The sequence below is a fragment of the Rhinatrema bivittatum genome, chromosome 5, assembly GCF_901001135.1.
Source record: "Rhinatrema bivittatum chromosome 5, aRhiBiv1.1, whole genome shotgun sequence".
In the NCBI taxonomy this organism is placed as follows: Eukaryota; Metazoa; Chordata; class Amphibia; order Gymnophiona; family Rhinatrematidae; genus Rhinatrema; species Rhinatrema bivittatum.
In genome coordinates, this window is record NC_042619.1 from 57,569,590 (window position 1) to 57,713,768 (window position 144,179).

The window sequence follows — 144,179 nt, forward strand, 5'->3', positions numbered from 1 at the left end:
CTTTATTGTTTAATAGCGGAGCCAGTAAATTTGATATTTTGTTCTCGAAATATGTGGCTAGTTCAAAAGCTTTGTTAGCTGCTTTGTCATCTGGAATGATTGGGGCAGGTGGTTTAGTGAGCAAAGAAACCAAAGAGAAAAGGGCTTTTGGGTCGAAGATGAAGTGGTGGATTTTTTGTGCATAGAAATCTCGTTTTGTCTGAAGCGTGGCAAGTCTATATTAGTGCATGTTAGATTTAAAGGCTGAGAGGTTGGAGGTAGAAGGGTTTTTGCGCCAATTCTGTTCCATTTTTCTTTAGGTGTAACAGGTTGTTGTAAATGTTGTTGCTTTAGATGTAACAGGTTGTTGTAAATGTAAACCGGAGTGAAGGCATCTTGTTGCTATACCTCGTTATATAAAAAACTCCTAAATAAATAAAATAAATAAATAGGCCTTGTAGGTTCGCCTATAAGGTTACATTAAACATGCCACAGTGACAAGGGCTCATTCTCACGCCACTCTTCACATCAGGCACAAGAAAAGAAAACTCTGGGGTAAGTGGTCATATTATGAAGCTCGAGGAAAGTGGACTCAAGGTGACCATAAAAAAAATGTATTCACAGACAGGGTGGTGGATATATAAAATAGCTTTGCAGTGAAGGTTGTGTGACAAAAGCAGTAACATAATTAAAAAAAAAAGATGGGATATACATAAAGTATGCCTAGCTGTGAAGTAAGGGACACAAAAAGGGTTGAATTATTACAAGTTTGATACGTTTATGTGAGCAGTAGCACTGATTCACGCATCTTTCATCTACCATCATGATTCTATCATCTTCAAAAATACAATAACATCTAATTGAATTGTGAATATACTGAATTTTAAATGTATATGAATAATGTGTGAATGAACTGTAGCTAAAGTTCAAATCTTAATGTTTGGTATTACTGACCACACACAAGTTTCAAACTTGTGCTAATTCAGCAGAATTGTTTGTGTCTGTTATGTATCCACTATATTATGTACACATTTTTTTTAAATGAGAGGAAAACCAGAGCTCAATGGGGATCTTTGGCATTGCAGAAGGAGTGAAATTGGACAGAAATTGGGCCTAATGGTCCTTTTCTGCCATCCTATTCCTTGTTTCTATTTTCCAGTGATATTAGAACAAAAGTAAGGAGCCAAAAAGGGGATAGAAACAGCTCTTAGGAGATTTTTAGTGGACAGGATTTTGTTTTCTGCCTAGAAAGAGTATATAGGCTCCCATAGCGCTAATTGGAAGTCCCACAGATTATTTGCTCCATGCACTTCAAGTTATCCCCATCCATCATGAATAATTAATCACTATGGATTTATCCATCTTTAAGACATAATTGCACTTTGATATAGGGCACAGAAATAACCATCTAATCAGCCCATCATTACATGCGATTTAACATATAATTAGAGACTCATTACATGCTTAATCATGCTGGTAATACAAAACAGTATCTGATTATTCATATAGAAACTAAAATCTTCACAGCACAGGACTGGGTGTCTTCTTACTGTGCGGATGTCTCATCAAGCATGCTAATACAAACATTTGTTTGTAACGGCATATTCTTTTCTCATGAAAACCCACAGTAGCTACATACAGCATGCATTCCTCTGGTGGATTTACATGTGAAATTACACAGGAGCAATGAGTTTAGGAAGATAGTTTGCACATGTTCTTAAAATATAGCAATATTTAAGGTATTTGACTCAGTTTACCCTCTGGAGGAGAAGAAACATGAATGTTTCTGTCCCCTATTTTATTCACCATAGTGGTGAATTGCTGGTACAAAATCAAGAAGTTAAGATCTTTGGTTTTAGGATGATAGAAGAAAGATATTATAAAAATTGGGGAAAAAAAACAGTCCCTTATTTCTTTTAAAAATTCCTGGCTTCAAAATGAATTGAATTCCAGGTCCCAATTTGTCTCTTAAATTAGCAGAGTGATATTAATCAAGAAAATCTGACATGAAACCTAAACTTCCTTTTAGGTGGTTTATTGCACAAGTGCAACTCTAACAGAAATCTAAAAAAAAACAACAACAAAAAACAAAACAAAACTGTTTGCTACCCATAATCCTACCTACATAGGCAACTTGTTATGTACTTTACATTTTCATTACCTACTTACACAGCCAATTAATACATTACCCATTTCTTTACATCATCACCTCATAGAGCCAATCAGGCAGGAGATGTATTCCTTCATATAAAGATATACTGATTAGTATACCCCTTTTCTCCATCTTAGATTTCATCTTACATTTTCAATCCAAGAACAAGCTGTCCTTTTGTCCTCCATTTTAGATGAAGCATCATGTGATGTTTTTTACTCTTTCAACAGAAAAATGTGTTTATCTCCTATGAAAATGCGGAACAATTGGAGTTTCATTTATGATCTAATACTTCAGGTGCAAGCTAAAAATAATTCTTGTTTTCAGACAGTTATGATTTCATCTTTCATTTCTTAATTAGATCATAATACTTTAGACAGATACAAAAACAAATTGCTTAGCTCAGCTATTAGTTCCACAGCAATACTCTTGGCAAAATTGGCCTAATAATGAAGACCCTAAGACACCAAGAGGGTCTTTTCTAACCTAATTCTACAGTATCCCTTTATGTGGATAATCCATAATATATCGGGCTCGGTAGTGTGTCCATCAGTGCTTGCACATGTTCCGCAGCCTGCCGATAGATGGTGCTATAATAAATTGGGCTTGGTAGTGTGTCCATCAGTGCTCGCGCATGTTCCCCAGCCCACTGATAGATGGTGCAGGTGGCTCCCTGGCCACCTTAGAGGTTCAAACACGCCATACAGCTGCCATGTCACAACACCAGCTACAAGAGGTTCTCCTGGGGGAATTCAGTGCTACTGCAGAATGCAGATTTTGCGCAGAATTCCTCCTTCCCACAGATTTCCTCCCTCACCTTGCCGATTTCCTCCCTCGCCGGAAGACTATTCAAAACCGGAAGGACAGTGGCCATCGCGGGATAGACAGAAAATAGTAGAGGAGACCCTAGCATGCCGCGAATGGAACGCATCCCACGGCACATGCTCCATTCGCGGCAAAGATGAAGGCCCAGTGCACCGTTCACGGTGAAAAGGGAAGGCCCCCGAGAGAGATTTAGAAAATGTATTGCTTTAGCCAGCTTTCCACCTCAAAAGATCTCAACTTGTTTTGCATTGTCAAAGATTTAAGAGTACCATCTGCCTCTTGTCTAGTCTTCATCTTTGATTATGCCAATGATGAGGACATTCCAAATGCTTTGGCAAGCTATTACTCTCTATTACAGTTGATAATATCTAAGTAAATTGTATAAGAAGGATTGAAAACAAGAGTGCTGAAGCTTTTTCTAATGCTATTGTGCCTGACCTAGATTAGTTCCATTCCCTGACTTTGAAGGATATTCAGGAACTTATTAAATCTGCTAGACCCAGTGGTGCTCCACTAGAGGTACTTTCAGAAACCATGATAAAAGGATCAGCTCAGATGCTATTATGTAAACTGACCACTATCATAAATGGATATTTAGAAAAAGATATTTCCCCTCAATTTAAATGGGTGATAATTTTTCTAGCATTAAGGAAAAGCTATTCAGATTATTCACAATTTTCTGGGTATGGCCTATCTCCCACTTTCTCGTGACAGGTAAAATGATTGAATGGGTCATAGAGCAGCAACTGTCAAATTTTATAGAAGATAATAATATTCTAGCTATCAATCGGGTTGATTCTCAGGAAAATCAATGTTTCAGAAACTGCACTCTTAGCAGTATCCACTATCCAATGACCTTAAAAGGAGTCTAAACTTAGGGAAAGAATGTGTCTTAATTTCGCTTGATCTCTTTGTGGCCTTTGATACTGTAGATGTTAAAATTAAGCTTACTTGATTTAACGATATCAGTATAAGAGGTAACACCCTTGCATGGTTTTCTTCATTTTTATTATCAAGAAATCAATAGGTTTGCTGGAGCAATTGCTTTTCTCAAACATGGAAGTTGATGTCTAGGATTCCTCAAGGATCTACATATTCCCCAATGTCCATTAATATATATATATGATCCCCATCCCCTTTACAGCCTTGATTAATTCTTGTGGCCTCTCATATGTAATTTATTTGATGATGTACAAATCCATGATACAAAGGACACCAAGCAAAGTATATCTGTATTGCAAATAAATTCTTGCTTACAGATGGAATGGTTATTAAGTAACAGACTGAAGCTGAATTATGCCAAAACAACACTTCTGTGGTTAAAAAAGCTACACTGGCAATTAGATTGTACTCGACTATAAATTGGCTCTTATCCTATTTCCCCCAAGCACTGAAATTAAAGTCTTGGGTATGTGGTTAGATTCTACCCTGGCAATGAAGAAATATATTAGAATGGTAGTAAAAATCACCTTCTTCCATTTTATGGGAAAACTGACTATCACTCAGAAGCTCATGGTTTGGAATGATGTATCTTGGAAGGATTCTAACAAAACAGGGAAGTTAGGGAATCCTGATAAAGAGATTGTAATGCTATAGTAGCCCAGGTGCCTTTAACTAATGAGCAGAAAGATTCTAAATTACCCCTATCAACTGATAAGCAGGTTGTTAAAGTAAACAAAATACATACTTTGAAATGTCTGTATACAAATGCTAGAAATCTAAAAAATAAGATGGGAGAGTAAGAATGCATAGCACTGGATAAAAAGGTAGATATAATTGGCATCTCAGAGACCTGGTGGAAGGAGGATAACCAATCAAACACTTGTGATACTAGGGTACAAAATATATTGCAATGGTAGAAAGGATCAAGTTGGTAGAAGGCTGGTGCTATATGTTAAAGAGGGAACAGAAGGATAAAACCAGATAAAAGTTCTACAAGAAACAAAATGCACTATAGAATCTTTATGAATAGAAATTCCATGTGAGAAGAGGAATAGAATAGCAGTGTGGGTGTAATACCACGCACCTGGCCAGAATGAACAGATAGACAATGAAATGCTAACAAAATTAGCAACACAGTAATAATGGGTGATTTCACTTCCCCCAATATTAACTGGGTAAATGTCACATAAGGACATGCTGAAAGAGCAAGGACCTGTAAAATAACTTTCTGACAATGTGTATGTTGCTGACAAAAATGGAGACTCTGCTGCAAAGCTGCATGGAATAATTGACATCTTCCTCTGCACAAGTAAAGCTGCTTTATACACAAAAGGACAAGAACAATGAAGGCCCATTTACCTGCAAAACCAGAGCAGGTGAGGTGTTTATGTGGCTGGGGTTTATTGCTTTGCTCCCCAAACCTACCAATCAGCATTTGTGAACTCAACAGAGAGATGTTTGCTTCAAAAGCTTGATCCGTGTCATTCTGGCCAAAGACTGACTCACTGTTTTGAAAAAAATAATATTGACATTGTTGAATCAATTGGATTGTCCATTGAAAGTTAATTGCTTTGCAGTAATGAACTAAGAAAAGCAGATGAAGAGGAGAGACAAAGGACTTTTTGGTTTTTGGCCACATGTAACAATTTTAAAACTTTTCCTCTGCACTCCTAGCCTGGAGTAGAACTCTGCATCCCACCTCACTGAGCTATAAGTCTCCCTAAATAGCCAGACATTGAATGCCATGGCTGCTAATCCAGATACCTTGACAGTCATGGCAAACCACAGCACATAGACCTTCCATGGCAGCTGGGGCTAGCCAAACACAGACTCTATTGTAAATAGTTATATATATATATATTGATGGGTTTTGTCAGAATAACATTGGTAACCTTCAAGTTCAAGCTATTGTTGATTTGATATGCTAGTGTCTTACAGATTTTATAGCACCAAAATATTGTCTATTTGTGATACTTTCTGAATCTGTGACCCTTGTCATCTGACAAGTTTAAGTTTATAGAAGCAAGATCATTGTGTTAGCCATAAAAAAATTCCTAATAAAATATCTATTAGCTAAGACAAACAGTATTGTATTATTTTGTGATAAGCTCAGATCAGTCATGAAGGTACAGTTTATATAAGTTATTATATGTAACTGGCTTACAATGCTAAGGAGGTAAAGTTTTTAGATGAAATAAATGACTGCTTCATTGAACAGCTAGTACAATAACCAACAAGGGGAGGGTGAACTGTTTTAAACCTAATCTTTAATGGAACACATCATTTGGTGCAAGAGGTAATAGGGTTAGGGTCACTTGGCAACAGTGATCACAACAAGATCAAATTTGATTTGCTAACTGGAGGGAAGACACCAAGGAAATCTACTGTAATAGCATTTAACTTTCAAAAGGAAAACTATGAGAAAATGAGAAAATGGTTAGGAAAAAATGAAAGAAACAGCTGTTAATGTTCAAAATGTTACATCAGGTATGGGCATTGTTTAAAAAGACCCTCTTGGAAGCCCAGACCAGATGTATTCCACTCATGTAAAAAGGCAGAAGGAAGGCAAACAATTGCCAACATGATTAAAAGGTAAAGTGAGAAGGGCTAATCTAGCCAAAAGAGCATCTTTCAATATAAGGAAAAGGAATCCAAATGAAAACAGGAAACAGCATGAGCACTGGCAAGTTAGAAGCAAATGATTGATAAGGAAGGCAAAGACAGAATTTAAAAATAAGCTCACTATGTAAGCAAAAAACTCCAATGAGATGGGGCTCCAATGCCGTTGACACACTGATCACTGGCACTGTTGTCTACAGAGAGCACCATTTATAGTAAACAAACTTGCTAAACACATCTGGATAAGTGTTCTTCTGAATATGCAGTTCTTAGCTAAAGTTACCCAGGTAACTTTAGGCCAGTATGTTCTCTGACCAGATTTAGCCCGCTAAATTTACTAAATTGGATTACTAACCTTAAATTAGCTTTGATGCTTTTGAAACAACTATAACATCATTCTTCACTTTGATTGTAGGGAGAAAAAAGGGGTATTGATTTTGACAACAGTCAATGTTGAGCTGCAGCTTTTACTGTCTGGGGCACTGAAATACTGACATTAGGGATAAAGCACAGAACTGTGTCTATGGCCAAATCCAAAAGAAAAGCATGATCAAGCAGCATTTGTCTGGATTATCAGGAAGACTACTTTCCACCTAATAAAGTTTCTAGCAGTAATGTATTATAGGTTACACAGTTGCTTGGTTTTGATTGTAAATATTACTATTCTTAACATGAGGCATGGGGATAACCTGCATGGAGCAGCAGTTACTACCCTTAACAGACATATGGGAGTATCATGCACGGAGAGGCAGTTGCTACCCTTAACAAACACATGGGAGTAACCTGCAGGGAGCGGCAATTACTACTATAAGAAACTTGCTGGGCAGTCTGGGTAGACCAGTTGGTCTTTTTCTGCCATTAATACTATGTTACTATGTGGCTACGTATGTTAGTGCTGAATGTCGGTGCTAGATGGATAAATTTTAGCCACACTCCCCAGAATAACTTCCTCCTTCCTGCCTTATTTTGTCTGGATAATAACTTATCTGGCTAAATATATGTCTGCTCACAGTGGACATGAAATTTAACACTGGGGTTTGTCTGAGCAACTGAAAAGTCACCCGGACAAACTCTTTGAATAACTTTGGATTCAAAAAGCTGCATATTAATTTCTATAGATTTCTTCTCACTGAAATACTTCTATTCTGTTTTATTGGGTTAGATTATCCTTACAGAAACTGTCAGATACCAAATGCCATTGTGGTCAGGTCTCATAGTTACAGCATGTATTAAATTCAGTTTGCCTTTGCTGAGGTCTTTGAATGGGAAATGTGGAAAGGCCAGGTGGACATTTCTTGAGAGAAATAATTAAATTGGTTTCCTAATTCTAAAAATAAGAATATTTTTGTTATACTTCACAAATATCTAGACAGCACTCCCACTACAGTGAATCTGGTTTATTAAATTAAAGGTTATTCTGTCTCACATGCCTCATTCTACCCCAAGCAAAGGCTGGAACCAAAATAAAGTGGCATTTTTAAGCTGTTTGACATAGAAAAATTAACATTTCCATGTTATACTTGTTTCCCTTAAACTATTTTCTTTATGTTATAGGAACACACATCTTATTCTGTTATTCACTGCTAACTAGTGGAACTGAAATTATTCTCTCTTTATTGGCAAGACATAAATTGTATTTAAAGCAGTTAGAAACTAGAAAGAACCAATCGAAGAGAGCAGGCACTAGAGAGATAAGCATAAAAGCAGAAAGCACTCTGCATGCAACAATCATAAAGCTCTGAAAACTGAAACCTTTTTAAATATTTAAAGCAATATTTCAGAAGGATTGATAGATATTTTTCTCCAAATGCAGACTATTTATGTTTATATAAAATATACTCTGTAGGAAGATATTAGAAGAGTATGCATGATAATATTTACAGGATTAAAATGATATAGTTGCCAAATAATATTCACAGCAGTTACTTTGCAAGTCTGCTCTTACGCCAAGAGTAAAGACTTGTTTTGAAATTTAATTTTCTAGAAAACCAAATTGCTACTTTAGGCCTAAAAACATTTATATTCCCACTTTATTTATTGACATCTAAGCATTATCACAAACAACAAGAAGATAATGTACCGATGTATATAAAACCACAAATGTACAACTGCATATGCATGAAACCCCAATGTTTGCAGTAATCACGCATTATTATTTTCAAAATGTCATATTACATAAAGACTTTATTCACACATTACATCTGCCCCACCAGCACATGTTTGGGGCTTAGAAAAATATTTTCTGTTGTGTTAGTTAAAAATAATCATATTGTATGGATGGATAAAACACCTGAATGGCCCCATTCATCCCTGGGAAGCTGAATAAGCTTACATAGAACTTTTGGCTGACTCTGCTATCCAGTATGGATGATATTATCAGGACTGATACCATATGATAAACTTCATAATCATTTTATGCACATAAAAAGCTCCAGTGTGGCTGGCATCCGCAACGACTCAAATATGGAGGGGACGTGTACAGAGCGTGCTCATGATATAATGTCAGTAAGAGGTAAAGGCAAGAAGATACAAATATTTTCCTGCACATCTTTTACTACTCTGATTCATGTAAATATACTCTCAAACACTCATGTGCCCTAGTGCATAGGAAACAATTAGGAAAATGCTAAAATAAAATACGTAGTAAACCTTTTATTTCCAATTAGGCAAATATTTGTGGAAAGCATAATGATCTGCAGTAATAGAAAGATAACATATCAAAGAAAGAAAAGATCCTTATTTACATCTTCTAAGTATAATAAGCCTGAATTTCAAATTTAACTCTGTCCGCCAGCCGGAATGCAAATTTAGCACCTGCATTGCCTGTATGCAAAATTCCCACCAGCGAGAATAGGAGCCTGAGTTTCATGCTGCTGCAGACAGCCACTGATAGAGAAGTCAGGCCCTACCAGTGAGAAAGGAACCCAAGGACCATGCCGTGGCAGACAGCCAATGATGACATCATGTAAATAAGCAGAAGTCGGAAGTTGCTTCTTATATTCTGAGTAAATAAGAACTGACCTGACTGATGAGTTAAAAAATCTCACCAAAGCCAGCATGTTTTCAGCTCATTCTCCTGGATGTCTCCTGGGCTTCAGGAGACATACCTACCCAGTCCAGTATGATACTATCTTGTTTGAGTGCAATTCCTATTAGTGAGGTATTGGATTCTCACATTGCCTTAATGAGGCCAATTTTCAGTAGGCTGTTTAGTGGACAAGTTATCTGGGTAAAGTTAGCCAGATGACTTGTTCTGTATATTTAGCAGGATAAACGTCCCACTGAATATGCTTGCTTAAAATTACCTGGCTAAATGTAGCCGGGTAACTTTAAAACCCAACCGGCTATGTTTGAATACAGCCAGTTAGGCTCTAAAATTATCGGGCCTCGTATGGCCAGATAACTTACTACTTAATTGTATCTTTAAAGATATCTGGCTAAGTTGCACTGTCAAAAATGAAAAACAATTAAATGAATACAGCGGACCATTCTTTCTTGCCTCCCCCCAAATATCTTGTAAAGACCCTGTTGGGCTGTGCCCTCCTGTGGTGATATATCAATCCCTGCGCAGGAACCCCTGTTAAAAATCACTGGATCAGCACAAGATTGGTTTTAATTAAGGGAAATTGAAAGTAGTTGAACAGGGAACTACATTTCCCAGGACACTTCTGCATAGACTCTTGGGCAGAAAGCCAATACACCTGACTCAGGACTGGGAGGAGTCACTAGCACCCAGTGGCATAGCCACGGGTGGGCCTGGGTGGGCAGCTGCCCACCCAATTTAGACCCAGGCCCACCCAACTGACACCAGAACTGCAAGGCTGTCGCGGGATCCCATCCCCGCGACAGTGAAGAGGAGAACCCATGCTTGGCACGCCATCACGGCACACGTGGGGAAGCGGTCCTACAACCATATGGCCAACCGATCTTCCTGTTTGCGGGGGGAGGGGGGGAGCGGAAGCGCCGCGCACAGTTTCCACTTCCTCCCCCCAAAGCAGGAAGATCAGCTGGCCTCTCCTGCTATCTTCGGGCCGTATGGCCGACCAATCTTCCTGTTTGGGGGGGGGGGGCGGGGAGGAGAGCGGAAGCGCTGCGCACAGTTTCCGCTTCCTCCCCCCAGAGCAGGAAGATCGGTCGGCTGTACGCAGGAGGCCAGTGGCAGCAGGAGAGGCCAGCTGATCTTCCTGCTCTGGGGGGAGGAAGCGGAAACTGTGCGCGGCGCTTCCGCTCTCCTCCCCGCCCCCCCCCCCCAAACAGGAAGATCGGTCGGCCATACGGCCCGAAGATAGCAGGAGGCTAGTGGCAGCAGGAGAGGCCAGCTGATCTTCCTGCTCTGGGGGGAGGAAGCGGAAACTGTGCGCGGCGCATCCGCTCTCCCCCCCCCCCAAACAGGAAGATCGGTCGGCCATACGGCCCGAAGATAGCAGGAGGCCAGTGGCAGCAGGAGAGGCCAGCTGATCTTCCTGCTCTGGGGGGAGGAAGCGGAAACTGTGCACAGGCTTGAATGTGTATGTGAGGATGAGAATGGGAGCCTTGTTGTGTGTGTGGGGGTGAAAATCGGACCCTGGGTGTGTATGGGAGTGAGAATGGAGTCTTGAATGTGTGTGGGTGAGGATGGAAGCTTGAATATGTGGGTGAGGTTGGAAGCTTGAATGTGTGTATATATGGGTGAGGATGGAAGCTTGAATGTGTGTATATATGGGTGAGAATGGGAGCCTGGGTTTGTGTGTGTGGGTGAGAATGGAAGCTTGAATATGTGGGTGAGAATGGAAGCTTGAATATGTGGGTGAGGATGGAAGCTTGAATGTGTATATATATGGGTGAGAATGGGAGCCTGGGTTTGTGTGTGTGGGTGAGAATGGAAGCTTGAATATGTGGGTAAGAATGGGTGCTTGAAAGTGTGTATGTGTGGGTGAGAATGGGACCTTAAATGTGTGTATGTGTGGGTGAGAATGGGAGAATGGGTTTGTGTGTGTGTGTATGAGAATAGGTGCCTGGATGTGCGTCTGTGTGTGCATAAGAATATAAGCCTGGGGAGGGGTGAGAAAGTGAGAGCTTGTATGTGTGTCTGCAGAGAATGTGAGCTTGTGGGGGGGGGGGGAGAGCATATGAGAGTGAGAGCCTGAGTGTGTGAGGGAGTCTGTGAGAGAAAGCATTTATGTATATATGTGTGTGTGTGTGGAAGGGAAGAAGACAGTAGTAGAAAAGACACTGAAGAGGAATTAGGAAATGAGCGACAAGGGAAAAAATGGGAAAGAGAGACCAGGACCAACTGATTAGAAAAATACAAAGATCAGACAACAAAGGTAAAAAAAAATAAATATATATATATATATATATATATATATATATAGAGAGAGAGAGAGAGAGAGAGAGAGAGAGAGAGAGATGTTAGCAATTTAAATATCGATCTTACCACAAATATCTGTACAACCACAGTTTTTTACCCAAATGATTAATCACCTCAAGTGAGAAAAAATATATTTTTTTCTTTCAAATACCAGACCTCATAAAACGGCAAAATTTAGTGATGCTAATTTAGCATGTATTGAGTATGCCAATGTTTATAATCACAGGTCTTTGATAGATGAATTTTTTCTTTTTGTTTTCTTTACTTTCGTGAGAACAATGTTCATGTGAATTAATAAAATAGTCTCTTTAGATAAACGTAACTATTTCCGTGCTCTTCTTTTCATTTCATTTTATCATTTTTTAGCCAGCATTTAGTACTTAGCACTTAGCTTAGTTTTTGTGGTGAAGAAACGCCATATTTCTTCGTGAGAGGCTAGCATGAGAAAAGCCCGACACTGGATCCGTGTTTCGGCTCGTGCCTTCGTCGGGGGCCGAAATAGCTGTTAATAAAAATATATAATCAACCACAACATTGTAACAAAAATCTTCAAATACTTATCACATTTAGTGAGACTTCAGCACACGAACATGATAATGGAGCGGCTGGAGGTGGCGGCGTCTGCCGGTGTTCCGTTTCTTCTACCCAAAGTCAGGGAAACGCGCCCTTTTTTTTAACAGATGAATAGCCAATCATCTGATGCCACGTCATCAATGATGTAACTAAACTTGTATGGACATTTAAACCGTCTGTCAAAATTATATTACTTCCGCCAAAGGTGAAAGAAAAAGCGTCCTTTCTAATCAGTATAACTAATCCTCAAATACCATGTGAATAAATTTTATTAAATTAAACCAAAGAGAACCATTCAACCGAAAGATTGAGACCTAGTGGCTGTATGGTATTTAATTTAAAGATCCATTGTTGCTCTCTGATATTCAATAATTTTTGTGGATCACCACCCCTCCCTGATAATTTAATTGTATCTATCACCCTCCATCTGAGATCCACGAATTGGTGTTGTTTTGAAAGACAATGTGCTACAATCGGAGCTTGTAATTTGCCAGTTTGTAAACAACTTTTGTGTTCAATGAGTCTAGTACGTATTGAACGTTTTGTCCTGCCTACGTAAAATAGATCACATGGGCATTTGATGATGTAAATCACGTGTGAGGACTGACAATTTGTGTGGGTTCTTGCCGACCATATTCTTCCCTGAGAGTCCGTCCAATCAGGACCTGTCAAAGCAGTAGCGCAGGCTGTACACTTCTGACATGGCCAATGACCACTTGGTAAATCAGATGTATCGATACTTGCAGGCATATACAATGAGTGAGTTAGAATCTCCCTTAAATTTCGTCCACGACTGTATGAAATTATCGGTAATTCAGAAAAAATGTTATAAGTTTGCAAAACATGCCAGTATTGCCGTATAATGCAAGCTACAACAGTGGACTTGGATGAATGGCGTATAGTGCATACCAAAGGCAGATCACCAGGATCAGATGATTCTTCTAATAAGAGCCATTGACGATGTGCGTTGGACGCACGTTTCCAAGCTTTTCTTACAATACCTGATGGATATTCACGCTGTAATAAATGGATAGCCAATTGTTGGGCTTGCAAAGAAAATTCTGATTTATCTGTGCATAATCGTCGTAAACGAAGGAATTGTCCAATGGCAGAATTGTCCAATGGTGATCCACAAAAATTATTGAATATCAGAGAGCAACAATGGATCTTTAAATTAAATACCATACAGCCACTAGGTCTCAATCTTTCGGTTGAATGGTTCTCTTTGGTTTAATTTAATAAAATTTATTCACATGGTATTTGAGGATTAGTTATACTGATTAGAAAGGACGCTTTTTCTTTCACCTTTGGCGGAAGTAATATAATTTTGACAGACGGTTTAAATGTCCATACAAGTTTAGTTACATCATTGATGACGTGGCATCAGATGATTGGCTATTCATCTGTTAAAAAAAAGGGCGCGTTTCCCTGACTTTGGGTAGAAGAAACGGAACACCGGCAGACGCCGCCACCTCCAGCCGCTCCATTATCATGTTCGTGTGCTGAAGTCTCACTAAATGTGATAAGTATTTGAAGATTTTTGTTACAATGTTGTGGTTGATTATATATTTTTATTAACAGCTATTTCGGCCCCCGACGAAGGCACGAGCCGAAACACGGATCCAGTGTCGGGCTTTTCTCATGCTAGCCTCTCACGAAGAAATATGGCGTTTCTTCACCACAAAAACTAAGCTAAGTGCTAAGTACTAAATGCTGGCTAAAAAATGATAAAATGAAATGAAAAGAAGAGCACGGAAATAGTTACGTTTATCTAAAGAGACTATTTTATTAATTCACATGAACATTGTTCTCACGAAAGTAAAGAAAACAAAAAGAAAAAATTCATCTATCAAAGACCTGTGATTATAAACATTGGCATACTCAATACATGCTAAATTAGCATCACTAAATTTTGCCGTTTTATGAGGTCTGGTATTTGAAAGAAAAAAATATATTTTTTCTCACTTGAGGTGATTAATCATTTGGGTAAAAAACTGTGGTTGTACAGATATTTGTGGTAAGATCGATATTTGACTGTCTCCACACCACATTAATTTTTGAAGAGAGTCTTCTGTGTACATATTAATTCGAGTGACTCTAACTTGATTATCTTACATTATGTGGGCTAATGTTTTCAGCTACTCGGAGCAGCACATTACCCAAGCACTACAGGGCACGTTGCTGTTGGATGAACCTATACCTGTTGAGACTCAAACGTGGGAAACATTCCTTGAGTCTGCTAAAAATCTTGTTAAATTGGATCTACATGTTGCCACTTTACTACAATATATCAAGTTGGAGATGATCCCTCGTGGATTAAGGATTAACCTCGCACCCTCAATATATGGTGAAGATGATGAATTTGTCAAGAAATGGATATCAATACTCAATAAATGTTCTTTAGACATTATGTTGTTAATTGTTGAGACTACCAGTAAATTAGCTGCATCTATGAAAATCACATGTGCTGAAACAAAATCTACTTTCCAAATAGCTGAGTCTCTAGAGGAATATGATAAACATCTTCATGAACATAATCAGTCTATTGAAAAATTTAGAACTGAAATCCGACAATTCAAAATCACCAAATTAAAAAGGGATGAGAAAGATTATGCAGCCGGGACTATATACCCTTGGCAACGTAAAAATGCATCTAAACCTAGAAAAGTCGGATTTGCCGGCTTTGACGAATCGTCTTCTGGTTCGGATGAAGATCCTTCTACTTCGACTAATTTAAACGTAGGAGAAGCAAGATATGATAATTCTAGATCCAATGATTTAAGGTATAACAATTTCAGATCTACAAATAGACGGGCATCACGCCGTTTTTTTCGCAACAGCTCCAATCGTGCTCGATCTTGGACGGATACAGGAGGCCGGCCACAAACACGCTCTCAGAGCAATTTAAACCAACAGTCCTAAACTTGTCATCTATCAATTTAACTGGTGCTCAAATACAGTTATTAGAAAAAGGGCTGTCGTTTGTCCCTTTTTATTTCTATGACCCTTTTCAAACTCGCTGTGATTTATACTGTTTTTTTAGAAAACTTTTGATCAAATTATTTTTTTGGACTCATCCTCCGACGATTGATATCTCTGTGGTGGCACGTAAATCATCCTGGATTCCACCTGGGCCACCAGACCCCCACATTAAAACATTTATGGATCTGGTTTTACAAGAGTTAGAGATAGCTGAACGAACACGTGATTTTCCTCGATATAATTTATCGAAAGAACAACACCTTGCACTCACTGAATTAAAGAACATGACATCTGTAACGATAAAACAAGCTGACAAGGGAGGAGCAGTTACAGTCATGGATAGCACATATTATTTAGAAAAAGTCATGTCTCATATCTCAGATCGTAACAACTACTTACCATTATCAGAAGATCCGGGACCTTCTCTTCTTTTGAAGATTGAAGAATTAATTGAAGATGCCTTTACAACCGGCTTTTTAACTTCTAAAGAAAAATTCTTTTTAGTTAACACCACTTATAGTACTCCTACTATATATATGCTTCCTAAAATCCACAAAGATAATGTGGATCCTCCTGGAAGACCTATAGTCAGCACAGTTGGTTCTTTGCTTGAACCGCTTTCGGTGTTTGTTGATAAATTCCTACAACCGTTGGTTCCACAGATTGCATCATATGTAAAAGACACCAAATCGATGCTAAATATTTTAGCTTCGATACAATTTACTACAGATGTTTTGTTGGTCACCCTTGATATACGTGCTTTGTATACCAGTATCCCTCAGCAACAATCCCTCATCATTTTGGAACAGAATTTGGATTCTAGAATAAGACCTCATCGCATTCCAACTACTTTTTTGTTGAAATTGGCAGAGATAGCGCTTAAAGAAAATTATTTCATGTTTAATCAATGCTTCTATCAACAAATTCATGGAACTGCCATGGGCACTACTATGGCGCCAAGTTTGGCTAATTTGTTTATGGCTGATTTTGAGTCTACGCATGTATATCCTTCTAATCAATTTGTCCATATTTCACATTGGGTCCGATATATTGATGACATCTTCTTCCTGTGGCATAGCAGTGTACAACATCTACATGTTTTTCTAGATTGGCTGAATTCCATTGATTCGAATATCTTTTTCACTATACATTATCATCATACTTCCATTAATTTTCTGGACATTTTCATCACTAAACAAGGTGATCATTTAATTACGTCATTGTATAGAAAACCATCGGACTGTAACACTCTGCTACATTTTTCTAGTTGGCATCCTCACAGCCTTAAAAGAAATCTGCCCATTGGACAATTCCTTCGTTTACGACGATTATGCACAGATAAATCAGAATTTTCTTTGCAAGCCCAACAATTGGCTATCCATTTATTACAGCGTGAATATCCATCAGGTATTGTAAGAAAAGCTTGGAAACGTGCGTCCAACGCACATCGTCAATGGCTCTTATTAGAAGAATCATCTGATCCTGGTGATCTGCCTTTGGTATGCACTATACGCCATTCATCCAAGTCCACTGTTGTAGCTTGCATTATACGGCAATACTGGCATGTTTTGCAAACTTATAACATTTTTTCTGAATTACCGATAATTTCATACAGTCGTGGACGAAATTTAAGGGAGATTCTAACTCACTCATTGTATATGCCTGCAAGTATCGATACATCTGATTTACCAAGTGGTCATTGGCCATGTCAGAAGTGTACAGCCTGCGCTACTGCTTTGACAGGTCCTGATTGGACGGACTCTCAGGGAAGAATATGGTCGGCAAGAACCCACACAAATTGTCAGTCCTCACACGTGATTTACATCATCAAATGCCCATGTGATCTATTTTACGTAGGCAGGACAAAACGTTCAATACGTACTAGACTCATTGAACACAAAAGTTGTTTACAAACTGGCAAATTACAAGCTCCGATTGTAGCACATTGTCTTTCAAAACAACACCAATTCGTGGATCTCAGATGGAGGGTGATAGATACAATTAAATTATCAGGGAGGGGTGGTGATCCACAAAAATTATTGAATATCAGAGAGCAACAATGGATCTTTAAATTAAATACCATACAGCCACTAGGTCTCAATCTTTCGGTTGAATGGTTCTCTTTGGTTTAATTTAATAAAATTTATTCACATGGTATTTGAGGATTAGTTATACTGATTAGAAAGGACGCTTTTTCTTTCACCTTTGGCGGAAGTAATATAATTTTGACAGACGGTTTTAAATGTCCATACAAGTTTAGTTACATCATTGATGACGTGGCATCAGATGATTGGCTATTCATCTGTTAAAAAAAAGGGCGCGTTTCCCTGACTTTGGGTAGAAGAAACGGAACACCGGCAGACGCCGCCACCTCCAGCCGCTCCATTATCATGTTCGTGTGCTGAAGTCTCACTAAATGTGATAAGTATTTGAAGATTTTTGTTACAATGTTGTGGTTGATTATATATTTTTATTAACAGCTATTTCGGCCCCCGACGAAGGCACGAGCCGAAACACGGATCCAGTGTCGGGCTTTTCTCATGCTAGCCTCTCACGAAGAAATATGGCGTTTCTTCACCACAAAAACTAAGCTAAGTGCTAAGTACTAAATGCTGGCTAAAAAATGATAAAATGAAATGAAAAGAAGAGCACGGAAATAGTTACGTTTATCTAAAGAGACTATTTTATTAATTCACATGAACATTGTTCTCACGAAAGTAAAGAAAACAAAAAGAAAAAATTCATCTATCAAAGACCTGTGATTATAAACATTGGCATACTCAATACATGCTAAATTAGCATCACTAAATTTTGCCGTTTTATGAGGTCTGGTATTTGAAAGAAAAAAATATATTTTTTCTCACTTGAGGTGATTAATCATTTGGGTAAAAAACTGTGGTTGTACAGATATTTGTGGTAAGATCGATATTTGACTGTCTCCACACCACATTAATTTTTGAAGAGAGTCTTCTGTGTACATAGCAATTTAAATATGTCATCTTTGGGAATGTGCATTCTTATATTTTTGAATTTTGCTCTTTCTTAAGTATTCCACTGTTCAGACATTTTAGTTTCTCAGGCTTTCTATTTTGGCTTTATCTACATGTTTCTGTTTCTAATTTATAGTCTCTTATTTCTATATTAGGTAAGGGTCGGTCTCAGTTTTGCCTGTTTGTGACAGAAATGAGTATTTCTAGCATATAGTTTCTCTGTAGTAGTAGTCCAGCCTGTTCTGTTATTCCTGTAGGTGATGTATTAATGTTCTAGGGCCTGGTGTAGTATTTGCATTGCTGCTTTTTCATAAGATTGCTGTTTGAATCCTGAGAGTCAGTGCTGTGATTGTTTGGCAAGGTTCCAGATGCCTCTTTCTTTGCAAGAGTTTGTTACTTCACAAAATAGCAGTGGAGGGTTATTTTTTGCTGAGATTACACCAGAATTTGAATTTTTTTTTTCATGTTACTTGTAATGTGAATTGCCCTAGCTCTGCGCTGCACCTGTTCTGATGATTAATTATATTTTATTGTATTTATGAAGATTTCTGGGTTTCTGCAAAGATGGTTCATGAAAGAATACATTAATTTTTGTTTTATTATATGATTGGATTTGATTGTTTTCTATACTTGAAATAATTGAAGTAAATTATTTTAAAGTTTCATACATGACACATAATGGCTGTTGCAAACTACTTAGAAAGCCATTCTAGGGTGCAGTATATGGCATTATTTATCAGTAAGAAAACAACTAGTAGACCTGCATGCCTTGTGCCCACCTATGTTAACCTTGTGCCCACCCAAAAAATAAATTCTGGCTACGCCACTGCTAGCACCTCACAGAAGACTCCGTTCAGGTGTTTAATAGGTTCCTGGAGCAGTAACAGGGGAGATCACTGCTGGGAGAACACAACCAGGGAAATAGATGGAGAGGCAGCCATGGAGGCAGGCAGTGAAGAGGACAAACCTGTTGATTGTGAGTAAAGGGAAAGGAAAAGGTTTGCAGGGGTGTTTAAGGAAAACTCAGAGGGGAAAAAGATGAAAAGGAAATTGGTGGGTCTATGCCATGTGTTGAATTTTTCGGAGAGTTTTTGTAATACTAAGAACTACAGAGTTGGTACTAGAACACAAACTCTGAAGTATCAACCAGAAAGAAATAGGAAGAGGACATTTGACTGCAGCCCTGTGAATTTGCCTGCGGTTAGCCTTCCATTTGGGAAGGGATAGTCTAGGCCACAATAGACCTGGAATCTCTCTGGTTTGTTAGTTTACCTGGTTATAGATTAGTCTGCGCCCAAGAGTAGAACAGCTACAAGCCTAAAACCACTTTACCTGCATGCCCCAAGGCTCCCGCCTCGCTACATACCCTCACCCCCAACTCTTTAAAATACTAACAAGACACCCCTCTGTTCCAATGTATAGTAAGTTATAAAATCAAACTGCCCCCTCCCTTCCCTTCCACACACATGGGTTTACTATATTACAGTGTCCCCAGCCCCTTCTCCCAACCCTCCTGATACCTCCCACTCTGATAACTTAAATTAGATTGCCCGGAGCAAGGGACTATTTGCCCTGCTCCTGACACCTCTGCACTGCTCTAAGAGAGACAGCATTGGAAGCATAAACTTGTGTTAAGCTTATGCTTCCAGCACTACCTCTAGCTCCCCTGGTAAACTCTTGTAGAACTTAAGACTTTATATGCCATCCCTTGAGTTTGCCTATCGACTCATGAGGCCTTTTCCTGTGGTCTGTCAGTGTTATTGTTTGTTAGGTTTTGGGTGGACCCTTGGACACTGTGGCTGCTGATCACGCCCACGGTGGAAAGTCCCGTGAGGGGCCACAGGACAGGCTCAGCTTAGGACACACAACACAGATAGATCTTTTATTAACAGTATTGAGGAGCCATCAGAGGTGGCATAGTGAGCAGAGATGAAGCCCAGCTGGGCTTGTAGTCCCTCAGGCTCTGGAACAGCGATCCTACAATGGCTGTGCTGTAGAGAAGAGAAACTGAGACAGTGAGTACAATGAAGTATATGCAGGATTCTGGAATTAAGCCTTGTTGGTTGAGTAGTCACACAGCGGTTTCTCTCGGTAGGAATCACAGGAGCTAGAATAGAGACAGGCCCTCGAGGAGCGAGTATCTGGTTTCAGGGAACAGCTCTGAGAGAAGTAGATAGTAACTCACTGATGGTGTAGGCAGCGGTATCTTCCAGACAGACGTGAAGTCCAGGCAGCGAGTCCGGGAACATGGGCCCTCGAGGAGCGAGTACCGGTTCCAGACAGTGACCTGAAAGAGAAGAGAGAGGCCCCCAAGGAGCGGGTACCCCAAATAGAGTAAGTCCAATAATGGAGATGCAGAGTAGCTAGATATGGAGAGTGAATCCCATCCATAAGGAGTTCCAGTATGAATACCTGACCTTGCTAACTCGATTAGCTAGCAATAGTGTAGGCTTTTTGTATCCGGCATTCATGACGTCATCACAGGGGGACGCCCCCTGACGTTCATGCCAAAGGAAGTATTTGAAGCAGGGCCTCGTGGTGTGCGCACCCTAAGGCAGCTGGACAGCGTGGCAGGAGGCAGCGCCCAAGCCGGACTGGGGACACCGGAGAGGATGGCAGGCAGATGCCATGGCAGCCAAATGTCGATCAACCGTAGGTGGAGTCGCCAGAGAGGTAAGGACGGCAGAGTGGAGACATCGGGCAGCGACAGTCATAACAGTACCCCCCCCCCTTCAAAGGGCAGTCTCCTCTGTGAGTACCAGGTTTAGGTTTTGAAGGATGCATGAGATGAAATTGACGGAGCATCTCTTTATCAAGGATGTTAGCATGAGGATCCCAAGAGTTTTCTTCGGGGCCGAAACCCTCCCAAGAAAGGAGGTATTCAAGTGTTTTGCCTGGTCTTCGGACATCAAGAGTCTCTTCGACCTTGAATTCTAGGTCATCTTCTGCGTTGATGGCAGGTGGTTCCTGAGACTTGGAAGAGAATTCACTGAGTATGAGAGGTTTCAAGAATGAAACGTGAAAAGTGTTGTGGATGTTTAGTCCAGGTTGGTAAATTCAGATTGTAGGTAATGTTGCCAAGACGTTGGAGGATTGGAAATGGTCCAACGTAGTGAGGAGCGAACCGAGTGGAGGGTAACTTCAGTCTGAGATGTTTGGTAGATAACCAGACTTTGTCACCGAGTTTGAAGTCAGGCGCTTGAGAATGGTGAGCGTCATAGAACTTCTTAGTGTGGTCACTCGCTTTGACTAGCATGTCTTTCGTCTGAGTCCACAGGTTATGGATTTCATCAGCAGTAGACTGAGCTGCTGGGGACGTCACTGAGAGCTTCAGTGGAAGTGGCGGTGTTGGAGAGCTTCCATATACCACTTCAAAAGGTGTTGATCCAGTTGATGTTGCTGGATGAGAGTTGATGGCGAATTCAGCCCAAGGTAACAGTTTGGCCCAGTTATTCTGACGGCAACTCACGTAGGCTCGAATGAACTGTTTTAAGGTTCAATTCATCCGTTCTGTTTGGCCATTTGATTGCGGATGATAGGCTGAAGTGTAGTCTAGAGAGATGTCGAATAACTTGCCCTCCAGAATCTTGCCGTGAATTGAGATTCTCGGTCTGAGACAATATGTCTTGGTAGGCTGTGAAGGCAAAAAATGTGTGATATGAAGAGTTTTGCAAGCTCCAAGGCTGAAGGTAAGCCAGGCAGCACCATGAAATGGGCCATCTTGCTGAAGCGATCGACTGTTACCCAGATGGTATTCATTCCTCCAGAAGGGGGTAAATTGACTGCAAAATCAGTAGCGATGTGTGACCAGGGCTGTTCCAGAACTGGCAGTGGTTGCAGCAAACCCCACGGTTGGCCATAAGCAGGTTTGCGTTTGGAACAGTTGGTACAGGATGCCACGTAGGATAGGGTATCCTTCTTGATAGTAGGCTACCAATAAAACTTCTGGATCTTGAGCAGGGTACGGCGTTGAACAGGATGACCTGCCAGATTGGAATCGTGCACCAAAAGAGCACTTTCTTCCTGAGGTGTTTAGGCACAATGGTCTTACCAGTGGGCACAGAATGTGTAGTCACCAAGAAGACTTTCTTCGGGTCAATTATGTGCTGAGGTTCTTCAGGCACATTCTCCGAGAAAAAGGAGCATGACAGGGCATCAGCTCTGGTATTTCTGTCTCCGGGGCGATATTTAAGCACAAAGTCGAAACGATTGAAGAATAAGGACCATCTAGCTTGTCTGTGGTTAAGACATTGCGCATGGCGAAGATACTCTAGATTTTTGTGGTCCGTAAATATGGTTATTTGATGTTGAGCGCCTTCGAGCCAAGGCCACCATTCCTCGAATGCGAGCTTTATTGCCAAGAGCTCTTTATCGCCGATCCCATAGTTCTTCTCTGCTGGGGAGAAACGTCGTGAGAAGAAAGAGAAGGGACATAAGGCTTTAGACTCTCCAGTCTGGCTCAATACAGCCCCCTCGCCAACATCTGAAGCATCAACTTCTGCGATAAAGGGCTTGTTGGGTCAGGATGCCGCAAGCATGGTTCCATGGAAAAGGCAGTCTTTAGTTTCTCAAACTCGGAAATGGTCTCCGCAGACCATTTTGAAGTGTTGGCACCCTTGTGGGTCATTGCAGTCAAGGGTACTGTTAAAGAAGAGTAGTTCTTTATAAAGCTTCTATAATAGTTGGTAAACCCCAGGAATCATCTCAGGGCCTTCAGGATGGTAGGTTGGGACCAATGTTTGATACTCTCAAGCTTTTGAGTGTCCATCTGGAAGCCATCTTTAGACACAATATAGCCAAGAAAAGGCACTGAGTCTTTATGAAATTCGCACTTGGAGAGTTTGGCGTAGAACCTGTGTTAACGGAGTCGGCGTAGTACTTGTTTGACATCCTCTAGATGAGTGGGAAAATCCTGGGAAAATATCAGGATATCATCCAGGTATACCACAACACTCTTGTACAGCAGGTCCCGCAGGATGTCATTCATCATTTTCTGAAATATAGCAGGTGCGTTGCACAGGCCTAAGGGCATAACTAAGTACTCAAAATGGCCGTCTCGAGTGTTGAAGGCTGTTTTCCATTCGTCGCCACTATGAATGCGAACTAAGTTGTAGGCCCCCTTCAGGTCAAGTTTTGAGAATATTTTGGCCCCCTGAAGCCGGTCAAACAGCTCTGAGATTAAAGGCAGGGGGTAGCGGTCTTTAATCGTGATCTCGTCAGACCTCGGTAATCGATACAAGGACGTAGGGTACCATCCTTATTCCCCACAAAGAAGAAGCCAGCGCTGGCAGGAGACTTCAATGGTCTAATAAACCCTTCTGTAAATTCTCCTCGATATATTCGGACATCGCCTTGTTCTCAATCGCTGAGAGTGAATAGATAAATCCTTTAGGAGGTTCAATATTGGGTTTCAGTCTTATGGCACAGTCATAGGACCTATGCGGAGGAAGGATGTCAGCAGCTTCTTTGGAAAACACATCACTAAAGGATGCGTATTGCGGCGGCAGTCCCGGCATCACTGGAGTAGTAGGCATGCAGATGACAGGAGCAATCTCCTTAAGGCACTTTCCTTGACAACTTGGGCCCCAGCCGGAGAGTTCCAAAGAAGCCCAGTCAAATTGTGGTTGGTGCGACTGAAACCAGGGTAACCCCAGGACAATAGGGTACATGGCATTCTTTAACACAAAGAAGGGAATTGATCCAATATGGAGAGCTCCGGTTCGGAGAGTTACTGGTACAGTTTGGCAAGTCACATCACCCGGTAAGGGCTCTCCATGAATGGAGGATAGGAGTAGTGGAATCTTCAAAGTGATGAGGGGAATCCTCAGATGTTCCACTAGGCATCGAAGAATAAAGTTGCCTCCTGCCCCTGAATCCACTAGGGCAAGAGTTTGAACCATAGATGGTCTGCAGATCAAGGAGACTGGGAGAGAGAATGGAGGAGAGGGCGTAGTAACGCCTAAGAATAGTCCTCCTGCAGGACTTAGGCCTGTCTGTTTCCCGGACGAATGGGGCATGTTGGGACATCGTGACCAGTCTGTCCACAGTACATGCATAGACCATGTTTCTTCCGAAGTCTTCTCTCTTTGGAAGTCAAATGTCCGTGACAAAGTTGCATTGGTTCATCTCTACTGGCAGCAGGAATTACTGGAACCATCTGAGGTGCAGGTTTAGCACTAGCCTCCTTCTGACCAGGTCCTTTATTAGGCCAGAGCTCTTTCACCTTATCACGAAGTCGGTGATCGATCCTAGTAGCCAAAGCCACTAGTTCATCCAGCGAGTCAGATGTTTCACAAGTGGCCAGCTCATCTTTCAAACGAGTATCCAGACCTCTGAAGAGGGTTTTCAGGCATTTGGGGTCCCAGCAGAGTTCTGTAGCAAGAGTCTTAAACTCTGTCGCAAAATCAGCCAGTAGTCAATTGCCTTGCTTCATGTCCACCAGAGCAGAACCGGCAATGGTCACTCGAGCAGGATCATTGAAAATGGATTTAAATAGGTCCAAAAATCTATCTATGTCCTGCAAAATAGGATCCTTGCGTTCCCACAGTGTAGAGGCCCAAGTCAAGGCCCTTCTATCAAGATAAGATAGAATGTAAGTAGTCTTGTTACGATCCTGCCCGCGAGGAGCGCGGGCAGGCCCTTACCTCCCTGCGGCCAGCCGGGCCGCCGATGCCGCTGCCGCTGCGGCGGTCCCTCTGAGGCGTCCGAGCTCCTCCCCGGCCACCCTCTGCTTCCTGCAGCGGGGCCGACCCGTCGCGAGCTCTCCCTCACGGTCGGGACCCCCGCTGTCTCTCCTGGCTCACTCCCATATGCTCGGCTGCCTCCGGGGTCCTCAGCCAGCAGGGAAGGCATCCCTGCCGGTGCCCGTGCTGCAGTCCGGGTCCTCGCCCGGCAGGGAGGCTGTCCCTGCCAGTGCCTGCAGCTTCCCCAGCTCAGCCTGCAGCCAGCCTCTGACCCCGGCCTGCTTCCGCTCCAGCTTACAGCCTGCTTCAGCTCCGGTTTGCTACAGACCCTGCTTCAGCCTGCAGCCTGCTTCGGACTCCGGTTTGCTTCTGGCCCCGCTTCACCCGCTGCCCTGCCTTCCTGCTTCAGTCTTCGCGGCTGGGAGCCACTAGCAGCCTGCCACCTTTTCCACCTCAGAGCAGCCCTGCTCCGCGGCTTGCCCGACGCCCTTGGATGGTCCACGTGGTCGGGAGGACGCCGTCAGCTTCCAGTCTGTCTCTTCAGCTTCTTAGGGCGCGAGCACGCGCCCCTCTACTCCTTTTCTAGGGCCAGCTAGGTGTGGCCCCCTGCTGGCTCCTCCCAGGGCGTTGTCATCATCAGCCCTACTAAAGGGCCCAGCTTCCAGTCTAACGTTGCCTTCGCAAGGAGTTGGTCACTCCTGGGAGCCTCGTCCCAGGAGCTGCCTTGAGTTCCAGCCTTCTGCAAGGTCCAGTGTTCCTCGTTCTCTGTTGGACCTCCTCGTCTCGTCTGATGTTTACCCACTGTTCCAGTCCTGATGTCTGCCTGATGTTCCAGCCCAGATCTTTGCCTGTTCCTGTTTCTGCCCTTGGCTTGTCTTCCAATCTGATCCTGTGTTCCAGTCCAGTTGATGCCTCTGTCTTGCTTCAGGCTGCCGGTGTGCAGCAATCCCTGCTTCAGGCTGCCGGTGTGCAGCATACTCTGCTTCAGACTGCCGGTGCGCGGCAAACTCTGCTATAGACTGCCTGTATTGCAGCTACCTGCCTTACCCTGTTCCTGAACCTCCTGAAAGCTAGCACCTTGTTCCTGTTTCTCAAGATGTCCTGGTGCCTTGCGGCAAGTCATGTCGTGGTCCGTGACCAGCCCCATGGGTGGGCTGAGTAGGGCGCTTCGTAATGCAAGCCATGTACCTCATTCCTAATCTGTGAGAAAGCCTTACCTTATTACTGAAGACAACCTCTGTAGTGGTCCGTGACCAGCCCCGCGGGCGGGCTGTGTAGGGCGCTCCATGTTGCCAGTCTCGTACCTCACCCTTAAGTCTCCTATATGCATCATACCTCATTCCTGACTCCACGTCTACATATCCAGTACCCTGCTTCTGAGTCTACGTCAGCTCGTCCAGCACCTTGTCTTCGACTCCATGTCTACACTTCCAGTACCTGTACCTGTGTCTCGTCTCCATCCATGTTCCAGTCCTCGCTGTCCTGGCCTCCATCCGGCCTGCCGCTTCATGCCGTACCCTGCGGCAGGTCCGAAAGGGCTGGGAACGGTCGGAGGACTGTTCACAAGACCAACATAGCGTTGTTGGGTCTTCTGAAGCGTGCAGGTCCGGAGGAGGGCCTGTCTTCCAGTCTTCACTCCAGGTTGCTTCCGTCCAGCCCATGCTCGGGCATGCCACGCCTCCCGCGGCACCTCTTCAGACTCTCTGGCATTGAGCCACGGCCCAAGGGCACACACCTCTCCCAGGAGTGGGATCGCTTGCCGAGCGGTCCGTAACAGTCTTGGAAAAAGCTGTGGGGAACTGAGACGGCTATAATGCAAAATGCATGCAGCACTGGTTTAAAAAGCCCCTGGTCTTCTGAATCTCTCCCGAGAAATGAACTGGAGCAGCCAGCGATACAGCAATCTTTAAAGTTACTTCATTTAACTGACCTTAATTGCTGGAATTAGCGCCTTGGGTCTTCTGTGTGTGCAGCTGATGAAACGCTGAAGTGAGTTTCTCCAATGTGTCTTGCTGTTCAGAAATGCGCAGGGCCAAGCCTGGAATTGCCTGCAGGGCATTGAGCTGTGCCGGATCCATGGAGTTAGCAATCTGTTATTGTTTGTAAGGTTTTGGGTGGACCCTTGGACACTGTGGCTGCTGACCATGCCCACGGTGGAAAGTCCCGTGAGGGGCCACAGGTCAGGCTCAGCTTAGGACACACAACACAGATCTTTTATTAACAGTATTGAGGAGCCACCAGAGGTGGCAGTAGTGAGCAGAGATGAAGCCTGGCTGGGGTTGTAGTCCCTCAGGCTCTGGAAAAGTGATCCCACAATGGCTGTGCTGAAGTGAAGAGAAACTGAGATAGTGAGTTCAATGAAGTATATGCAGGGTTCTGGAATAGAGCCTCGTTGGTTAAGTACTCACACAGCGGTTTCTCTCGGTAGGAATCACAGGAGCTGGAATAGAGGCAGGCCCTTGAGGAGCGAGTACCTGGTTCCAGGGAACAGCTCTGAGAGAAGTAGATAGTAACTCACTGATGGTGTAGGCAGTGGTATCTTCCAGAAAGAAGTGAAGTCCAGGCAGTGAGTCCGGGAACCTGGGCCCTTGAGGAGCGAGTACCGGTTCCAGACAGCGACCTGAAAGAGAAGAGAGAGGCCCCCAAGGAGCGGGTACCCCAAATAGAGTAAGTCCAATAATGGAGAGGCAGAGTAGCTAGGTATGGAGAGTGAGTCCCATCTGTAAGGAGTTCCAGTACGAATACCTGACCTTGCTAACTCGTTTAGCTAGCAGTAGTGTAGGCTTTTTGTATCCGGGATGCGTGATGTCATCACAGGGGGACGCTCCTGAGGTTCACTCCAAAGAAAGTATTTGAAGCAGGGCCACGTGGCGCGTGCGCCCTAAGGCAGCTGGACAGCATGGTGGGAGGCAGCGCCCAAGCCGGTCCGGGGACGCTGGAGAGGATGGCAGGCAGACGCCGTGGCAGCCAAACTTCCGCCAACCGCGGGAGGAGTTGCCAGAGAGTTAAGGAGGGCGGAGTGGAGACGTCGGGCAGCGACAGTCGTAACAGTCAGGAAGGAAGTGTGGCCTATAAGTTAAAACTGCTGCCTAGATTCCATATCCACGATGTGTTCCATGTGTCTCTTTTGAATCCTACAGTCCTATCCTGGCCTTTAAGACCTCTGCCTCAAACTTCTGATGTCCTACTCGAAGAAGATACCCAGTATGAGGTAGCGAAAATCCTGGCCTCAAGAAGAGTGTAAAATAAAATTCAATACCTCATTGCTTGGAAAGAGTAAGGGCCTGAGGAAAACTCATGGGAACTCATCTCCAATCTACAAGCTCCCCAGATAATTCGTAAGTTCCATCAACGGTTCTTCAGGAAGTCCAAACCCAGAAACTTGGGGAGGGGCTTTGGAGGGGGGGGGGATGTTAGAAGCCACAGCCCCCAGATGCTTTCCCCCAGCCACCAGACTCACCAGCTACCAGTTTCATCTTTGCAGCAGGATGCCACTATTACAAGCCATTGGGGCCCCGTCGATACATGTCTTAGGCACACATGTGCACAAGTGTGCGTATTATATATGTGCTTAGGTGGAAACTTGCAAGAGTTGTTCTTGGATGATGTCACCCGCCTCCAGGCATTTAAATCCTTTCTTTCCTACATTCCTTGCCTTATGATAATAGGTCTCATTAGAGATGTGAATCGGAACCGGAATCGGTTCGGATTCCGGTTCCGATTCACATGTGGGGTTTTTTTCATCGGGCCCGATCGCGGTTTTGTTTATCGGCTGCGCCTGAGCCAATAAACAAAAAACCCACCCCGACCCTTTAAAACTAATCCCTTTGCTTCCCCCATCCTCCCAACCCCCCCCCAAAAACATTTTACAGGTACCTGGTGGTCCAGTGGGGGTCCCAAGAGCGATTTTTAAAGATGGCGCCGGCCATCCAGTGCTCCCTCCATGTGACAAGGGCCGGCCAATGGCACGGATACCCTGTCACATGTTAAGGGCAAAGGCCATCGGCGCCATTTTGATTAGTGGCAGCTGACGGCCCAAGAGTGGGAGATCACTCCTGGGACCCCCACTGGACCACCAGGTACCTGTAAAATGTTTTTTGGGGGGTTGGGAGGGTGGGGGAAGCAAAGGGATTAGTTTTAAAGGGTCGGGGTGGGTTTAGGGGTTATTTTTGTGTGCCATTTTTCCCGCCCTCCCCCAAAATGATAAGAGAACCCCCATGATCAATATCGTGGGGTTTTCCTATCGTTTTGGGGGAACCCCCGATTTCTGACGATTTTGAAAATATCGACGATATTTTCAATCGTCCGAAGCCCGATTCACATCCCTAGGTCTCATGAGTGATCTGCTCCTCAGTACATCTTGCTGTTCTCCCTGCTTTGTCTGCTAATGTTCTTGTCACCCCATGATCCTGTATTCCTGCCTCCTGCTATGCCTGTGTGTCCTGGTTCATGTCCCCCTATCTTGCCTTGGTCATTTTTGTAGTACTTTTATTCCTATCCTTGTTCTTGTCTCACCTTGTCTCCCTTGGCTGGACTTCTGAATTGACCTCGACTTGTCTTTTGACCTTCCTGTTTGCATCCTGGATTGACCTGCTTGGACTTGATCTTTCACTGTTTGTTATCTGCCCTGACAACTGGCCGGTCTACTGGTTCCTGCTGTTCCTGCTTGCCCTGACCTTTGCCTAGACTTGAACTCTCTGGGAGAAATGCTTAGTAATTGACGCCCTTAGTTTTGTTTGGTTGTGTGTGTGTGTGTATGTATGTGTGTGTGTGTGTGGGGGGGGGGGGGGGTTTGTACAGGGAAGTACCAGAAGATATTCAACAACCCTAAGAGCTTTGAAAGACTTTTCTTAGTCCCCACCCCTGCCAGGAAAGGATCCAGGAAGCATAAGGTGTTAAGTTGCCTCATCACTCCCCTTTTATCAAACCTGGGAAAATGAATCCCTGTTTACCTTCCCAACTCAATGACTGATTTTGAAGAACCCATATCCCATCTCCTTATGAAAACAGATATTGCCTGAAGAGAAAGAGGATTACAAACATATTTCTTTAGTTCACAATATAGCTCAGAATACTAATGTTAAAAGTACAGATAACTTGAAAGGCCTCAAAACAGAGAATATTGTTATAACTTAAAACAAAATTGAATTAGTTAGATGTGATTTGAGGCAACCATAGCCTTATTATGAAAACAATTAATGATGCATCACAATTTCAAGCAGAAACATTCTATAATTTATAGCTTCATAAACAATTACTGTATTTACACTTCTGGCAAGCACTTTGCTCTTGTGATTATTTATATCTTCATGTATCCAAACTTTGTATGCTAGAGTAGTTGATACCACTATAGAACAACTTCAGCACACAAAAAGATTGTGCAATACAATGACAGGGGGGGAGTCTAGGGGGCTCTCTGGAGTGCCTTGTTAAAATGAAAGCAAACAGCATCTCACCATCTCAGTAAAGGGAGCAGAACTGGTGAGAGTTGTTGATAAGAAATTGGTAGTACATTGCTGAAGGTATGTGCTATAACTGTAAAAGTTAAAGCTAACAAGGGAGAATAAGATTACACATTTCCTATACTGTACACTTAACCTGGGACTCTCTGATACCCCCGGTCAAGTTGAAAGTTTATAATGCAATACAGTTATCTTGTTTAAGAGTATGTGAATATTGCTCATACAGAGTTTAACTTGTACTTAAACGAAATTACTCTTGGCATTGACTGCAGTGTTTCAGAAGTATATATAGCAAACACAGACCAGTCTGTATTTATGTTTATTCACAATGTGAAAATGGTTTCAAAAGTGTTTAAAATATCTTTCAAAATGATGGAACCCAGCAAATCTTGCACTAGCTTCAAACTTGATTTCATAGAGCTACCAGTGTTTTAAAACTGCAAAAGGAAAACAGTCTATAAACTTTGAAGACACAGTAAATCTTATCTTGAATCTACTTTGAAATATAATGTGGAGAAAGTTAAAGGAAGACTATTATAATCATAACCACTTGTACAAATTAAAATAGCATTTTCAAGGCATCAGATGTCACAGGGCAAGTACAGCAACTTGCGTATAGCAAATAAGACCTTCACAACAATGAGAACTAAGGACCAATAGCACTTCTCATCTACTATTCCCATTGAATGTAGCACACAATGAAATGTAGCACTAATAAGTGCTCTCAGTGGATAGTGGAGAGGGGTTACAAAATGAAAGCAGACTTTAAACAATGAGAGGATATAAGTGTAGAAGAAATGGTATGACAGATGTAGATCATCTGTAAGTGCTTAGAGAAGTCTTCATAAGTGTATCTTTTGTTGTACCAAGTCTGAGGGTAACTTTCAAAAAGTCTGGCAAGGCCCTATTTATGCATGTATATGGGCGCACAGAGACCTACCATATTGTTTGATAACCTAAGTGTTTCTGGTCCATGCAGACTAAAAAATATGCATGTGTACACCCCAATATATGCCCGTAAGTTTCGGTGCATGCAAATATCAGCAATGCATTGAAAGCGCAGGCATTTTATATCTGTTTTTCAAACATACATGTATATATTTTACACGCAAAAGAAAATATAACTTGTTTGCATAAAAACCTGCTTTATATTTGGAAGCAGGTAGATTTTAAAATATGTGTAATACTTGAAATCCCAATTTGCCAATAAATCCACCAGTTCACCTAGTCCATGTCCAGTTCATTGAAACCCACCTAGTATGTCACTCAGAATCTTCCCCAGTTCATCCAGATCTCCCACCCAACAATAGCAGACAATACACGAGTCTTATATTAGTTGTGCTAGATAAGTAGCAGGTATAAAATTGTGCAAATAAGTTGCCTAATGTATTAGCAACTTATGTGCATACCTGTTGGCCCTGCCCCAGAATGTCCCAGATCGTCCCATTTTTGTACAGGTAAATATGCACGTGAAACCGAAAATACACATGTACTTTTGATATTTATAAAATAGCATATATGTGAATACAAGCTACTTATTTTCTTTCTTTATTTAAAAGATTTCTTACCTGGCCTTCCAATGCTAATTTACACCTGTAGCGCCTTTGAAAATTAACTCATAAGTGGGTTGAAGGTTAAATGGGTTGAAGGTTAAAAACCAAGGGAAGAGACAAGGAGGTAGATAGAATGATACTAAGATGCTGGGGAGAGAAAGCACAAGCTGAGAAATAGAATCCATAGAGGCTGACTGAACAGTAGGAAAGCTGACAGAGAAAACTAAATAAGTATAAAGAAAAATGTGTAAAAGGGCATTAGAGCAAAGTTAAACTTTTGGTACAATATATGCAGTAGAATTAAGAAAACTTGCTAGATTACCATGCTTATACTAGGCAAGAATGCAGATCATAGCACTGAGTCCATATTCAAAACAAAACATGGTCGATTTGGAAAGTGTATACTGTGTAGAGCCAAAATAAAGTTTGAGTTAAGGCAAACCTGCGGCTTTGTTACATGTATCCATCAGTTTCCATAGTACTGAGTGAACGACTGCTAAAAAGGTTTTTCAAAGAAAGTAGATTCTTGAATATCTGGACTTCAGGAAGTCTCTCTAGTTCACAGTGGTTCAGTTACTTTTAGGCATCAAGGCTGCAGCGACAGAGGGTAACTACCAAATTGAGACACCATTTGGTGTTTGCAGGCATGCAGCAGCATCCGAAATGGATGTATCAGAGCATTTTCAGTACCAGAATTAATTTGCACTTTATGACTGAAGAAGATACATTGCATATATATCACTTTCCCTGCCATATATTCCTGAAATTAGTTTCTGAATTGAAGGATGACCTTTAGCCTGCCAACTTTTGCACAGAAAGAGTGCCTGCTCATGCTAACTTTCTGTGTGCTTTAAATTTTTAATTCATTTAGTTCCTTTCAATTCACAGTGGCATCTGTAGGTGGAATAACCCAAGGCACCTTTGCAAGAGCACTACATCAAGTACTTTCATTGTAAAGGAAGGGAAGAATATCACATTTTTTTCATAGCTCAGAGGCTCACAAATTCATAGAAAGCTTTATTCACATTGATGTGTTTCTCAATGGAACTGGTGTAACAGCTTGCACACATGTTGACCTATGATCATTTTCAGATATATTATTGAAAAAGTTTATAGGAACTGGAAAATCTTCCACTTATACTATCTTCTGGTCATATTTTATAGAAAGAACTCTGGAACAAATATTTCTAAATCTTGGAGTCAGCTCAGTCTCATGCATTAAAAAAAAAAATCAGGTATCTACAATACTCTAAGCAGTGGGATACACTGTAATGAATGACTGATGGATAAGTAACTCGTACATTTCACTATTCCAATTATGTGAACACACATGTAGGGCTTCTCTAGGTCACTATGCTTTTTTTTTTTTCAAAGATAAGCTAGGCAGCAAAAAGGTATGAGGAGCATATCACTTCTCCCTCTGTTCCCTCATATGGGCTGCTGCAGTGATTGCTTCCTGTGTAGATTCTTAGCTTGATTTTTGAAGGAAGCAGGAGTGTTTCTTTAGTTATGTTGTATCTTATCCTTTAGATTTTCAGCTGAAGAAAGAAGAACACCTAGAGCCAGCCTACATATTGGTGTTTAGACCATGGATATGGGTTAGGAACTATAGGTTTGGTTTCCTTTATAAGAAGTAACTTATTTTCTAGGGGTGTGCATTCATTTGCAACGTATTGGCAATCCACAACATATATGCCATATTTGTTGTATTTGTGGGGTCACGAAACGTATGGGCGAACCCCCACGAATACAACATATCACTAACGAATAAACCCCTACGCTCCTGACCCCCCCTCCCCCAAGACTTGCCAAAAGTCCCTGGTGGTCCAGCGGGGGTCCTCGAGCGATCTCCTGCACTCGGGCTGTCAGCTGCTGGTATTCAAAATGGCGCCGATAGCCCCTGTGACATAGTAAGGGCAAAGGCTATCGGCGCCATTTTGAATACTGGCAGTCGACGGCCCGAGTGTAGGAGATCTCTCCTAAAAGTTATTTCAGTTTGTGGCTGTGTTTTGATGGATTTTTGATTATCCTGGGCGGCATGCGGTGGCAAGCACCAACTTGTTACATCTTCGTCAAGGTCAAAGAAGTCTCTTCGACTATACCATTGAGTTCCAGACTCTGGCTTCTGAGCTCGCCTGGCAGGAAAACTGCCTAAGAGCTATTTACCTGGATGGACTTTCCTCATAGCTGAAGGATGAGCTGGCTGCAAGGGAGCTCCCTTCCTCTCTTGAGGACCTTATAGACTTAACAGGCCGAATCGACCACCATCTCCAAGAGCATCATCAGGAGAGTCAGATGCCCAAGAAGCCCTCTTGGGTTCGATCCCATTCACCACCAACCACCTGCCCTGCCCTGTGCAGGGTCACTACTGTGGCCAAGACGGAAGAGCCCATGCAGTTGGGCCGTGGGCGGCTGACACCGGAAAAGTGCCTCTAGTGGAGACAAACCGGTCTATATCTGTATTGCGGAGCACCTGGCCACCATCTACAGACCTGTCCTGTCCATCCGGGAAACTTCCCGGCCTAAGATCAGTAGGGGTCCTGAACTTGGATGCAACTTCTCCACCCCCTCAATTGTCTGTACCGGTCACCTTGATCTGGGACTTCCGGTCCTTCCCAGTTCTTGCTCTGGTGGATTCCGGAGCAGGAGGTAATTTCATTCTCAAGGATCTAGTTCAGCTCCTGGGTATAAAGACCCGTCCTCTAGAGACCTCCTTGTGCATAGTGTCTATTTATGGAGAATCGTTACCCGGTCGAATCTTCCTTACCACAGAACCAGTCCAGCTGCGCACTGGCGCCCTGCATACAAAATAACTTGAACTGTTAGTATTGGAGAAATCCATCCATCCGGTAGTCCTAGGAATCCCCTGGCTTCAAAGGCACTCTCCCCTATTTGATTGTGGTTCATTGCCCTGGTGGAGTGAGGCCCTGCCTGCTACCAGTCTTGTCTTCAGAAAGTGGTACCACATCCGTGGTTCCTTTGGCTGCCACTTCTTCAGGTATACCCACTCCTTATGCGGATTTTGAAGATGTGTTTTCCAAGCAAAAAGCAGACCTTCTTCCACCTCTTCAGAAGTTTGATTGTCCCATTGACCTCCTTCCTGGGACCACGCCTCCTCGAGGATGCACCTATCCTCTGTCTCTGCCAGAGATAAAGGCTATGACAGAGTACATCCAAGAAAACCTTGAGAAGGGATTCATCCATCCCTCGACTTCTCCTGCTGGGGTAGAATTCTTTTTTGTGGCCAAGAAGAATGGGTCACTCAGGTCATGTATTGACTATCATGGCCTAAACTCCATCACCCGCAAAGACAAGTACCCACTGCCGCTGATCTCGGAATTATTTGAATGCTTGCATGGAACATCTATATTCACGAAATTGGACTTATGCAGAGCATATAACTTGGTACAGATCTGTCCCGATGACATTTGAAAGACTGCCTTTAATACCCGGGATGTGTCTCTATAATACGCCCACAGTTTTCCAACAAATGATGAATGAAATATTCAGAGATTTGCTGTATACCAAAGTTGTGGCATACTTGGATGATATCCTTGTCTTTTCTAAGGATTTGGCCACACATTGCACCGATGTCTGTACCGTCCTCCAACGCCTTGGCTGGAATCACTTATTTGCAAAATTGGATAAATGCTTCTTCGAGAAATCCAGTCTGCCTTTCCTTGAATATATTATCTCCCAATAAGGATTTTCTATGGACCCTGCCAAGTTGAAAGGAATCCGGGATTGGCCGCAACTAGTGAGTCTTAGAACCCTCCAGTGCTTCCTGGGATTTTAAAATTACTATCGCCATTTCATCCCACACTATTCCACTTTGGCTGCTCCTCTAACAGCATTGACTCGTAAGGGCCAAACACTCGAAATTATGCTCCGCAAGCCATTGCAGCCTCCTGCCGCCTCAAGAAGGCCTTCCAGGCGGGGTCCTGTCTACATCACCCAGACCCAAACCATCCTTTTCAAGTGGAAGTGGACGCCTCTGCGATTGGAGCTGGGGCGGACCTGAGTCAACGCACTGCTTCCGGTTCTACCATCTCATGTTCCTTCTGCTCCCACAAGTTTTCATCCATGGAACAGAACTACAGTACTGGAGATCGCGAGTTACTTGCCATAAAATTAACCCTTGAAGAATGGTGCCCATGGCTAGAGGGCGTGCAACATAAGTTCATCGTGTTCACTGACCATAAGAACCTGCAACATTTGAGCCATGCCCAGTATCTCAACGTCCGTCAGGCCTGATGGGCCCTGTTTTTCTCCAGGTTCAATTTTGAGCTTTGTTACTATCCGGCTGGAAAAAATCTCCGGGCAGATGCCTTATCATGCTCCTTCAAGCCTGAAGACACCCCAGAAGAACTCGGCCATATAATAGATCAAGCTTGTATCTTTCTGTCTGCTACTCGCTGGGAAGACTGTTGTGCCCCAACGACTCCGAGAAAGAGTCCTCCGCTGGGTGCATGATTCTAAATTTGCTGGTCACTCAGGGCGAGCCCGAACCTTGGCACTGATCCAGTGGTTCTTCTGGTGGGCTACTATGGTCGCTGACGCTAAAGCATACGTTGAATCCTGTAACACTTTTGCACAAAAAAAGCACATGGTCGGTTAACCATGGGGTCTTCTGCAACTACTTCCAGCTCCGGAGGAGCTGTGGACCCATCTGTCTACGGATTTCATCATGGACTTGCCTCCATCTAAGGGTCATACTGTTATATGGGTAACCATAGACCAATTTTCAAAAATGGCCCATTTCGTCCCTCTACCGGGCCTACCATCTGCTCCAGAACTGGCATGACTATTCTTCTGTTACATCTTCAGATTGCATGGCCTACCCAAGGACATTGACTCTGATAGAGGTCCACAGTTCGTTGCTCGATATTGGCGTGCTCTTTGCCGAAAATTCAGTATTAACATCAGTTTAACAACCACTTATCACCCCCAAGCCAACGGACAAGCTGAGCGAATGAATCACTCTTTGAAGGCCTTCCTGCATGCTTACATCAGCGACCGCCAAGGCAATTGGTCCGAACTTCTCCCTTGGGCGGAGTTTTCTCACAACTCCCACATTGCCACTGCTACAGGCACATCACCGATCTTCATTGTATATGAAAAGCAACCACGACCACTGCTGCCCATACCTTTGTCAGTACTGTCTCCTTCAGTGCAGGCTACTTAGGATGCCCTCAAGACTTTATGGGAACAGGCGAATCTTCGCTTACGTCAAGCCGCTTCCCTGGCCAAGAGAACTGCTGACAATCACTGACGCTCGGCTCCTGAATTCCTTCCTGGCCAGAAAGTCTGGTTAAGTTCTCGGTATATCCAACTCAGAATACCTTCTCAAAGGTTCTCTCCAAAGTATATTGGACCTTTTACGATCACCCGACGCATTGGACCAGTTATGTACCAGCTTTGGCTGCCTCCTACGCTGGGAATACATAATATGTTTCATGTATCTCTTTTAAAACCTGTCGTCTTGTCCTGGCCTGCCCGAAAGGCTCCTGAACCACCTCCACTGGTGGCTGAGACTGATACGAGGTACAAGATACATGAAGTCCTCAACTTCTGCTATAGGGGCCGCCGGTGGGAATACCTCCTTTCTTGGAAGGGTTATGGACCCGAAGAAAATTCTTGGGAGCCAGCTCAGAACATCCTGGACAAACCCTCCTCTTGAACTTTCATCGTGCCCATCCGGGCAAACCCCGACCTCCAAGAGGGGGGCATAAAGGAGGGGGTACTGTTATGCATGCTAGGGATGAGAATCGTTTTTGAACGATTAAAATTATCGTCAGATAATTTTAAAATCGTCCTAAATCATTAGAGTGCTCGATACAATACAAATGCCCCCGATTTATCGTCAGGGGCATTTGTATTGTATCGTTAAATAGGGCACGGAAATTATTTGGGGGAGGGCGGGAAAACCGGCACACCAAAACAACACCTAAACCCACCCCGACCCTTTAAAACCAATTCCTTACCCTCCCCCACCCTCCCGAACCCCCCCAAAATGTTAAATTACCTGGTGGTCCAGTGGGGGGGGGGGGGTCCCGACGCGATCTCCCGCTCTCGGGCCATTGGCACCATTTTGGCTGCCACTAATTAAAATGGTGCCGATGGCCCGATAAAAAAAAAAAATCCACCCGACCCTTTAAATCGACCCCCTTAGTCTCCCTCACCCTCCTGACCCATTTTTTTTTAGGGAGGCCCGCGCCGCTAAAAAAAAAAAACCCACCCGACCCTTTAAATCGACCCACCCTCCTGACCCCCCCCCCCCCAAACCTTTTAAAAATACCTGGTGGTCCAGGGGGGCCTCGGGGAGAGATTTCCCGTTCCCAGGCATCAGCTGTTCTAAAAAAAAAAAAATGGCGCCGATGCCCCTTTGCCCTTACCATGTCACAGGGTATCCATGCTATTGGCCGGCCCCTGTCACATGGTAGGAGCACTGGATGGCCGGTGCCATCTTTACTCATCAGCCCCTATTATACTATACTCTATAATAGGGGCTGATGAGTAAAGATGGCACCGGCCATCCAGTGCTCCTACCATGTGCTGGAGGATAGCTGGAGGATAGCTAATGTAACCCCAATATTTAAAAAGGGCTCCAGGGAGCTCCGGGAATCTACAGACCGGTTAGCCTGACTTCAGTGCTAGGAAAAATAGTGGAAAGTCTTCTAAGCATCACAATCACAGAACATATAGAAAGATATGGTTTAATGGAACAAAGTCAGCATGGCTTTACCCAAGGCAAGTCTTGCCTCACAAATCTGCTTCACTTTTTTGAAGGAGGTAATAAACATGTGGATAAAGTTGAACCGGTAGATGTAGTGTACTTGGATTTTCAGAAGGCGTTTGACAAAGTTCCTCATGAGAGGCTTCTAGGAAAAGTAAAACGTCATGGGAGAGGTGGCGATGTCCTTTCGTGGATTACAAACTGGCTGAAAGACAGGAAACAGAGAGTAGGATTAAATGGACAATTTTCTCAGTGGAAGGGAGTGGGCAGTGGAGTGCCTCAGGGATCTGTATTGGGACCCTTACTTTTCAATATATTTATAAATGATCTGGAAAGAAATACGATGAGTGAGGTAATCAAATTTGCAGTTGATACAAAATTGTTCAGAGTAGTTAAATCACAAGCAAATTGTGATAAATTGCAAGAAGACCTTGTAAGACTGGAAAATTGGGCATCGAAATGGCAGATGAAATTTAATGTGGATAAGTGCAAGGTGATGCATATAGGGAATAACCCATGCTATAGATACACAATGTTAGGTTCCATATTAGGTACTACCACCCAAGAAAGAGATCTAGGCGTCATAGTGGATAACACATTGAAATCGTCGGTTCAGTGTGCTGCGGCAGTCAAAAAAGCAAACAATGTTGGGAATTATTAGAAAGGGAATAGTGAATGAAACGGAAAATGTCATAATGCCTCTGTATCGCTCCATGGTGATACCGCACCTTGAATACTGTGTACAATTCTGGTTGCCGCATGTCAAAAAAGATATAATTGCGATGGAGAAGGTACAGAGAAGGGTGACCAAAATGATAAGGGGCATGGAACAGCTCCCCTATAAGGAAAGACTAAAGAGGTTAGGACTTTTCAGCTTGGAGAAGAGATGGCTGAGGTGGATATGATAGAAGTGTTTAAAATCATGAGAGGTCTACAACGGGTAGATGTGACTCAGTTATTTACTCTTTCAGATAATAGAAAGACTAGGGGGAAATCCATGAAGTTAGCATGTGGCACATTTAAAACTAATCTGAGAAAGTTCTTTTTCACTCAATGCACAATTAAACTCTGGAATTTGTTGCTAGAGGATGTGGTTAGTACAGTTAATGTAGCTTGTTTAAAAAAGGATTGGATAAGTTCTTGGAGGAGAAGACCATTACCTGCTATTAATTAAGTTGACTTATAAAATAACCACTGCTATTATTAGCAACAGTAACATGGAATAGACTTAGTTTTTGGGGAGTTGCCAGGTTCTTATGGCCTGGATTGGCTACTGTTGGAAACAGGATGCTGGGTTGATAGACCCTTGGTCTGACCCACTATGGCATGTTCTTATGTTCTTAACTCCTGTTAGTGCATGCTAAGTTCCGTTAGTTCGCACTAACTTTGCCAGGTTAGTGCACACTATTGGGAGTTAGCATGCACTAACTCAAAAATGAATTTTTCCTGAAATTTCGGAAAAAATTAAATCGTTTTTCAGTTCTCCCGCACTAACCCGAAAATTGGGGGCCCCCCAAAAAAACCCAAAAGCAGGGGGCCGCGAAATGAAGCCCAACAAGAAATTTTTACCAGAAGCACATCTCTAATTCTTTTCCAAATGTACACCTTTGCTATAAGCGATTTTCCTGTGGAGTATTTCATAAGTAGCACAGTATAGTTTTCAGTATCAGTTCCAGAAGGTGGTAAGTTTCCTCAAATGAATCATAAGAACATAAGAAATGCCATGTTTTGTCACATCAAAGATCTATTGATTCCAGCATTCTATCTCCGACTTTGGCCAGTTCCAAAAGATAGATCCAATTTATTGCTAATCACTCCCAGCAACAAATGATGGGTCTCCTAGAGCCTTATTTTGCGCCTGTCGGTCACAGACAGCTGAGACCTTTGCTGCTCACCTCTCTTTTCCCTGCACCAGTGATTCTCACAGCCATGGTGGCCTCAACCTGCAAACGCCGCCTATCCTAGCGTCCCCGGGACGGCGTGGGCGATCCCGTCCGCCATCGTGAATCGGGGATTACCTAGGGTGTGCACGCATGTGCCAGGCCCTCTCTTATTCACATCATGGCGGGAACCTCGGGGGCATTCCCTCCTCATGATGTCACTGTCACCATCCAGCCCATGCTTCCTACAAGTTAACAAGGACTTCCTTCCTGCTTATTCCACTCCATTTGGAGACACTTTGCTTCACTACTCAGAACTGGTTCCTGAACTCCTGGACTTAGAACGCCTTAGGTACCCACTCCCCGGAGCCCTTGTTACATTCTGGCTATCCGCTCCTTGGAGGGCCTTCCTGCCTGGTGAATCCATTTATCCTTGTTTGGGATCCTGCCTATTCAGCCTTGTGAGTGCTATTCTCGCTTCTACCATCTTGCTGACGGAACCGCCGGTGTACCCCTTGCCTCGAGCCACTACTGTGCTCATCCCAGCTACCTTTCCTCACTACGGAGTGAATACCATCATCTACTTTGCTCTGCTGACCTCCTGCACCTCTCTGAACTACTATTCGCTGATCCTCAGCATACCCCGCGCTGAGGGCCACTACCGGATCTACCCTGAGAGGTGTGTCATCAAGAGAGGAGTTTCTTGGCATACGCCGCTCTGCGGACCACTACCAGGGATATCATCATTGAGCAGCCTTACTACTCTGGACTGTGTTTTCTCTCCACGCTGTGGGTACTACCCACGTTTCCAGTATAAGAAAGTCTCTTACATCTGTATCCATCTCAGCTGAGGCCAAACCTATCGTAGTGAGTCCCCACAGGGCTCTTCTCTGTGGGTGGAGTCAGCTCTCACTATGATCCAGGGTCCACAACCATACCAGATTATAACACCTTCTGATTAATAACTAATTATAAAGATGAATTTTAAGAGCTGGGCACATGCAAAAATTGGGAAATATGCACATATATAGGACACACGCTGGTCCATCTGATTTGAAAAACCACCCATATGCACGCACAAGTGCCAATGCGCGAATATCTCACACTGGACAAAAAAAGGGCAGAATGTGAGCAAGGTGTAGGTAAGGCATGGGCATTTTGGGGTGGCGCCAAGAGATGTGCAGCCAAGTACCTCCGCTCCTGGGAGCACACCGCTCCAGTGCCGCATAACTTTACTTCTGCTATTAAGGAGGTATAAGTCTTAATAAAACTATTTCCAAGTATCTGTCAGAGGTTTAATGAGTCAGGGGTAACTGAGGGGGAATGCAGGCTAAAGAACCATGGGGGGGTGTTGGGGGACCTAACTCTACACTGAACAAACTGGTGGATGTAACTGGTGAAAGTGGTCATGGCATGGATGCACGCCTGTTATAAAATTCCCTCACTTATTTGGCTCAATCACGATTTATGCTGCTGGGAGCAAAAGCTTAAAATTAGGCATACATAAATGAATGCCTAGGCTGTTTTATAACATGTGAACATATGTGTGCGTATGCTATAAAATTGCTGCGCCTCTGGGCACATGCCAATATACAAGTATATATGTGTACTCGGGCACCTGTTAGAAAGTTACCATCCTAGACTTTTCTTCCAGGAAATTGTCCAGATCCTTTTTAAGCCCAGCTAGCTTAGATGCCTTCAGCACATCTTCCAGCAGCAAATTCCAAATCTTGATTGTGTATTTAGTGAAAAAATACTTTTTCCTATTTGTTTTAAATCAGTTACCTGCTAATTTCAAGTAGTGTTCCCTAATCCTGGTGTTATTTGAAAGGGTAAATAACTGTTCCCTATTTATCAGTTCCACCCAACTCATGATTTTATAGATCTCGGTTTTACCCTCTTTCAATCATTTCTTGCCAATCTGAAGAGCCCTAAACTGCTTAGCCTTTCTTCATAAGGAATCTGTTCCACCTCCTTAACTATTTTTGTTCCTTTCTCTGTACCTTTTCTATTTCTGCTATATGTTTTTTGAGATAGGGTGACCAGAATTGTACCCAATGAGGTGAATTTTAAAAACCCAATGCACGCACCAATTAGGAGATAAGTGACTATGTTGGGCTGGTGCACGCTGGGCGGATTTTAAAAGCCACCGGGATCCACGCATACATGCCGCTGAGCGCACACATGAAAAGTTTCCAAAAATGGGCATGGGCATTCCAGATTGTACCATGAAATTTGTACGTAAATACTTATGTGCACTAGTGCGCACCGGGGTCCCCTGCCGTGAAACTTTTCTTCTGCTATGGATGACGCGTAACTTATAAAACAAAATAAAAAACTAGGCAGATTACCTTGGTTTTAAAGGTTGGGGCTAACAGGGTGAAAGGAAGGCTATTACACTAGTGGAGTTTGGAAATCCTGTCCCTTAACTGGGTGAATTGGGAATGGATTGGGAAAACTGGCATAGGCATTGGCACACATGCCTTGTTAAAATACCCCCACTTATCGGGTAGAAGCGACATTTGTGCACACAAGCATGCACCCACTTAAAACTGAGCACACGTGTGCATGCCTGTATGCTGTTTTATAACATGCATGCATATACACACATATGTTATAAAATGACTGCATCCCTGGGCATGGACCAATGCATGTGTGCACCTGTGCAACACTTTGAAATTTACCATCAATATGCATGATGCAGCCACACCATAGACATATACAGAGACATTATGATGTTCTTCATTTTGTTCTCCATTCCTTTACAAATAATTTTGTTCACTTTTTTTTTTTAACAGCCAGCACACACTGAGCTGAGGATCTCAACATACTGATCCTTAGTGAAACAAAAATCTGTTGAACAGAAATACTAACTCTCTCACCAATAGACCTGGAATAATACTATTACTACTACTAGTACTACTTAACATCTTTATAGTGCTAAATGACATGCACAGCACTATACAAACACATAAAAAGACAGTCCCTTCTCAATAGAGCTTACAATCTAATAAGACAAACATACAGGACAAGAGACTTTTGTGTGTTGCATTGGAGGTGGAACCTTGGGTGGGGTGGGGTGGGGTTGACGCAACCCGTAGGTAAGGACCTATGGGTCCCCACCATCGGCTTCACCTATCCCAGCCCGCGTTCCTCGTGGGTTGAGCCTTTTGGTGCCGGGGCCGGCAGGACTTAGGTGGGCCTCTGTGTGTAGTCGAAGTAAGAGTTGGTTCAGCCCAGAAACAGCAGGTGAGAGATGGTACAGTCTAACTCTGGATTAGGTAATGTCCTGGAAACTCGGGTGCCAATGAAACGGAGGCAGACAGAGGGCATTTCAGCAAAAGCAGGCCGAAGCCTGAAGAAACCACATCCAGGGAGTAAGCTGAAGAGGTGTTCAAGGGCAGGCTTGAGTCAGGGCTGGCGGCAATCCGGAGGCAGTGGCAAGCAAGGCTGAGGTCTGATCACGGAGACAGTCAAGAGCATAGTCAGGCAAAGCAGAGATCTGGGTCTGGAGACAGGCAATAGCGTAGTCGTACAAAGCAGAGGTCTGGGTTTGGAGATAGGCAGTAACATAGTCGGGCAAAGCGGAGGTCTGGGTCTGGAGATAAGAAATAGTGTAGTCGGACAAAGCAGAGGTCTGGGTCTGGAGATAGGAAGTAGCGGTCAGGCAAAGTGGAGGTCTGGGTCTGGAGATAGGAAATAGTGTAGTAGGACAAAGCAGAGGTCTGGGTCTGGAGATAGGCAGTAGCGTAAGGTGAAGCAGAGGTCTGGTTCTGGAGATAGGCAGTAGCGTAGTCAGCTGAAGCAGAGGTCTGGCTCTGGAGATAGGCAGTAGCGTAGTCAGGTGAAGCAGAGGTCTGGATCTGGAGATAGGCCGAGCATAGTCAGGTGAAGCAGAGGTCCAGGCTTGGAGAGAATCAATGGCAAAGTCAGGCAAAGCAAAGTCAAAGTCCATGTAGTCAATCCAAGGAATGAAACAAGGAAGGAACAAGGAGACAGGAACCAGGAATAACGAGGAACAGGAACCCAGGGATGAGACGAATCTCTAGGAGGCAACGTGTACTCGACGAGCGAAGAGACCTTTTGCAAAGGCAATGATAGGAAGCGGAGCCTGAGCTTAAATAGTGTAGCTAAGTTAAGAATGGGCATTCTCGACAGCGGGACCTGCCATCTGGAATACCATCCTCCAGATCTCAGACTGGAACCCTGCCTGTTAACATTTTGGAAAAAATTCAAGACCTAGCTGTTCCTACAAGCCTTCTCTTAACCGTTCCGCTCCGCTGATAAGTGCCACTTAGACAGACCTCTCTATATATGTATCTAGGCATCTCCAATTTACCATTTGTTAAGTTCATCTCGTCTAACCTCTGACTCTAGCTTCTTCAACTCCCAAGTTCACTCGACCTTGTTTATTGTAACTTTGCTTCGTCTTCAATGGTAATGTTAATGTTAATGTTATAACCCTTGTTCCTTGTAAACCGATATGATATGAGCAGTATCATGAATGTCGGTATAGAAAAGAGTTAAATAAAATTAAAAGTAAATAAATCATCCGGGGCCGCGGCTAGGTTCTTGCCGCGGTCCCTACTTAAGGATCAATGGTGTGTGTGCGCGCGTGCCTATGGAGGGGCGCGATGCGAGTAGCAGCATCTCTCCATGGGCCACGCTGAGAGGCCCGACGAGAAGTGGCAGCAGGACCGGGAACGCCGGGGACTGTGGCAGAGCTGGAGGCACCAGGGGAGGCCCGAGGACAGAGCTGACGGCCCACCGCTGCCAGCGAGGAGGAACCAGAAGCTGGAGTCGCTATAGAAAGGTGAGGGGGCTGTGCCGCGGGTCTGTCACGGACGGCACGTGTAACATTGTGGTATTTCATAAAGCAAGACAATGGTTAAAAAATAAAGAAAGGAAAGAAAAGAAAATTAGTTAATGATGCTAAAAGCAAACCTAAGATTTAAAATCAGTTTCAAATGATGGGCCTTTAGCCTGGATTTAACCATGGCGAGAGAGGAAGCATGATGCACCAGGTTAGGAAGACTATTCAAAGCACAAGTGCAGCCAGTGAGCAATGTACAAACAAAGGGCAGGTCATGCATAAACGAATTATAAGAAACAACACTAGCCACACAGACTTTATCTTTATCAATCAACTGGGGTCCAGTGGCTCTCTCACTTCTCCCACAGTAGTGGCAACCAGTCCCAAGTGCCCAGCTAACTTTTATACAGGTTTGAACCAAGAAGATGAACTAAGCATGCTTAGTTTAACAAATAGGTATTATTTTTGTAGAAGCCACACACTATTTAGCATTGCAGGGGAATAGTGAGAAGACCAAATACTAGTGGACACATTAAGGGGATGATTTTACATTTTACACGCGCTGGGTACATTTGTGCGCATGTTATAAAATCCAGGGTCAGCGCGCGCAAGGGGGTGCACAATTGCGCAACTTGCGTGCGCCGAGCCCAAGGGAAGCCCCGATGGCTTTCCCCGTTCCCTCCAAGGCCGCTCCGAAATCGGAGCGGCCTTGGAGGGAACTTTTTATTTAGCTCTCCCCCACCTTTCCCTCCCTTCCCCTATCTAACCCACCCCCCAGCCCTACCTAAATCCCCCCCACCTTGTTTCGCGAACCTCCGGCACGGCCGCTGTGCCGGAGGACTCGGGAATGCCTCCGGCCTGCCACCACGCCCCGGCCCCTCCCCCACTGAAATGTGAAATGTAAACGTCAGATGCACACCAAAACTGGGAGATATGCATGTGTCCACTTGACTTTATAAGCTGCCCACATACCGACATGCAAATATCTCACATTGGAAAAATAGGGGCTGAATTTGGCAGGGCATTCTTGGATGGGGCCAAGGGATATGCATGCATGTAGCTATGTGCCTTGGTGAATGTCCAGACTTGGCTTTTCAAACAAGCCTTCCCACAATTGTAATGTTATAATGTTTTGATCTGACTCTTCTTTGTCATTTAGGCTCTCAAGTTCATCTGTTTGATTTGCTCCTGCTTTTTCTTTGCTATCCTTTTGGTTCGTTGTACTCCGCACCCCCCCCCTCCCCTCCCCTGTTTATTGTAATTTCATCCCTTTAGTTTCGATGTAAACCAATATGATGTTTCGACTAATACAGTTATAAAAGTCTCTTTAAACAAACAAACAAATAAATAAATATTCAGCACAAAGTTACTTCTGCTGTGTATGAGGTTTAAGTCTGAATACAACTCTTTTTAGGCATCTAGGAAGTAGGGATGTGAATCGTTTTAGGACGATTAAAATTATCGTCCGATAATTTTAATATCGTCTTAAACCGTTATGGAACACAATACAATAGAGATTCTAACGATTTATCGTTATAAATCGTTAGAATCGTGAGCCGGCACACTAAAACCCCCTAAAACCCACCCCCGACCCTTTAAATTAAACCCCCCACCCTCCCGAACCCCCCCCCCCAATGACTTAAATAACCTGCGGGTCCAGCGGCGGTCCGGAACGGCAGCGGTCCGGAACGGGCTCCTGCTACTGAATCTTGTTGTCTTCAGCCGGCGCCATTTTCCAAAATGGCGCCGAAAAATGGCGGCGGCCATAGACGAACACGATTGGACGGCAGGAGGTCCTTCCGGACCCCCGCTGGACTTTTGGCAAGTCTTGTGGGGGTCAGGAGGCCCCCCCCAAGCTGGCCAAAAGTTCCTGGAGGTCCAGCGGGGGTCAGGGAGCGATTTCCCGCCGCAAATCGTTTCCGTACGGAAAATGGCGCCGGCAGGAGATCGACTGCAGGAGGTCGTTCAGCGAGGGTTCCGGCGCCTCGCTGAACGACCTCCTGCAGTCGATCTCCTGCCGGCGCCATTTTCCGTACGAAAACGATTCACGGCGGGAAATCGCTCCCTGACCCCCGCTGGACCTCCAGGAACTTTTGGCCAGCTTGGGGGGGGGCCTCCTGACCCCCACAAGACTTGCCAAAAGTCCAGCGGGGGTCCGGAAGGACCTCCTGCCGTCCAATCGTGTTCGTCTATGGCCGCCGCCATTTTTCGGCGCCATTTTGGAAAATGGCGCCGGCTGAAGACAACAAGATTCAGTAGCAGAAGCCCGTTCCGGACCGCTGCCGTTCCGGACCGCCGCTGGACCCGCAGGTTATTTAAGTCATTTGGGGGTGGGGGATTTAATTTAAAGGGTCGGGGGTGGGTTTTAGGGGGTTTTAATGTGCCGGTTTTGCGATTTTACGTTTTTTTGATTTTTCACGATTTTTCACGATTTTTCACGATATTTTACCCCCCCAAACGGCAACAATACGATTCCCTCCCCCTCCCAGCCGAAATCGATCGTTAAGACGATCGAGGACACAATTCACATCCCTACTAGGAAGTACTTGAGAGGTCTAGGTTAACTGGGGGGGGGCTAAACGACCAGGTGGTCTTGACGACCTAGTTACAGACTGGGCAAACTGGTTGACGATCTGGTAAAAATGGTCATAGTCTGGACGTGTGCCTGCTAAAAATTCCCTCATTTGTGCACCTCAAAGCCAACATCTCCCTGCTGTGTGCGTACACTCTTAAAATTAGGAGCACACATATATATGCACGTGGCCTATTTTATAGCATGCGCACATACTTGTGTGCATGATAAAACATTTCAGAGCATCCTGAGCACCCATAAACACATGTATATGGGCGCCTGTATGCCTGTGTTTTAAAGTTACCATCTCTGTGCATTTTTGGTGTGCACTCTAACATTTTTACTTCAAGCACACTAACAAAAAAACCCATGAGTTTTAGGTCATGGATGTCATATACTAGACAAGCAAACTCTACATGTACTGGAAAGGCAGTTTACAGGAAATGCAAAATGAAACTATTACAGATTAATCCTTTTATGATAATGAGCATCAAAGTGGTAAGCTACACAATATAGTATAAGCAATGCATAGTAATTAAATTAAATGATTTAGAAACTTTCTAGTAAAGTAATGCCAATTGCAAATACAGTTTTGTGCAGCTCTGACTAACCACTAGACTTCATTTGTTGTGCTTGATCACAGAGACTCTCAGTCTATATTAAAATACTCATAGCTCTTTCCCATGATGTTCCACATAGCAAAATAGCTTGAAAGCTTATTGCAGGACTGCTGGTTGACTATTGGGCTAACTAAAAGCACTTCTGAACTAAACTATGACAGATAATGCCCAGTGACTTAAATAACAGCACAACTACTGCTTTTAAATTCATTCAAGACAGGCTCAGCACTAAATTACCTTTACATGAAACATAAATTCGGAAGTTGGTGCTAAGTTTGAAACAGGTAGTATAAAAAGTACTTCTTACATTAATCTACAGTACTGCTACTTCTTTCATTAATCTACAGTGAATAGAGATAATATACTGACCCCTGAAAAGATCAGGCCAGATGAATTATTTAGCAGTTATCACCATAGAAACTTGAGAATCATCTCATTCTTTGGTCCCCAGTGAAGACTAACTACATTATACACAGATGTACTGTAATCCATTTTATTTTATTTTTTTTTTTAGCAAGGGTGAGATGATCACTCTGCATGCATTATTTCCTTACCAGCTTTTGAAAGAACAATGTTAGCATGCGTGAAAGAAGAACTCTGCATTCCATCCTTGCTCATCTGTAATATTTATGTAACAGATCAGGGGAGGGTATGAAACAGAGAGAGAAAAGTGATGGTCATAAAGCACAATACATGAACAATTCATTTTTATTACCCAAGGAAAAATATCAATATTATTACATATTTTTTATATTTGTACTTATTTTTGTATCAAACACATAAATATTCATCTGACAAAATAGTCAAAGTAGAGAAATTTCCTATCTAATCATTCATCTTCTGACCACTTAGATTTTCTTTAAATTGAAATCTCAATATATGGGTCATGTAATGGTATAGTCTCTAAAACCATTTGTCCTATCAGCAAATGTAATTTGTGCCATTTGAAAACTGAAAATAAAAAATGTTACTAAAAGGTTGGAATAATATGTTCATAAGGATGAAAATGTCAGAGGTCCTGTTAATCAAAGATGCTTCAGAATATTAATGAACTAAAATGGTTACTAAGGCAATATAGCACAGGATAGCATTAAAGCAACAAATTTCAGCTCACTTGAGTGACATGAGTTAACAGAAAAAATTGTAGTTATTAGACATCTGCCACAGTTCTAAGAGGTGCTTATTCACTATAGGGTAGATTTTCAAAACTTACGCGCACGCGCACATGGGCGAACAATTTTATAACATGAGCACACTGACACATGCATGTTATAAAATGTCGGGTCGGTACATGCAAGGGGGGGGGTAGAGTTTAGCATCAGGGCCTTTCCCAGTTCCCTCCCACTCCACTCCAATTAAGGAGTGGAGTAGGAGGGAACTTTTAACCCCCTAGCCTAACCTCCCTTCCCCTATCCTGCCCTCCCCCTATCTCTGACCTAACTAGCCTGAATTTTTCTGTTTTACCTTTTGCTCCTGCCAAGGAGCAGGAGCAAGTTGCAAGCGATCCCCCGGCACAGCGGCAAATGGCTGCTGTGCCAGGCGCCTCTAGCCCTGCCCCACCCCTGGACCACCTCTCTCCCCCCCCCCCCCCCCCCCCCCCGGACCACCCTATTTTCAAGCCCCAGGACTTACACACGTCCCAGGGTTTATGCACATGGCTGGGCCGTTTAAAAATTGGCCCGGTGCTTGTAAGGCCCAGCCACGCGCGTAAATCCCAGGACGGGATTTCAAATAATGTCTGTACTATATTATTCAGCTGTAAATAAAAAGCACATATCTCATTGACAAACCATATAATTTATTTATAACTGTTGTCATCTGGGTCATCTGAGTACCCCCCACAAGGGGGGCACCATGCAATAGGCAAATTACGGGGTCGCGCTATCAAGGAGGTGATAGGGTTGCTAGCGTGACCTTAGTGCCTTCTTCTAACGCGACCCCATGGTTACTGGCGGTCTGCCGGTTATGAACACTGACAGTAACATTTCGCATGGGCATGCATTTGTCAGCCCACTGCCAGGGACATGGCTATTTTATAACGTATGGGTAGATTTTAAAAGGAGTGCCCACGGCGTACATGTGCGCGCGCTACCTGGTGCGCACACATGTATGCTGGATTTTATAACTTGCGTGCGCAGGCGCATGCAAGTTATAAAATCAGGGGTCGGCGCACGCAAGGGGATGCACAATTGTGCACCTTGTGCGCGCCAAGCCGAGCTGCCTTCCCCTGTCCCCTACCCCTTCCACCCCACCTTCCTTTCCCTTCCCCTACCTACTCCATCCTTTCCCCCCTACCTTTTTTTCTGCTTTTTTTTATTTCATAATTTACTTCAGCCCTGGGGCTGAAGTAAGTTGTGCGTGCCGGCCAACTGCCGGCACACGATCCTCCCCACCCCTTTTTACAAGCCTCGGGACTTACATGCGTCCCGGGGCTTTACACGCATCGCCGGGCCTTTTTAAAATAGGCTCGGCGCCTGTAGACCCAGTTACATGCTTAAATCCTCTGGATTTGCGCGCGTAACCCTTTTAACATCTGGCCCTATGTACGTATATGTGTGCATGTTATAAAATAGCCTGGCCACATGCACGTGTGCACTCAAATTTAAGTGGCACACATCTATGCATGCAAATCCCACTTCTACTGCGTAAGTGGGGGGAGTTCAACAGGGATGCATACTGATGGCATTGCCAGTTTTCCCAGTTAAGTCTCAGTTCATCCAGTTAAGGAATAGATCTTCCAAACCTCCCTAGTTTTATAGTCTTCCCTTCCTCCCTGTTAGCCCAGACCTTTAAAACCCCACTGATCTGCCTAGATTTGTTTGCTTTATTAATTTCCAGAAGTAAAGTTACGCGGCTGGGGAACCCGGCATGTGACAGATCACATAAGTATTGACGCACAAATTTCAGGTTAAAATCCAAGAACGCCCATGTCCTGCCCACACCTGCCCCTTTTTCTGAAGTTCTAAGATGTGCATGCAGTGGCATTTATGCACGTATCAGGGCGGCTTTTAAAATCCGCACGGCATTAGCCGGCCCAACATATTCGTACATCTCCTGATTGATGTGCATGTTGGCTTTTAAATTAACCTTTAAGATTACATTTTCGGTAGAAAGACATACAAAATCCTCTCTTAATTCATTCCAGAACCCATCTTTTCCATGTCTAACCACAAGGCTCTGTAATAATTTAAAATAGCCAGCAATACTAGCAAGGCCAATGCCCAAACATTCAACTTCTTAATTCCCTTGTTCTTCAGTGGGCTAGCCATGTTAGTTTGTTGTAGTAAAAATAACAACAGGAGGGTAAGCACCTTATAGTCTAACCAATTTATTGAGGGGCATGACATTTCAAGGTCAGAGTCCAATTCTAGGGATGTGAATCGTTTTAGGACGATTAAAATTATCGTCCGATAATTTTAATATCGTCTTAAACCGTTATGGAACACAATATAATACAGATTCTAACGATTTATCATTATAAATCGTTAGAATCGTGAGCCGGCACACTAAAACCCCTAAAACCCACCCCGACCCTTTAAATTAAATCCCCCACCCTCCCGAACCCCCCCCAATAACTTAAATAACCTGCGGGTCCAGCGGCGGTCCGGAACGGCAGCGGTCCGGAACGGGCTCCTGCTCCTGAATCTTGTCGTCTTCAGCCGGCGCCATTTTCCAAAATGGCGCCGAAAAATGGCGGCGGCCATAGACGAAAAAGATTGGACGGCAGGAGGTCCTTCCGGACCCCCGCTGGACTTTTGGCAAGTCTCGTGGGGGTCAGGAGGCCCCCCACAAGCTGGCCAAAAGTTCCTGGAGGTCCAGCGGGGGTCAGGGAGCGATTTCCCGCCGCGAATCGTTTTCGTACGGAAAATGGCGCCGGCCATACGCCATTTTCCGTACGGCCATACGGCCGTACGGAAAATGGCGCCGGCAGGAGATCGACTGCAGGAGGTCGTTCAGCGAGGGTTCCGGCGCCTCGCTGAACGACCTCCTGCAGTCGATCTCCTGCCGGCGCCATTTTCCGTACGAAAACGATTCGCGGCGGGAAATCGCTCCCTGACCCCCGCTGGACCTCCAGGAACTTTTGGCCAGCTTGTGGGGGGCCTCCTGACCCCCACGAGACTTGCCAAAAGTCCAGCGGGGGTCCGGAAGGACCTCCTGCCGTCCAATCTTTTTCGTCTATGGCCGCCGCCATTTTTCGGCGCCATTTTGGAAAATGGCGCCGGCTGAAGACGACAAGATTCAGGAGCAGGAGCCCGTTCCGGACCGCTGCCGTTCCGGACCGCCGCTGGACCCGCAGGTTATTTAAGTTATTTGGGGGGGGTTCGGGAGGGTGGGGGATTTAATTTAAAGGGTCGGGGGTGGGTTTTAGGGGGTTTTAATGTGCCGGTTTTTCGATTTTTCGATTTTTAACGACCCGCAGGTTATTTAAGTTATTGGGGGGGGTTCGGGAGGGTGGGGGATTTAATTTAAAGGGTCGGGGGTGGGTTTTAGTGGGTTTTAATGTGCCGGTTTTTTGATTTTTCGATTTTTCGATTTTTAACGATTTTTAACGATTTTTCACGATATTTTACCCCCCCAAACGGCAACAATACGATTCCCTCCCCCTCCCAGCCGAAATCGATCGTTAAGACGATCGAGGACACGATTCACATCCCTATCCAATTCATCAGATGTCTTCGAAAGCTCATGCCTTAATAAATTGGTTAGTCTATAAGGTACCACCCGCCTCTTGTCATTTTTACTAATTCCCATATGGAACTTGCCAGATATTACTGGCTCTGTGAGCACCAGCATTTCCATTAGGACACTTGGTTAATCACAGAATTTGCAGCCTGCCAGAGAGAAACAACTTCTAGTTGGATTCTGTTACCATAGTATAATCTAAACAGCTACCATTGCTAGTGAGCTTTACAAGCCCCTCTCTTGGCCTGCCAAATAGATCTGGCTATATGAGTGCCATTTCCACTGGGACCTTTTGCTATTATAGAGCATGCAGACTGGAACCTGTCTGGTGGCTCAGGCCATAAGTGCTATGCGCTGCCATGCAGAAGGTCTTCCAATCAATCTCTGGGTCTGATCTTCCACTCACTCTCTGGGTGGAAGATCAGAAGGAGGAAGTGGCTGTGCATGTAGATGGGTTTGAAAGTAGCGTGAGAGGTGACAGTTTGTAGAAGAGAGGAGAGGCATAATTTTGTTTTTAATTTATATTCTGCTTTTTGCACATTTTTTTAAGCACTTCAAAGCAGATTACATTCAGGTACTGTAGGTATTTCCCTATCCCCGGAGGGCTTACAATCTAAGGCCAGGATTCATCATTCCATGTGCACTATAGGGGGGCAGGGGGGGGGGGGGGAAGCAGGGGGCAGTCGGGCGATAGCCTGCAGCCGGCTGCACCACGGCGGTGCAGTTTCGCCAGCTGCAGTGCAGCCGGCTGCAGGCTATCACGGGCATAGCACCATCGTAAAAGGTGGTGCTATTCCCCGCGCTACTGCCAGTGATAATGTTCGAAACATTATCGCCAGCAGCGGTGCGGCCGCTGATTACCATAATTCCCTCCCTAACTCCACCCCGATTCCTCCCCTCCCCCAAATTTAAATCTTACTGCCGCGATAAGGGCCTATCGTGGCTTGGAAAATACCTCCGTAAATTTTTACCTGAGGCAGTGGAGGGTAAATTGACTTGCCCAAGGTCATAAGAAGCGACAGGAAGAGAAAGGAAGAGAGTAAAGGATGCAGGAAGGATATAGAGATGGAGAGGAAGGAGGTAATGGTGGGGATGGGGCAGAGGCAGACCATTCAGATGAAAAGGGTTCAGGAGGAAGCTCACATAGCCCTACTAGCCCACAAAAGTCTAATAGCATTTCATATAAATCTCTTTGCCATACATTCTAACAGCCCAATATCAACTGTTCAATCAAGTGAGTATGGTGCTATGAATGATTAACTATGTGATGCTAGGTTGTACTTTCTGCTCTCTAAAATTTTAGAAACCAAAAATCTTCAATACTTATTCCCATGCCCGCTTAAATCATGATTACTGTTTTAGCCGTCACCATCTACGCTAGGAAAGCATTCCATGATTCTACTACTCATTCCATGAAAATATATTTCCTGATGTTTCTCCACTTTCTACTCCCTTGAATCCTCATATCAAGACCCATTTTTCTAGAACATTCTTTCCCTTGGAGACAGTTTTCTTTATAGGCAAATATTGACTGGGTGAAAGGTCTGGGTATACAGGGGAGAGTCTTGATGACCTAGAGATAAACAAATTAATCTACCAGTTTGCCCAGCCTGACTGGCAATTTCCTTCACAAGTGCATATTATTACCTTTATAAATTTACTCATGTAAAAGCTGACAATTGCTAAGGAAAATTTACAAGTTATATTTCCTTGTGTAAGTGATTAAAATTAGGAGCACAAAAATGTATGCATAGCAGATGTCTACCACTAATCTGGAAAAGTCTACATAGCCAGATTTGTAAGGTTGCCAGATTAGTCTTCAAGCGCTAGTTATCTTTCTATCTTACTTTTCTGCTTATGCAGCACTTTTCTTTTACTTATCAAGCAATCTTACATAGCTGGATAATTCTTAAACAGCTCTAATTAGCCAGATAAGTCTCCACACGCTACTTAGCTGGATATTTGTCACCACTTAAGCCGGATAAGTCAAAACTTATGTGGCTATGTTTAAAATACATGCTGCTTATTTTTTGATACTTCAACATATGTTGGGTAGATTTACAGATATTTGTGTGCATGATATAAAATACATGTGCATGCACACACACGTCCATATAATTGTGTACATGGGCGCATGTGCACATGTTTTAAAGTTATCTTCTCTGCGTCTAAATGAGCTTTTGAAAATGGCTATGATAGCATGTTACATTTACATGCTTAAATCCATTGAAAATTACCTCTATAGGGCCTGGTTTTAAAAAGCATCTCTTTGAGTTCTTATGAGATTGCAAGGCGTGGGAGGAAGACACCATGATGGGCTGTTTGAAACTTCTTCCAATTCGGGATTTGTGACACACGACTGCTGGATCGAGAGGCATTCCTGCGCTTATATCCATTCAAGTGTTTCTATTTCGTGTGGACATTTTCTAAATCGTTTGAGCCTTGAGATGCTGCCAATACGTTTTTCCACTACTCCTGTTTGAATTGCAATGTCTGCCCTTTGGAATATACATTTTAATTTAGCACCTCCAGTGCCCTCCTTTCATTGAAAAGGAAATTAAGGTGGTCAATAGTAATAACTGATTTATTAAGCCCATCAGCATTTTAAATCCAGTCGTATCTTATGTTCCCCCTGCCTGGGCAGAAGTGGAGCCTTATGAGATTTTTTGGTGTCCGGATTGTCAGTGTTTCCCCCTGAGGAAGTCATACTTGGTGAAACAAGGGCCTTGTCGGGGGATATGACATCACACCCAGGAGGAACACCTGTGTTTGTTCAGTATAATACATTTAGGATGGTCAAGGTGTTCTAGTATTTTATTTGTGTTGAATAAATATTATTAATGTTGTACTTTTTAATTGTTACCATTTTCATTTACATTAGTGCTTTTGTCCCACTCCTTTGGAGTGTATTTGGGTGTATATATATATATATACATATTTAAAAGGAAATTAAGGGAGTCAATAGCAATAACTGATTTATTAAGCCCATCAGCATTTTAAAACCAGTTGTCTCTTATGTTCCCCCTGCCTGGGCAGAAGTGGAGCCCTCTGAGAGTTTTTGGAGTCCGACTTATCAGTGTTTATATATATATATTTGGGTGTATACATACATTTAAAAGGAAATTAAGGTGGTCAATAGCAATAACTGATTTATATTTACACACATACAAAGCCAAAACTAGGCATTTACATATATTACCTTGGCAGGCAAAAAAGCACCTCTTAGTGAAGAAAAGAAACCAGAAATTTTTGAGAAGAAAAATAAAACCTGTTAAATGGAGCAAAACTAAACTCGAGATTCAATCTAAAGATAAACCTCAGAAACAGATTCTGATTAAAAAAAAGCTAAAACAGAGATTACATTTTGCAATGCACAGTAAAACTCACACTAGGCTGAAGGGAGGCCTGCACTGTGCCGAACATCAAGATTTAGAGCACCAGACATTCTATAAAACAATAAAAATGCAGATGGAACAGCTGAAAAAAGTATCAGTAGCCCTGGCAAGCTTATATGTTATCATGATAAGAAAGTATAGAATAAAAAAAAATCCCCTGTTGTAAAGCACAATGCTACCTATTCTAATCTTTTATAGAAATGGGCTGCCAATAGCACTCAATGATGTTATACACTTCTGTACACTGCATGTTTGAGACAAAGAAATGCATGAGGTTATTAGTGACCACTATGGCCACTGGGGTAAGATAGAGGAAAACACCCTACTGCTTTCAACACTCCCATGATATCCAAGGGAATAGAAGGAGATGGGGAAGGAATGAGGCATGAGAAAGGACTGGTAAACTCTATGAATGGGAGTGGGGTGGGGCTGTGAGGCCGGTTCATGAGCTTTGCTTTGGGAAAGCAGATGCACTACCAGCAGCAGTAATCCACATGTGTTTCCAGCAATAGTAATTCATCTGCATTAATTCTGTTTATAATGCCAGATTTACTAAATGCTTAATGCATTTTAAACAGTTTTATCCTTGTAGAAAAACCATTATATATTGGTAATGGTACAAATAATAACCATTTGTTTAACACCAGAAGGTGTTGATTATTGAGTATAATTAATAATATGCTAAAAGGATTTATAATGGAAGACAATCTTCCACAACTATCTGTGACTACATATTGCATGTTAATGTCCTTCTGCAGGCTTGGTCTCTAATTTTCTTTTACAGTGATTCGATCACTTGAAATATCTTCCTGAAACTTGCCATTCAAAAAATGTGTCAGCTGTATCGTGTTTCTATTCATTTGTCTATAAGTACTAGTTAACATTTCTATAGTAGTATTAAGCGTACGCCATGCTGTACAGATACATAAAAGAGGCAGGCCTTGCTTCATGGAGCTTACAGTCTTTTTGAGAAACACAGAGAAGAGAAACAATTTTCTAGTGATCACTTAAAGGTTAATTTTCAAAATGTTACACATGTAAAAATTAGCATATATGCACGTAAGTAACCTCTACTTGCATATTTTGATTTTTATAAAAGTCCAAACTACATGCGTATTTTCACTATACATGTACAAAAAAGGAGCAGTCCAGGGCATTCCCAGGCACACTTACACGTGTACATTTTTCAGCTTACTTGCATATTTTTACACCTGCTAATTATCTGGTGAAAATGATATTACATGTGTGGGAGGGAGGTTCTTGAAGCCTTTTAGGAAGAAAGCTGAAATTCAGTTTCTCCCTGGTAGCATTCTCTAAAATGCTCTCTGTTCCATTCGCAGGTCATCAAACTTGGGCAGAGCTCCAGAGTCACAATGTGTGGATGAGATGATGGTGCATGGAAGAGGGATTCAGATTTGAAAGGAAAAGGCCAACTTTATGCAGAACGGGGATTCTTTTTCAAAAGGATGGGTTCCACCTTAACTAAGGATGGGTTCCACCTTAGTTAAATCATAGTCATGATTTAACTAAGGTGGAACCAGGCAGCTGATGCTAACCTTTAAAAAGGAGATAGAGAAGCTTTAAATCTAGAACTAGGGGGAAAGCATGGTTCAGAGGGAGACATCTTCAAAGGATACTAACAAAACAGGAGAGTTGGGGCATCCCAACACAGAGGTTCCAATAAAAGCAAACGTAGTCCATTTGCCTATAAGTAAAGAACCATCTGATTTAAAAGATTCTAAATTATCCCTCTCAACTGAAAAGCAGGTTGTTAATACAAACAAAAACATACTTTGAAATGTCTGTATGCCAATGCTAGAAATCTAAGAAGTAAGATGGGTGAGTTAGAATGAATGACATAACATCTCAGAGACCTGGTGGAAAGAGCATAATCAATGGGACAGTGCTATACCAGGGTAAAAATTATACCTTAATGATAGGGTGGATCAACTTGGGGGTGGGGTGGTACTTTATATTCAGAATGGCAAAGAGTCCAACAGGATAAAGATCCTGCAAGAAAATAAATGAATAATTGAATCTTTATGGGTGGAAATCCCATGTGTGTTGGAGAAGAATACCTGGCCAAAATGATAAGCCGGACAATGAAATGCTAAGAGAATTAAGAGAAGCTAAAGGAATCGGCAATGTATTAAAAAAATGAGAGATTTGAATTACCCCAATATTGACTAGGTAAATGTAACATCAGGACATGCTAGTGAGGTAAAGGTCCTGGATGGAATAAATGACTGCTGCATGGAGAAATTTGTTTAGGAAGTGATGAGAGCGGGAGCTATTTTAGATCTAATTCTTAGTGGAATGCAGGATTTAGTGAGAGGGGCGGATTGGCCTATCGGGGGATCAGGCATCCCCGGTGGGCCGAGCATGGCCATGACAGAGCCTCGCTCAGCAGACCACATGGTATCTCCTGGGCCGGCTTGGGCGGCGAATCTCCAGGCCGGTCTTCATCGGGAATCTGCCGCTGATGGTGATTGTACCACTTGACAATAGAGGACAGCTCTAGCACTAAACTATGAAAAGGGAGACCTTGATAAAATGAGGAAGATAGAAAAAAAATGAAAGGTGCATTTACAAAGTTTAAACATGTACAACAGGCGTGGACAATGTCTAAAAATACCATCTTAGAAGTGCAGTGCAGATGCATTCCACACATTAAGAAAGGTGGAAAGAAGGCCAAAAGCCTATCAGCTTTATTAAAAGGTGAAGTGAAATAGGCTATTTAAGCAAATTAAACTTCCTTCAAAAATTGAAAGGTAGGCGCCATAAGAAGAAAATGTATTTATTTATTTATTTATTTATTTAGGGTTTTTATATACCGACTTTCTCGATATATATATATCGAATCAAGTCGGTTTCCATATAACACAACTGTCGCCGGAGGCGTTACATTGAACAATAAACATAGTATTGAACAGAGAACGTGTCTGGACCTAGGACTGGGTCTCAGTGTTGGGATCAGGCATTCAAGCCTTGGCCTTCTCTAGGGCCTAGGCTAAGATCTCAATGATCTACCATGGCCTAGTCCTAAGAACGGCTTAGGACAAAGGACAAAGCATAAGCATTGGCAAGTTAAATATAAAAGATAAGACAGGCTAAGAGAGAATTTGAAAAGAAGCTGGCCATAGAAACAGAAATTCATAATAAAAACTTTAAAATATATATCTAAAGCAAAAAACCTGCGAGAGAGTCGGTTGGACCAAGTGATTAAAGAGGCACTTAGGAAATATAAGGACATTGCAGAAAGACTAACGGCCAAATTTTTTAAAAACCCTGCACGTAAAATCTGGGGGCTATGTGCATGGCCAGGTCTTGTGTGCACCATGCGCATTTTAGAAGGGGCCAGGCCACGCATGTAACCCCTATTACATGCACAAGAGACAGGCCTTGGCAAAGGGGTTTTCCGGGTCTGGAGGTGGCCGGTACAGTGGCCATTTGCCGCTGCTGTGCCGGGGGATTGCGCACCGGCACAACTTGCTACTGCTCCTTTGGAGGAGCAAAAGTTAAAATAAAAAAAATAGGGGTAGCTAGGATAGGGATAGGGGGTGGGTAGGAGAGGGGAAGAGATGTTAGGGTTAATTGGAAAGGACTGGGAGGGAACTGGGGAAGACCACGATGTGTCGCCATGCAAATATTGCACTAGTTCAACCCCCCTTACGCGCGCCACCCCGGATTTTATAAATAAGCGCACCGGCGTGCACATGGACATGCGCGTATATTTTTAAAATCTACCTCTAAATGAATTCTTTGCTTCATTGTTTGCAAATGAAGGTATTGGGGAGATAACTGTTCTAAAGATGGTTTTCAAGGGTGATGATTCAGATAAACAGAATGAAATTACAGTGAACTTGGAAGATGTAGTAGGTGAGATTGACAAATTGAAGAGTAGCAAATCACTTAGATCAGATAGTATACACCCCAGAATTCTGAAAGAACTAAACAATGAAATTTAAGATCTATTACTAGTAATTTATAACCTATCATTAAAATCGTCCATTGTACCTGAAGACTGGAAAGTTGCCAATAACCAGGATATTTAAAAGAAGCTCCAGGGATATTCTGGGAAACTGTAGACCAGCGAGTCTGACCACAATGCTGGGAAAAATCATGGAAAATATTCTAAAGAACAAAATTACAGAACATATAGAAAGACATGGTTTAATGGGACACAGCCAGCATAGATTTATCCAAGGGAAGTCTTGCCTTACAAATCTCATACATTTTATTGAAGTTGTTAATAAACTTGTGGATAATCGTGAGCCAGTATATGTAGTGCATTTCATTTTCAGAAGGCGTTTGACAAAGTCCCGCAAGAGAAGCTTCTAAGAAAATTAAAAAGTCATGGGATAGACGGCAATGTCCTTTTCTGGATTGCAAACTGGTAAAAAGACAGGAAACAGAGAGTACAATTAAATGGTCAGTTTTTTCAGTGGAAAGAGAAATATAGTGGAGTGTTTCTGAGATCTATACTTGGACTGGTACATTTTAATACATTTAAGAAATGATCTGGAATGGGGAATGATGAGAGAGGTGATCAAATTTGCGGATGACACAAAATTATTCAGGGTAGTTTAATCACAAGCGGATAATAATAAATTGGAGGAATTTATGAAACTGGAGGATTGGGCGTCCGAATGCCTGACAAAATTTAATGTGAACACATGAAAGCTAATGCATATAGGAACATTTTTCCAAGCTGTAGTTACACGATATTAGGTTTCATGGAAGGAATTACCACCCAAGTAAAAGATGAAGGAGACATAGTGGACAATACATTGAAATCATCAGCTCAGTTTGTGGTTGTAGTCAAAGTTGTTGTAGTGAATGTTAGGAACTAGGTGTAGGAAGAAGTAAACATTTCATTTAGTTTTTTGTTTTGTTTTTAGGTTTTTTTCCACATGAATTTTGTTTTGTTTAATGTTTATTTCACTTATTTAGTTTAAAAAATACCTAAATAAACATAAGAAAACATACAAAAAAAAAAAAAAGAAACGGGGCCTCCCAAGGCCTCACATCCAGATCACCCCAGCCCTGCCACCTACAAAAATGCCAGGGGCAGGATTTTCCTTGGTCCCCACTTAGTCTGGGAGGATTCAACAATAAGATCTCGGAAAAGGCTGAAGCCTCAGCCGTTCTTAGGACTAGGCCATGGTAGATCATTGAGATCTTAGCCTAGGCCCTAGAGAAGGCCAAGGCTTGAATTCCTGATCCCAACACTGAGACCCAGTCCTGGGTCCAGGCTCAAAATTGGGGTCCCATCCGGATGCTGGATCTTGATGCCTAAGAGAAGACCCGGGCTGAGACCTGACACTGGAGTCTGGTCCGGAAGCTGGGTTCTCATGCCTGGCACTCAGCCTAGGCCAGGACCCAGACCCAGGCCCGACACCAGGGCCTGGTCTTGAGGCTGGGTATCTGATGCCTAGACCTTGTCCTAGTCTAGGGCTGGGCTCAGGTCTGATGCTGGAGCCCAGGTTTCTATGCCTGGGCCTCGGCCCAGCCATGGAAACCCTGGCTTCGTAAGTCCATTGTCTTCTTTCTTCTTCCCTGCTTTCTTAAAATGATGGCATCCGCTGGGAACATGCCAGAGTAAATTTACTCTGGTGTATCCTCTTCAGTAGAGGGCACCATTATGTTGTATGGCGCCTTATGCTAAGGAGAATGTGTCTGAGTTCATTTATTCTATTGCATTCCCAGCAGACAGCACCATTTCCAAAAAAAAAAGAGGAAAAAGAAAGAAGATGATGGACCTTCAAGAATTAAGCCTGACCCTGGGCCAAGTCCCTGGCATCAATACATGGTCTCTAGGCTGGGCCCTGGCATTGGCCGAGGCCCATGTTTTGGGACCCAGCCTCAAGACCAGGAACCGGTGTCAGTCCTGGATTCATGCCAAGGCCCATGGTTGGAACCAGGTCTTAGGGCCTCAGATTTAGGGCTTTGGCTGAGGCCCAGGTGTCGGGGACCCAGCCTTCAGACCAGTCTATGCGGAGTCAGATTCCTGATGGATAAAGTAAGTAGGGATCAGAAATTTCCTGGCCTGGGTCTTTCCTAGGGCCTTGCCCGAGGCCCCTACATCAGGCCAGATCCTAGGCCGAATACCCAGCATCATGCTCTGGCATAGGCCATGGACTCTGTATTGGGCCATAGTCGAGGCTTTGGTTTCGGGTGTAAGTCTAAGCCAAGGCTATAGCATCGTTCTCAGGTGTAGGCCAGGGCCCCTGATTTGGGTCTTGTGTATTCTCTACACGAGGTCCCAACTTAGGACCTAGGCCTAGGTCTGAGGGGATGAATTTTTTTCTCTAATTTTCAAAACATGACAAAATTTCTTCAAACTTTTGTTGGAATTTAAATCGTTTCATTTTGAAAATGACCCAAAATGAAATAGGAAATTTTGTCTCATTTCCTATTTCATTTTCTCTTGAATGCACATCCCTAATAGGAATTATTAGGAAGCGAATGTTGAATAAAACAGAGAATGTCATAATGCCTCTATATCGCTTCATGGTGAGACCACACCTCTAGTACCTTGTTCAAGTTTGTTCATTGGATCTCAAAAAAGTTATAAATGCATTGGTGAAGGTACAAAGAAGGGCAACCAAAATGATAAAGGGGATAGAAGGGCTTCCCTATGTGGAAAGGTTAAAGAGGTTAGGGCTAATCAGCTTGGAGAAGAGATGGCTGAGGGGGGATATGATGGAAGCCCACAAAATCATGAGAGGACTAGAATAGGTAAATGTGAATTGCTTGTTTACTCTTCCAGATGATAGAAGGATTAGGAGGCACTCCATGAAGTTAGCAAGTACCACATTTAAAACAAATCAGAGAAAATTATTTTCTAGTCATTGCACAATTACACTCTGGAATTCATTGCCAGAGGATGTGGTTAAGGAAGTTAGATTAGCTGGGTTTAAAAAATGAAGTTCCTGGAGGAGAAGTCCATAAACTGCTATTAGTTAAGTTGACTTAGGGAATAGCAACTGCTTATTAGTGGCATTAGCATAGGCTCTATTTAATGTTTTGGTACTTGCCAGCTATTTATAACTTTCATTGGCCACTGTTGGAAACAGGATGCTGGACTTGATTGGCCCTCTGTCTGACCCAGTATGGCAACTTCTTATGTTCTTATTGTGTAGTACTGACTGGGTGGAAGGTTTGTCCACCTTGTACAACATAGGAACCATAGACCCCCTCGCATATTAATAGCCGGGATGCCTGAATGGTCTTATCAACTCCCTTGTGGTACATTCCCACTCTTGTCTTGCTCTCCACCAGCCAGGTGGATCATGAGAGTGCAAGCAATAATAGCAATAATAAGGACAAATTCCAACCTTTGAGCTTGGAAACCTGCCAAATAGCAAAACCTGATTTGACAGCATAACAATGGGAAACAACCAAATCTATAACCCTTAACTACCACTCTTATAAGGGACAGAAAGGAAGGAAAAATGATTTTCCTCAGCTTATCCCTACTCCCAAATATCCCCCAACTCTGTCAATTCAAAATATAATCACCCAACCCTCCAACTTCTCCCTTCACACCATCCCAATACAACTTTTTGCTCTACATACAAAAATTACCAAAAGTAGGAGCAGAGAGATGGGAAGTCTCCTAAGGCATTCTTTGGTATCCTGTTATCAACCAGTGCCCAGGAGCTTGCCTGTTTGCCTCCTCATTTAAGGTGAATGGGCCACAATCAGGAAGACTCTGAGATTTTTTTTTTTTTCATTTTAAAGCAATTTCAGGGGTGGGTATTTAAGTGGAACTTGAATATGTACAGAGATGGAACAAAACACATCCTTTGTTCTCTTGCATCTGGAAAAATCAAAGTGACATATCTTTAATTTTTCATTATTTTAAATTTTATTTAGACAGTCATAAATAGAGCCCTTCATGTTACCAATCTGATCTTGCTGGAATTGTTCAAATTCCAAATATTTAATCACTTTATATAATTTATTCATTATAGACTTAAGATTCATAGTGTTTAGCAAACACTTCAGCAGACATTTTCAACTTGAGATCATTAATCATGCCATCCAACCATGATTTGATTGGTGTCACATCTGCTCTAACTGTGCATTTTATTAAGTCCATCATATCAAGTGAACATTTATTCAGTATAACACTTCATTTGGTGAAAAAAAAGTCTTATTTACTGCATACAATTTCAATGCTTTTTTTAAATTCTTAAATCACTTTGTGTTTCATAAAAAAAATAGAAAAAAAACTTAGAAAGATAGAAATGATGGTAGAAAAGGACCAGATGCTCCATCTAGTCTGCCCAGCAAGATTATGGTAGTATCTGCTGCATTGTGCAGGTTACACCCATGCTTATCAGTTTCTTAGACCATAAATGTCAGGGCTTTCATTGGTTGCTGTTTGAATCCAATTCCCCATTACACCATGCCTATCAATTTCCCACACTGTAAAAGTCAAGGCCCTTATTGGTTGAGTTTGAATCCAATTCCCCATTACATCTTACCATTGAAACAGAAAGCAATGTTGGAGTCACATCAAAGTATCAAGCTTATTGGTTAGGAGTAGTAACCACCACAAGTAATCTCCATGCCTATTTGTTTCCCCAGACTGGAAAGTCAGGGCCCTCGATAGTTGCTGTTCAAATCTAATTTCCCTCCCCTCCCCCTACCATTGAAGTAGAGAACCATGATTGAGTTGCATCAACAGTATGAAGCTTATTGTTTAAGGGTAGTAACTGCCACACCAGCAAGTTTAATGGGCCACAGATAGCATGGATTTACCCAAGGGAAGTTTTGCCTAACAAATCTCCTACAATTTTTTGAAGGCCTGAATAAATATGTGGACGAAGGTGAACCGGTAGATGTAGTGAATTTGGATTTTCAGAAAGCATTCAACAAAGGCCCTGTTAAGATCCTGGCTGCTGTGCAGCCTCCTTACCACCTGAGGCCTTCCACAAGAACTTTCCCCTTGCTGGCCAGCCTTCCTTGCCTACCTGCCCTATGTCCAGACTCCAGTATTTAATAGGGATGTGAATCGTTTTAGGACGATTAAAATTATCGTCCGATAATTTTAATATCGTCTTAAACCGTTATGGAACACAATACAATACAGATTCTAACGATTTATCGTTATAAATCGTTAGAATCGTGAGCCGGCACACTAAAACCCCCTAAAACCCACCCCCGACCCTTTAAATTAAATCCCCCACCCTCCCGAACCCCCCCCCAATAACTTAAATAACCTGCGGGTCCAGCGGCGGTCCGGAACGGCAGCGGTCCGGAACGGGCTCCTGCTCCTGAATCTTGTCGTCTTCAGCCGGCGCCATTTTCCAAAATGGCGCCGAAAAATGGCGGCGGCCATAGACGAAAAAGATTGGACGGCAGGAGGTCCTTCCGGACCCCCGCTGGACTTTTGGCAAGTCTCGTGGGGGTCAGGAGGCCCCCCACAAGCTGGCCAAAAGTTCCTGGAGGTCCAGCGGGGGTCAGGGAGCGATTTCCCGCTGCGAATCGTTTTCGTACGGAAAATGGCGCCGGCAGGAGATCGACTGCAGGAGGTCGTTCAGCGAGGGTTCCGGCGCCTCGCTGAACGACCTCCTGCAGTCGATCTCCTGCCGGCGCCATTTTCCGTACGAAAACGATTCGCGGCGGGAAATCGCTCCCTGACCCCCGCTGGACCTCCAGGAACTTTTGGCCAGCTTGTGGGGGGCCTCCTGACTCCCACGAGACTTGCCAAAAGTCCAGCGGGGGTCCGGAAGGACCTCCTGCCGTCCAATCTTTTTCGTCTATGGCCGCCGCCATTTTGGAAAATGGCGCCGGCTGAAGACGACAAGATTCAGGAGCAGGAGCCCGTTCCGGACCGCTGCCGTTCCGGACCGCCGCTGGACCCGCAGGTTATTTAAGTTATTTGGGGGGGGGTTCGGGAGGGTGGGGGATTTAATTTAAAGGGTCGGGGGTGGGTTTTAGGGGGTTTTAATGTGCCGGTTTTTCGATTTTTCGATTTTTAACGATTTTTAACGATTTTTCACGATATTTTACCCCCCCAAACGGCAACAATACGATTCCCTCCCCCTCCCAGCCGAAATCGATCGTTAAGACGATCGAGAACACGATTCACATCCCTAGTATTTAACCCTGCCTAGCCTATGCCTCAGTACTTCGGCATCGAGTTTCTTGCCTTGCGTTGTGTGCCTACAGGCCTTCTGGTTCCCTGCTCACCTTGCTCTATTGCATACAGGCCTTCTGGTTCCCTGCTCACCTTGCTCTATTGCATACAGGCCTTCTTGTTCTCTGCTCACCTTGCTCTGTGGCCTACGGGCCTTCTGGTTCCCTGCTTGCCTAGTCTTCTTGTCCTTTTGCCTATCCTGAGTCTTCCTGGTCTCCCTCTTGAGACTAGTGCTCTTGCTCTGTCTGCTTGCCCCTGCTATCCCTTGTGGCTTGTCTTGCCTTGCTCCCTTTGGGCATTCTGTGTTTTGTTTTCAGTGTAGTCCTTGTACTGGTTTGTCCTATTTATTTTATTTATTTATTTATTTATTTATAACTTTTATATACCGACATTCAAATGAATATCACATTGGTTTACATACAACTGGGAAGCCAAAAAACTAGTAGGGAGAAAGGAAGGATAAAGTTACAATTAACAGGGAATCATAAGGAACGGGGTGAGAATGCGGAACGGTCTAAGGGACCAAGTGAGAGTAATAGCAGGAAGGATACAGAAAACTTAAAACTTTGTTGAGATAGCAACTATATTACATAATATATTTACAAAAACCTGTATGACAGTCAAAAGCCCTAGTTGTTGCAGCAAATTGTTGTGACAATGTATAATATTTGGGTTTGTCATATATTGTATTGTAATATCCTATATTGTCATAGTCTATTTTCCTTGTTCCGGTCCCCTTCCTCCAGTTCCACGCTTATCCACATCCAGTACCATGCTTACTGGCATTCTGTTCCTGTGTTCTGGTTTCCCCCATACTTGCACCCAGTTCCAGTGCTCTAGCTCCATGCTTACCTGCACCCACTTCTATGCATACCCACACTCTGTTCCAGAGTTCCTGAAGTTCACTTTTACCTCCATGAACCTCAGTTTGTTTCAGAGACTCAGCCCAGACTGCACCTCGTTCCAGAGGCTCAACCCAGCCTGCACCTTGCTCCAGAGATTAAACCCTGTCTGCCTGCAACCCAGCCTGCCCAGCCCAGCCTGCACCTCGGTCTAGAGACTCTACCCAGCCTCACCGGAACACCCACACTTGCTCCAGTCATTCTATTCCATTCCACTCCTGGAGGTGGTGTTTACCTCTACTGGCTACCACCCAGAATCCTAATAGTCCCTCATGAGAGGCTTCTAAGTAAACTAAAACATCATGGTATAGGAGACATTGTCCTTTTGTGGATTTCAAACTGGTTAAAAGACAGGAAACAGAGAGTAGGATTAAATAGCCTGTTTTCACAGTGGAGAAAGGTAAACAGTGGACTGCCTCAGGGATCTGTACTTGGAATGGTGTTTTTTTAATATATTTATATTAGCAAGTAGCTCATTTAAAAGAAATTGGAGAAAATTATTTTTCACTCAACACATAATTGAATTCTTGAATTCATTCTCAGAGGATGTGGTTGTGGCCTTTAATGCAACTGTGCTTGAAAATGGTTAGGATAAGTTCCTAGAGGACAAGTCCACAAACTGCTATTAATCAATAAGGAATAGTAGCTTGGGATCTATTTAATGTTAGGGTACTTGTCAAGTACTTGTGACTTGTATTGGCTACTGTTGGAAATAGGATGCTGGACTTGATGGATCCTTGGTCTGACCCAGTATGGCATGTTTTTGTTATAAATCTGCTGCTTGGAATTAGCAATCTGTTATCAAGCTCCTCCTGTAGAGGGAGGAGTTGGCAATCTGTAATGGATCACCTCCTGAAGAGGGAGGAGTTAACAATCTGTTGTCAATCCCTGCTGCTAGGAGTGGCAATCTATAGGAACTGCTCCCCAGAGATGGAGTGAGAATCTGTAATACCTTATCCCGCCACGCGGAGGCATTGGCAATCTGTTATAAGTCCGCCAGGGAGTTAGCAATTGATAATGGATCACCCTGCCACGGAGAAGAGCTAACAATTGTAATACTCTGTAGGCAGAGTTAGTGTTCTGTAGTGGGTTGGCTTCCCACAGAGTGGCAGTAGTATAATACTGCTCTAGTAGTGTAAGGAATGAACACTTGAGGTAAATTGGTGAATTCCTGGGCCGATGGCAAACGACAGCGCCCTCAAGAGGATGTCCTGAGAGGGACCACCGGCTAGTCTGTAATATGGAGGCAAACACAGATAGTTCTTTATTAGACTGGAATTAGAACCACCAGATGTGGCAGTAGTGAGCTGATGTGCCCGGCAGGGCTGAAGTCCCTCTGATACTGGAATTGCGGTCTCTGGGTTGCTGAGCTGTAGAGAGAGACTATAGAAAGTGAGTAGCCAGGGTATGCTGGATACATAACCAGTAGTAGATGATACACTCACAATTGTAGATATGTATAATGGCCTCTATGCAACAGAGAGTCTTCAGTATTCAGGAACAGGAGCCATAGGCGAGTGTTGGTTCCTATATGCAGTCTGGAATGAGAACTCACAATCTCTGTGTATGAGATGGTTTATGGAATAGAAGAGTCTTTGGAGGGTTTTTGTAACATAGGCCCTCATGGAGCGAGTACCGGTTCCTATTTGCAATCTATAATAGTAATGCACAGATATAGATATATAATAGCTTCTGATATAGAAGAGAGTTGAGAAAGGATTTAGGAACATGGGCCCTCGTGGAGCGAGTACCGGTTCCTATCTGCAATTTATAATAATGACTCACGATCTCCGTACCTGTGATAACATTTTAGACTGAAGAGAGTCTTCGGAGATTAGGAACATAGGCCCTCATGGAGTGAGTACCGGTTCCTATCTGTAAACTGTGTTCATGTCTGCGATCGCTTCCAGGTAGTAAGGAGTCTTCTGAGCATTCAAGGACGTAGGCCCTCGAGGAGCGAGTACCGGATCCCATCTTAGCAATCTGAAATCAAGAAGAGAGAGCGGGGCCCCCGAGGAGCGGGTACCCCTAGGTAAGGTGGTGGAGGCAGAGCAGCAGAGATTGAAGCGGGTCGGAACGATCCCCGCAATCAAACCCCTTGCTAATTCAATTCGTAGCTGCGAGTAAAGACTTTTTAAACTGGAAGCGGATGACATCACTACGGGGGACGCCCCCGAGGTTCGCACCCTTGCCGGTATAAACTCTGGAGCGGTGTGAGTGCCCTTACATCATCAGGAACATGGCAGATCTGCAGCGTCAGGCCAGCCCGGGGATTCCAGGAAGTACGGCGAGGAGAAGCCGCGACAGCATCTGTCCGTCAGACCCGAAGGGAGTCGCCTCTAAGGTAGAGAGGTTGGAGCGAGGGCAAGAACAGGCACGAACAACAGTTTTATGTTCTTATTTTTTATAAATGATCTGGATAGAGGTACGACAAGTGAGGTGATCAAATCTGCAGATGACACAAAATTATACAAAATAGTTAAATCTCAAGTGGTTTGTGATAAATTGCAGGAGGAGCTTGTGACTGTGAGGCTGGTAGACTGGGATTCCAAATGGCAGATGAAATTTAATGTGGCAAATGAAAGGTGATGCATATAAGGAAAAATAAAGCTTGCTGTAGTTACACGATGTTAGGTTCCAACTTAGGAGTTACCTACCATGAATGAGATAGAGACATCATAGTGGGTAATATATTGAAAGAGTCAGCTCAGTGTGCTGTGGTGGTCAAAAAGGCAAACAGAATGTTAGGAATTATTAGGAAGGGAATGGTGAATAAAACCGTGGATGTCATAATGCCTTTGTATTGCTCCATGGTGAGACCGCATCTTGAATTCTCTGTGCAATTCTGGTTGCCGTATCTCAGAAAAGATATAATTGTACTGGGGAAAGTGCAGAGAAGGGCGGACAACATGATAAAGAGCATGTAACAGCTCCCCTATGAGGAGAGAGACTAAAGAAGCTAGGGCTGTTCAGTTTGGAGAAGAGATGATTGAGTGGAGATATGATGGAGGTCTACAAAAATCATGAAAAGACTTGAACAGGTTAATGTAAATCGGTTATTTATTCTCTCAGATAATAGAAGGATTAGGGGGCACTCCATGAAATTAGCAAGTAGTTCATTTTAGGGATGTGAATCGTTTTTGAACGATTAAAATTATCGTCAGATAATTTTAAAATCGTCCAAAATCGTTAGAGTGCACGATACAATACAAATGCCCCCGATTTATCGTCAGGGGCATTTGTATTGTATCGTTAAATAGAGGGCGGGAAAACCGGCACACCAAAACAACCCTAAAACCCACCCCAAACCTTTAAAACAAATCCCCAACCCTCCCGAACCCCACCAAAATGTTTTAAATTACCTGGGGTCCAGTGGGGGGGGGGGGGGGGTCCCGGCGCGATCTCCCGCTCTCTGGCCACGGCTGCGTTAAGAGAAATGGTGCCGGTGGCCCTTTGCCCTTATTATGTGACAGGGCAAAGGTAGCACCAGCGCCATTTTGGTTCCTGGCTCCCGATGTCACGCGTGCAGGAGATCGCTCCTGGACCCCCGCTGGACCCCCAGGGACTTCTGGCCAGCTTGGGGGGGCCTCCTGACCCCCACAAGACTTGCCAAAAGTCCAGCGGGGGTCCGGGAGCAACCTCCTGCACGTGGGCCGTATTGCCAATATTCAAAATGGCGCCGGCGCTACCTTTGCCCTCACTATGTCATATGGGCGGTCGTATGACATTTAAAACTAATTAAAAAAAAAATGTTCACTCAGCGCATAGTTAAGCGCTGGACTTCATTGCCAGAGGATGTGGTTATGGTAGTTAGTGCAACTGGATTTAAAAGGGTTTGGAAAAGTTCCTAGGGGAAAAATCCATAAACTGCTATCAATACCTATAAACGACACTTGACCGACGTGCCGCAAATGCGCAGTAGAGACCAGCTCTACCGCGCATGTGCGGGCGAGCACGTCGGCCTCAGGCAGCGTCAGGGAAAACAATGGCGGCGTCGAGTGGCGGTTCGCGGCGGCGGTTCGCAGCGGCGGTAGCGACGGCGGCGGTTGGCGGTTCGCGGCGGCGGCGGCGGTTCGCAGCGCCGGCGGGCGGCGGTTCGCGGCGGCGGTTCGCAGCGGGCGGTGGCAGCAGCGAGGGAGGGAGGAGAGAGAGAGCGGGAGGGAGGGAGGGAGTGAGTTCAGGGAGGGAGAGGGGGGACTGAGTGAGAGGGAGTGAGTGGGACTGAGGGGGGAGGGAGTGAGTGGGACTGAGGGGGAGAGGGAGGGACTGAGGGGGAGAGGGAGGGAGTGGGACTGAGGGCAGAGGACAGAGGGAGTGGGACTGAGTGAGAGGGAGGGAGGGAGAGAGTGAGAGGGAGGGACTGAGTGAGAGTGAGTGGGACTGAGGGGGAGAGGGAGGGAGTGGGACTGAGGGCAGAGGACAGAGGGAGTGGGACTGAGGGGGAGAGGGTGGGAGGGAGAGGGAGTGGGACTGAGTGAGAGGGAGGGAGAGGGGACTGAGTGGGACTAGGGAGGGAGTGGGACTGAGGGCAGAGGACAGAGGGAGTGGGACTGAGTGGGAGGGAGGGAGAGAGTGGGAGGGAGGGGAGAGGGACTGAGTGGGAGGAGTGGGTGGGGGAGGGGGGTGGTGAAGAGTGAGGGGAGAGAGAATGAGGGGGAGGTGAGAGACAGAGGGATGTAGCCCGTTTTAACGGGCTTAACGGCTTGTTAATTAATAAGCAATAGTAGCTTGAGATCTATTTAATGTTTGGGTACTTCAGGGTACTTGTGACTTGGATTAGCAATTGTTGATAGCTGGATGCTGGGAAAGGGGGAATTGGATTCAGACAGCAATGAACGAGGGCCCCGACTTTTACAGTTTGGAGAATAAATAAACATGGGGGTAACTTGCTGATGCAGCTTTTACTACCCCTAATCACTAAGCCAGATTCTTTTGTTGCAGCTACAACATTTTCCCTTAACCCACAGCAAGGGTTAAGGGAAACTGGATTCAAACAGCATCCAAGGTCCCTGACGTTTATGGTCTAGAAAACTGATAAGCATGAGGGCAACTTGCACAGTACAGCAGATACTGGCATAAACATAGCTTGCTGGGCCATCTGGGTAGATCATTTGGTCCTTTTCTGCCATCATTTCTATGTTTTCAATGCTTGATGGACCTTTGGTCTGACCCAGTATGGCATATCTTATTTTCTTATGTAAGTTACCCCCATGCATTCTTTTCTTCATTTCCATCCTCAAGTCTTTATCCCATGACCCTTTGAATTCTTTCACTGTTTTTGTCTTCACCATCTGCTCTGGTAGGGTATTCCAGGCATCCACCACCCTCTCTGTGAAGAAACATTTCCTGTCATTGGTTCTGGGTTGTCCTTCCTGGAGTTTGATTTTGTGATCCCTAGTTCTACTGATTTATTTCCATTGGAAATGGTCTTTTGAATGTGCATCATTAAAACCTTTCAGGTATCTGAAAATCTGTATTATATCTCCCTTGCACCTCCTCTCTTCCAGGGTATACATATGTAACCCCAACTCTGGGTGTAGATTGCTACCCGATGAGGCCATAAAAAATATTTGTTGTTCTCTTGGGGACAGGAACCTTCCCAGGCTAGCTTGATCACTGAATCTTCCTTCCAGGGCCTGGGTTTTTCATTGAAGGTGGGGAAAGGTGACTCCCAGGGCCCCAAGTGCTAAGGGTGGCTCCTGTGCCTCTTTTTATTCTTCCCTGGGGCAAATAATGTATGTCTGCCTCACTACCTTCTATACTCAGTACTTACCCCCATGGACTGCCCCCTCAGCTGTAGCTGGGAAGCTATTATATAGTAGACATGTGCATTTGTTTATTTATTTATTTATTTATTTATTTAATTAATTAATGAGTTTTATATACCGTCTTTCGGAATCGTCAAAATAACACCATCATAACGGTTTACAAAATAAAAGGTTACAGGGATAAGGGGGTTAAACAGAGGTTCAAAAGGTTCAAACTGTTGTTAAACATATGGGTATCATGTTGTTGTAAGTAATGGTTGAATGTTGATATTTAAGCTTTATTTTTGGTTTCATACCTCTGTCATTCCAGTTGTTGTCAGTATTTAGGTCATTTCTGATGTTCTTACAGATTTTGGTGGGTTGCTGGTTTGCCATTCTTTAAATGTTCGGGGGATGTCTGGAGATGTTGTGTACTGCTGGCACTGCAGATTGCACGAAAGGGTGCACAAAGGGGAGAGCTCCTTTGGTGCGCCCCTTCGGCGCGCGACGCATGGCACGAGATGCCTGGAGATGTTGCAGCCTTAGCGTTACGGTGCTGGCGACGTCGGGTTGGTGGGCATGGCTAATGATCACTGCCTCTCGTTCTCATATCCTGGTTCCCTGTTTGTTTTTATTTTTTTAAAAGGCACTTGCCTTTTTTTTACCTTCTTTTCTCACTGGGGCTATCAGGCAGTTGGTGGTGGGTGGGTTTCTTTGCTGACCGTTGCCTGTAGGTGTCGCAGCCTTAGCGTTCCGGCCCTGGCGACGTCGGGTTGGTGGGCGTGGCTAACGATCGCTGCCTCTCATTCTCGGATCCCGGTTCCCTGTTTGTTTTTATTTTTTTAAAAGGCACTTGCCTTTTTTTCCCTTCTTTTCTCGCCAGGGCTATCAGGCAGTTGGTGGTGGGTGGGTTTCTTTTGCTGACATTTGCCTGGAGCCTTAGCGTTACATGGTAGGAGCATGTGACAGGGGCTGACCAATGGCACCAGTAGCCCCTGTGACATTGTAAGGGCAAGGCTATCGGTGCCATTTTGAGTCATAGCAGGCCTGACAGCCGGACGGCATGGAGTGAGAGATCACTCGCGGAACCCCGCTGGACCACCAGGGACTTTTAGTAAGTCTGGGGGAGGGATCAGGATGGTGAGGAGGGTTATAAGAAAGTAAATGTGAAGGGTTGGTGTGGTTTGCTTTTACGATTTGCGGGGTTTTTTTCTGATTCATGGGTTTTTTTTTTATTCATTTTTCCGGTTTCGGGTTCGGGTTCCAGTTTAGTTTTTGGCAAAAAATGATCCATGGGAAAACGAGTTTTCCCATGAAGCGCCCAATCTGAAACCCGACTCGAGCCAGAAAAATGAAGCTCATCTCTATTATATAGTACCAGTGGGCAGGCCATGGCAAACCCTGCAGAAGGAAGGGCTGCATCTGCATGGCCCTTCTAATCCATCCTACTTTGATTATCTGACACTATACTAACCCAGGGCTTAATGGTATTCCAAGAAGTGACCGGGTTACACATATTCAGATCCTTCCGCCTCTCCTCATAGATTTTCTCATACAGACCTCACACCACTTTGGTCGTTCTTCTCTGGACTGCTTCAATACTATCTTTGTCCCTTGTGAGATATGGACTCCAGAACTGAAGGCAGTACTCACCAAGGACCTGTGCAAGGGCATTATCACCTCCTTTTTCTTACTGGTTGTTCCTCTCTCTATGCAGCCCAGCATTCTTCTGGCTTTATGCTATTGCCTTGTCATATTGGCTTACCATCTTCAGATCTCCAGATGCTATTACCCCAAGATCTCTCTCTTGATTTTCTCACATCAATCTTTCACACCCCCCCCCCCCCCCATCACATACAGCTCTTTTGGATTACAGCAACCCAGATGTTTGACTATGCACTTCTTAGCACTGAACTTCAACCACTCTTCCAGCTTTCTTAAATCCCTTTTCATTCTCTCTATTTCTTCAGGTATATCCACTCTATTGCAGATCTTAGTATCATCTGCAAATAGACAAATTTTACCTTCTATCCCTTCCTCAATGTCGCTCACAAAGGTATTGAACAGAATCAGTCCCAAAAACCAAATCCTGTGGCTCTCCACTTAATATGGTTTTATCTTCAGAGTAGGTTCCATTTACCATTACACTTTGTCTCCAATCAGTCAACCAGTTTATAATCCATGCCACCACCTTTGCACTCACTCCCAAGCTTCTAATTTTATTCACAAGCCTCCTATGTTGGATTATATCAAGGCGTATGCTGAAATCCAAGTAGATCACATCGAGCGTTCTTCCTTGATCCAATTCTCTAGTCACCCAATCAAAAAAATCAAGATTTGTCTGACATAACCTTCCTTTGGTGAATTCATGCTGTCTCGGGTCCAGCAACTCATCGGATTATAGATAGTTCATTATCATTTCCTTCAGAAGAGTCTCCATTAATTTTCCCACCATCGAGGTGCGGCTAACCGGCCTGTAGTTTCCGGTATCCTTTCTGTTACCATTCTTGTGAAGTGGGACCACCAGTGCTCTTCTCCAATCCCATGGCACTATTCCCATTTCCAGGGATCTATTTAACAGGTCCTTTAGCGACTCGCCAGCACATCTCTGAGCTCTCTCATTATCATGGGGTGTATCTCATCTGGCTCTATTTCCTTGTCCAGTTTCAGTTTGCCTAGCTCCTCCCATACATTCTGTTCTCTAAATGGAGTTTTGTCTACTGTATGTTGCACTCCTCCCACGGCTGTGCCATTGGAGGCGCTTACCTCTGCGGCCCCAAGGCCACAGAAGCAGGGGCCTTACCTGCAGCATGGAGCTGCCACCGTTCCGCAGTCCGGAGGCCGCCCTGGAACCTTACTCCCGCGGTGTGGAGGCTGCGCTGTCGCCACTCCTACCCTCATGGCTGGGCTGTTGACATCACCCGTGTCTCCATGGCCCGGAGGCCACATCCCCGGACTTGCCTGCAGTGGGGAAGCCGCCTCTAGTTCCTCCTTTGGCGGCAGAAGAGCCGCCTTGCTCATTGGGGCCTATTTCCTTGGCCCAGCCCTGCTCCGTCTGCTCAGTGGCTGGCTTGGCTGCTATCCAGGGTCCTGCCCCCTCTGCATAAAGGGCGTGGCCGTGTCTCCTTTCTGTATTTAAACGGCCAGTCAGGTGTGGTCCTCCTGGACTCCTCCCAGGGAGTTGCCTTCCTTCAGCCCTATAAAAGGGCTTCTCTGCCAGTCAGTCCTTGCTTCAGCAAGGGGCTAAGTCTTCCCAAGGACTCCTCATCTCCAGCTCTTGCCTGGCATCCTTGATCTTTATCCATGGTTACAGTCCTGATGTTCCGTTCTAGTCTTGATGTCTGATGTCTCATCCTGGTCCTGATGCTCCAGGTCCTGATCAACCCATGCCTCCGGAGATTACTTTTAATCCGAGTTCCAAGTTCCATGTTTTATCTAATCCTGAATCCAGTTCTGACTCCTGAGGATCTGAGGGGTTGCTTCACTCTTGTGCTGTGAGACCTCCTGAGCCTGTCCTGCTCCTAAAGTGGTCCGCGACCAGCCATTGGGCTGAGTAGGGTACGTGGAGGACAGCGTGGTCCATGACTAGCCTCTGGGTTGTGTAGGATGCCTGAGGGTCTTGCTCATTCCCTCTGTATCTATGCCCAAGTCTTCAAGGACTTTCCTCGTCTAAGACTACTCCAAGTCTTCAAGGACTTTCCTTGTCTATGTCCACCCCAAGTCTTCAAGAACTTTCCTCGTCCATGTCTGCTCCAAGTCTTCACGGCTGCTCCAAGTCTTCATGACTGTTTCATGTCTTCATGGACTTTCCTTGCTTGTTCTTGCCTCCCAGACTTGGACCATCCTCACTGCAAGGGCACATACTCTCCTCGTCCCACATTGGAGAGCTCCCAGTTGTGCTCTGTTCCATCGCCAGCGCAACACTCCATCCCCATCTATGGCCTTGTTAACTAGCAATGGTCCTTCTCCAGGGTCTTCTTTAGTGAATACCGAACTGAAATACTCTATACTCAAATCTCCCCTTATATTTCCCCTCCCTCAATTACTATCTCGTTGCCGTGTTATAACTGAATTCTGTTCGATGTAAAAACGCTACCCCAGGCGTCTGTTCATGTTACACTGTGAACCGATGTGATATCTGTGATGAATGTCGGTATATAAACACTTTAAATAAATAAATAAATAAATATTTGTTTAATATTTCTGCCATTTCTTCATTACTCTCTACACATTGTTCCTTGTCACCTTTCAATTTCTGACCTCCCTTCTTTCACTGATATATCTGAAAAATGTTTTGTCTCCTTGCTTTACCTCTTTGGCAATCCTTTCTTCCACCTGAACTTTTGCTTTCCTTATTTCTTTCTTCTTTTCCCTCAGTTTTAGCAGATATTCTCCCCTATATTCTTTTTTTTTTATGCTTTATACTTCTTGAACACTGTGCTTTTTGCCTTTATTTTTTCAGCTACCTTCTTAGAGAATCAGAACGGTTTATTTTTCTTCTTACTCTTACTTACTTTTCTAACATAGATTTGTGCCTTTGTAATAGCTCCTTTTAAGTTGGCCCACTGTTGTTCTATCTCATCCATTTTCTCCCAGTCTTCCAGTTCATCCTCCAGGTATGTCCCCATTTTGACAAAGTCCATATTTTTGAAATTCAAAACTCAGAAATTCATGTGACTTTCTGTGTCCTATTAGCAAAATCAAACATACATTCAGATGATCACTGGTGCTCAGAGGAACCCCCACCCAAACATTAGATACATTATCACAATTACTGAACACTATCAGATCAAGTATTATGCCCTCTCTCATGGGTTCCATTACCATTGGTTTGAGCAGAGCCCCTTGAAGGACATCCAATATCTCTCTACTTCTTGTAGATTCTGCAGAAGGGATACTCCAATCCATATCCAGCAGATTAAAACCTCCAACGAGCAACACTTCGCCCTTCTTTACCACCTTTTGGATGTCTTCAATAAGTTCTTTGTCCAGTTCTTCTGTTTGAGTCAGTGGCCTATAGATCATACCAGTAAAAATGGAAGCACCATCTTCTTTTTTTGGAGGATGGTCCACAATGCTTCTTCTCTTCCCTATGTCCCTTGTAATTCAGTTGCTTGGATATTGTTTTTGACATGAAGATGTACTCCTCCCCCTTTTCTGACTTCTCTGTCCTTTTTTTTTTTTAGCAAGTATTAGCCCAGGATGGCCATATACCAATCATGAGAGTCAGTGAACCAGGTCTCCATAACAGAAACAATATACAAGCCCACTTCCACCATTAGAGCCTGCAGGTCTGGGATTTTGTTGCCCAGACTACGAGCATTTGTAGTCATAGCTTCCAGCTGTTCTTTGTTTTCACCTTTTCTGCTTTTTTGAACTGATTGATTTTGCTACTTCATCTTCCCTCTTCCTGTTTTGCTTGGGAGTGACATGCCAAATTCAATGGCCACCTTCTACTACCCCCACACCCTAGTTTAAATGCCTGATAATGTATGGTCTGAATTTTTCACTTAGCATCCTCTTTCCTACCATTTACAAATATAGGCCATCCTTACTATATAATCTTTTATTGTTCTGTACATGACCCCAGCTCCAATGTACCCATACCCAAATCCACATTCTTTACACTGGGTTTTGAGCCAGGTATTCCATTAACAGATAATACTTCTGAAAATGTAATAGTCTTTTCCACATCCTAACCAATTTGTTTTCACCATTTTTAACTGTAACAAGGTGACTTAATTCTTCCTTTTTCTGTTTTTTTCCAACCAAAGGTTATATATTTAATTATGCTTTCAAATGCTCAGTTCAGTAAGAACAATGTTATCAATAATTTGTGCAGGGAATAGTCAACAGCATTCTATTCACCAGGTGTGCTGCAACCTTCTAGCAGTTTGAACTGTGAAAGGCCAATGGTTCCTGTGGGATGTTTCCACCTATGCACTTCAAACTGCGAGATGACTGCAGCATATCCGATGGACAAACCAACTAAGGGCTTTTGAATATTGAACTCCTTGAGCTTGAAATCATGATGCTGACCCAAAAAATTATAAATGGTGAAAGCCCCAAGTATCAGCTGTTGCTTGTCAAGTCTTATATTCCTACAAGAGATTTTTGATTTTCCCAATCTGATTACTCTGTATTCAGGCAATAAATGAGGTACATTGTAGAAAACCTGGAAAAGGACTTTTGCAGTAACAGGCACAGCACCTGTTTTGTGGAACAATTTATTGGATGATTGCCATGGTCAAAATGATGATTCCTTTTTTAGTAAGGCAGTTAATATCTCAATATTCATAAGGATTTTCTACGAAGTTGAATTGGATTTATTTATATTGTGATATTGTGTTTAATTTCAGGAGACTTATTTTATTGTGATGTTATTTTATTTTATTCAATTTTATTTTATTATGTTATTATTTATATTTGATTTTGTATGTTTATATGTATTTATTATGCATTTCTTAATTGTATTTGTATTTTATATGTTTTAGGAAATCGCTTCAGGTGCTCCATACAAGCAATTAATAAATGTAACTAAGTTACCAAACAAATAAATACGAGGGGTGATTGGGGACATTCAAATTAAGCAAGTAGCTGCATTCAACATCAGCCATTCACTGGGCAAAATAACTGAAGAATTGCCTAACTGAGTTGCAAAGGACAAATTCAGAACCACTCACCAGCTTAATCTCATCCAATAACTTTACCCTTACAAAGACTCATAGCCAGGAAGAGAGGGACAGCTATCAGAGCAGCCAAATAAAGTAAGTTTTAGCAGGCTATTGCCTCTAAGAAACCTACCAATGTCAAACTACCATGTGATGCTTCAATATTCCCAAAACACCCCACCCTTGAGTCAGCCTTGTACTCCTGACAGGATCACCATTAACCTAGTCAAAATTGTAAAATAGGAGAAAGGAAGCAAGTCTAATAAAGAAGGATGGAGGAAGGCTTCTAGTCTACAAAACAGGACTTGATCATGTCATAATCACCTCTGTTAAACCAGAGACTTCACTTTAGCATACTATTGACTTACTATAATGGTACACTTTCAGCGTATAATTTTAACCCATGTCTTATTATATTGGCCACAAACAATGTACCATATGGAGTATATAGACTAAAATCAAAATATCACATTCAAATGTTGTTTGAATCCATAGTCATTGGAGGGATTGATATCTGAATGTGTATGCGTAGCCCAGTCTCATGTCGTTTCCTTCAGTGGGCTTTAGAGACAGTATCATATGTTAGCATAAAAAAAATCATATCATTTACCATCTCTTGCCCTGTTCTCAAAAACTCATTCACAATAATTCAAGGGGAAAAAAATCACCACTTATCTGTATTTGCAGCTAACAGACTGAATCAGCAACTGCCATTGCACCCAACACTGATTTTGGTATTCAATGCCAGCCTCAGGGGTATTAGCTGACAAAATAATCGAATGCTTCCAACTCCCAAAAGTCACAACCTCTGAGGATAGTACCAGTAGAGAACTTGCTTTCTTCCTACTTAGTGTAGGCTCTAAGCCATGAGGCCTAGTACATTATAATAGGGTAATAAACCTCAACTCAGAAAAGCCCTCATACACCACTAATGTGTTAACCAAAAATGCAATACCTAGCTATGTGTTCTTGGTTCAGACCATACACACTGGTATTCTTCCTAGGGCTCTGATCTGGAGATCAGTCTTACTGGGTTTTACACTGGGAGTTACCTAAGGAGCTTGTCATCTGTATGCACACAGCACTGCCTCGGGGGCATATCCAATGTCAACATACACATTACTGGAATTATACCTAGGGCTTGAACCTAGAAGCTTATTCCCCACACGAATAAACACACATGAACTTTGACTTAGTACATCACAGTTCCTGGTATTTAGGAAAATAAGTGTATTTGATCTATAAGGGGATAGAACAAAAAAAATCAGATAATACAGAAGAATTAGTTGGAGATAATAATTGCTACATGTATATAAAGCTTACATGCTTTCAAAGGATCAATCTGTGCTAACACATCCAGAAGCTCTCTCTCTCTAGTTGTTATTTCTCTTTATATACTAAATGCTCGGGAGAGCAGCAATGTTCCCTCCTTCTGTGTTCTTATCAAATTCAGGCACAGCTGTGTGGCCTTCACTCTCTGAGCTTTCAGTATCATTTAATTGCTAACTTTCTCACCAAGGGACTACTGGCATAACTACAATAAACAGATTCTTGCCTGTTCATAAACATTTCACAGTGTGTAAAACAGTAAATATAAGTTTACTCGGAGATTGGCCTGTTGCCTTCAAACTAGTCTGTGTCTGGGTGAGAATTCTGAATCCAATACAGCCTAACCTCTAAATATATCCTCAGCCATAAAAGTAAAAAATAATTCCATCATACTATGATGTAAGCTGCTTTTACAGTAGTAGGAGGCTGGCATTCCAGCAATCTCAGTGGAGGAGCTGTTCTGAAATGATGCACCCTCCCTCCACTATCTAACTCTAACTTGTAGTTCAACAGTGGAGTGCCTCAAGGTTCTGTACTTGGACTGTGGAAAGGGGTACGATGAGTGAAGTGATCAAATTTGCAGATGACACAAAATTATGTAGAATAGTTAAATCTCAAGTGGATTGTGATAAATTGCAAGAAGACCTTGTGAGACCAGAAGACTGGGATTCCAAATGGCAAATGAAATTTAATGTGGACAAGTGCAAGGTGATGCCTACATGGAAAAATAAGCCTTGCTGTAGTTACACGATGTTAGGCTCCATCTTAGAAGTTACCTCTCAGGAAAGAGATCTGGTGTCATAGTGGATAATACATTGAAATCATCAGCTCAGTGTGCTGTGGTGGTCAAAAAAGCAAACAGAATGTTAGGAATTATTAGGAAGAGAATGGAAAATAAAATGGTGGATGTCATAATGTCTCTGCATCGCTCCACAGTGAGACTACACCTTGAATACTGTGTGCAATTCTGGTCGCCGCATCTCAAAAAAGATATAGTTATACTTGAGAAATTGCAGAGAAGGGTGAACAAAATGATAAGGGGCATGAAACAGCTCCTCTATGAGGAAAGGCTAAAGAGGTTAGGGCTGTTCAGCTTGGAAAAGAGATGGCTGAGGTCTACAAAATCATGAAAGAAATTGAACAGGTTAATGTAAATCGGTTATTTACTTGCTCAGATAATAGAAGTACTAGGAGGCACTCTATGAAGTTAGCAAGTAAATATTTAAAACAAATCAGAGAAAATTATTTTTCACTCAATGCATAAACTTTGAAGTTCATTGCCTGAGGATGTGGTTACAGCAGTTAGTTAACTGCTGTAACCACAGCAACTTATCCAAACCAACTTATCCAAACCAACTTCTCCTATAGGAACTTATCCAAACCAAAAGGTTTGGATAAGTTCCTATAGGAGAAGTCCATAAATTGCTATTAATCAATAAGGAATAGTAACTTGGGATCTATTTAATGTTTGGGTACTTGTGAGGTACTTGTGACTTGAATTGGGTACTGTTGGACTGACTATCAGCCATCAGATTACTTAAAATAATTATTTCTCATTGCCTTCCCTATTTGGTAATTGCCAGCTCTTGATCTCCTAGTTAATATGTGGCTATTGAGTTCTTGTACCTAAAATAGAGTATTTTTGCATTAGAATACAATATTGAAGTACATAAACATTCTTCAGTTTTTTCAAATCACCTATATTTATTCCATGCCTCCTGGCTGGCTTGTCTACTTAGATGCTTTTTAAATCATTTGCAAATACGTATATTTTCATGCTAATCCTTCTACATAGCTTGTAATACAGATGAATTAAATGCTGGCTGTAGCACAAAATCACTCCACTAGTCACTTTGGAGGCAATTTTCATAAAGCCTAGGTAGCTGCGAAATCCTCTGGTATCTTGCATCTGAGGACCTTCTAGTTAATTTTCAAAGGGAACTATACAGGTAGTTTTCCTTTGAACACTATCTGCAAGGTCCATGGGTACAAAACACCTGTGGAGTTTGTACCTGTTTTTTCCTGTGGGCTAATTTTTGCTGCAAAGTAGAATACAAAGATTTGAGAATCAAATCTCCATGTGTTGATTCCCTGCTCTACCATCTCTCTCTGCTGTCAGGAATACCTCCCATACCACTTATCTATTTATTTCAATTGGGGAAATTGACCCCCAGTTTCCTACATGACGGGCATGATACTAACCACTTTATTATCAAGGAGGAGCTAAAATTAGGAGTTTAACATTATGTAATATCTGATTTTTTTTTGCACTTCTGTTCTATACATTTTAAACTTAAACAAAAATAAATGGGATTTGAAATACAATGTCTGAATTTTTTATTTACAAAAAGAGGTAAACATGAAAGGTTTAAATTAAGAAGCAAAAATATTCATTTTAGAAGTATATTTACTTTGTATACATAGAAAAAGTCATGTCTGAAAAGTTTTATATTAATACTAAGTTCATAGAAATAATTTGATTAGTAAGCAAATAATCCTCTCACCTCCAATAGAAACAGATTTAAATGATGCAAATCGAATCAAGAGTTTTAAATATTTAAGAATAATCCCAATGTGATTTTGATTCAGTGAGCATCAACTGTTAAACCAGGTAATGTGAAAGCAGAAGACTGTCAAAATACAACAATGAATTAAGGGAGTTTGTCTTTCTACCAGAAATAAGATGGTTAGCTTTAGAAGGCAAAGCTTATGCTAATTAACAAAAACTATGGGGAGTTTATAATTATAAAAGTTTCATAAGGTAAAATGGAAATGGTTGCTCTTCTGTCTGTAATCACTATTTACTCACTCATTTATTCCAAGGGAAAAAGAAAAAAAAACCCAACAATTTACTTGCATTGGATGTGCTAAGTAAAGAACGAAACAAGAAAACTATCCATTCCCTTAACAAGGGAAGCACTACTAGTAAATTCCTTCTTACTATATTCTTAAATTATTATTTCAATGAACATTTTTTTTATTTTTTAGTTTTGATAGCAAATGGGAACTACATCAGCATTTATTTAGGTATAGGAAAAATAGGCATTATCATTTATTTAGATACGGAACTGGCTCCATAAAAGGCAGGCATGCCTTTATTCTAGAATGCCGAGCCTTCATTTGGCTTCACAAAGCAGCCATCATGCATTATTTACGTATTAGTGATACAGATCAATGTACTGATGATGCTTCTTGTTTTAATATAAAGACTGTCTTCCCTTTGGTGCCATGATTTTAAATCATCCTTTCTAATAAGGGGGCATTTGGGAACATTCCTTTCTACCCCCGCTAAGTGTAGACCAACAGATCATTTCCATTGTCTGGGAAAATATCCCAAAGGATTTTGTCCAACCACATCTAAATGGCACATATTTTTTATTAGCTATATCCAGTGCTTAAATGTGAACGAGAAACAGAGATATGCAGAGGCGGAGACTTATTTAAATGAAACTACAAAGAACTGGTAAAGAGAGAATAAATAAGAGGGTAATGTAAGGTATAAGCAATGTCTTATTCTGTTTAATATGTAAAAAATCATGTTTGAGTTTCATTTTAGCAATACAGAGGTGTCTGACATAGTTTTGTGAATTACTAAGGAGTCAGTGTATTACACCATATCAAATGTGTGGACAGAGTAGACATGCCTGAACGAGAAGAGAAAATAAAAAAAATGACCTTTAAAAACATGAGGAATGGTCTAAAGTATGGCAGATGGGATTCAACGCCAAGAAGTGCACAGTCTTGCATTTGGGGTGCAGGAATCCAAAGCAACTGTATAGGATGGGGGAGCAGCGCCAAAAATCTGCTGTGCATGGACTGGAAGAGAGGGCTCGGTGCTCATAGTGGCTGATAATCTGAAAGCAGTGAAGCAATGTGACAAGGCTAGAGGGATGCTGGGCTGAACAGAGAGAGGCAAAATCAGCAGGAAAAAGGAGGTGATAATAATACCTCTGTACAGGTCATTGGTGAGGCTTCATCTAGATTACTATGTTTAGTTCTGGAGACCATATCTAAAAAAGGATAGAACAAGATCAAAGCAGTACAGAGAAAGGGACCTGCTGAAGAGTTATTAGATGAGACTGAAGGACCTAAAAATGTATCAATAGAGGAGAGGAGAGAGAGGGGAGATATGATACAGACTTTAGATACCTTAAAGGTATTAATGCACATGAATCAGAATCACCCTTTTTTGAAGGAAAGAAAAGTGTAGAACAAGAGGTCATAATATGAAGTTTCAAGAGGGTCAAGTCAGGTCCAGCAAATATTTCTTCATGGAAAGGGTAGTAGTTACATGGAATGTCTTCCCAGAGAAAGAAGTGAGGACAAGAAAGGGATAAGCACGTAGGATTAAATGATGGAGATATAGAAAAGGGTAGTCCATGTTAATTAGGGTTACCTGCACAGAGCCACAATTACCCTAAACATTAAAAACAAAAACAAAAAAAAACAAGGCTTGCTAGACAGACTGGATTAACCACTTGGGTCTTTTTCTGTTAACATTTACTATATTATTATGTAAAACAGGATGCCTTTGATGTAAAGCCTATATCTAACACCCAGATTTGCTAAAACTTGACAAACTGAAAACAAAGGGGTAAATATTCAGCCGCTGAGTTGCTAGTTAAGTTAGCCAGATAGAAATATCCGGTTAACTTAACTGGGATATTCAGTGTAGCAGCCATTCCTCTGAATATACCCGGATAAGAGAGATAGCTGAATATGTGGTATCCAGCTAACTTTAGACCTGCTCTATGGTATATCTGGAGTTAGCCGGTTAACTTAACCAGCGAAATCCACTTCTCCTTGGAACACCTACCTCCCGCCCCAGGAATGCTCCGGACTTACCCGGCTAAATTCTAGCCTGATAATTCATTAACAATTGCACTGATGGCCCTGAGACTGGCACCAAAGTCATTTCATGTCAGTGCCTATCTCAAATGCATCCAGCAGCATTATGTTATATAGTTCCATTTTTAAAATACTGGGATGCATGGCAAGAGTGTGGGCATCACTCATGCTCTTTTTCATCTAGTAGGACCTGACCTCTCTGAAGGGGGCCTGGGAATGCCATGGCTGGCTCAGTTCAGCCTAGCTAGGTAGGCCTAAGCCCTGTTTTTGTGTTTGTGGGATAAGATGGAATGGGAAGGCCTAGTGAAGGCCCATTTTTATTTGTTTTTGTTTTTATTTTGGGGGGTTGTTTTTTTAATTTTCTTTTTTTGTTTAGAAAATTGTAACTGTATCAGTAACTGATATGCTAACGATATCCAGTTTCAGATTCATATTGATAATTCTGTGGAAGAGGCAATTGACTTTTTGAAGTTGTGCTTGGTGCAAATAGTACAATGGATGGTGGCAAGTAAAATAGTGTTGAATAAGAAACAGAGGTATCGGGAGTAGGAAGAATGTTGAAGAATGGAGGGATGGCAATATCAGACAGAACTAGAAGGGTGTCCCTTGATAGTTTCTAAGAAAGTAAGAATTTTGGGGTTGGATTTGGAATCTAATTTTTCAGTAGAAACATATGATTCTCAGATTTTATGAGGAGCATTTTTATAGTTAAAAACACTTCATCAATTGAAACCATTTTTAGATTTTGCAGCTTTATGTATGGTAGCATCATCTATGTTTATGAGAAAATTAGATTATTCCAATACTCTATTTTTAGGTACAGAAGTTGCAGTAATTTCAAAATAATGCACAAGGTTGCTTAATGGAAAGAGCTGCTAAGAGAGTACTAAACCTCTGTTAATTGAGCTTCACTGGTTACCAGTGGTGAAAGTGTAAAATTTAAATTACTAGTAACAGCGTTTAAATGTTTGTTGGTTAAGCTGCTAAAATATTTATGTAAGAAGTAAAAATGGTATATGCCAGGGTTTGAATTAAGCTCCTCTCAGGGTCATCAATTAGAAATTGTGAATGTGGTTAAAAGTCAGTGAATTGCAAAAAGAACCTATACTGTAATAGCACCAGAACTTTGGAACAAATTGCCAGTCTTTATAAGAGCAGAGCTGAATTTACAAAACTTTTGCAAATTGGTAACGAGTTTCTTATTCCCTGATTTTGTTTGTCCAGCAGAAGATTGATCAGATATGAGTGAAGGGACAGAGTTGTAACTTATGGTTTTCAGTCAGCAGGATGAGTGAATAGAAATTGTTGAAGCAGAGAACAGGTGGTTGGTAGGCATGTGATTATATGTTGTATATAATGTGTACATGCAGATTGTATTAATTGGTTAGTGTATTTTAATAATTTATGATATTGCTTATTATGTAAGTTTTATTGGAAATCGCTCTGGTGGCTTTGGCTGATTTGTGTGGTATAAAATCTTTTTAAATAAAGAAATATTCTGCTCAAGTTGCAAACATTTCAGTAATATTGTTGTGCACTCTAAATATAATGTATTACAGTACTCCAATCAGCTAGAAATAAATGCATGTACTAAAGCCTGAAGATCCTTTCTGTCCAGAATATTATGCAGCTGGTGCAAAATGTGCAGATAAAAAATTGAAACACAGAGGACTGATGTCTCTTGAGAAGACACTGGCAGTTTAAAATCTAACTTAATGCCTAAAATGGCAACCTTCTACGTCATTTCCTGGGTGTACACCGCTTCTGATTGGCCAATGCTGCCTTGAAAAATAGCGCGAAAGCAGCCCCTCCGGTAGAGGAGAAACATTACTGCTTCAATTCACTGGTTTAATATGCTGCTATCGCACTCTCACGTTGGTACCTCTGCTGTTTATATATTTATACAAAATAACTGTTTAAATCATGTTTTCTTAAAAGATGTTTTTCAATTTACAGATACTATTGGCTCTTGATGAAGGCTTTTGAAGCCGAAACGCGGTCCGTGTCGGGCTTGGCGCTGTATATGACCTCAAGACTATGTCTTAGCCGTTTCTCCGACCACACTAAGCTAAGTGCAATCTTGCAAATTCCAATATGGGTCTAAAATAAGCCACAAATTCTTCACTAAAGCAAAAGAAAATTCTTAAAAAAAAGTTTAACTGTACATCACCAGACCTATGATTATACCGCTGGTATACTGTGTGCTAATTAGCATCATAAACGTATGCCCTGTATGAGGTCTTTTGCCTATATATTTGTCATTATATTTCCAATATTATGTCGTGTACTCACACTGTTGAAACTGATTAATTATTGGGGATCATAGCATGGTTTGTTTTGATCACTTTTGCATTGCTATTCCCTCCCTGGTATTACGTGCTATCGGATAATTTTGTTCTTAAATCCTATGGTATAACATGAACACCAGCAATTTCTGAGCAAGCTTGGAAAGGGGCAATTTTTTGTAGAAATCCATAATGTTTCAGATTTAGTAGGGTATAGTTACAATTTTGTGGCCAAAGACTAAATTATCTAACTCTTCAAGTGTTGTATTACCAAAATAAGTGACCGACTGCATATCATCTGCAAACACGAAACAAATAATGTCATAAGACTGATCGAGGTCTGCCAGAGGTGCAAGAAACAGAATAAAAAATGTGAGCGTCTACACTAATACTTATGGCACGCCTCTTTATAGTAGATGAGAATAGGTACCCAAAAGTAAAATACATAAATAAATACTTTAAAAGTACCTGGAGGCATGACTCCAGAGATGAGGCTGGCAGTAAGACCCCCCTGAGTGAAGCCTGCGTGGATAAAAAGGATCCAGGCTACGGGGCTCCTGTACTTAGTGGCACAGTGATCTTCCTAACATAAAAGCAAAGAAAGGTGAGACGACATTAGACCGCTGCAGCAAAGGCCCAAACCTGATGTAAGAGAGCCTGAGCAGCGCTGATGGCACTAGGCAGAGCAGATTCCCCCACTCCGTGGCAGTGACAAAGACCAAAATAGAGGCTGAGTTCTGTGATTGTAAAAGGCGCTGCTGGGTGCCATAAAGGAAAGAGAAGCAGCATCCGGCCGCCTCCTTTGAGCTCCTGTGGTGGAGCCGAGGGAACACGAGAAAGAGAGATGGCGTCCGGGCCCTTCTCCTTGCTGCTTCTGCCGCTTCTTTCATTCTTTCTTTTTTTTTTTTTTTATCTGTGCTGGGAAGGAAAGGAGTGGAGACACATCAGGGCCAGCCTGCCAGAACCTGAGTTAAGGTGCTTCCGCAGCTGTTAAGGGCCGCTGTGATGAGGGGGCCTCACCAGGGTGAGGGAGCTGCGAGAGAAGAGCAGCGAGAAGAGGGCAGCTGATGGTCGGGAGCTGGAGTGGACAAACGGGCATCAGAGTGTTGCTGCTTCTGGCTTCTCCTACCCTCATGTACTGGGGGCAGAAGCAGGAAGAATCAGCTGACCGGCAGTGGTCAATTGAATAGCGATCACTGCTGCCGCTACCGGTGGCTTCCTCCTCCAGCAGCCGAGCCATGATCAGGTGGGCACCCAGGTCTTGTATAACTGCAGTTTCTTTTTAAATTGCAGACGTTTGTGCCGGAGTGCCTAGGGAAGGCACTGACACAGGCAGACACTACTAGGTTGGTAATACTGACAACACTGATAATGTCAGCAGGACACCCATGATCAGAAAGGGGGGCTCAAGTTTTGTGAAAATAAGGCAAAATAAGTAAAATTATGGAAAGCAAAAGGTGATGGCCAGGTAAGGGGACCCTGGCCATCTGACTGATCCCACCTCTCCAGCTCTGGAATCACTTTGAAATTTGAAATTTGCCGTAATAGAAGCCATGCATATGTTGGGTTTAGAAACCCCTTTAAACATTCAAAAAGTGTGAAATTTCAACAGCAAGTATTAGAGAAGACCCTGGGAACCCTCGCCGAAGTAACATTTGAGAAATAAAAACTGCAGATTTTAAAAGAAAAAAATAAATGCCTACCACAAACTAGAGAATAGTTTTTATGAAAGGCAATAATATACATATATTTTGTTCTATAAGGAAAATATCTATACTATCCAAAAGAAAACTCCATGAGCAATTTTAAATTAAGAAAACTATAGAAAAAAGACCAATGGTAGTGTCCATTCACCACCAAAATAAGTGGACCAGCCGATAACATGCCAGAAAAGCTAGGACCGCCATGGAAACCTGGGGAATTCTGAATCCGTATCTGGGGATTCCATAGAAACGGCTTCACTAGCAATCAGTTAGGAGGTCAGTGCAGACACACACACACCCAAAAAGTCAAACCACAATATAATATAAATTACTCAATACTGTTAAAAGGAAAAATAAATTATAGAAAATTTCCAAATCACCCTTCCATTTCCATCAGGGGTTAGGGAAGGGCCTTATAAGGGAATACCCAGCCAACATTAACAAAAATAAGTCCTAATGATATCACATAGGAAGATGTCCAGGAAAAAGAGAGACAGTTCAGATTTTGACTCAGTTTTGAACTGCAGTGTGAAGGAGAGGAAGAGGTACACAAGTGTTCCACTCCAAGGGCTAGATTTTCAAAAGCCTATATGAGCCGGGCCTATTTTAAAAAGGCCCGGCCATGCGCGTAAAGCTCCAGGATGTGCGTAAGTCCCAGGGCTGAAGAAAAGGGGTGGGGGTGGGGCGGGGGCGGGGTAGGGGCGGAGCTCAAGGCCCCCGGCACAGCATCCATTTGCTGCTGTGCCGGAGGATCACGTGCCGGCAGGGTACCAGCGCATGCAACCTGCACCTGCCCTGATGCAGGTGCAAGAGGTAAGACAGAAATTTTGGGCGAGACTAGGTTAGGGCTAGGGGAAGGGGTAGGAAGGTAAGATTAGGGGGTAGGGAAATTCCCTCCTAGGCCAATCCTAAATTGGAGCAGCCTGGGAGGGAACAGGGGAAGGCCGTGGGTGTTGGCACATGCAAGTTGCACTAATGTGAAGAAGTCGTTCCTCCAGGAATTGTGCCTCCATCATCCAGACCCCACATGTACATTTATCTTGGAAGTGGACGCCTGCTCCCTTGGTGTGGGGGCAGCACTTCAGTATGGGGTTTCTTTGCCCCTGCTCCTTCTTCTTGCAAAAGTTTTCCTCCACCGAAGGGAATTATGGGATTGGAGACAGGGAGTTGCTGGCCTTCAAACTGGTGCTTGAGGAGTAGCAGCAATGGTTGGTGGGTGTGCAACACTGGATTATGATATACACTGACCACAAGAACTTGGAACACCTTCATCATGCCCAATATCTGAATGCATGCCAAGCCCGATGGTCCCTATTTTTCACATGTTTTGACTTTGAAGTAAGTTACTGTCCTGCATCCAAGAATACCTATGCGGCGCCCTCTCCCAGTCCTTTGAGGCAGAGGATATGCCTGACCTCCCCAGGCACATTATTGACCTAGCCCAGATTCTCGTAGCCTCCTTCTGACCGTCCTTCCAGGGAAGACATTCATTCCACGCCAGCTCTGAGAGAAAATTTTGAGATGGTCCCATAACTCCTGAGACGCAGGTCACCCTTGGCGGGCTGACTCTCACGCTGTTCCAGCCGACTGGTAACCCCAGATGCAGAGAGATATCAGGGCCTCCATGGAATCTTGTCCTACCTGCGCTAAGCAGAAATCGCTAGTGGGACAATCCTGGGGTCTGTTACAGCCATTGCCAGCCCCCAGGGAACCTTGGACCCATTTGTCCACTAACTTTGTGGTGGACCTTCCCCTCTCAAATGGCTGCAGCATAATTTGGGTCGTCATTGACTGATTCTCAAAGATGGCTCAGTTTGTTCCTCTTCCTGGCCTTTCCTCAGCACCTGAACTGGCCCAGCTGTTTATCCATCACACTTTCCATCTTCATGGCTTGCCCAAGTATATAATTTCAGATCGGGCAACCAGTGTATTGCCAAATATTGGCACTTCCTTTGCCAGAAATTCAACATCAGATTGGACCTCCACACTGCCTACCATCTACAAGCCGACGGCTAGTCAGAGCAAACTAATCAGACCTTGAAGGGCTTCCTGAGGGCTTATACAAATGATTGCCAGGACATTTGGGCCACTCTCCTTCCATGGGCAGAGTTCTTTCATAACTCTCATATTAGCTCCACCATGAGAGCATCACCATTCCAAATTGAGTACAAAAGACAGCCTTCTCCTCTGTTGCCAGTCTTATTGACATTTTCATCCCCAGCAGCTCAGCTTATTGCTCAGGAGCTTCATGAACTCTGGGTTCACACAAAGGAGATACTCCAGAAAGCAGCTCAAAGAGCTAAGAAGGCAACGGATGCTCACCAACGGCCGGACCCACAGTTTAAACTTGAGGACAGGGTTTGGCTGAGTACCTGCCATATCTGGATCAGGATGCCCTCCATGAGGCTTGCCTCATTACATCAGGCCCTTTCCTGTTTCCCATCAGATGGGACTGACAAAACAGCAAGGAAGGCTGCTTAATAAAGCCGTGAGAGCAGAAATACGCAATAAGCAGCCTAATGTCCAAATATTTGAAAATTTATTATGTAGAATCTGGTTTCCCCATACATAATGTAATAACTATTCTTCATATAGCTTTGTATGCCAAATAAGTCATGCCTCTATTTTTATTACAGTTTTTTTCACTTCAGTTTGCAGAATTTAGTTCATACGTTAGCATTTTGTACAATATTTTTCTTTCGTGTTCGACATTACGGTATTCTTTTCCTATCATTAATATTGTGGATTTGGTTGCTAATTAAGAGAGCAGGTTTATTTATTTATTTTTTATTCATCCGGAGTATCATTTACAATTTCGTATTGTGTAGTGAAGTTAGCTATTAATAATACCGTTTATATTTTTTATCGCATAGTGAGCTATCATAGAATTGATATAATTTGAGTGATTATTTAGTAGGATTATTCTGAAAATGCTGCTAATTTATTTTGAATGCATATTTATTATTTTTTTCATATCATTTTGGTACTAAATATGAAATATTTACATATCGCCTTTTCCATTTTTTTATGTTTTTGTGATTTCAAAGTTATATTTCATTCATAGGGTATCTACATGTTTTAATTATACAAAATTATTTTGATTTCTCCACATTAATTCCATAGGTACCTTTTACAGATCTTACAACTCCTTGATGAAGATTTAACATTTACATATGCAAATTGTAAGCATTGAATTCTTCACACATTTGTGATACAAATCCTGTTCTGATATGTTATAGTAATCACTTTTTTCTATACATTTATTATTTTTCCTGTTTTTTCATCATTTTTTCTCTTTTCTTTTTTCAATTTCTATAAGACTTGGAGAGCAATTTATTTAGTAATTTTATCGGGCATCTATATTAGCTATATATAAATTTAAAGGCAATATCCACTTTTTTAGGTATTTGTCATCTTTTAGTTATTTATTGCTGTTTTAACTATATTTGCTACATTTTTTAGCTATTTATTGCCACTTTTACTGTATATTTTTATGTTCATGATACATTATTTACATTTGCAGTTAGTTTCATGTTCACACTACAAACATCCATGTTATCATTTTATATGTTCATTTTGATTGTCTGTTTATTATATGTTTTTATCAGTTTTTAATAATTTAATTTTATATTATTTAATGTCATTTATTGTATGTTTTTAGCCCCAGATGCAGCCCTATTGAAAGAGGGCGAAACTCGGCTGGAGTCGAGCTTATTGCATATTCTGATTCTACATAATACATTTTCAAATATTTGGACATTAGGCTGCTTATTGCGTATTTCTGCTCCCATCAGATGGGGCCTGTTACCTATCAGCCACGACTACCTGCCTCCTTGGGAGTCCATAATGTCTTCCTCCTCAAGCCCTTAGTCCTCACCAAGTCATCCCAGAAGGTGCCAAGATCCCAGGAGGTGTCCGCTGAAGACAATCAAGTCTACCAAGTGAAAGAGATCTTGGATGTTTGATGTCATAACAAGAGGTGGGAGTACCTAATTTCCTGGGAGGGGTACAGTCCAGAGGAGAATACATGGGACCCTGCCTCAAATGTCCTGGACAAAAGTCTCCTGATGGCATTTCATTCTTCGCACCCCAAGAAACCTAAGCCCTTGGGGGGATTAGAGGAGGGGATACTGTTGCATTTGGCAGTTATGGGTCCATCCCATGACTGGCTGCTCTTACCTCCAGCCTTGGACCAAGGGGTGGCCCACCAATGCCGTGGCTAGTGAGGATGTGGCTGACCATTGCACAGACCCAACGTGACACCGCTCAGTTGAGCGAGTTTCCCTAGGCGTGCGTGCACGGCTTGGGCACTTTTAAGGTGCCCATGGCAGGAAAACCACTGCGGCGCCATTTGATGATATCACAGGCCTTCTACTATATAGGACATGCTTGGACCTGCCTTAAACACCTCACAATAAGTTGAACTCTTCAGAGTAGCTGTTTGCCTCACTATTCCTGGTACCTGTTCCTGACTTCATTCCAGTGCCTTGAACTTGTGTTCCTGTGTCCTCCCTGCAACTTCGGAGTTCCTGCATTCCTGTCCTGTGGTTCTCGTTTGTCTTCTGTGTCTTCCTGCTTTTCCACCTGCCTTTTGTTCCTGGATTGACTTCTCGTCTTGACCTCGATTTGGATTCTTGGCTCATCTTCATTTGGATTCCTGGCTTGACCTCAGACTGCTTCTTGCCATGTTGTCTTCTGCTGCCCTGACCTTGGCTTGCTTTCTTTGCTTTCTGCTGCCTGCCCCAACCTCTGCGTGGACTGACTTTGTTTTCTTCCTGATGGCCACTGACTTCTTCAGTGATGGTGTTACGAGCGCGCACGGGCGCGGTCGTCTCGGGCGGGTGGTGAGCCCTTGGGCCACGGCAGGACCCCAGGAGGAGCCCAAGGCCACACCGTGGGAGGTGAGCTGAGCAGGCATGGTGAGCCAGGCAGGCAGGAACAGAAGCAGGAAGTCCGGCCCTCAGCCGGACCTGCATGCCCATGGTAGCCAACACGGGGAAGTTGACTAATGAACGGTCCTCCGACCGTTCCCGGCCCCCTCGGACCTGCTGCAGGGAACGGCAATGGGCAGCAGGCCGGACAGAGGCGAGGGCAGACAGAGTCCTTAAACAGATGACATCAGACAGGGCAGAAGCAGGCTGAAGCAGACGGAGAAATCAGGACAAGGGCTGAAGCGAGACACTAGAAGGATCCAGGCGAGTAGGAACTCCGATGCTGGGATACTCACATCCGAAGCCCCCTCGGCTGGCAGAGGAAGACATCAGGGTACGGGCTGAAGCAGACACTGTAGACAAGGCTGGACGGGAACATTGCACTGTCCATCAGGGTGCCCCACTCAGCCCACCCGTGGGACTGAGTCACGGACCACCCCGTCCCAGACGCGCCCCACACAGCCCCGGGAGGCTGGCCGCGGACCACGCCGAGAAGGAGGGCGCGGGGAAGACCCAGGCGAACAGGACTCCGATGCTGGGAAACTCACATCCGAAGCCCTTACGGCTGGCAGGCACAGGAACAAACATCTAGGCAGGGTCAGAGACAGGCATCAAGGCAGAGACACTGGACATCAGGAACATCAAGCAGAGACAGGACAAGGCGCCATCAAACATGGAGGACCTGGATCGGCTAGGTTACAGGCGACTGTAATGCTCAGATCCAAGGCGAAGACACAGTGAACAGAAAGTCCTTAAATACTGGAGGTAGAAGGCAACTCCCTGGGAGGAGCTTGCCAGGACCGCCCACCGCTGGTCCTATAACTAGGGTAGAGAGCTGCGGGCCAGCCCCTAGGGAAGGGCGTCGCCCAACAGGAAGTCCAAACACTGAGGCTGCAAGCCACCGGCATGCCTCAGGAGCAGCTAGGCCTCTCAGGCCCTGGAGCAAGTCCTGGATGATGCGCAGGCGAGGCCCTGGCTTCAGAGCGGCCTCTGGAGGAAGGTAAGAGACCTCCTGCAGCGCAGCAGCAGGGGGGATCGCAACAGTACCCCCCCCCTCAAAGAATCCCCCCCCTCTCAGAGGGACCAAAAACAAAAGCCAAGCAAGCAAACAACAACCACCAAACAAGCAACCAAACACACACCACAGGCAAGCAACCAAACACACACCACAGGCAAGCAACCAAACACACACCACAGGCAAGCAACCAACACGACGAGAGACCAACCAAACCCAAGGAAACACGGGACCACGCGAACACGAGACCGAGGGAACAAGAGACTGAACGAACGGAGACCGAGGGAACAAGAGACTGAACGAACGGAGACCGCGCGAGCAGCGACCGAGCGAACGGAGACCGCGCGAGCAGCGACCGAGCGAACGGAGACCGCACGACCGACACACACAAAAACAAAAGAGGGAGCAAGGGAACGGAGAGCGAGGAAGCGGAGAGCAAGGGAGCAGAGAGCGAGAGAGCAGCGAGCAAGGGAGCGGAGAGCGAAGGAGCAGCGAGCGGAGAGCGAAGGAGCAGCGAGCAAGGGAGCGGAGAGCGAAGGAGCCCAGGAGCGAAAGAGCAGAGAGGGAAAGAGCGGAAAGCGAGAGAGCGAAGGGAGAAAGAGCGAAGGGCGAGAGACAGGAAGCAGGGGAAACAACGCGGGAACGAGGAGGATGGGAACCCACAAGCAGGAAACAACAAGCGGGAAAACAGCACAAACGAGCAACACAGGGAAAACAGCACAAACGAGCAACACAGGGCAAACAGACAACAAGCGGGAAAACAGCACAAACGAGCACCCACGCAGCACACAGCACAGACGAGCACGCACGCCGCACACAGCACAGACGAGCACGCACGCCGCACACAGCACAGACGAGCACCCACGGCAGAAGCAAGCAGAAACAGGCAAAAGCAAGCAGAAGCAAGAGCAAGAACAAGAGGGGGGGAGGGCGGGCAGAAACTACAGCAACATCAGGAGGAGCGCAGGCACCTCCTGCAGGTCGTGGAACTCCATCCTGGGAACAAGGAAACGATGGTTTGGGCGCAGGCGCCTCCTGCAGGTCGTGGGAACCCAAACAGCTGGCGCCTCCAGCAGGTCGTAAGCAAAAGCAGAAGCTGGCGCCTCCAGCAGGTCGTGAGACGAAAGCAGACAAAGGAAAAAATCCTGGAACTAGACAAGTCCATCACGAGCACAGCCCACCGAGCTCATGGCCTTGGATTCTGTTACGAGCGCGCGCGGGCGCAGTCGTCTCGGGCGGGTGGTGAGCCCTTGGGCCACGGCAGGACCCCAGGAGGAGCCCAAGGCCACACCGTGGGAGGTGAGCTGAGCAGGCATGGTGAGCCAGGCAGGCAGGAACAGAAGCAGGAAGTCCGGCCCTCAGCCGGACCTGCATGCCCATGGTAGCCAACACGGGGAAGTTGACTAATGAACGGTCCTTCGACCGTTCCCGGCCCCCTCGGACCTGCCACAGGGAACGGCAATGGGCAGCAGGCCGGACAGAGGCGAGGGCAGACAGAGTCCTTAAACAGACGACATCAGACAGGGCAGAAGCAGGCTGAAGCAGACAGAGAAATCAGGACAAGGGCTGAAGCGAGACACTAGAAGGATCCAGGCGAGTAGGAACTCCGATGCTGGGATACTCACATCCGAAGCCCCCTCGGCTGGCAGAGGAAGACATCAGGGTACGGGCTGAAGCAGACACTGTAGACAAGGCTGGACGGGAACATTGCACTGTCCATCAGGGCGCCCCACTCAGCCCACCCGTGGGACTGAGTCACGGACCACCCCGTCCCAGACGCGCCCCACACAGCCCCGGGAGGCTGGCCGCGGACCACGCCGAGAAGGAGGGCGCGGGGAAGACCCAGGCGAACAGGACTCCGATGCTGGGAAACTCACATCCGAAGCCCTTACGGCTGGCAGGCACAGGAACAAACATCTAGGCAGGGTCAGAGACAGGCATCAAGGCAGAGACACTGGACATCAGGAACATCAAGCAGAGACAGGACAAGGCGCCATCAAACATGGAGGACCTGGCTCAGCTAGGTTACAGGCAACTGTAATGCTCAGATCCAAGGCGAAGACACAGTGAACAGAAAGTCCTTAAATACTGGAGGTAGAAGGCAACTCCCTGGGAGGAGCTTGCCAGGACCGCCCACCGCTGGTCCTATAACTAGGGTAGAGAGCTGCGGGCCAGCCCCTAGGGAAGGGCGTCGCCCAACAGGAAGTCCAAACACTGAGGCTGCAAGCCACCGGCATGCCTCAGGAGCAGCTAGGCCTCTCAGGCCCTGGAGCAAGTCCTGGATGATGCGCAGGCGAGGCCCTGGCTTCAGAGCGGCCTCTGGAGGAAGGTAAGAGACCTCTTGCAGCGCAGCAGCAGGGGGGATCGCAACAGATGGATTCTTCTCTTCACAGAGGCCCGCACTTAAGTCCAGCCGGCCCAGATACCTGAGGGTTCAACCTAAGGGGAATGAGAACTGCTATTGGTGAAGTTCCTGTTGGGCCCCTGCTCCTGTCAGCTCCAGTTGATGACAGTGGTGACCTGCAGGACTCCTCCCTGTGGGTAGAACTGACCTCATCTCGGTCTAAGGGTCCACTTCCACAACATTTATAGTGGCTATCTTGAAAATTAAATCTGTTTGTTGTTCTTGAGAACTGGAGTTGGCCACCCTTGTTCTGTGTCATTTATAATTTTGTTCAAATCTGCTTTGCCGATTTATAAATTTAAAAAATCTATCAAGAGGCATCAAAAAAATGAGAAATCTTAAAAATACTCTAATGAATAAATACCTTTATGCAATTCAAACAAAACAGAATAGAAAGTAGATATCTGAGATTATCAATAGTTTATCTTTGAAAAGATAGTTTTAACTTTCTAAAATTTGAAATTCCATTGTCAGGCTGTTTTACATAGTTAAATTCTTTCCTTAATTGCTAGACAGTCTATTCAATAGTGGATTCTATTTTAAATCTTGGACATAACTTGGCATGAATATTTATGATACTGTTTTTGCTGCGCTACAGCTCTAGGGAGATATTTACTATAAAACTCAAAACAGACAGGGAAATTGACAAAAAGGAACACAGAGGTTATCAAATTGCTGAGCCAGTCTGCCCAAGTTAAAAATAATGAGAAATAAAGTTGGACAACCTGCAAAAAATTTACATCAAATAGAACTAAAAGTTGCAAAGAGCATGGATATGCGTCAGAGTTTTGAAAAAAAAAAAAGAGATACTGTAACCAACATTATCATTATATATAATGCACTTAGCACAGGCGAAGTTGTCTGTTGTCATAGGTTGCACATCGCAATAGCCACTAATCACCATATTCTAATTAGAAAAATAATAAATTCCAAGTCCAAGCCTTGGTTCCGACTTCTTTCCCCACTCACCAAATCCACTACAACAAATGTCCTCAGGACCCTTCCTGCGTTGCCAGGGACAGAAGAAATCCCCTCTCACCTCTCCCCAGTGCTCTAGCTTTGCAAAAATGCTGCCAGTTATCACAAAGAAGTGCAACATGATGGCTCCAACTTTGGATTGAAATGTAGCAAAATAAATTGGCTTTCTATTTTTGGAATCAAAGTAATACAGGATGAAATTAAGAATAATTAGAAAAAATGTCAACAGAAAACATAATTGAAGATAACAGGGGCAACAAGACACAAATGACCACTTGCATACTCTGTCACAAATACCCCAAAACTCTCCTGAAACAGTTATCAAATTGTAATAAATAAAGGTGAAGCTTTATTCAAGGAGAATCCTGACAAAGAATCTAGCATGTGTACCCAAGTCTAGTGCATAGCATACATGAAGACTGCTTTATTAAGATAAACCAGGGGAGGAGCATCCACCCAACTTGCCTCAAGAAAGCAGGGGCAGAGGAACCCCCAGAAAGGATGTAGGTCCAGAAGGCCCTCCACCCCTGGAAAAAATGTAGGTCCAGACCTTTCAGACATCTCCCATTATCACCCAGTGCAAGCAGAGATGCCAAGGGTGGTTCATCCCAATGAGTGAGATTGTAGGCAAATCAGTGAGTTTTTTCATGTGGTGTGTCTGGGGTAAGTTCTCTGTTGGCTCCTTTCTGAACCTTGGGAGGCAGATGGCGTTTTCCTTGTCACGAGACAGATAATTCTGTAGTCCACAGAATTAACTGTCAGACTCTACTATGCTCAACAATTTGGGGAATATATCACTAACCTCCCTCCCAGCTCCTAGTCTCCTGCTGTCTTGGTTTTCTCTCGCTGCTGGTGTGTGGCTTCAGGTACTGCTATAATTGCTTCTTTGTCTCCACATACACCGTCTGCATGTGACTCCATACCAGTGCTAGTGCAAGGGTATTAAATGTTATAGGAGATTCTTACAGCCTCACCCCATGGCCCTCTCTATATACAATTAAAAATTATGCATTTATAACAGATTTTACAAGAAAAAGGACATTCAAAGTACAGACTTCTGAGGTAAAAATATCACTTAAAAACATGTATATTATAGGGATGTGCATTTATTTTAAATGAAATAGACAATGGCAACAAAATTGTCTATTCCGTCTTATATTGGGAGTGCCACAAAATAATATAAAAAAAATTATAATTTTGTAAAAATTAGTATTTTATGTTAGTGCTCACTAATGGGACTTGGTGCACACTATGAGGTAGATCTTCAAATGATACGCGAGCGCGTACTTTTGTTCGCACCGCAGGCGTGAACAAAAGTACGCTGGATTTTATAAGATACGCGCGTATCTTATAAAATCCCGGGTCGGCGCACGCAAGGGGGTGCACATTTGTTCAACCTGCGCGCGCTGAGCCCAGCGCAGCCTGCCTGTTCCCTCCGAGGCCGCTCCAATTTCGGAGCGGCCTCGGAGGGAACTTTTCTTCGCCCTCCCCCCACCTTCCCCTCCCTTCCCCTATCTAACCACCCCCCCTACCTTTGTCGGCAAAGTTATGCCTGCTGAAAGCAGGCATAACTTTGCGCGCGTCGGACGGCAGCCCCACCACGCTCCCTGGGCCCGCCCCCGAAACACCACGTCGTTTCGGGAACGCCCCCGGACACGCCCCCTCCCGCCCCTTTTCGAAAGCCCGGGGATTTACGCGCATCCCGGGGCTTTACGCGAGCCTAAAGGCAGTTAAAGGGCATTCCTTTCTTGGGAGAACTGTAGGCAAAGGTAAGTGTTCCTAGTTATGGGACACCTATATCATATAAGTGATGGGAAGACCATAAAACGAATCTTTGACAATCAGAAGTGTAGATTTAATGGACTCTTGTGCTGTGATGTGATTGATGCAGCCCAGTATGTAAAACTAGGCCCATGCTGACAGTTGACAAACATGCCCTAGGCTGGGACAAGGCTGGGCCTTCACCTAAAGCAACCCTGTTCCCAGCAGGTTGAGCCCTTGAGTTTCAGGGGCTGGCAGAACTTAAGAGAGAGTTCCACAAGGTGGCCAGGGTGAGAAAGTCCAGGACAAGGCCAAGGTCAGGGAAGGCAGTAGTCAGGCAGATAGAGTCAAGCCAAGGGTCAGGGTAGGCAGCAGGCAAGGCATAGATGAGGTCCAAAGCAGAGGTCAGTGGTAGGTGACAGGCAAGAGAGTAGTCTGGATCCATATCAGAGGTCAATTCCAGGAAGGCAGGGAAGCTGGTGAGGGATCGGGATAATGCAAGGCTAGTTGAGACAAGGCAGGCTGAATGAGGCAAGAAAGGTGGAACGAGGTAGGACAGGCTAGATGAGGCAAGGCAGGCCGATTGACGTAAGACAGGTGGGATGAGGCAGGCAGGCTGGATGAGGCAGGGCAAGCTGGATAAGGCAAGGCACAGTAGCACTGGAATAAGGCAGGATCAGGAACCATGAAGCAACAAGCACTGCTAGAAGCAGGAAGACCTGTTGCTAAGGCAATGTGTTGCTGCAGAGCCAATGCTTAAATAGGCCGGCAGAGTTGATGTCATCAGGAAGCGCTGAGCATGATTTCCCACTGTGGGGCCTAGATAAGGCATGAATTTGTACATGTGCCTAAGGGGGTAGGCATTTCTAGGCAATGGCAGCATTGCGATGGTGACGTGTGCTATGAAGAACTGATCAGCATACTGGGGCATCTCAGAAGCCATGAAGCTGCTCCTGGATGAGTGCTTAAAGATGCAAGATGACCCTGTGACCGGCACCCTTTACAGTACCCCACGTTCTAAGCCTCCTTCCAAAGGTCATAGGCTTAGGCTTCTCAGGGAATTATTGATGGAAGTCCTTTATCATTTGGGGAGCTTGGAGGTTGGATACAGGTTCCTTCCAGTGCTCCTCAGGGCTAAAATCCTTCCAAGAGATGAGGTACTCAAGTCAATTTTGATGCCTCCGGAGTCTAGGATTTTCTGAACATTGAATTTTGTATCAGTTTCAGATTCTGCTTCTTTTGGACTGGACGCATGATATGAAGGCCAAGATAGAAGCAGAGTTTTCAAGAGGGAAATGTGAATTACATTATGGATTTTCAACATGGAAGTGTTAGCTGGTAAGCTATCTGCCATAGGATGGGGAACAAGCCAATAAACCTAGGTGTGAACTTGGTAGAGGGCATCATATGATGTAAGATTCAAAGGCTTAACCAGACCAGTTCTCCAGGCTTGAACTGTTGTGCCAGCTGGTGCCTCTTACAGCTTGTTTTTTGAATAGGCTGGCAGCTGCAGTAAGCAGTTGATGTGTTCTCTGCCATAGATCTTTGAGATCGCAACCTATGGTATTAGTTGCTAGACAGGAAATGGAGGATGGTACTAGGAATGATACTCTAGGATGATGACCAAAGACCGTCTGGAATGGTGAAGATCCATAAGAACTCTCCACATGGTTGTTGGATAGAACTCTGCCCACGTGAGAAGGGAAGCCCATTCAGCTCATTGACATATGCCCTTAGGAAGCTTTTGAGTGTCTGGTTGACTCTTTCCATCTGCCCATTACTTTGTAGATGGTACGCACATGTGAAGTCTAAAGTGATGCCAAACTTCTTACAGAGACCTTTCCAAAACCAGGTATTATATTTGACTCTTCAGTCTGAGAAGGAAATCCATGTAGAAGGAAGATATGTTGCACATTGAAATGGTATACAAAACAAAGTTTCAATAAATGCAATCTATAAATTAAAATACAAACTTTAATATATCTAATGTATTCATAATAGCACATCATATATCACATTTCAAAAATTATTTTGTTAAAACTGTTATAGCAAAATTCAGTTTAGACCAAGAATTCACTAAATTCATTAAGGGGCGGATTTTAAGAGCCTTGCTCGCGTAAATCCGGGCGGATTTACGCGAGCAGGGCTTGCGCGCCGGTGCGCCTATTTTACATAGGCCTGCCGGCGTGCGCAGAGCCCCGGGACTCGCGTAAGTCCCGGGGTTTTCCGAGGGGGGCGTGTCGGGGGCGTGTCGGGGGCGTGGATGATCGGCGCTGCGTTTTCGGGGCGTGTCGGTGGCGTTTCGGGGGCGGGCCCGGGGGCGTGGTTTCGGCCCGGGGCGGTCCGTGGCGTGGCCGCGCCCTCTGGAACCGCCCCCGAGTTGCGTCTAGGCGCGCCAGCAGCCCGCTGGCGCGCGGGGATTTACTTCTCCCTCTGGGAGGTGTAAATCCCCCAACAAAGGTAGGGGGGTGGGTTTAGACAGGGCCGGGGGTGTGGGTTAGGTAGAGGAAGGGAGGGAAAGGTGAGGGGAGGGCGTTAGCGAATTCTCTCCGAGGCCGCTCTGATTTCGGAGCGGCCTCGGAGGGAACGGAGGTAGGCTGCGCGGCTCGGCGCACGCCGGCTACATGAAATCGGTAGCCTTGTGCGCACCGATCCAGGATTTTAGCAGATACGCGCGGCTCCGCGCATATCTACTAAAATCCAGTGTACTTTTGTTTGCGCCTGATGCGCCTACAAAAGTACGCGAGGGCGCCCTGTTTGAAAATCTACCCCTAATTTCTCACACCATCTCAATACATAAAAACATACAAAATCCCTAACATTCACACCACACATCCAGCTCAATCATTCAATGAATGACATCCAGCTTGGGAGGCCATATTGAAGAGACGTTTATTAAAGATATTCCCCTGATGCAGGCACATAGGAGTGCAGAAATGCTTCAGTGTCGGGATATTTATGATATATCAGAGGAATATTGAAGCAGACACTTGGTTACAATGGAGGAATACTGAAGTGGACAATTGGTTACATCGGAGGAATACAACTGCAGCATGGCGGTATCATGTTGGTAAATGCTGATGGAAGGTGACTGCAGACTATTTATGAAAAGCAAATTGTGAGCAACAGCATCGGGAAAGAGTTTCAACCAAGCTTTCCCATAACATCAACCTGTGGAATATCCCTGCCAATGATCCCTTCGGTGGTAATCCACTAGAGAACTATTTAGATCATCTCTAGAACTCACTTGAACTTTGGCAGTCTAATATCAAAACCCAGTCTTATAACTATCAACTGTTTATTTAGCCTACATTAGGCACCGTATCTTTTACTTATGTTATTAACCCCATATGTACTAATCCAAGTTATATCGACCTGTTCATTGTAAGACATTTACTTGTCAATGTTATTGTTTAGAATGTAAACCAAATTGATCAGTAATTCTGTTATTGGAAAGTTGGTATATAAAAATGCTAAATAAATAAATAAATAAATTAATTAATTAATATGGTCAAGATATTGACTGATCAGGCATAGTGGTCTTTAGCCAGTATTTCAGTCTTTGGAACATGGAAAATTGCCCTCACCTGGTGTTTATAGCACAAGTCTGTTGAGTTTAGTGGACAGTTGTCCTGGTTTTGGAAAAAAGATTATCATACATTATAAGTTAAGTATCAGCCAGTTCGGAACTATTTAATAACTGCCAATGTTTTTCAAATGATAATAATACTAACGATCTCCTGTAACCATTGCCCATATGCTGGTAATAGCAACACATAGGAAGATTATTGATATGTTCAATTATTGGAAGTATAATTTATTGAATGAATGAACTGGATTTGTGGTGTGAATGTTAGGGATTTTGTATGTTTTTATGTATTGGGATAGTGTGAGAAATTTATGAATTTAGTGAATTCTTGGTCTCAATTGCATTATGCTATAACAGTTTTAACAAAATAATCTTTGAAATGTGATACATGATGTGCTATTATGAATACATTAAAGTTTGTATTTAAATGTATAGATTGCATGTATTTAAACTGTTTGTTTCATATAGCATTGTGGTTTTCTGACCTTAGATCGAACAGTGCAAGGTGGTTGGGGTAGATTTGTTTTGCACAAAGAAGTGAGCCAACTCTGTTATGGAATGCAGGCCAGAAAGTAGTGTGAAGTGAGCCATCTTGAAAAAGTGATCCATATATTGGTATGGCCATTAGAGAGGGGAAATCAGTGGCAAGTGTTTCCAGGGTTGCTTGGAGGCTGGCAATGGCTGTAATAGCCCCCAAGGGTGAGCCCAAGAGCTCTTATGCATCACATATGTAGACAGGATTCCACATAGTGTTTCACATCTTCCTTTACATGATGCCACCAATAACAGTGTAGGATTATCTCCAGGATTCTGGTGACTCTGGGGTGTCCAGCCAGATAGGAGTCATTGGCTCATTTGAGTATTGTCTCTCTCTCTCCCATATGTCACCAGACTCACTTACCTTCTCACTTAGATCTTCCCTGGTGGTACAAGTATGGCAGCAGCAGCCAAATGTTTGCTGGATCTATGATGTGGCAAGGGAGCTCTGGGGTATCCTCGACCTCAAAACATCATGAGAACATGTCAGCCCATTGGTTCTTTAGCGATTGAAGAACAATGACCACCGGGCCTGTTGAGGATTCAATGTGTGGCACATATTCAAAATTCTTGTAGACTATATAAATATTGATCAGGTGTCTGGCTTCTTCTAATAGGTGATGCCACTCTTCCTGTGCTAGTTTCATTACCATGATTTTACGGTCTCCAATCATGTAGTTTTTCTCCACTGGAGTGAATGTTTTGGAGAAGTAGGAGCACAGTTACAGGGTTCCATGGTCATCATATTGGGCAAGGGCTGCTGCTACCTCAATGGCAGCTCCTGCCTGAGCGGGAGCAGGATCTGCAGGTAGATGGGCAATGGTCTGTCTGGTGGTCTGCCTGCCCCCCCCCCATTCACCAGTTTCATCTCGTGAGTGGCGTACTTCTTTCTGATGAGTCCTCCCCAACCTCCTGAGTGGGTTCGCTGCATTGTCTAAGGTGGTCTACCTCCTTGCAGCAAGCGAGTGATGCATTTTTGTTTTTCTTCTTGGCTGCCAGCAGGCATGGACATGCAGTAGCCATGGGAACACAGGTTGTGATGAAGGAGGGGATTTTGTGGCTGCTGTGGATATATGGGGCTGGGCACAGTCAGCCATGAGGGTTTGCTTTGCAGACTATGTGGGGGGCGGAGGGGAAAGGAGGGTTAGAATGGGTAAAAAGGCCACACTTTTCCAGGTCAAAAACTAATCAGGAGGCTTTATTAAAAGCAAGTTCACATGTTAAGTAACAGCTTAGTAGGCCAAGGGCTATGGGTTTGAATGTAGTATTGGGAGAAACCATTTTATATTTAAAAAAAAAAAGCTTCTCTTGCTAGGTGGATGCCCTTATATTGTCTCTTGTTCTTTTAAATTTAAGCCTAAGAAGCACCAGCTGAATGGGATATTGTTTTTTAGGGATGTGAATCATTTTTGAACGATTAAAATTATCGTCCGATAATTTTAAAATTGTTCTAAACCGTTAGAGTACACGATACAATACAAATGCCCACGATTTATCATCAGGAGCATTTATATTGTATCGTTAAATAGGGCACGGGAATTATTTGGGGGAGGGCAGGAAAACCGGCACACCAAAACAACCCCTAAACCCACCCCGACCTTTTAAAAGAAATTCCTTACCCTCCCCCACCCTCCCGAACCCCCCCAAAATGTTAAGTTACCCGGTGGTCCAGTGGGGGGGGGGGGGTTCCCCGGCGCGATCTCCCGCTCTCGGGAATTATTTGGGGGAGGGCGGGAAAACCGGCACACCAAAACAACCTCTAAACCCACCCCGACCTTTTAAAAGAAATTCCTTACCCTCCCCCACCCTCCCGAACCCCCCCAAAAACCTTTTACATGTACCTGGTGGTCTAGCGGGGGGTCCGGGAGCCATCCATTCAATCGTGCCGTGAGGGTGCTGCACTGGAGATTTCATAATGGCGCCGATCTTCTTTGCCCTTAACTTGTCACAGGGAGCAACCGTCGCTCCCTGTGACAAGTTAAGGGCAAAGGCGATCGACTGCCAGTATGGCGCTGATCTTCTTTGCCCTTAACTTGTCACAGGGAGCGACCTGCACTCGAATCGTGTTGCCATACGGCCGGCGCCATTTTGAAAATGGCGCCGGCCATATTGCCGTACGGCAACACGATTCGAGTGCAGGAGGTTGTTCCCGGACCCCCGCTGGACTTTTGGCAAGTCTTGTGGGGGTCAGGAGGCCCCCCCAAGCTGGCCAAAAGTCCCTGGGGGTCCAGCGGGGGTCCGGGAGCGATCTCCTACGCTCGCGACGTCTGGGGACAGGAACCAAAATGGCGCCGGCGCTACCTTTGACCTGTCATATGACAGGGCAAAGGTAGCGCCGGCGCCATTTCTATCAAATGCACCCATGGCCTGAGAGTGGAATATCACACCGGGACCCACCCACTGGACCCCAGGTAATTTAAGACATTTTGGGGGGGTTCGGGAGGGTGGGGGATTTATTTTTAAGGGTCGAGGTGGGTTTTAGGGTTTTTTTAGTGTGCCCGAGAGTGGAAGATCACACCGGGACCCCCCCCCCCCACTGGACCCCAGGTAATTTAAGACATTTTGGGGGGGTTCGGGAGGGTGGGGGATTTATTTTATAGGGTCGAGGTGGGTTTTAGGGTTGTTTTAGTGTGCCGGTTTTCCCGCCCTCCCCCGATTTACGATTTACACGATATTTAACAAAACAAAACTGCGACGATCCGATTCCCTCCCCCCCCAGCCAAAATCGATCGTTAAGACGATCGATCACACAATTCACATCTCTATTGTTTTTCACAGAGTGGGAAGGAGGAGCAGAATGAGCCAAAAACCCACACAACATTACAGGTTAAGAGTAATTTCTTTGGAAGTTTACTTGACCTAGCAAAATGGTGGTTCAGATAATAGGAAGCAGAATTATAAAATAAGGGCTCTGAACTCAAATCCAAGAAAGAGAATCAACAAAAGAATTGTTTGATTGTTTTTATGCTTCCATTTTAGAGTGTTAGCCCCACATTGTTCTATCAACTCTACTCCGTGCATCCCAGGCATCTCACAAAAAAAACAAAAAAACTATGTTTTCTTTCCCTCTTTGTCTAATGCATGTATTTTTCAGCCACTTGTTCTCAATTGATGCATATGTTTTCACAGGTAGTAATTGATCACAACCTCCATTCAGCTGATGCATATTTTCAGTCGTGCCAGGCAATATAATAATAATAATAATAATAATAATAATAAAATGCAAAATATATGTATAGATAATAAATAAACCCCGCTTACTATGCCTTTCATGATCCTAGGACCTGCAGGCTCGCGGTTTCAGCAGACAAATGGAATTTAGCCATCATACAGATCCTAGTTTTGGGGGTCCTGCAGTCAGTCCTGGTGTGTAAAATTTTTTTTGAATAATACTGAAAATTAATTACTACATGTATCTCATCACTGTCCCCTTCTCTCTCTACATTTCAATATGAGGTCATTGTCTCACTAACACAGCATGGCTCCAAAGAACCAGCATTCAAAGTCTGGACAGCAGAAGACTAAAAGCTTGGGTCCTGCAAAGAAGAAGTGTCAGGCTGCAGCTCCATGCAGAAATTCAAGGCACAGCTCCCACTCCATACCTGGTGAGCAATCTCTGGATGAACTGATGATGGAAATCAGTCAGCAGGCATAGACTCATGGGGCAAACTGGTTGCACCAACACCATGACAGCCCTGACTCTGCAACCTCCAGTAAAAAATGCCTGCAGCAGGCGGCAGTTTCTGCCAGTGGAAAACCTTGGTCCGGGGATTGTTCAGTCACCATTGGTCCCTATGGCATAGCCATCTAGGTGTGATTCCCTGGGTAAGTCCTCAACTGCTGCCTCTGTTCTGCCTGTTATTTCATCTGTTTTCTGACTCACTGTCGGGCAATACTGATGAAGAAATGGCATTAGCTAACATAATGCAAAATGCGTTGAAGGTCTTCAAAAAGAGGAGGCCTGCTAGATTGGTGGATTCTCCTAGCAAAGCCTGATGAGCGCCCTGGTTGTATGTCAGTGGTCTCAGGGGCAAGCACAGCCCAAAACCTTGCAGCAAAGCCTGACTGTTTAAGAGAGGATGTACTATGCAGTGTCAGCACCCTAGCCAGGGGTATACCTAGAAAATTAAAAAACAAAATTTGGAGATACAACTTCATTGACATTTTCTCCCTCCTCATCAAAGATCAAAAGGGAGAAAACAAGGAGTCAAGGGACAAGGAGGGGGATAGCATTAGGGACAAGAAACCAAAAATTTCCAAGAATATACATAACTGAGGATTTGCATTTCAATATTTATTATTTATGAGCATCGTAGTAGAACATGAGCCTGACCAAACCCCACACTTAGTAAGGTATCTAGATACCATTATGCAAGCACACAAGCGCTTTTGTGTTGGGCCTAGCTAAACTACAACTTAAAATTCCAGAAAAGCATGGCCATTGGCCAATGACAAACCCATCTCATAGAAACATCGTGTTGTTGACTCTGCAGAGGTCATTTAGCATTGAAAAGACTCAGAGTTCTACATCAAATACCAGGGAAAGGGGTCCATACCAGCAGGCAGAGAGGTGATACATTTACAGGATGTTCAACTCGGGTCACTGCACCTATACTCCCTGTAAATTCTGGCATGCCTCCTCCAACTGCGGAGTACCTCACCTAGCCTTGTATTGCAGATCTCATAAAGAACGCCGTTTGCAGGTGCAACAGCCACTCTAGAGCAGTGATGGCCCGAACTCCTTCCCCAGTCAACATTGATGCACTGACCCCATGGCTCAATCATTACTCATTCAGACAGCATGCAGAATTGATCACAGCAGATTTCAGGCAGGGATTTAGGGTACCATGCAATCAGCTCCCAAAATTTATAGGCATCCCTCGTAATTCCCTCAAGAGACATGAAGTAGTGGCAACAAAAATGATTGAGCAAGAGTATTATTTGGGCCAAGTTGCGGGCCCTTTTCCTAACCCATCCTTCCCAATATGATTTTCTCTCCACTCAGAGTGGTCCCAAAAAAAGAACCAGGCATGTTTCAAAGGATACACAACCCGTCCTACACTGAAGGTCACTTGATCAACAATGGTATTGACCTGGCCCTATGTGCAGTCCAATATGCTTCACTAGATCCAGCAATCGGCATCATCCCTGACCTTGATTGTGAGGCCCAACTTGCTAAAGTAGATATTGAGTCACCTTTCTGCTTGCTGCTGGTGCATCCCTCATCATTTCACTTCCTAGGTTTCATTTTGAAATATGATTTCTATTTTAACAAATGCATATAGGTGGGCTGGCTGTTCATTAGCCTGTTCCTATTTCAAAACCTTTAGCTCATTTTTGCATTGGGTGGTAGAGCAGTTGACTGGTTGTAAAAACATAGTGCACTACCTTAATGATTTCTTGCTCATTGGGAAGGGCTCTGTGCAATGCCAGTCCTTGTTGGAAACCTTCCAGAGGACTGCAGCCACTTTTGGTATCCTGCTGGCTCCTAATAAGACTGAGGGTCCATTTCAACCATTATTTTCCTGGGTATTGCACTAGATATTCAACAAAGACTGTCCTGCTTGCCCTGGTGGAGGTTTGTCAATCCAGGAAGGCAATTTTGAGACAGTTCCAATCCCTGTTGAGCTTGCTTAGATTTGTCTGTCAGGTCATCCCAATGGGTATTGGGTAAGGTATTTCTTAGAAGACTTCCAGGGCCACATCTGGGGTTCAGAAGAGGCACCATCACATAAGGATTACTTTACTCATCAGGAAGGACATTGGGGTTTTGGGATCATTCTTACAATCTTTTAGTGGTAGGGCAATATGGCAGGACCTCTCTAGGTTTAATGGCAAGCTTCAATTGTTCACGGATTCTTCAGGTGGTCAGGGTTTTGGGTTGTTCTATAAAGGTGCTTGGTGTGCAGAGCCTGGCATTCAGTTTGGCACATATGCAGTACAATCAGGGATGTGACCTTCCTTGAGCTTTTTCCGATTATAGTTGCCATTACACATATGGGGTCCTAGTCTCAGCAATAGAGCCATAGTTTTCTGATCGGATAACATATCAGTGGTGGAAACCATCAATAGGTTATCTGCCAGAACATAGGGCATAATTAGCTTATTGCACGAGTTGGTATTGTGGTGTTTATTTTACCATATCATTCCAAGTAGCACATGTGCCTCAGATTGATAATAGCATAGTTTAATGGGACAAAGCCAACATAGATTTAGCTAAGGGAAGTCATGCCTCACAATGTGCTACATTTTTTTGAGAGCTTAAATAAACATATGGATAAAGGTGAGCCAGTTGATACAGTGTATCTGGATTTCCAGAAAGCATTTGACAAAATCCCTCATGAGAGACTTCCTAGAAAATTAAAAAAGTCATGGGATAGGGTGCAGTGTTTTATTGTGGATTAGCAACTGGTTAAAATATAGACAACAAAGTAGGGCTAAAGGGTAAATTTTCCCAATGGAAAAAGATGAATAGTGGAGTGCCCAGGGATCTGTTCTGGGGCTACTGCTTTTTAATATATTATTAAATTATGGAAATGGGAACAACAACTAATGTGATCAAATTTGCTTATGACTCAAAATTATTCAAATTTGTTACATCACAAGAGGATTGTGAGAAATTGCAAGAAGATGTTGCAAAACTGGGAGACTGGGATTATAAATGACAAATGAAATTTAATGTGGACAAGTGCAAAGTGATGCACTTAGGGAAGAGTAATCCAAAATATAGCTACATAATGCAAGGTTCCACATTAGGAATCACCATTCAGGAAAAGGATCTAGGTATCATTGTTGAAAATATGTTGAAATCTTCTGCTCAGTGTGCAGTAGCAGCCAAGAAATCAAATAGAATGTTAGGGATTAATAGGAAAAGAGTGGAGAATAAAACAGAGAATATCATAATGCCTCTGTATTGCTCCATTGTGCAATCTCATCTTGAGTACTGTGTGCAGTTCTGGTCACCACATCTCAAAAAGACATAGCAGAATTAGAAAAGGGGCTGAAACAATTCCACTATAAAAAAAGGCTAAAGAGGTTAGGACTCTTCAACTTGTAGAAGAGATGGCTGAGGGGAGATTTGATAGAGGCCTATAAAATAATGAGTGGAATGGAATGAGTAAACATTAATCAGTTGTTTACTCTTTTGAAAAGTACAAAGATCAGGGATACACAATGAAGTTACTAGGTAATGCATTTAAAACTAATATGATAAAATATTTTTTTTCTCAATGCATAATTAAGCTCTAGAGTTCATTGATAGAGGATATGGTGAAAGCTATTAGTGTAGCTGTATTTAAAAAAGGTTTGAGCCAGTGGCGTAGCCAGAATTGATTTTTTGGGTGGGCACAAGGTTAACATAGGTGGGCACAAGGCATGCAGGTCTACTAGTTGTTTTCTTACTGGTAAATAATGCCATATACTGCACCCTAGAATGGCTTTCTAAGTAGTTTGCAACAGCCATTATGTGTCATGTATGAAACTTTAAAATAATTTACTTCAATTATTTCAAGTATAGAAAACAATCAAATCCAATCATATAATAAAACAAAAATTAATGTATTCTTTCATGTACCATCTTTGCAGAAACCCAGAAATCTTCATAAATACAATAAAATATAATTAATCATCAGAACAGGTGCAGCGCAGAGCTAGGGCAATTCACATTACAAGTAACATGAAAAAAAAATTCAAATTCTGGTGTAATCTCAGCAAAAAATAACCCTCCACTGCTATTTTGTGAAGTAACAAACTCTTGCAAAGAAAGAGGCATCTGGAACCTTGCCAAACAATCACAGCACTGACTCTCAGGATTCAAACAGCAATCTTATGAAAAAGCAGCAATGCAAATACTACACCAGGCCCTAGAACATTAATACATCACCTACGGGAATAACAGAACAGGCTGGACTACTACTACAGAGAAACTATATGCTAGAAATACTCATTTCTGTCACAAACAGGCAAAACTGAGACCGACCCTTACCTAATATAGAAATAAGAGACTATAAATTAGAAACAGAAGCATGTAGATAAAGCCAAAATAGAAAGCCTGAGAAACTAAAATGTCTGAACAGTGGAATACTTAAGAAAGAGCAAAATTCAAAAATATAAGAATGCACATTCCCAAAGATGACATATTTAAATTGCTAACATCTCTCTCTCTCTCTCTCTCTCTCTCTCTCTCTCTCTCTCTATATATTTATTTTTTTTTACCTTTGTTGTCTGATCTTTGTATTTTTCTAATCAGTTGGTCCTGGTCTCTCTTTCCCATTTTTTCCCTTGTCGCTCATTTCCTAATTCCTCTTCAGTGTCTTTTCTACTACTGTCTTCTTCCCTTCCACACACACACACATATATACATAAATGCTTTCTCTCACAGACTCCCTCACACACTCAGGCTCTCACTCTCATATGCTCTCCCCCCCCCCCCCCCCAAGCTCACATTCTCTGCAGACACACATACAAGCTCTCACTTTCTCACCCCTCCCCAGGCTTATATTCTTATGCACACACAGACACACATCCAGGCACCTATTCTCATCCACACACACACAAACCCATTCTCCCATTCTCACCCACACATACACACATTTAAGGTCCCATTCTCACCCACACATACACACTTTCAAGCACCCATTCTTACCCACATATTCAAGCTTCCATTCTCACCCACACACACAAACCCAGGCTCCCATTCTCACCCATATATATACACATTCAAGCTTCCATCCTCACCCACATATTCAAGCTTCCCTTCTCACCCACATATTCAAGCTTCCATTCTCACCCACACACACAAACCCAGGCTCCCATTCTCACCCATATATACACACATTCAAGCTTCCATCCTCACCCATATATACACACATTCAAGCTTCCAACCTCACCCACATATTCAAGCTTCCATCCTCACCCACACACATTCAAGACTCCATTCTCACTCCCATACACACCCAGGGTCCGATTTTCACCCCCACACACACAAGGCTCCCATTCTCATCCTCACATACACATTCAAGCCTGTGCACAGTTTCCGCTTCCTCCCCCCAGAGCAGGAAGATCAGCTGGCCTCTCCTGCTGCCACTGGCCTCCTGCTATCTTCGGGCCGTATGGCCGACCGATCTTCCTGTTTGGGGGGGGGGGAGGAGAGCGGATGCGCCGCGCACAGTTTCCGCTTCCTCCCCCCAGAGCAGGAAGATCAGCTGGCCTCTCCTGCTGCCACTAGCCTCCTGCTATCTTCGGGCCGTATGGCCGACCGATCTTCCTGTTTGGGGGGGGGGGGGGGGGCGGGGAGGAGAGCGGAAGCGCCGCGCACAATTTCCGCTTCCTCCCCCCAGAGCAGGAAGATCAGCTGGCCTCTCCTGCTGCCACTGGCCTCCTGCGTACAGCCGACCGATCTTCCTGCTCTGGGGGGAGGAAGCGGAAACTGTGCGCAGCGCTTCCGCTCTCCTCCCCGCCCCCCCCCCCCCCCAAACAGGAAGATCGGTCGGCCATACGGCCTGAAGATAGCAGGAGAGGCCAGCTGATCTTCCTGCTTTGGGGGGAGGAAGTGGAAACTGTGCGCGGCGCTTCCGCTCCCCCCCTCCCCCCGCAAACAGGAAGATCGGTTGGCCATATGGTTGTAGGACCGCTTCCCCACGTGTGCCGTGATGGCGTGCCAAGCATGGGTTCTCCTCTTCACTGTCGCGGGGATGGGATCCCGCGACAGCCTTGCAGTTCTGGTGTCAGTTGGGTGGGCCTGGGTCTAAATTGGGTGGGCAGCTGCCCACCCAGGCCCACCCGTGGCTACGCCACTGGTTTGAGCAAGTTCCTGAAGGAAAAGTCCATTAAACATTATTAAGTTAGAATTGCAGAAATCCACTGATTGTTCTTTGGACAAGCAGCGTGGAATCTATCTACCCCTTGTGATCCTGCCAGGTACTTGTGACCTGACTTGGCCACTGTTGAAAACAGAATACTGGTCGTGATGGACCTTTGATCTGACCCAGTATGGCAAATCTTATATTCTTATGTTATTATTCTCTTTTAAATGGTTGGCCTTCAGGTCCCTGGCACCAGGAGCAGACACCTTCAAGACTCCGGTTCCACCTTAAGTATTGCATTTTGGCCCCCCCGAATTTTGGAGCTACTGATGGACTCTCTCTCTGAGAACATCAGGAACAATTACAAGGGCACCCAAGCAGATTTCCAGTCTTTTATCACAGCTGTCAAGAAAGAACTGCGATGGCCTGTTAGCTCCCAGATGTAGGTTCAATACATCTTGAGGCACAAGGAAGAGGGCATATCCCAGTCCTCAATGGCAGTTCTCTTAGCAGGGTTTTCCTTCTTCCTGAAGGCAATGGGTTGTGAGAATCTGGCTCAAAAATTCTAAATCAAGAGGCTGATGCAGGGATGGGCAAAAGAGCATGAAAGGGGGTGTGACAGCAGACACCCACTATTACTTACTGTAAACAGCCCTGCCAGATTTTATTGTATTTATCCTATTGCAAACCGTTATGATGGCTACACCGAATGATGGTATATAAAACCAGTAAATAATAATAATAATAATAATAATAATAAATAATAATGATGTCTCTATGTGGGCTGAGGTTATATAAGGCAAAGACTACAATGGAGCTGGCAGGGGACACTCTCAGAAGCCCTCTCTCCAATTGGGTATTGCAGGTGAGGGGACTGGACCCCACTCAATATTGTCTCCTGCAGATAGGGAGGGAGAACAGGAGGAAAAGAGGGAAAAAGGGGGGAAAGGGAGAAGGATACTGAATGACTGGATTTCTTCTGCTGTATAATAAGCAAAATTTATTAGCAAGAACAGCAATAAAATTCAAAGAGCCATAAACCATGTGGATAACAATGTTGAAAATGTCTTTTATATACAAGATGTTTTTATATACACTAAAAATGCAACTATTCCTGAGATGGCAGTATGTTTGCTGTACTTCAATCAAGATTGACTGTTCAAGAATAGCTTGTCAGACAAGTATTCTATAAGTGCTTTAAGGTGTTAAGTATTAACCCAAAATATGAACAGTAAGTTCAAGAATTTAATGCTTTGTATTCTCTGTCCTTTGGCAGGTGTCCCTGTTCCTGATGCCAGGCAATAGCAAAAAGGTAAGTATCTTTTACTTTAAGACTGTAGCTGTCTTGTTATTTGTGTCTGCCTTTATTACATTTTTCTGTTCAGAGTTGTCTATAGCTGTCTCTTTCTTTGTCTGTTTGCGTGTACACTCTTTGAGCCTGTGTCTTTCCTGCCAGTTGGTCTAGCTAGACTGTAGGCTGTGCTGCAAATATACTTAGCTCAGGTCTGTAGCTTGGTTTCTTTGTAGCTGGCTCCTATATCTTGGTCTTATATTTTGGTTCCCTCCAGATCCTGCAATCGATATGGCTGCTGCATCTGTGATTTCTCGATCTTCTTTCTTCAATGTGTTACTTATGCTTTAATTAAATTAAATGGGGAGGGACTCTCTACACTCTCCATGATAATCCTCTAAAGTTGTACTTAAAAGCAGTGTTAACTCATTGTGGTCCTGAAGGCTTGTTGGTATTGTATTTCTAACTAAAGGGAAAAATGAAAGGATAAGCAATTTTTTCTTTGTCCTTAAAAAGATGGTTACTGCTTTTTTCTTTGTCTGTGTTGCGCCATCAACAAACTCCTAACTAACCTCAATCTAGCCCTAAACACCACAAAAACAGACCTACTTCTCATTTCTCCAGACCACCACAACCTCTTCCCCCCGATCAGCCCTCTCCCTTTCCCCAGCACATTAGGGATTTAGGTTTCTCTCTGGAAAGCCATTTGAACTTAAAACATTTTTTATCAATAACACCACAAAAAATTGCTTCTACAAACTGCAGGTTCTCAAGAAACTTAGACCTCTCCTCCACCTCCATGATTTCTGAACTGTCCTCCAAGCCACTTTATTCAGCAAGATTGATTATTGCAATTCCTTACTTTTAGGCCTTCCCACAATTTCCATCAAACCACTCCAAATGCTGCAAAACGCAGCAGCTAGAATCCTCACCAACTCCCACGGAATAGATCATATTACGCCAATCAGAGACCTCCACTGGCTTCCTATCTCTGCCAGAATACACCACAAGACCCTCACAATTATCCATAAAACACTACATAACCAAAATATTCATTGGTTTAAGGACTCCATGCACTATCACATTTCCAATAGACCTACCAGAGCTGCCTACAAAGGATTTCAATCACTACCCTCTAACAAACTCACTTGCCATATCTCCACTACAGATTGCACCTTTTCCATAGCGGGACCTACACTATGGAACTCAATGCCACTTGAACTACGCCAAGAACACTGCACAAAAACTTTAAAAAAACCAAAACTAAAAACTTGGCTATTTAAAAGGGCCTATTCATTAGAGGTGTGAATCGTGTGATCGATCGTCTTAATGATTTTGGCTGGGGGGGGAGGGAAATCGGATCGTCGTGTTTTGTTTTGTTTCAAAATCGTTAAAAATCATAAATCGGGGGAGGGCGGGAAAACTGGCACACCAAAAAAACCCTAACACCCACCCTGAACCTTTAAAACAAACCCCCACCCTCCCAAACCCCCCCAAAGTCCCTGGACCCCCAGGGACTTTTGGCCAGCTTGGGGGGGCCTCCTGACCCCCCCAAGATGGTCAAAAGTCCCTGGGGGTCCAGCGGGGGTCCGGGAGCAATCTCCTGGACGCGTGACGTCGGGAGCTAGGAATCAAAATGGCGCCGGCTCTACCTTTGCCCTGTCACATGATAAGGGCAAAGGGCCACCGGCGCCATTTCTCTTCACAGCTGTCGTGGCCAGAGAGCGGGACATTGCGCCGGGATCATCGCGCCGGGACCCCAGGTCATTTAAAACATTTTGGGGGGGGTTCGGGAGGGTGGGGGTTTGTTTTAAAGGTTCGGGGTGGGTGTTAGGGTTTTTTTGGTGTGCCGGTTTTCCCGCCCCCTGTTTAACGATACAATACAAATGCCCCTGACGATAAATCGTGGGCATTTGTATTGTATTGTGCACTCTAACGATTTTGGACGATTTTAAAATTATCTGACGATAATTTTAATCGTTCAAAAACGATTCACATCCCTACTATTCATAATAATAACTCTCCACCATCCTTCTCCCTAAAAATCCATCCTCCCTTCCCCCCCTCCAATGAAACCCACAGACGCTGATTTATTTTATCTTTAGCTATCTCCTTGAACTAGAGCTGCAACACAGAATCTTGTAAATAGCTATTCCACTTCATTTCATTTTATTTAACGTTATTTTCTTTCATTTTAATTAACCTATCCAACCGCCCTTTGGACCCTTTACTCTTCTGTTTCATTCCCATCTTGTTTCTTCGCCTCCCTATTTCATGTAACTTATTTTGTAAGTCCCCTAGTCTATCTTAATTATGGTTTATGGATTATCTCTAGGAAATTATCCAAACCTTTTTTAAACACAGCTACACTAATAGATTTACCACATCCTCCAGCAAAGAATTCCAGAGTTAAAAAAATTTCTTCTGTGTATCTTAAATGTATTACTTAGTAACTTTACTGAGTGTCTCCAAGTCTTTGAACTTTTTGAAAGAGTAAATAGCCAATTTGCATTAACTCAAACCACTCTATTATTTTATAGACCTCTATCATAACATAGCAACCAACTCACAACAGAACTCACAACTGAACCTAATCAGACCCACAACACTCAAACAACCAACAACAAGACTACTTAACTTGAACAAACTTCAACATAAACAAGATACCGTTCTGTTGCCTTTGTCTGTACTCCTGAATGTAGCTCCTCCTCCTGTATATATACTATTAACTATCCATTCATGTGCTTGACTCTGTTATGATACATACTCCACTTATGTAACTTGTTCTATACCGATCAAATCTTGTAAACCGTTTTGATCCATGCTCCACGCATGTAATTCACCCTATACCGATCGAATCTTGTAAACCGTTATGATGGCGATACCGAATAATGGTATATAAAACTCGACAAATAAATAAATATCATACCTCCCTTCAGCCACTCTTCTCCAAGCTGAAGAACCCTAACCTCTTTACCCTTTTCTCATAGGGACAATGTTCCATCCCCTTTATCATTTTGGTCAGCCTTCTTTGTACATTTTTTAATTCCACTCTCTTTTTGAGATGAGGTGACCAGGTTTGCATAAAATATTTAAGGTGCGGTCACACCATCGAGCAATACAGAGGCTTTATGATATTTTCTGTTTTATTGTTCATTTCTTTCCTAATAATTTCTAGCATTCTATTTGCTTTCTTGGCATCTGCTGCACATTGAGCAGAGGCTTTTGACACTTTATCCATGATTATGACTATTTGACTAGATCTTTTTCTTGCATAGTGACTCGTAACATGGAACCTTGCATTATGTTGCTATAATTTGGGTTGTTCTTACCTATGCATCACTTTTGCACTTGTCCACATTAAATGTCATTTGGAAGCTCAGTATGCCAAGGTCCTTCTGTAGTTTCTCACAATTCTCTTGTGATTTAAAAACTTTGAATAATTTTGCATCATCAGCAGATCTGATTACCTCACTCAAAGGTGAATTTTAAAAGCCTGGCACAAGGCAAAATCAGGCGATGTGCACACAAGTCAAGTTTGTGCGCACCCACTAAATTTTAAAAGCCACACAGATGTGCACGTATCTCTCTCTGCACGCACATCTCACTTGATTTAAAAAAAAAGGCATGGGGTGGGTATTTCAGGTCATGGCCAAGAGATGTGTGTGCAAATATTTACACACCCTAGCATGTGCCCAGGTGCCAATGTGCACCCACTCGCCATTTTGAAAGTTACTGGCCCTTTGTTCCTATCTCTGTCATTTTTCAATATGTTTAAAAGCAGTCAACCCAGTACAGCTCTCTGAGGCACTCCACTATTCATCTTTAACCAAAGAAAATATTGATCATTTAGCCCTACTCTCTGTTTTCTAGTTTTTAAACAATTCATATGACTATTTAATTTCCACAAGAGTCTCTCATGAGGTAGGTACTTTATCAAATGATTTCTGAAAATTAAGATGCACTGTATCAACTGGCTCACCTTTATCCACATGTTTATTTGTGCCTTCAAAAAAGTGGCAGAATGGTGAGGCAAGACTTTCCTTTGTTAAATCCATGTTGGCTCTGCCAGAATGTTATTCTCTGTCTCTGACTGCCCCCTCTTTCTTCCAAGGGTGGGGGTCTTTCTGACCTCTGGACCTTGCCTTGGCTGGCTTATGAGCTTAAGTTGCATTGTCCCTCTGCCTTGCTTTTTTTAAATTTTATTTAAACAGGCACTTACAAAGAGGCGCATCTTGATAAAGTATCCTTCAGTGTATCAGGGCACGTCTCCGGTTTTTCCACTGAGACAGTGCTGTTTTAAAGTTCATCTGGGCAAAAGTTATTTTTCTTGCTGTGACAGCGTTGTTGGGGCCTGTCAGTATTGACTGCATATTTCTTTGTCTCTTATGATTCCTATTTGCTGCTTTCAGGGATAAAACATGAGAAATCTCCCTTCAAGACTCTGGAGTTCAGCCTGCCTCTGGATTCCTGTGAATGTAATGGGGAAAAGTTCTGAGAGTGCAACCCTGGAGGTTCTCTATTTCACTTTCCTTTATAAAAGCCTAAATGTAGCCTCCAGAACCTCCCTCCTGTGTCTTCCTATTTGTTTGGTACCCATACATACCTCGATAATTGACACCTTCCCAGCACAGTGTAAAATCTTATCTAGGAGGCATGTAAGGTCCATTACTTTTGGACAAGGCAGGCAAATTACCAAATGATCTTCATACCCACCAGCCACCCACCTATTGACATTTCTAATGATCAAATCACCCATTATAACAATCCCTGAAGGTCTCCTCTATATATCTCTCTGTCTGCCTTAGCACTTCCAGGTCTGCCACCTCTCTGCCAAGTTGATTCATCCTACCTTTGCAATATAATTTGTACTCTGGAATCACAGTGTCCCATTGGTTATCCTCCTTCTACCACATCTTTGAGATGCCAATCAGAACTACCTCTTCATTCAGTGCTATGCATTCTTACATTTCCATCTTATTTTTTAGACTTCTAGCATTTGTATACAGACATTTCAAAGTAGAAGTGCCAAAAAGCGGAATATAAATCAAATAAATTAATTGAATAAATAAATATTTAGTTTTTTTGTTTATATTAACAACCTGCTTATCAATTGTTGGGATAATATGGAATCTTTCTTGTCTTTCTGCTTTTTATTTAAAGGTACCTGGGCTACTTTAACATCTATTTTATATATTTAATTATGCATAATTTATTAATGAGCTGCCTAGAATGATACATAGTGTGGATTACATAAGAACATAAGATATGCCATACTGGATGAGACCCAGAATCCTGTTTCCAACAGTGGCCAACGGTGCTGTCCCGACCCACCCCCCGCCCTGCCCTACCCTGCCCAAAACATGTCCTCCTGCCTGCCCCTTCCAAGAGGGCCTTTACGCGCATGGCTGGGCCTCTTGGAAGATTCGCCCGGCACGCATAATGCCCGGCCATGAGCGTAAAAGCTGGAGTTTACGCGTGACGGGCATTTAAAATCTGCCGGATAATCTACTGAAATTTTGTTTTTGAAAATTACATAAGGGTAAAGTAACACAGCCCAGTATTTTAGATTCCAATTTTCAAAGGCATTTACCTGGATAAAGTTCAAATGCAACTCAGAATACAGACTGTTTCTAAATTGAGAATTAAAAACACTCACATAGTCTGAATACTATTTTTTTTAAACTCCAGTTTACATCATTGTGTATTGTGTTTAGTTGTTTCAGCCTAACAACGTGATTATAGTCATAAATGCAAGAAGTTTGTTGGTGTTAGTTAATGTTCACTTTACATATATCTTTTAAAATAAATTCTTCCAGCAGTTTAGCATCATCAGGCCTAGACAACAAAACTCGAGCTAAAAATGCTTAGTGTGCAACACAGAAAAATTTCTATGTGCATGTTAAAATGAAACTTCACATACAAAAATGTATGACATCTTGTTGCATCCGTCGGTCCTAGACAGCTTCGCCCTGTTTGCCTCACCTTATTCACGGCTCCTCCCGCTTACCTGGGAAAGATGGTTACCACCGCGTCTACAAGCCGACCTCTCTGGCGTCCCCGGAACGGCTATGGTGCAGCCTCCCGCCATTGCTCCTCCCAGGTAACTACTAGGGTGCGCGTGCGCACACAACCCATGTCTTTGTACCGCCCTTGGCGCGAACCTCGATGGCGTTCCCTCATGCTGATGTCACACCATCCTGGTATATTACCTTCACTAGTTTGCTAGCTCATTGAGTTAGCAAGGACTCGAATCCGTTCCTGTCTACGCTACTCTGCCGCTTCCGTGCTGCCGCAGGAAGCTCTCTCTCTGGCCTTCGGGGTAACTGCTAACCTGGGTACCCACTCCTCGGAGGCCCTTTGCTTTATTTCAGGTGCCTTATATGGAACAGGTACTCACTCCTTGAGGGCCTGCTCTCCCTGCTTCGGTGCCTGTACCTTCTACAACATACCTGGTGGAATTGCATACCAACAGCAAACACCTAGTGAGTACTCTAACTCTCAGTTGATCTCATCCACAGTATCTCCTCGCTGGGAAACCTGCTGCGAAACCTCCTGACGTCATCAAGGAGAAAAGGGCTCCCTCTGCCAAGCTTCCTGAGACTGCAACTACTGACTGTCTCACTATTGCCACCTCTGGTTGCTGTATTCAAGCTGTCTAATAAAGAACTACTTTGTGTTTTGTGTAGTACGAGTCTAGCCTGGTGCTGTTGCTCCTCACGGGGCTCCTCCCTGTGGGTGTGGTCATCTCCACAGCACCCAAGTATCCACCAAAACACACTTAACCACAACAGATTGCTAACTCCATGGATCCGGCTCAGCTCATTGCGTTGCAGGCCATTCCAGGCCTGGCCCAGCGGATCTCCGAACAGCAGACTGAGCTGGAGGGACTGACTGCTGCATTTAATCTACTGCATAGAAAGATGAACTCACCTTCCACCTCAGGTAAAGAAGCTAAACCATCTGAGGGTGACGGTCAAGACTACTGTGCCTCTAGCAACTCCCACCCGCTTCTCGGGAGAAGTTTGGAGATGCAGAGACTTCATTAACCAGTGCTGCATGCACTTTTCATTACAACCTGGCCACTTTCCCACAGCTTATGCCAAGACCACCTATATCCTGTCTTATCTAGACGGATGAGCATTGTCTTTAGCCTCTTCGCTGTGGGAGCAAGAGGATCCGATTCTTCATGACCTTGAAGGATTTCTTGAACTGTTTAAGTCAGCTTTCGATGATCCTGCCCGATATACCATTGCATGATCTTCTTTGGTACCTGAAGCAAGGGAACAAACCACTAGCTGACTTCGCTATCGACTTCAAGACACTGGCATCTGAATTGTCCTGGGACCCGAGATGCCTGAAGACCCTCCTCTTTGAAGGACTGAACTTGCTGCGGGCCATCCAGTGCTCCAACCATGTGACAGGGGCCGGCCAATGGCACGGATACCCTGTGACATGGTAAGGGCAAAGGGCCATTGGCGCCATTTTTATTAGTGGCAGCCGACAGCCTGAGAGCGGGAGATCACTCCTGGGACCCCCACTGGACCACCAGGTACTTGCAAAAGGTTTTTTTGGGGGGGTCGGGAGGGTGGGGGAAGCTAAGGGATCTGTTTTAAAGGGCTGGGGTGGGTTTTTTGTTTATCGGCTCGGGCACAGCCAATAAAAAAAAAAATGATCGGACCGCATGAAAAAAATTTCACGATGTGAACCAGAATTGGAACCGATTCCGGTTCCTATTCACATTTCTAATGACGAAGAAAGGTGCCAATGTTGCTAATTGGTCTCCAGATGCTATAGCTGCATTCTAGAAACTAAAAGATGCCTTTTCAAGCAAGCCGAGTCTTCAACACCCAGACCCCTCCAAGCCTTTCTTCATGGATGTCGATGCCTCAGACATTGGCGTAGGAGGCCGTATTAAGCCAGGCTGGGGATTCAAAAGTTCCACAACCATGATCATTCTTCTCCCATCACTTCTCTCCTGCAGAGAAAAATTACGGAATTGGAAATAAGGAGCTTCTGGCTATAAAGATGGCATTTGAAGAATGGTGCCCTTGGCTCGAAGGAGCGCAACATCAAGTAACGGTATTCACAGACCATAAGAATCTGGAGTACCTCCGCCACGCACAGCGCCTGAATCATAGACAAGCGAGATGGTCTCTGTTTTTCAACAGATTCAACTTTGTGCTCAAGTACCGCCCTCGAGATAAGAATATCAGAGCTGATGCTCTATCTCGCTCATTCCTCTCCGAGGATCATCCAGCAACATCCACTGGATCAACACCATTTGAAGTGGTCTACAGACGACTACGACTACCACTGCCACTACTGCCACTTCCGTTATCAGTGTCATCCCTGGCAGCTCAATCTACTGCCAAAGATATCCAACAACAGGCTAAGAGAGAATTTGAAAAGAAGTTGGCTGTAGAGGCAAAAACTCACAGTAAAAACTTTTTTAAATATATCCGAAGCAGAAAGCCTGTGAGGGAGTCAGTTGGACCGTTAGATGATCGAGGGGTTAAAGGGGCACTTAGAGAAGATAAGGCCATCGCGGAAAGATTAAATGATTTCTTTGCTTCGGTGTTTACTGAAGAGGATGTTGGGGAGGTACCCGTAATGGAGAAGGTTTTCATGGGTAATGATTCAGATGGACTGAATCAAATCACGGTGAACCTAGAAGATGTGGTAGGCCTGATTGACAAACTGAAGAGTAGTAAATCACCTGGACCGGATGGTATACACCCCAGAGTTCTGAAGGAACTAAAAAATGAAATTTCAGACCTATTAGTAAAAATTTGTAACTTATCATTAAAATCATCCATTGTACCTGAAGACTGGAGGATAGCAAATGTAACCCCAATATTTAAAAAGGGCTCCAGGGGCGATCCGGGAAACTACAGACCGGTTAGCCTGACTTCAGTGCCAGGAAAAATAGTGGAAAGTGTTCTAAACAGCAAAATCACAGAACATATAGAAAGACATGGTTTAATAGAACAAAGTCAGCATGGCTTTACCCAGGGCAAGTCTTGCCTCACAAATCTGCTTCACTTTTTTGAAGGAGTTAATAAACATGTGGATAAAGGTGAACCGGTAGATATAGTATACTTGGATTTTCTGAAGGCGTTTGACAAAGTTCCTCATGAGAGGCTTCTAGGAAAAGTAAAAAGTCATGGGATAGGTGGCGATGTCCTTTCGTGGATTGCAAACTGGCTAAAAGACAGGAAACAGAGAGTAGGATTAAATGGGCAATTTTCTCAGTGGAAGGGAGTGGACAGTGGAGTGCCTCAGGGATCTGTATTGGGACCCTTACTGTTCAATATATTTATAAATGATCTGGAAAGAAATACGACGAGTGAGATAATCAAATTTGTAGATGACACAAAATTGTTCAGAGTAGTTAAATCAGAAGCAGATTGTGATAAATTGCAGGAAGACCTTGTGAGACTGGAAAATTGGGCATCCAAATGGCAGTTGAAATTTAATGTGGATAAGTGCACAGTGATGCATATAGGGAAAAATAACCCATGCTATAATTACACGATGTTGGGTTCCATATTAGGTGCTACAACCCAAGAAAGAGATCTAGGTGTCATAGTGGATAACACATTGAAATCGTCGGTTCAGTGTGCTGCGGCAGTCAAAAAAGCAAACAGAATGTTGGGAATTATTAGAAAAGGAATGATGAATAAAACGGAAAATGTCATAATGCCTCTGTATCGCTCCATGGTGAGACCGCACCTTGAATACTGTGTACAATTCTGGTTGCCGCATCTCAAAAAAGATATAATTGTGATTGAGAAGGTACAGAGAAGGGCTACCAAAATGATAAGGGGAATGGAACAACTCCCCTATGAGGAAAGACTAAAGAGGTTAGGACTTTTCAGCTTGGAGAAGAGACGACTGAGGGGGGATATGATAGAGGTGTTTAAAATCATGAGAGGTCTAGAACGGGTAGATGTGAATCGGTTATTTACTCTTTCGGATAGTAGAAAGACTAGGGGACACTCCATGAAGTTAGCATGGGGCACATTTAAAACTAATCGGAGAAAGTTATTTTTTACTCAACGCACAATTAAACTCTGGAATTTGTTACCAGAGAATGTGGTTCGTGCAGTTAGTATAGCTGTGTTTAAAAAAGGATTGGATAAGTTCTTGGAGGAGAAGTCCATTACCTGCTATTAAGTTCACTTAGAGAATAGCCACTGCCATTAGCAATGGTTACATGGAATAGACTTAGTTTTTGGGTACTTGCCAGGTTCTTATGGCCTGGATTGGCCACTGTTGGAAACAGGATGCTGGGCTTGATGGACCCTTGGTCTGACCCAGTATGGCATTTTCTTATGTTCTTATGTTCTAACTTTGGACTCAGACAAAAGAGATGCTTATTAAAGCAGGACTTCCAGCAAAGAAAGGATACGATGCTCATCACTGCAAGGCTCCAGACTTCAAGCCTGGTGATAAAGTCTGGCTTTCCACAAAGCACTTAAGAATTAAACTTCCTTCAGCTCGCTTCACTCCTCATTTCGTTGGACCATTTCCCATTCTCCAATGACTGGGCAATCTCACTTACAGTCTGAAGCTACCATCTACTTTAAAGATCCACAATGCATTCCATGTCTCACTAATGAAGCCATTAATCCTTAGTGAGTTCTCCAACAAGATACCTGAAGCTACACCTATAGATGCAGAAGAAGCCATCGAATACAAAGTAGACGCAGTTCTCAATGTGAGAAGACAAGGCAGAGCATGGGAATACCTCCTGTCATGGGAGGGGTATGGCTCTGAAGAAAACTCTTGGACACCAATGTCTAATATCCTGGATACAGAGATGCTACAGGACTTCCATAAATTGCATCCTCAAAAACCAAGACCTGGTAGGAAACAGCGTGGATGCCCTTTGAAGGGGGTACTGTTGCGTCCGTCGGTCCTAGACTGCTTCTCCCCATTTGCCTCACCTTATTCACGGCTCCTCCCGCTTACCTGGGAAAGATGGCTACCATCACGTCTACAAGATGACCTCTCTGGCATCCCCGGAACGGCTATGATGCAGCCTCCCACCATTACTCCTCCCAGGTATCTACTAGGGTGCGCGCGCACGCGCAACCCACGTCTTTGTAACACCCTTGGCGCGAACCCCGAGGGCATTCCCTCATGCTGACGTCACGCCATCCGGGTGTATTACCTTCACTAGTTTGCTAGCTCCTTGAGTTAGCAAGGACACAAATCCGTTCCTGTCTACACTACTCTGCCGCTTCCATGCTGCTGCAGGAAGCTCTCTCTCTGCCATTTGGTGTAACTGCTAGCCTGGGTAACCGCTCCTCAGGGGCCCTATGCTTTATTTCAGGTGCCTTACAGGGAACAGGTACTTCCTTCTTGAGGGCCTGCTCTCCCTGCCTCGGGCTTGTACCTTCTACAACATACCCGGTGGAATCGCATACCAACAGCAAACACCTAATGAGTACTCTAACTCTCAGTCTATCTCATGCACAGTATCTCCTTGCTGGGAGATTTGCTGCGGAACCTCCTGATGTCATCAAGGAGAGAAGGGCTCCCTCTGCCGAGGTTCCTGAGACTGCAAATACAAACTGCCTCACTACTGCTACCTCTGGTGGCTCTCTTCAAGCTGTCTAATAAAGAACTACTTTGTGTTTTGTGTAGTATGAATCTAGCCCAGTGCTGTGGCTCCTCACGGGGCTCCTCTCCATGGGCATGGTCATCTCCACAGCACCCAAGGATCCACCAAAACACACTTAACTACAACACATCTACGTTAGCTGCCAGGAAATCTCTGTGCTAACCAGCCTGATGTGAAAGGTCCAGTTAACAAAGGAGTTTTTCTTTCGCATAGCTCCATCATAAAGTTCATGCTAACCACTTCATCACTCACTGTAGACCTTGAGTACTATATAGAATGTCCCAACCCCACCCACATTACAACTACAGAAGTCTCCTCTGGGGCTACCCCCTAACCCCTCCCAAACTCCTATGCTCTGATGTAACTGTCCATAACAATGACAAAGTTTCCTGCAAGGGCTACTCAATATCCTCTCACTCACCTCTACAGAATGGGCACATACCATGTATTTATTTATTTATTTGATTTAGATTCTGCCTTTCAGCTACTATATTCAGGTACTGTAGGTATTTCAGAGGTATCCTATTCCTTCAGCAGGAACTGCAACAGAGCCCTCCTGCCAGCACAGTTGCCAAACTCAGAATAATGCCACCTAGTATTACTTTTCCACATATGAAGCATAGTGAAGTCCCAGATGAGGCTTCTTTGCTTGTTCTATGGTGGTGGAAATGGGACGTAGGACTTTGTATAAAGTGCTTGGGGTATGCAAATGTAAGACTCTCTGTGGGAAGAAAATCCCCATGATAAATAATCCTTTCACTTTGAACTGATGAATAGCACAGGGGAATAGCACAGGGGAATTTTGTGGCAGAGGTCTTTGTAAAAAGTTCAAAGCAGGTATTACATTTTTGGCTTTATTGGGCCCAGGGTAAATAGAGAATGGAGGTCAGCATTCAGTAAGCAAGTTTAGGGGTGCAGGAAACTATCTGCTACAGGACACTTCCAATTACCCTCCCACCTTACTTCATGGTCCTAAGTCAGGAAAAGACCATGTGTATTCTTCCCAGAAACAGACTTATTTGGCAAGGTTTAGCATTTAGATAGTAACAATTCCTGTCTCTAACATCCTGGCCACTAATCACCAGGTTTCCCTAAAGAAAGTTTGGTATCATGGGTGGTAACAACATGCCATAAACCTTAGCCTGCTTAATATATTAATACTGGTGGCTAACTTACTTATCCCTGGTTCTAGCTTCAGGCGATATCCCTCTATTTTATCTCTGAAGCAGATTCTGGCTGGAGGTCTGGAGAAAGTGGGCATGGGAGAGGCTTGCTTCCTGGGATTGGTACTGGCAGAGTAGGCAGGCAGTCCCAGAAAGAGACTTTCTTCTGGCTCTGGTACTTGCCAGGCTATCTGGGCTTGCTCTCGCCCCTCACCATCCCAGACTCCATGTCACTCTCTGAACCCAGACAGGGTATCTCCTCTCTCTGGTCTCCTGCCCTGGTATCTTGGCCACACCTAATCTTCTCCTTCAATAGCAGGGCTGCTGGTCTGCTTCAGGTTCCACTTTCTTTTCTTTCAGGAGAACTGCCATATCTGTATGCCAAGCTGTGGGGCAGAGTGTTTTTCTCTGTCTCTCATTACCCCCTCCCTCTCTCTTCCAAGGATGGGTGTCTTTCTGACCTCTGGACTCTACCTTGGCCAATCAATGACTCTTGCTTATGAGCTTAAGTCATATTTTCTCTCTGCTTTTTTTTATTTAGAAAGTCACTTACGAACAGGCACATCTTGATAAAGTATATTTCAGTATATCAGGACAAAGTCTCTTCTTTTTCTACTGAGACAGTGCTATTTTGCTAGGGGCATATGTTCTTTCTCTTGCTGTGACAGTGTTTGCGGCCTGTCAGCAGTTAGTCTGTACATTTCTTGGCTATTATGATTCATATTTGGTGATTCAGTGGTAAAACATGAGATATCTCCCTTCTATTCCATGCTATTTAACATGAGCCTAGTAGAGTCTCATTTGAATGTGATGCTCCCCTATTTACCTTATGTTATCATGTCTGGGCCATTCTTAATGTGTATGTTTTAGAGATGTGCATTGGGTACCCGATCGTTTCCGCTTTCAGGTTCGGGTGGCCGCAGGAAAATCTCATATTCCTAAGAATCGGCATTTTTTTTTCCATGAAAAACATTTTTTTATGAAAATTCGGGGAAAGTGCAATCGTTGTATCGGTTTTCTAATCCATGATGATTTAGGAAATATTGTACGAATTTCCTAATCATTAAAAAATGATTGCACATCCCTAGTATGTTTCAGCCTTATTGCACACACAGTATGCTATTCTTAGTACATGCAAAATCATCTTAATGTGCAAGCTGAATGTTTTTGCAGGCCCTAATGTGGGGTCATTGGCAGTCTGTGTATAAGAGATGTATAAGCTTAGAAATTTTATAGGTTGGCAAATTGCTTATAATGGTCAATTTGCAAAGGCATTTACATGGGTTATAGCCAGGTAAAATAACCTGACAGAAATGTATTCTCAAATGTAGCTAAAGGTTTGTGTGGGTTCCATAGAATGCACATTTTTAGATGTATTACATGAGTCATTTCTTTCACAGGTATAAGTCATGGAAGAAAAACATCACTAGTATATTTGACTTTCAAATGTACATGCACAATTTTGCCCCACATTTTCTGCCTTCATAAGCAGGTTCAAAATATCCAGATATTTGTGGTGCATATATTGCAGTTGATAATTTTTAAAGAGGTTCAAAACCAGGCAGTTGGTAACCCTAGCACACACTACAACCTCATTTGCATGTGATACCCTTTCATTGGGATTAGAAAATAATTATTTTCTAATCCCAGTTTAATGTGCATGCTAGGCTATTCTTGCAAAGTACACTATTTTTAAATGGAAACAGCATGCACACTAAGTTTTATTAAATACTAATAGGCCCCTAAATCTTCAGACCTAAGCACAGTATGCCAGATGGTCTGCTAATAACTCATACAATATCAAGATAAGCTCCATTGTCTTCATCTTGACATCTCTCCTTATGCATCTAAGCATACTGTTAGCTTTCTCTGTTGGGTCATCTGAGATGGTTACTCCAAGCTCTCTTTCCTGTTTAGCAATTGACAGTGTTTTGTCTCCTAATAAGAACATAAGAACATGCCATACTGGGTCAGATCAAGGGTCCATCAAGCCCAGCATCCTGTTTCCAACAGTGGCCAATCCAGGCCATAAGAACCTGGCAAGTACCTAAAAACTAAGATAGTGGCTAATGTATTTCTGAGCCACAGATACATGGCTTTTACACTTTTTTGCATGAAATTGCAACTTCCAATCACTGAACCATTTTTTTTCAAAAATATAAGAATTGAAAAACAGCCCAATAAGAATGGCATTGCTGCAAGGACAATATATCAATAGCTAAATAGGCATCAACAAGTGCCAAATAAAATCACCTCTATATTGTCTTTGTGTCAATGCAATTTTGATTAGGTTGCTCTTGTAACTTGCATTTTCTTCTTTTTTTGTGTATCTTCTTTTTATGGCTCTTGATGCAGGTTTAATGACATTTTATATCGCAAGTGCTTGCACATCAGCTTGTCTGTACAGTATATCCAATAAAAAAACCCCCACAATCCTACAATAAAAATGTCTATTTACCAGCCACAGGTGAATTCCAAACTACTTTAGAGTTAACATACAAAGATTATGCCATACAATTCTCATTATATAACTAATTAATTCTATACATTTTTAATGCTAAGCAAACAGTAAAAATTCAAATGTATTTACATAAATCCCTAGAGTGCATTGTAAAGCTCCTATAATACTCAAGACTGCACAGATCTATTAATTGCAAAAAATATAGTACTTGATTGCTAAACAAAAAATTCTTTTTTTTCTGCAATTAAAACTCCTAGTAGATTTTGGGGAAAAAAGAACATAAATATGAATTCTACAGTCACAAACGAATACTAATTCTATTACTATGACTTATATTACCACTTTTGTTCCAAAAAGGGACAAAAACTGTTTACATTATAAAAATAATACAGTGCATCATAAAAATGCATTAAAACAACACAATAAAAAAGTACAATGTTAGACTATCCTAATTATTTGATCTATACTCTACCTTTTAGGCACTTCAAAGAGGATTACATTTAGGTACTTTAGGCATTTCCTTTTCTCCAGCTATTCTACACCATCCCAATCATACAATAAATCCCATGACATCAAAAAATGATAAAATTCCTTTCCTTCACACCTTTCAACACACTAATACTTAATAAAACAATAATTACTAGCAGAACTTACATTTATACAGTTTTCTCCATTAGAAAAAAAATCAAACCAAATATATATATAATCAATTCCGCTCTTGCCATCCCCATCTCTCAAAGATGAGCTACTAAATATTGCTATTTTAAGGCTTAATATACCTATAGTCCTGAATTGTTTATGAGTGCTACAGATGTAAAATAAAATGAAATGCTATATAAAGGTTTCCAATAATTTCTTCAGATACTTTATATCAAATCAATTTCCTATGTTAGCCTATACTAATTGATAACAAGCTGTATAGTAGAAATACATTTGTAAGTAATATTTTTGTATGCAACACATAAAATTAATCTCTTTCACAGAAACATGGCTGTACTACAAATTTTCTTGTAAAAAGATTGTATGATGATGGTGGGCCTTATAATCAAGGACCCATGTCAAAATCTGTAAGGCATCATCCTGAGGGATGTTTATGTAGAACTATTACACCCAAAGTGGCCTTGAAAACATCTGAAGGAACAAATACTGTCAAACTAGAAGTTGAGGCTAGAAGTAGATGTTCTGCCGGCTGCTATTGTTAGCTCTATTCCTAAGGTGTAGGAAGTAGGAACAGGAGAAAGCAGAGTCAGTGGAGGATGGCATTGGCGCTGGAAGTGGCAATGGCAATGGAGGGACAAGGGCAACACTAGGAGAGGGGTAGCCAAAAGCAGCACATTGCCCCTCCCTGATGTCTCCTGAGAAATGTCTGCAACAGATCTTGCAAGAAAGCACTCATTCAGAGGAATCATGTAAGGGCTTATCTGAATCAGAGCAGAAAGAACAGCTAGTAGCTGTGGATAAATTGTGTATGTGTGTGTGTGTGTGTGGGGGGGTGTCTAATTATACAAGTGTTCTATTAATCCACTGATTAGGTAGATAAGGCAAAAAGGCATACTGCTGGGGCAAAGTGTACTCCCTAGGAAGAAGAGGTAGTGAAGGACTTAAGTGATATTCCTGGTCTTTTGCTTCTTGGTCTACCCTCATCTCCAACCTAAGTACCATAAGCCTACAGAAAGGGAATGGACGTACTGGAAGAAATCCAAGATATGGAGGCTAAGGGTGTACATTTGTTTAAAATAAATGGCTTATCTGCAACAAATATACTATATTCATTTGATTCATTTACTTACGAAAATATATGAGCAAGTTCCATGAATGAAACATATGTCATTCATTTCATTTGTTTGCATTGCCCTTTGAAAAACACTAGCTGCATTAAAAAGATAGAGTCTGAGGCTGGGCAGTAGGGATGTGCAGAGGGATGGCATACGTTGCATTTGGTATTCGTATCCGTCGGGGGCAGATACATTGCATTCAGCAAGGGGGGGCCCCTTATACGTTCATGCATTCATTCTTATTCATTTCCCGGCTAAAATTGAATTAACTACAACCCCCCATGCTCCTGACCCCCCCAAGACTTACCAAAACTCCCTGGTGGTCCAGCGGGGTGTCCGGGAGCCATCTCCTGCACTCACGCCGTTGGCTGCCGGTATTCAAAATGCCGCCGATAGTCTTTGACCTTACTATGTCACAGGGGCTACCGGTGCCATTGGTCAGCCCCTGTGATATAGTGAGGGCAAAGGCTATCGGCACCGTTTTGATTACCGGCAGCTAACGGCCCCACAAGACTTGCCAAAAGTCCCTGGTGGTCCAGCGGGGGTCCGGGAGTGATATCCTGCACTCGGGCCGTCGGCTGCCGGTAATCAAAATGGCGCCGATAGCCTTTGCCCTTACTATGTCACAGGGGCTACCGGTGCCATTGGTCAGCCCCTGTCACATGGGAGGAGCACAAGATGGCGCCAGCCATCCACAGCTTGCAGTTGGATTCTCTCACTCATGGAGGATACATCCTGCTTTGCTGTTGTGTTTGAATTCTATATTAGTACAGTCTTCTGTATCAGCAGTGCTTTTGTTCAAGATTAGAAATATTCCATCTGTTCTAATCCTGTTAGTTGGTAGCTGTTGTTAACACTGTGCTAATTTGCACAGGTTTTACTTTTTTTTTTTTTTAACATCTCACTGTTGTCACAGCCACTGACATGGAGGAAGGTTAGTATTTTCCATCATTCCCTTCTCCCCTCCTGGGGGAAGGCACTGCAGGCTGACTGCCTGGCAGTGGATCTTTTTCTAGAGATTTATTAAATTTTAAACCTGTTGCTAACCAATGTAGTACCAGCACTATAGCTGAACTCTGCCACAGTATCTCACATAGGGGCTGATGTAATAAGACCCATGCAAAACAGGCGCTTGTTATGAGTACGGGTTTTGATCACTAAGCACGGCTGAAGCTGCTGCTTCTGCGGGATTTAAAAAAATAAATTATGCAAATGATTTGCATGCAGAAAACCACGCACATATGGAAAAATGCACGTAAATAAGTGTGGTACAGGACTTATATAATAAACAGCCGCATCCATGCTCAAAAGCCGTGCCGATTATCCACACATAAAAGTGAGTGAGCAAAAGAATTTTTAATATTTCAAATTACCGTGCTGCAGAAAACATGGCAAATATTTTCATGGATGCTAATTCAAAACAGTCTCGCTGCTCTTCTGGCCGTATATCTGTCCGCCCAGCAAAGCGCCTACCTTAGACACCGTGAAAAGCGCTTTGCTAAACTGCCCTCTCTAAAACTGAGATAGGTGCTCAGCTAGGTGCTTATCAGGCCGTTTGTGCTTTATTCGTGGCTGAAACATCTATATGATCAGGCACCCAGAAAGGCGCCTAGTTTACCTTGATGTCTGGGCACTGAGCTTGGTGCTTATCAGGCCGCTCATGCTCTGTTCGTGGCAGAAAAATCTATATGATCGGATGCCCAGAAAAGCGCCTAGCTAATCTTGCCGCTCAGGTACTGTGCTAGGCGCTCTTCTGGTCATGTATCTGACCGCTCGGGCACTGAACTAGGCGCTCAGCTGTTCACAAATCTAGCCGCTCAGATGTCGAGAAACAGTCTAGGGAAGCACTTACATAAGCTGTCCTTTTCAACACCCAGAAAAGCACCTAGCTAAGCTGGCCACTCGGACACTGAGATGGACACTGAGATAGGTGCTGAGCAAGGTGATTTTCAGGACGCTCAGATGCCCACATAGACCCCCCCGATTCGGCGCTGACACTTAACTCATGCCGTGACCATGGCGGTAAAAAACCCGCATTAAAAAACCCACACTAGCATTAACGCAGCTCCCTGCATTGCCTATGATTAGCTAATCACCTCCCTTGTATGCTGTTAGCCTGCATTCACGCAGGAAAAACCACAGGTCTGAAAGCATCTTTGTACGCACTTTTTTCCCCACACACAAAACCTTTATTACATCCCCATATAGGGCTTTATGCATTTAAATATACATACATCTGTGCACAAACCTGCGGCAGCTTCAGTGCACCTTATTACATCAGCCCCATAGAAAGGCTGTTTTAACTCTCTTTGTCTGGGTCTGTATCTGTTACATAGATACAACAGTGCATCCACAAAGAGAGCAGTAGATCTGTTCCAGTTAGCAGTGGCACCACAGATACAGCCAGTCACTTTTCTGATTAACCTTTTGTGTACCAGCTCTACGGACCCGTGACTGTAACTATTTCCTGGCACCCCCGCTCCTTGGGTAGTGCCGCACCTATTGCCTGACTCCAGTCATCTGAGTTGAATCTGACGTCAGAATCTGCGCTGTCGCTCCATGGCCCGCCTCCAGGGGTCACCCTTTCTCTCTCCTTCTCTACCTCTGCTGTATATCATCCCGCAGCCGAAACTTCGCCTCCTGATGGTGAGGCTCAGCGGGCTCCTCTCCTGGCAGTACCATCCCTCACCTTGGCAAAAGGCCCACATACTTACAAATCCTAACAATTGCCGCCTATCCCATGCCTTTTTAGTTTTCTTAGAAGCCTCGCATGCGGGACATTGTCGAATGCCTTCCTAAAATCCAAATACACCACATCTACCTGTTCACATTTGTCCACATGTTTATTCACCCCTTCAAAAAAATGTATGATATTTGTGAGGCAAGACTTCTTTTGGGTAAATCCATGCTGGCTGTGTCCCATCAAATCATGTCTATCTAAATATTTTGTGATTTTATTCTTTATAACAGTTTCCATGATTTTTCCCAGCACTGAAGTCAGACTCACAGGTCTATAGTTCCCGGATCTCCCCTGGCAGCCTCTTTAAATATCAGGGTTACATTGGCCATCTTCCAGTCTTCAAGTACAACATGATTTTCATGATAGGTTACAAATTAATTTTAATAGGTCTGAAATTTCATTTTTGAGTTCTTTCAGAACCCTGGGGTGTATATCATCTGGTCCAGGTGATTTATTCCTCTTCATTTTCTCAATCTGGCCTACTACATCTTCCAGGTTCACTGCGATTTTGTTCAGTTCATCTGAATCATCACCCTTGAAAACCGTCTTTGGAACAGGTATCTCCCCAACAACTTTCTTCAGTAAACACTGAAGCAAAGAATTTATTTAGTCTTTCCACAATGGCCTTATCTTCCCTAAGTGCCCTTTAACCCCTTGATCATCTAACGATCCAACCGATTCCTTCACAGGCTTTCTGCTTTGGATATATTTTGAAAAGTTTTATTATGAGCTTTTGTCTCTATGGCCAACTTCTTTTCAAATTCTCTCTTAGCCTGTCTTATTAATGTCTTACATTTAACTTGCCAATGATAATGCTTTATCCTATTTCCTTCTGATAGATTCTTCTTCCAATTTTTGAATGAAGATCTTTTGGTTAAAATATCCTTTTTCACTCACTTTTTAGCCATGCCAGCAATCATTTGACCTTCCTTCCACCTTTCTTAATGTGTGAAATGCATCTGGACTGTGCTTCTAAGATGGTATTTTTTAACAATGTCCATGTCTGTTGCATACTCTTAACCTTTGTAGCTGCACCTTTCATTTTTTTTTTAACTATTTGTATTTTCTCATTTTATCAAAGTTTCCCTTTTGAAAGTTTAATGCTAGAGCCATGGATTTTGACTGTCCCACTTACAGACATTAATTCAAATTTGACCATATTATGATCACTATTGTCTTGCATTGCCATAACTCCAATAAGGGCTTGTAATGGCCTGTCAGCACAAGGAACACTGGATGTATGACCAATGTCCCTTCAGATTATCGTCCACGGGGAAAGTCATCACCGGTAAAAAGGAGTATATAACAAAATTGCATATCCTTCTACCCCTGGTGTAGGCAATTAAAGGCACCTGCGGAAAATTGGAATACATTTGCAATGTTTGAATATTAGAGCTATCTAAACCACAAATGTCCAATGTAGAAATCCAAATTAAAGCCCTTCAATGTCTCACTCCACATAAAAATTCTTAACCAGAAAAAAATCTCACAAAAGTGCACCAAAATATTTAATAATATAAGGATCCTCATTTTTAGGCCAATACCATAGCAGTGCTTCAAACAGCAACAAACTCATTGCCCAGCCCCATAATATATAATCATTGGTCCTAGATTGTTAATAACTCAATTTTTATGAAAGATTTTTAATTGCATATAAAAACAACTTATGTTCTAAATCCAGCATCCAGATAGAGAAATCCACAAAACTTTTTCAGTCTTTCCACAATTTATTTTCAGTCTTTCCAAAATTTATTTTCTGTAGTACTACCACACTTGTGACTCGAAAGTTGTAACTACTCTGCCCAGCTGTCACTTCCCTACTCGGACCGGGTTTCAAAGGACAAGCCTCCTTCGTCAGGGGATGGTTCATACTGCAGCATCTGACGTCACTCAGATGGCACCATGAACTGAGCCATCTGAGTGACGTCATTTGCTTTGAACATGGCATGTTGTAGCTGTAAGTGAAAGGCCTTAGTGAATGTGATTAGGGTTTGAACATGGCATGCCGTAGCTGCTGTAAGTGAGAGGCCTCATTGGTAATAGTTGGAACATGGCATGCCATATTTGTAAGTGGCAGGCCTCAGTGTTAATGGTTGGAAGATGGCATACTGTAACTGTAAATGTCAGGTCTCATTGGCAGGGGTTGGAACATTGCATGCCTTAGCTGCTGTAAGTGACAGGCCTCATTGGTAAGGGTTGGAATATGGCATGCCGTAGCTGCTGCAAATAATAGTCTCATTGGTAATGGCAAGAACATGACATGCCTTAGCTGTAAGTGACAGGCTTCATTGGCAAGAGTTGGAACATGGCATGCCCTAGCTGTTGTAAGTGACAGGCCCATTGGTAATGGTTGAAATATAGCATGCTGTAGCTGCTGGAAATGACAGTCTCATTGGTAATGGCTGGAACATGGCATACCAAAGCTGCTGCAAATGACCAGCCCCATTGGCTGTTGTGCTGGAGGTGGACCCTTGGGCCGAGGTGGGGTTGACGCTATTCATAGGAGGGATCCTATGGGTCCCCACCATCGGCAGGCAGAGAGGGCTGACGGACGGAGGCCAGCTGACGCTTCACCAATACCAGCCCTCGTTCCCTGTGGGTTGAGCCTTTGGGTACCGGGGCTGGCTGGAGGTAGGTGGGCCTCCGTATGTAGTCGTCGATGAGAAGATGGAGAGGTCAGCCCAGAGGCAGCAACAGCAGAACTGAAGAGTCTGTACTGGACGAGGCGGAATCCCGGAGACCCGGGCACCAATAGGAACCAAAGTCTGACAGGGGGCGCCCGAGCAAGAACAGGCCGAAGCCTGAAAGGCCGTCCAGGACGTAGACAGTGGGAGCATCGTAGAAGAGGCTGACGTCAGGGCAGGTGGCAATCAAGGAGTGGTGGCAAGGCAAGGCTGAGGTCTGGACTAGGAGATGATCAGTAGCATGGTCAGGTGAAGCAGAGCTCTGGACTAGGAGATGATCAGTAGCGTGGTCAGGCGAAGCAGAGGTCTGGATTAGGAGATAATCAATGGCATAGTCGGGCAAAGCAGAGGTCAGGTCCAGCAGAAGATCAATAGCATAGTCGGGCAAAGCAGAGGTCGGATCCAGGAGATCAATAGCATAGTTGGGCAAAGCAGAGGTAGAGTCCAGGAGAAGACCAGTCTGTAAGGGAAACTGGGAAGCAGGAATGCAGGAACGAAGAAGACAAACCAGGAACCAGGAACACGGAGAAATCACCAGGAGGCAACGAAGTACACGACCAGCGCGGAGACCTGTTGCAAAAGTGACTAACAGGAGCCGAGCCCAGCCTTATATACCTGAGCTTCAGTGATGTCATCATCTGGGGCCGCAGCCAAGTTCCCGCTGTGGGCCCTTCAAAGGAAGCAGAGATGCACGTGCATGCGCCTAGAGAGGTGCACGGCACTGGATGGTGGCGTCTCTCCGCGGACCACTTGGAGAGGCCTGCCGTGGAACACAGAGTCTGCCGTAGAGCCAAGAAAGCTGGGGACGGCCCAGGGATGGAGCCAGCAGCCTACAGCTGCAAGGGAAGTGGAGCCAGAAGCTGGATTAGGCAACAGAGGATAAGAGGGCCTGGCCACGGGCCTGCTGTGGCTGGCACACGCAACATTTACCTTTTCAGGTTACTGAATGGCTTAGAATCATTCACACTCACTCACATACACACAAACATAAAAGTGTTTCCTCACTATTTTTTATGTTTTGTGTGATTAACTAGGTATTAGTGAGAATAGAGGCACCACAGCTCTTCTCCCATCAAAGATCAGAGCAACTGTCTCATAATGTTCTAAACAGTCACTGTCTTATGATCAGCGGATTCTCTCCTGTGAAGATGTCACTGGCCAAATAAAACTTTCACTACTTCCATTTCCTATATGACTTCCTACAGACACATTAAAACCTTCCAGTCCATATACACAGGTGATAGAAATATTTTTGGCATTATCAAAAATTTCCCTTAATCCAATTAAAGAATCTAAATGAATTGTACTTTGCCTAGATAAAGTGTAATTACGCTGGTCATTTAGCATCTTGGTTTCAGATAATCATTCCATCACCATAGTGTCTCCTTGGTTACAGCTTCCTTAGCAACAGTTTCCCTGATCCTTTAATTGACAGTTTTTTTTAACTATGGCCAATATTAAAAATCAAAATAAATATGAATAACCCCACCCAAATAAAGTATAAAATTGTTCCCAAAACACAGAACTTGTTAAAACTCTTTACATCTCACTCACACATTCCCCAGGGACACCCTACTATCACCAAAAACCCTACAAAAATCCCTTGGGAACACCATTGAAACACACCTACTTCCATAATTTAAAAATTAAAAAAAAATTATGCCAAACTATTGGTCAAATCAATTTCCCCAGGACTTCTTCTGGTGTCCACCACTAACAAATACATTTTCTGGATTGTTCTGACCACTTTTTGGACCCCAAGTACCCCTTCTGCAAAATGGGTTAAATATCTTCCTTAAAACCTGAATTTAATCCTAAATTCTGCTTGTGTTCAGGTTATTGATCTTTCCCAACCTGACCACCACCATCAAAATAAACAATTTTATTCACTTTAAGGAGTTTTCAAGTGTTTTCCCACTTCCATGGGACCAGGTTTGCCAAAGTGCTTCCCGGTGTTTCACACTCTGGTGGGAGGGAGCCTCTCCTCATACTCAGTTTCCTTTATTTTTAACTTTAAAAACTGCCTCTGGGCAGCTCCAATACCAGGGCCTGCTCTCAGTGTTATGCCGGGGCTTGCCTAAGACCCCAAGGTGTGAACTGCCTCATTTCTTATAGCGGCAGCATTCCCAGTGCTGCCAATGCTGGTTATGGCCATTCATGTGATGGCGCAATTTTATTTTTTAACTATCATGGCTGGCCCCCAAGAACAGTGGGAGTCCAAAGCAGTTGTGGCAGTCTCACACACTGCCCACTCTGACTCCTGATACCCATAGCCTCCTCCACTAGTGCCACTGGGAGCTCCCCAAGCAACCGACACACTCCAGCACACCACACAGCCTTCAGCAGCTTACATTTCCACAGCACTGCTACAGCCACTCACTCGCTGCCAGTTCCTTCTGGTTTTCCTCTGGGCTGTCTCAATTTAAAAAAAAACCAAAAACTTCAGGCCATGCTCCCAGGACTTTCCAGGACCTTCCTCATCAGGCACCTCCTCATTTAAAAAAAAAACCCAAACCAAAACAAAACTCAGGCCAATTTTCTTTGGGTCTCCCAGGCCCCAACATTGCATTGGATCCACTACTGCTCCAGAGCCCACTACAAGCCAGCCAACAACTTGGTGCTCAGGGATCGAAGACAGGACATAGTACTTGGAGCAGGTAATTTATTAGTTTTATTTTTACCCTATTTACATTGTTTTCAGATAACTTAGATAACCGGATATCTTTAAATATTGGGCCTACTTCTCTCTCTCACTTACATACATCCTTTCAATTACACACATGCTCTCTCTTTCTCACTTATACACATGTTCTTGGTCACACACGTTCTCTCTCTTTCTCACACACACACACACATATGTTCTGTCTCTTTCACACATACAATCTCAATTACACACATGATCTCTCTCTCACTTACATATATGGTGTCACTTATACACATATTCTCAATCTCACTAATTTTCGCCCTTTCTTTCACACACATTCTCAATCTCACATACACACTCTCACTTACATACATGATCTTAATCACATATGCTAGCTGCCTTTTACATAAGTGCTTACAATCACACATGTTCTGTCTTTCACTTATGCATAAGCTGTCAATCACAAACATACAATATCTGCCACACAAGCTCTCAATTACATACATTCTCTCTCCCTCACTTACATAGTCTCAGTCACACATACACTTTCATGCTGTCAGTCATGCACACGCTCAATCGTACACACACATGCTCTCTCTCTCTTGCTTACACACACTCTGTCAATAATACACATGCTTGCTTTCTTTCTCATTTACACACATCCTCTCAATCACACAAATAAATGCTATCAATGATACAAGGCTCCCTTTCTCTCTTACACCTGCCTTCTCAATCACATTCATTCTCTCTCTCTCTCTCTCTCTCTTACACACACACACACTCTTCATACACACACACACACACATTTCTCTCTTACACACACACTCTCACACATAAGCTCTCAATCACATACATGCTCTCTCTCACACATATGCTCTCAATCACACACAGACACACACACACACACATTCACATGCATACATCCACATTATTATTTACTATTTTTATGGCACCATTAAGAATATTATTAAAATCATTGGGTTTGATATATGAGATATATGCAGATGACATTCAATTTTATATTCCAATTGTAACTGAAGGATTCTTTCCAATGACTGATTTTCAAAATTATATTGAGATTGTTAAAATGTGATTTGACACCAATGGGTTGCTTTTAAATTGTGAAAAGACTAATATTTTATGGGTTAGAAGGAAATCTATGTTAGATTGTAATTTACAGATTAAATTTGGAAATATAAATCTTATCAGTACAAGATGAGATTTCATAATTTTGGAGTAACCCTTGATTCCTAGCTATCTTTGCAAGGTAATATTAAAAAGGTAGTCCAGATTGCTTTCTTTAACCTTCAGTTGTTAAGACCATTGAGATGTATCTTATCCTGCATTGAATTTAGAGTTGTTGTATAATCTTTGATTTTGATGCACCCAAATTATTGCAATGAACTTTATGTACTGCTGTCAAAATATTTAATTCAGGTGCTGTTAGATTAGTGTATGGATTGAAATGGTCTGTTAAGTGTTCATGAAGTAGCTTTATTGGTTGCCTATGGAGAAGAAGACAGTCTTTAAATGGTTGATATTGATTTTTAAAGCTTGATAGCAGCTAGGTAGAGAGTGCATCAAGCTAGGTCGAGAGAACAATGTAGAAACCTCATCTTTGTGAGCATTTCATCTCTCCAAATCACATAAAATCTTCACTGATGTCTATTGTGCTGTTCATACCTCAGACTGTGCATGTAAAACTGCCCTCCAAAACCTAGCACACCACCAAAACCTCACCCGAGTTATTAGGTGCCCCTCTTACAATGGTATAAATAGTTTTCTTATATGAAAGCCTTATAAAGGATTGCTCGCTCTCTCTCCCTCTCTCTCTCTCTCTCTCACTTCCCCTACCACCCCCTAAAGCACATGTGACAGCAGCTTCCTTCTCCAGCCCCTGTAATCCTAAGAAAGAACAAAAGTCCCTGCAGCCATGGAGCTGACACTGCTCTGTCTCCTATTGCTAATCACTGACTGCTCCTCTTTTTTACTCCTTGTTTGTTCTTCTCCTTCTGCTGCTGGGAGCTGATTCTACTGGTTCTTCTGACTTTGGCATGGTCTCTCCTTCTTCCTACATGTGCAGACCCACTACACATCACTTCCTCTTCTGGAATGCAAGCGTGAGAAAAAGACATCATGCTGCTAATGCCACCTCTTTCACTAGCACTGCTGTTATTCTGCCTGGTATATCAGAATTTTCAAGCTTAGGTGAAGGAAAAATTCTGTGTGTATAGCTGGAGTGGAAGAGGGAGAGGGAAGAGCAGCTGGGCGCAGCAGAGGATAGTGAAACATCTGCCAGTGTTTGTTGATACACTGGTATTTCA